General features: G+C 40.1%; 3 protein-coding genes and 1 long non-coding RNA gene across 8 annotated transcripts in view; 2 read left to right on the forward strand and 2 right to left on the reverse strand.

Moving 5' to 3' along the window:
• The first annotated feature begins 17,808 nt into the window (after positions 1 to 17,808).
• METTL21C (methyltransferase 21C, AARS1 lysine) lies at positions 17,809 to 21,027 on the forward strand. Its single transcript, XM_072353746.1, has 4 exons — positions 17,809 to 17,956; positions 18,809 to 18,951; positions 20,254 to 20,371; positions 20,633 to 21,027. Exons 1-4 carry the CDS (start codon positions 17,842 to 17,844, stop codon positions 21,025 to 21,027), a joined length of 771 nt encoding a protein of 256 aa, XP_072209847.1. The 5' UTR covers positions 17,809 to 17,841.
• On the reverse strand, positions 20,126 to 70,415 carry TPP2 (tripeptidyl peptidase 2). Of its 3 annotated transcripts, XM_072353717.1 has the most exons (30): positions 70,182 to 70,415; positions 65,059 to 65,187; positions 64,568 to 64,663; positions 64,088 to 64,192; positions 63,317 to 63,441; positions 62,447 to 62,610; positions 61,204 to 61,358; positions 60,252 to 60,328; positions 59,428 to 59,555; positions 58,369 to 58,468; positions 56,705 to 56,853; positions 56,493 to 56,608; positions 54,761 to 54,929; positions 53,131 to 53,288; positions 52,639 to 52,715; positions 51,455 to 51,561; positions 50,518 to 50,672; positions 49,148 to 49,264; positions 46,694 to 46,794; positions 45,123 to 45,219; positions 44,717 to 44,854; positions 42,997 to 43,241; positions 42,712 to 42,790; positions 40,751 to 40,789; positions 34,094 to 34,245; positions 33,881 to 33,977; positions 33,005 to 33,135; positions 31,535 to 31,742; positions 22,897 to 23,016; positions 20,126 to 22,361 (listed from the first exon to the last, which is right to left on the reverse strand). In XM_072353717.1, exons 1-30 carry the CDS (start codon positions 70,341 to 70,343, stop codon positions 22,272 to 22,274), a joined length of 3,786 nt encoding a protein of 1,261 aa, XP_072209818.1. In that variant the 5' UTR covers positions 70,344 to 70,415; the 3' UTR covers positions 20,126 to 22,271. The 3 variants fall into 3 exon arrangements, with proteins under 3 accessions (XP_072209818.1, XP_072209828.1, XP_072209834.1); XM_072353727.1 differs by lacking the exon at positions 40,751 to 40,789; XM_072353733.1 differs by lacking the exons at positions 20,126 to 22,361; positions 22,897 to 23,016 and having other exon boundaries at positions 31,576 to 31,742; positions 32,994 to 33,135.
• On the reverse strand, positions 47,897 to 48,685 carry LOC140262948 (uncharacterized). Its single transcript, XR_011905871.1, has 2 exons — positions 48,389 to 48,685; positions 47,897 to 48,358 (listed from the first exon to the last, which is right to left on the reverse strand). It is a non-coding gene; the product is annotated as an uncharacterized lncRNA (long non-coding RNA).
• A 68,683-nt stretch (positions 70,416 to 139,098) lies between the features above and the next one.
• The window catches only part of FGF14 (fibroblast growth factor 14), a 367,985-nt gene continuing 362,904 nt past the window's right edge, over positions 139,099 to 144,179 (forward strand). Inside the window, exon 1 of one of the 3 annotated variants that reach the window (XM_072346322.1) lies at positions 139,099 to 139,844. In XM_072346322.1, the coding sequence (XP_072202423.1) occupies positions 139,637 to 139,844 (208 nt within the window). In that variant the 5' untranslated portion in view covers positions 139,099 to 139,636. The remainder of the gene's footprint in view (positions 139,845 to 144,179) is intronic. The other 2 variants (XM_072346341.1, XM_072346332.1) reach the window with 2 other exon arrangements.

Below are 144,179 nucleotides of genomic sequence, written 5' to 3' on the forward strand. Positions count from 1 at the left end.
TTTAGTGGAAAACACATCACATCTCACAGTAATTTTATTTATAGCATAGTTAACAAAACCACTCCTCCTCACCCCCAGCACCCTAGGAACAAAAATCTCTCAGGATAATGGAAAGGCAGTCTTCATTTTTTCCTTGGTTGAAAACCTCATTTTTTCCTGTAATTGGATGTTAGCTTCTCTGACACTGTGAGAGATACAAGAGACGATGTCCTGGCACCATTCTGACTGATCTCCAATGCAGGCTATGGCAGTGCTTTAACTTGTGCTTCTAACTTTCTAACTTCAGGTGTCAGTTTCCCGAGGAAGGACCATGCCAGAGTATTTCCTCTTTGATCTAAGGTGTGGGAAGAAGAATCAGATGAGAGTTGGCCTGATGGTCTCTGGCCAGGTCAGGTAGCTAAATTCTGCACACTTCCTGGTGCTATGGGGTCTCTGTTGCATAGTTAAAAATCTAGATCAGTTTTGGGACTGCCTGAGCTGAGCTTGAATATTCACCTGCATTCAAAAATTGGTGTACATTTTTAAATAGATAGATATATCTCCAATGCTTTTCAAAGTATTTATATATATATATATATATATATATATGTAGTTTGTTCTTGCATATATATGTGTGGACTTGAAGTACACTCTTAAGCATAAACATATTTCAACATAAACTTAACTTCTTTTAAGCATATGTAGAGATAGGAAGGTTAACTATGATGTCAGGGATATTCCAGGAGTATGATACATCTTGAGTGCATCAGCATAGGGAAGAAGATTAACCCTAGTACTTTCAAGACCCTTCTGTACAATGAAATCAAAGGACTTTAGAAGAAGCTGTTCAAGAAGGCAAAATAATCAGATGAAAACTTCTTAAACTCTGCACTCTGATAGAAATAGCTATTCCCACATTGTTAAAAAATGAGATGTGGAGAATATGCAGCTAGTAAACAGCTGTTTTCTAGGTGATACTGAACTGCAGAAGGGATTTCTTGCAACTGGATCACATCCCCTTCAGATTTCAAGAAGTTCTCTTCTAGGGATCAAGGTCAAACATAAACTCTTAAGCTCTTGCATCACTTCAGCATACCACATGTTACCTGATGCTTACAGTTATACTTGCCCAAGTGATAACCATACCTGTGTCACCATGAACATTGCTGAATTAAAATTTGGGGTGCAGATTTAGTGAAATGAAACCATTGACTTAGTAGGCTTGGTTTTTGTAGTAATCTTTATTCTAGCGGGATTGTGTTTCCGTTCCAAGATGAATGGGTCCCATTACACTGGGCTACTTTGAACCAGAAAGATGATGCTGCCTGTATATTGAATTCTGGCATTCAGAGGATTTATCACCTCCCTATCCTTCTTCCCCGGGTCTGAAGGAGGAGAGGAAATCCCCATCCTGATGGCACGCCTGCAACTGCATGAAATGAAAAGACACCCTGCCAGCATTCCTGACACAAAGGGGGAGGATAACTGTTCACAAAGGCCCTTCTCCATCATGATGACACTTCTCCTAATGTTTTCTAAATCAAGAGGAAATCACTTTTCTATTTATTTCAGATGTCTATAGTGGCTAGAAAGCAAGATGCACTGAGATACACAGGTGTACGTAACGGTGGTATTATTGTAGCAATATGCACTATGGCCTGAGCATACTCATCAGCTGGTTTTTGTTCTTTTTTGTTTTCACTCTAGGATTAAAAAGGTCTCTTGCAGACAAATGTGCAAGAGGATGGGCTCAACAAATGGCTACAAATGTAAAAGCTTTTCAGAGAGCAATACATGCACTCAGATGATAGTGTCACACAAGAGATACCTAGTGTTGAACAAGGATTTCCATGCATAAAATCCATGACTTCTAACATCTGAATCTGCTCTCTTAGAAGCACAGATGAAGGTGCTCTTAGCCCTTGTTTTATGTTTCCAGGTCTCTTTCAAGGAAAGATTTGAGGGACTGAAAAACAAAACAAAACCTATCATAAACTAGTATACGATAGAGCATGTTGGTAAATAGCAGCAGCTCCACAAACATGCTTAGTGCAGTTTCTGTATGTTCTTTTCTGGCTCCCAATTATCAGAAGTGAAACTGGAGCTCACTACCTTGTCTAAGAGGATAAGGTGGTACTCCTAATTTTTATCTAAGCAGCTGAGCAGAGCTGGAATTAGGTAGATTCCTTGTGCTGTCTAAGCATGAGCTCCTGTGCAGGTGGAGGCCAGGAAGCCTGTAAATCTTCCTTGAGGTAGAAGCTACAGCTGTGAATACTGCTGGGATAGCCATTATGGTATAATAGCATAATAAATTCTTTTTTTTTTCCCATCCAGTCCCTTAGCACAATAGCATATTTGTTTGTTAACTGCTTTTTGTTCATAGGGGATGCATAGTGAGTTGTTTTATTGAGTTCTGTTGGAGTGGTTTCTTCACGTAAATAAAGCAATTGCTTAGTTACCAGTTCAGCAAGCTCAGAATGGCCAAGTTCTGCTTTCATCTGCTGAGGCCATGCTACATTTTATGTGCAGTGAGAAGTGCAGTTGGGCATCTCTTAGGCATGCTTAAGTTAAATTGTGACTAGTTCTTGGCTGGGGCTTTCCAGCATTGACTCCCTATTCAAAATGGGGAAAACTGATTGTGGTGGCTGCATTCTCCATTTTTTTTACACAGGTACCAAGGCTGGGTGTCATGTCTGCATCTCTGAATGGATTATGTGAGAAGTCTTGGTCCAGCAGTCCAGAAAAAAAGGCAGCCTGAGTTATTTGCTGCCCTAGAAATGCAGTAATAGCCATGATAACTACATAGGCACTTAGTCAGAGGTATAGGTGTAAGTCTCCAAAGCAGGGAGAGGACAAGATTAGGTGATACGTTTCAGTGAAGTAAGTGTTTAAAACTGCAGAATTATGCCAATGGACTTTTTTAGCCAAGAAGCAAGGAGTGTGTTCTGAAAACACAATGGGGTAAGGGGGATGATGGGGAAAAAACAGTGAAAGAGATGACTCCCTAACATATCTATTGCCTTCCATGTACAACATTAATGTGTTGGATCCATGTACTCCTGAATCTGTTTGGAGAAAGGCCTTCTGCATCACTTCTACAAAACACAAATGAGGCCTTCAAAATGCAGGGTTCATTTCCAGTGCACAAGTGTCCCATTTAATTGATTTAAATGAGTCAGCTGCAGGGCTCTTGGCAAGACTGGAGCCTATATACCAGCACAGGATGGTGAACGGAAGCAACAGACAGTTGTGGGAGACAAGATGTGTTTTTTTCTTCCTCTTTCTGCTCCTTCTTCACTCCACTTCCTTCCACCCAGTCCTGCTTTCTGCCCATACTGAAGTGTCTGCTGATCACTGTGGCACATGTGAACCCTCTCTTGTGGGGAGAAGGCTGGAAAGCTGGGTGGTATCATTGGCAACCACCTACTGGTGAGGAGCTGCCTGGAGAGTCAGGCCTAGATGTGGGGAGCCTAACCTCCTCCACAAGAAGGTTCTGGATGTGGCAGTCACTGGTGCTATGAGCCCTGGCCTGCTGGCAAACCCTCAAATGAAGATCTTCTCAAACTCCAGTGCTGAGCCACTGGTAACAAGCTCAGTCACCTGTGGACATTCTTTTCTCATGCTCCATGATGGACTGAGTAGGTCAGATCTAGAATTGGGCAACTGAATCTGAACTGCTACACTCAGGAGTGTCTCAGAGCTCCTTAAGACTAAGCCAGAGCTGATTAGTCTTGGAAAACAGAAGGTCAGGAATGCTTCATCTGGCTCTGGATGACATGGCCTGAGACCAGGCTCAGGAAAACTCACCTAATCCTACTTTCACACTTTGGCGGCTGTTCATTGGGCACAGGCTGCTAAATCTGTGTTAATTTGCTCAAAACTAATCCAGGTTTCTCCCTGCCTGATCCTGACTTATCTGCAAAGGAACCACAGAAACATATGTTGGGCATTGTTTGGCTTAATTCCATGTGCTAAACTAAATTCAGCCATGAAGATAAGGCCAGGGTATGTGGGGGTCTTAGCATCATCCTTCCTACCTACCAGCAGCGGGAGCATGAGGTGGGGCGGCTCCTGGCCCTATCTTTGTTTCTGAGTTGGCCTTGATCAATTCTACAGGGCTCAAGTTGAAATGAAGGAACCTAGCTGGAGACAGTGTCACCAACCATTTAAATGTGTCCAGTAAATAGATAAGAATTGGTCCTTTTAGTGAAAATACTTAATACCACATTTTTATTCAGAGATCAGAGCAATGGAATGAGCACAAAGCTCTATTCTTAAGCAGCCCATCAGCTCAATGTTATATTTAGTACTATATACATGACATATAAAATACCTTATAATGTATACTATATATTACAATAGAAAATTAATTATTATAAACATTGTATATCATTATAATACTTCATTACATGAACATCAGTATTTCCCTCTCATACACAAAAGATAGATGGGTTTTGATTTTTCTTCTTCTGGATGAGGCAGGCTGTTGCTATCATGCTATCTTTATGATTTCCAACTTGGCTTCTGCAATGAAATCAAAAACCAGTCGTCAGTTTGCAAACATGTGGTCATGCTTTTTAAATGAAACTGTGTGATGCTCAGAGTATCAGGGCTGTAATTCAAGTTGCTGATCACAAAGCGTCCAAGTCATTTTTCTTTCAGGATATTGCTTTGCACTCAACCTGAAGATTAACTTACGACTTGTTGGGCCATCCAGGATATCTGTTACAGTTAGGAAGAGTGATTAGCAAATACTGGCAAGGCATCCTCCTAAATAATGCTAGTACTGGTGAACTTAAATGAAAAGATATTACAAACAACAAACTTTGCTGTATGTGTGTTTTTCCTTTGCTGTTTATTAATTGTCACTTAGAAGCAAATCAGAATTTGGATGTTTTGTTAGTGGTAATTTAAAACCAACAAATCAAAGAACCTGTTTCAAGGATCTTCTGAGCACAGAAGCAAGTCTTCAGAGCAGGCAGATGTTAAATTACAAGTGCAGAAGTAAACCTTTAGAACTCTGTGACTTAAGTAGCATGTTTGCAGAAATTGCCCCCTTCAACTGAGGTTATATTTGCTTTTTTGGTCATTAAAAAATACAATAAAATTGCAAGTGGTATTCTCTGAAAGGATTCTGTGTTCATTCCGCTGCTTCCAGTTAGTTGACTCTGGTCATCTTACCTCTTGCCATACCGGTCCCAGATAACAGTGGCTGAAAAGACCTGTGCTGCCAGTGCTCCTAAACAGTTGTGCCAACGCTGATTTTGAAGATATATTCTATCACCAGGAACTGAGGCAATGACTCACTGCTCCCAATTTCTTCTGCCAGTAGAGCAGCAGGGAAACATTTTTCTGGTCGGGCAAGATACAAACCAGGGATATGGATAAGGGATCTTTGTGGCAGATGCCAGAGAGGTCCTTCAGAAAAGAGCACTTTCCAGTTTGTTATTGAAGAGGGAAGCTTGAAATGATGGAATAGCCTGAATGTGCCTGGGGAGTTGACGTGAGGGAATGGAGGCAACCTTACCCTCATTAGCAACATCTTAAACTAGAGAGAATGTCCTTTCTCATGTTTCCTGCACAGATGCTGGAGATAATCCTGAGTCTATAAAACTTTGCTGGATATAGCACTGTTTGCAGAGTCTCCTTCCAAGATTGAAGAGTGAGCACATTCTTGTCCGGTCTTCAGAGCTGCAGTTTGGAAAAAAATATAACTTGCCAACGTTTCCTGCCATGCAGTCTTCTGACAGCATAGATGTCTGCAACAGTAGGCAACATATACCCTTTTTACTTTAGAAATAGATTGTAGTTTAGAAACATAGTGGGAACTGCAAATAGAATAGTGTATCTATCTATCTATCTATCTATCTATCTATCTATCTATCTATCTATCTATCCACGACATTTGTTCTGTTTAAATGAATATTTTCTATATAAGATTGCTAAGAAGCACTGTTTAACTCAGAGGACATTCAACACTTACCATCCCCGTGAAACTTGTTGGCTTATTAGGTGCTGGAAATACTTGCCACATACTTCTGGATCTAGTAAGGCTAGGTATCAAGGCTAGTGACAAGACAAGGTGGCAAGCTGCCCCATGCTCAAACACATCTGTAGCTGTCACACATTTTCAGTTTAATTTTATTGACTTTAATGAGATTTAGAATTCCCTTAATTATTGTGTTACAGTTGAGTGATCTTCTGATGTAGAGCTTCAACCAGAGTCTGCACAACACCTTCCAAACCTGATCTGACCCTTGCACCTGTAACCCACTGTTTATTGTAGACCCCAATAAAATGAAGACTAAGTCATGTTTAAGAATGGTTTAGGAATGGTTTATGTATATTTGCTTCTGCCTTGGGCAGGAAGAATGTCTTTCAAATGCAATTGCAACCCAATTTGCTGTGTCTTCTCCCTGGGTAAGAGGGGAGAGTAGGAATGGCTCAGCCCAGTTAACTGCTATTCACAATATGTCTTCACCAACTTTCCAGTGAGATTTACTAGACAAATACACACAATTTTATGTTCATATAAGCACTCATACATACTCTGCTTATGAGCATGTCTTTCCATTGTGATAGTAGCTCACACAGCTCTGATCCCTTATTTTATCTCACCAAGCAGGTGAGAGGGTAACAAATTCACTTCAACAAAGCCCTTAATGCTGTGTTGCTGTTTCATGACAGGCAAGGGGATAAAAGGTGATCTCAGTGCTGAGGTGATGAAAACTTTCCATTGACAGATCCAGGCACAACCATTTGAGCAATATGGGATTGTAAAGACAACAACTGAGCTGGGATCAGTGTGGAGAAACCTGTCATCAGAGAACCTTGGGCCCTAACACAGCTGCTTCAAAAATGGAAGCTTTCAATTAACAGTTCTCACCATGACAGGCAACGGGTGGGGCAGGTATTTTCCTATGTGCAGATAAAAGTGAACCTATCTTCTGTATCACTTAGATAATCAATTAACTAAATGGAACACATTCTGCTACTTTTCAATTACGACATGACAAATTTAAGTCAAAGGACTTTATGACATCAGAACTCAGAAACATCATTTAAAAATAACACAAAAAAAAAGCAGTTCTAGTGCAAACTAGGAGGATACAGGCACAAAAAACATCCTTTGTATACTCAGGGTTTCTGGGACAGCAGATTTTTTTTTTCCCTTTGCATTTAGTTCATTTAAACCAAACCACAATTCAATACCACCCAGGGGGAAGAAAGAAGAAGCAACTCCTTCAGAAAGAAATCCCTTCATTTGGTGTTTCAGAAAATATTGGCAGCTGTAGCTGGATTGTTTAAAGGATGCCTCCCCCACAGGTTGCGTTGCTGACGCTTCAATACAGGCTTAGGAAATAAGAGCACCATATAGAGGCCAGACAAGGTGCCAGGGAACCTTCAGCATCTGCCTGTGGGCAGCTCACTGGTGAGCACAGGAGGATGCAGTGACAAAAGGCAGAGCCTTCTCAGTCTGCATCAGTGCTGGATGAATCCTCAGTAGTTAATGAATCACAGAAGCACTTGAGTGTCATATGAAGGATGAGTGGATTAAAAAGGTAATGCCCTTCACCATCATCTCTACCTGGGACTGCCTTCTCTGGGGCTGAGCAGGCAAAACATTTGCTGGGCCTAAAATGAAGGAAATGATTCCCTCTTCTTTGTGGTACTGCTAGTGGGAAGCAGCTTTCACCTTGTGGAAACAGTCATGTCAAAATAACGTCTCTGAATAAGCTTATAAAAGCTGCCAGGCAAATCTTTCATAGCTTTTAGTATTACTGGTACTCTCCAGATAATGTAATTCTGTTTTCTCCAGGACAGGAAAAACAGCATTACTGCAGGGGCAGTGGGACAACAACAGCTTTGCCAAACCCACTGCAGTCCTGAAACTGTGCTGCTGGAACACAATGCAACAGGGCAAGCCAAAGAAACTCACCTAGATTAAGGGTTCCTGCTGATAGAAACCATGCCCAAACCTTCCCCTCCCTTCAAACACTCAGACCTTGCTGTATGTCCCCAGAAGGCAACGTACCCAATTGGTGCTTCACATCTATGTTGTTCACCTCCTATTTATTGCCACAAAAACCAAAATGGATAAAAACAGCACAATAACACTGTTTGATAGAGCAAATTCCCAGCTACAAAATGTTCTTTTTCAATATAGTCACCACCATTGCTGCGTATTTTCATCAGTGGTGAACAAGAGCCTGCATGCTGCACTCACTAAGATCTGCACCAGCAGAGGTGGCCCACTGTTGCTGATACTACTGCTGAAATGCACCATTCATCACTGCACTGTACTCACATCCACTTGCTTTGTCTCCATAAACATTCAGAAAGCATCAGTAAATGTTAATGAGTGCAGTAAACTGAATGGAGTATTGGTGGGAAGGTTTGATTTCTTTTGCCATACCAACACCTACTTCTGACATCACGGGCCAACATAATAACGTAGAAAACATCCTGGTGTTCTGAGAGAGCTGGCTGATGTGACTGTCAAGACACTCTACACCATATTTGAGAAGTTGCAGCTGCCCAGAGTAGTCCCCCAGGGACTGGTAAAATGGAAACCTCGCTCCCTTTGATAGAGAAGGGAGAAGTGAAGACCTGGGAAACTATAGGCTGTTGAGTCTCAAGTCTGTGCCTTGGGAGATCGTGGAACAGATCCTCCTGGGAGAGATGTTAAGGCACATGAGGGATGAGTAGGGGATCTGAGACAGCCAGCACTATTCATGAGGTTGTGTCTGACCAGTATGGTGGTCTTCTATGATGGAGTGGCAGTATTGGTGGACAAAGGAAGGGCAAATGATGTCATCTACCTGGACTTCTGCAGGACCTTAGACATGATCCCACACCACATCCTTACATTCAAATCAGAGAGATATAGGTTCAAAAAATGGACTATTCAGTGTATAAGGAGGTAGCTGGACAGCCATAGCCAGATGATTGTGGTAAATGTCTCTACATTCAGGCAGAGACTGGTCATGAGCAGCGCCCTCCAGAGGTCCATCTTGTGACTGGGGCTCTTCAGTGTCTTTATCAATGACCTAGACAGTGGGACTGAGTGCATCCTAAGTAAATTTGCTGATGGCTCCAAGCTGAATGGTGCAGTTGATGTAATACAAGGAGAGGGTGCCGTCCCAAGGGACCTGAACAAGCTTAAAAAGTGAGCCTGCATGAACCTAATGAGATTCAACAAGGCCAAGTGCAAGGTGTTGCACTTGAGTTGAGGCAGTCACAGATATGTGTACAGACAGGGAGAAAAACATCTTGAGAGCAGCCCTGTGGAGAAGAACTTGGGGGTTCTAGCAGACAAAAAATTGGATATGAGCCACTATGTGCACTTGCAGCCTAGAAGGCCAACTACATCCTGGGCTAAATCAAAAGAGGGACGGCCAGCAGGAAGAGGGAGAGTTTTACTCCCCTCCATTCTGTCCTTGTAAGGCTCCACCTGGAAAACTGCATCCAGGTCTGGGGTCCTCAGCACAAGAATGACATAGAGTTGTTGGAGTGGGTCCAGAAAAGGCCACAAGGATTATAGGAAGGCTGAAGTACTTCCTGTGTGAAGACAGGCTGTGGGAGCTCAGCTTGCTCGGTCTCAAGAAGAGATAGCTCAGGCCTATCAGTGCTTAAAGGAAGCTTGTAAGCAAGAAGGAAATTCACTTTTTACATGGGCCAACAATGACAGGAGAAGGGGGAACAGTTCAAAATGAATAGAAGGGAGAGTTAGATTAGAAATCAGAAAACATTTTTGACTAAGATGTTGGTGAGGCACTGGCATAGGTTGCTCAGAGAAACTGTGGATGCCTCATCACTGGAGATGTTCAAGTCCAGTTTAGATGGGGCCCTGGGCAATATGATCTAGTGCCTGATTTAGTGGCTGACAACACTGCCTGTGGCAGAGGAGTTGGAAATAGATGATCCTTGAGGTCCCTTCTATACCAGTCTATGATTCTATGACTATGATTCTATGACTATGATTCTATGACTATGACTTTTGGAACAGCCCATGTATAAGCGAAAAACAAAACAAACAAACAAACAAAAAGAAAAAAACTAGGAAAGCAAAACAAAACAAGAAACACAAAATGCCAAATACATAAGAGCCATCTTACAGCTGTGGCTGAGGTCTTACATTCCTTGCAGTTCAAGGCAAAAGTCACACTGACTCCAATGACACAATATTTTACCTTATAGTCACAGTATGACTTTATCACTTCAGTATTAATAGCATCATTAGGTTGGAGGACTAACTCAGGCATAGAGCTGCTCTGAGAGACAGTTGATTTTTTCTTTCAGTGTGCAGTATTTATGATCTCCCATTGCCCTTTGAATTTGTAGTTGAGCTTATCCAGGGCTGGGTTTGTTATAAAAGCACTGCACTCAGGTGGCTGCCAAGTCAATAGAGCTGCTTCCATCTGATGCTTTTTAATAAGGCCAGGTTACTCCTTCTAGTATGTAGAGAACATAACTTCTAAACTTAACTCTTGTTGCAAGACTAATTGCTTAATTACAGTGGTGCTTGAGCTACTCATTAGTTGCTGTACTGAAACTACTTCAAATCCATTTTTGCCTTCCTTCCAGGGAAACACCACATTTATCACAAGGAGCAGTTAAGCAAAGAGTATCTTTGGTGGGGTTCCACTAAAGAGCAATTCCATCAAGTCTTACCACAGCAAAACTCCCTGACTTCAGTAGCTTCTCCTGAATAAGGACTTGCTTAATTCAATCCCAGACAAATACTATTACAACAGAATATAACCATGTATCCCATGACAAAAAAAGACTGTTAAAATGCCCTGCCAGCTTCATCTCCATGTGGTGTTGGCTGCAATTGACCAAAGCCTATAGTGCTGTGAATGGTGTGTTCACTCTTAACGTAACCAGCCCTGTTTGGTCCTTCATCTGTGTATATAGTAACCAGCCCCAAACAGATCAAATAAATCAGCCCTGCTGTAAAACTTCCAGTTCGGTAAATTAAGACCATTGCAATCTTTGTTCTATAAAAAGCTCTGTGGAATTAGTTCATGATCTTTTGCCGTAAGGAAAAAATAGCAGATGGCATTGAGTCTTTTTCTGAGACACCAGCTGAGAAATGGCAGAGAGGACCAAGAAAGTAAGGCAGCACCCTGCCTGCAGCAGGGCTGAGAGCTCCTTGGTGAAAGGGTAGAATTCTTCACTTAAAAACTGTGACAGTTCTGCTCCAGTGACTTCATCCCTAAGGAGTGGTGTATCTTCAGACAAAGAGATGAACAAGCAATGAGGAGAAGGTGGCCCTGGGGGAGAAAGCTGTTCTGTGAGGGACAGGGCCACCTCAATACAGAGGGAGCATGGTGGAGGACTGAGATCAATGAGGAAGTGAAAACCGAAACAGCCCCCCAAGGGCACACAGCTTCGAGTTTTGTGATGTTGCCTAGGCAAGAACTGGAGACATCGCCATAAGTCATTGCTGAGAGAAGCACGAGTATGCGGCTTTACATAGTAAATAGGACATCATCAACTGCAACAAGCCCCACAGGCATCTTTATTTTCTCTGCTGTCAGTACTGCCAATACAAAGGTGAATTATCTGGTTCACCAGAAACCTCACACAGCCAACTGCAGTCTTCACATCCAGCTGTACCAGATATTGGTCCTCCCTCCCCACATACTCATCACCACCTTCCCTCTCCAGCTATCTCCTTGATATAAGTGTGTTCTACCTAATAAAACTGCTATGGTGCATTCACAGAATCACAGAATTGTAGGGGTTAGAAGGGACCTCCAGAGATCATTGAGTCCAACCCCCCTGCCAAAGCAGGCTCCCTACAACACGTTGCACAGGTAGGCGTCCGGGCGGGTCTTGAATATCTCCAGAGAAGGAGACTCCACAACACCCCTGGGCAGCCTGTTCCAGTGCTCTGTCACCCTCACTGTAAAGAAGTTCTTGCGCACATTCGTGTGGAACATCCTATGCTCCAGTTTCTGGCTGTTTGCCCTTGTCCTGTCTCCACACACTTCTGAAAAGAGTCTGGCCTCACCACTTTGGCCCCGACACCATAGATGTTTATAGACCTGGATCAGGTCTGATCAATGAATGGAAAGGTCCATTCAATGGGCCTTTGCCACAAGAGGGGAGACTTACTGAAGCTGGTGTCAAAATACCAAGAGCCTTTGAAGAAGCCGTACCCTTATCACTAAGGAAGGCACCTCCCTCAGTTAGGTGACCAACAGAAGGCCTGTGTAAAGGATAAGGGATTTTTTCATTTTAAAAACATAATTAAAACACCAGGGTTACTTTAAGGATTCCCTCCTTGCTGCTTTGCACCCTTGGCTGTCGCTGATTGGGAAGGCCACTGGTGCAGCTGGGTGCTGAGGGCTCATCCCACTGCTTTAGGAATGGGGAGCGCAGCACACTGAAGGTGTTAACCTGGAGTCATCTTCACCTGGCAGCTGGATGCTTGTCAGCAGCTAAGGAGTCCCTGCAGTCTGGAGAATGAAGACGCTTCCTACTTCCAGAAGAACTCAGCAGGTGCCTCCAGCAACAAAGATGAGAAGCTGTTTTAGGGCTGGCATCTGCCATTCTTCTTCAGTAGTTCAGCTATTGACCAGCATAGCTTGGAGAAGAGAAGGCACTGGGGGTACCTCATTGCAGCCTTCCAGTACTTGAAGGGAGCTTATAAACTGGAAGAGGAACAGCTGTTTATGAGGGTGGATAGTGATAGGACAAGGGGGAATGGTTTTAAACTGAGACATGGGAGGTCTAGGTTAGATATTAGGAGGAAGTTTTTCACACAGAGGGTGGTGACGCACTGGAACAGGTTGCCCAAGGAGGCTGTGGATGCCCCATCCCTGGAGGCATCCAAAGCCAGGCTGGATGTGGCTCTGGGCAGCCTGGTCTGGTGGTTGGCAACCCTGCACATAGAAGGGGGGGTTGAAACTAGATGAGCATTGTGGTCCTTTTCAACCCAGGCAATTCTATGATTCTATGATTCCATGAAGGACCTCCAGCAAACCATCAAAGGGAGAATGACCCTGGATTCTTACAGTGGCATTGCAATGATGGTGTTTTATTTTGTTTTGTTTTGTTTCCAATATATATATATATATTTCTCTCTCTCTTTTTTTTCCCTCCTTATAAGAACCTCATTTTTTATTGATTACTGATATACTTTAGAAAGCAGTATAGCATTTGCAAGTGCCACTAATATCTTTCCTAAGTGACACCAAGCCTGTCTGTATGCATGATGTTGTGCCTGTCAGCACAGCGCCACATTTATCATTTCCGCACCTCTCACAATGTATCAGAGATCCCTTTGCAATTCTTCAGCTTACTTTTAATTTCACTGTCCTGAATAATTGCATTACATCATCACCATGCCATCTCCTTCACACATCTTCTCTCAGCAGCCCCACTCCCCATGATGTACTGCACACCTGCCGACTTACTGCTTCCTCATTGTTAACAGATCATCACACCAAAAGATAACTACCTTCTCATCCCATCAAAGCTCCATTTCTTTAAGGATCTTTAGCGAGTACCTTTGCAAAAGCTTGTGAAAAATCACAAGTGTGATATTAAATACAGGGTGCTAAACTACAAGTTTGGTGACTCTTTCAGAAGACATTATTAGGAAGAAATTCTTTACTGTGAGGGTGGTGAGACAGTGGAACGTGTTGCCCAGAGAGGCTGTGGATTTCCCCTCCCTGAAAACATTCAAGGCCAGGCTGGACAGAGCTTTAAGCTTTGGGTCTAGAAGGAGGTGCCCTTGCCTATAGCAGGGGGTTGGGACTGGATGATCTTAAAGGTCCCTTCCAATCCCAACCATTCTATGATTATATGGCATTTTAAAGCCTTTTTCCTTTAAAATTAAAGCCTTATCAGCTCCCACCAGCACTGCTGCTCCTCAGTGCCAAGCCCTGCTCCAGGTGGCAGCTGGTAACATCTCTGCAATGTCCTGGCACTTTGTGACCAGTCTCCTTGATAAACAGAAGGAAACCCTGCCTGCATTGCTGGCAGCCTGAGAGCACAGCAAAGAGAAGAGACCCGCACAACCAGCAGGGCTTCACATAAACGGAATGAAAACAAGCAAACAAACCTCAAGCCACACTTCTCCCCCCTCTACTCTGTCCATTTAAGATCCACCTGGAGTACTGCACTGAGGTATGGGTCTCCCAGCACAGGAGGGATGCAGAGCTCTTGGACTGAGTCCAGAGAAGGGCCATGAAGATGACCAGAAGACTGCAGCTCCTGTCCTATGGAGACAGGATGAGGGCTAGGCTTGTTCAGCCTGAAGAAGGCTCCAGGGAGACCCCATTGTGGCATTCCAGTACTTAAAGAGAGCTCATATGCAGCAGGAGGACCAAATTTTTCCGTGGCTTGATAGCAACAGGACAAGGATGAATGGTATTAAATTCAAAGAGGGGATATTTAAGCTAGGTGTTAGGAAGAAACATCTTGCTGTGAGGACAGTGAGGAGCTGGCACAGCTGCCCAGAGAAGCTGTGGTGCCCCATCCCTGAAGGCACTCAAGGCCAGGTTGGATGGGCCCTGGGCAGCCTGATGGAGGGGGGGCAGCCCTGCCCATGGCATGGGGTTGGGGCTGGGTGGCCTAAGGCCCCTTCCAACCCAAACCATTCTGTGATTCTGTATCACAGAAAGCAGTCCCCTCACAAGGCCCGAAGTGGTGATGGGTTGCCCTCTGCCCACTCAAGCCTGCAGAAATTTTAGTGCCATGGTGCTGCACACCCAGATGAGTCTCATTTGCAGCGTTAAACAAAAAGTGCTTGGAGAAAGAGTGCACCACAAGAAGCATGTGTGGAAACTACGTATGAAGTATGTTTGAACAGCACTTGCATTTCAAGCATCTAATGTTGCTACCTGCTTAACTTACAAGCAAGAAATGAAGCCACACCTAAATTATTTCCAACTATGCTGTACCACTGATCCTGAAGCTGCTTTTCAGCCGCCTTCACGAGGCAGAACAAGGAGTGAGCCCTTTCCTTTGGTTTGATTTTAAAAGCACGGTGCCTGTGCTCAGCACTAATCCCAATGCTAAAGCTGAAGGCAGAGCACTGGCAGCAGTACGGACCTGAGCTACATCCATCTGTGGAGAGCCAGGAATGTGCCTGTTTGAAAGATCGTGTCTTAAAAACAACAGCAACAACAACAAGAGAAAAATAAAACAGCATAAAATGGACCGCAGTCGCTCCAACAGTGACATACCTGCCTTCCTTCTGCTGTCAGCTCCTGGCCTTGCTCAGGGCTCCCCATTTCCACAACGGAGGGGGGCTGTGTAGTGCTCAAGGACCAGGCGCGGTATTTAAGACATAGTGTAGTTAAGTTAATCCTTCCTACCCATAAATAAATAACTAAATAAATAGATAGATTCTTTTAAATACTAGATTTCAGAGGAGACCAGGGTGCCTTGGAGCAAGCATCCAGGCGTCTCTTGCACTAGGTGCGACTGCTGGAGCCATCCCGTGGCCGAGGTGGGAAATGCACAGCCCCAAAGGGCTCATCTCGGGTTCCTACTTAGGAGAACCAGACCCGAATTCACGGGCTGTTCCCCCCAAAGGTGCACTTCCTTACACGCTGAGCCGAGTCTGCATTGCTGCCCTCCTCTCTTGCTCCAGCCTGCCGCTGCCTTCCGGCTCTTCGGCTTTCACAGCTCCTTTTATACATTTTTACTCCCATTTCTTTTTTTCTCCTTAAAAATCCTTTCTGAGGAGAACGGAGGGCAGGAAGGCAGCCACGGAAAACTCACACGACTGCTCGATTCTTAACGTGTGTAAGGAACGCACATCTGGCGTATCTCTGACATCTCTAAGTCCCGTTAGTGCTGTAGAGCAACAAGACCTCCCTGCGGGAGCGCAGTTCCCATGGCTGCTAGCAGGCACTGCCCGTGCAGATCGCTGCTGCTCCCGATTCTCGGCTACAGGACCGGCTGCAAGGAGCCTGCCAAGCCTCGGAGCCGCCTCCGACCCCTCGCTTTCCTCCGTACTTGGGTTGTGTCTCCCGCACTCAGCCGCTCCCTTGGGTCAGGACCGGAGATCCTAACGGGGCACAGCCAGCCCGGAAAATGAGAGGCTGGAAGAACCCGAAAGTTGTGCAGCACTCGGGACTGTGAGGTTCAGGAGCGTTTTCGTTTCATGCCGCAAGTGGAAAAGATCTGAGCATGGCATGGGGCAACGAGACCTTCGCACGCTGCCTGGTCATGTTGCTGTAAATAACCCAGCAACCCCGGCGGGCAGCGCGGCTGCTTCCAGGTGAGCGGCAGTATAAAAACCTCTGGAGAGGGCGTCGGTCTGCGGGAGCTTCTCAGCGCCCTGCACCACAACAGGTAACGGCACCGCTCCTCTGCCCTAACCCTGACCCTGCTGCTTCCTGCTGACTAACAAAGGAACTCAGCTCTGCGCTCCTCGCCTGCTCTCCCCACGCAAACCTAACCCCGGTTTGACCATTGGTTTTCTGCATTTGGATGCATGTACCTCGTGGGCTCAAATAGCTGAAGGGTGTACAGCAACGCTCTTAGCATTTACATATATATATACACGCACATTATGCAGCTTATGAGAACTTTGCATGAGTGCTCGCCCAGTCCTCATTCACACCGAGCAGATGGAAAAGCTTTTTGCCTGCTAATTCCAACTACAACAGGCAACGCGGTGTGACCTTGTGCCAGGAAAAGGGAGCAGCCTTTCAGCAGAGCTGTGCTCACAGCTGGGGACCGAGTGACACAGTACTGCTGCTCAGTAACCTACTTCTTTTATTTCAGGCCACGCGGTCAGATCCAAAAGCCCTTCCCAAGCAATGAAACTCAGAGGTTGAGGCAGGAAGTTTATTAGAGGGGATAAAGCATTACCGTAAGGTTTATCGCCATCTTGCAATGGGCTCTTAAGCATTTTATTACCTTGTTCACTTCACGCGGCAGTCAAATAGATGCAGTTGTGTGACTTATTCCATCTCCTTCAAGTTATGAAGAACTCAAATGTGGTGTTGCAACTTACTTTGTTGGTAACAAAGTCAAAGACCATCAGTGTAGCCCACAGGAGTTTAAACTCTTTGGAAACCACAGAATTTAGGTGACGATTTCATTCAGAACCACTTTCCCAATAACTCTGCTGTTCACCACCACAAAGAGCCAGCAGTTTCTATGGGAACGGATTTTGCTTGCCGTATTATCTTCCCCAGATTAAACGTTTATAAGAGATGTATCATTTTCGGTGAAATATGGATCAGAAAACCACCAAAACTGTAAGAAATGCCCATTCTAGTTGGACAGCAGCAGCTGGATCATCCTGCACACGATGATGCAGATACCGCCGCCCAAGTGCAACAAGAGTACTCAGTAGCAAGCTGCGCCCGCAGCCCTAAGGCAGAGTTGGTCATTCACAATAATAAATGAAAGCTGTTTGTACATTAATGTACTCAAATCCAGATGTATCATGACGTATCTATCACTATGATAGGCACCTGCTGTGACTGTGAACAAATGTAACGCTACAGGAGGTGGCGCACAAATCTTGTGCCTAAAGAGAGCGGTAAGGAATAGATCAGGTATCAGTAGAGCTGCAATGGTGTCAGTACTGTGGGTGCAAATAAACCATCTCCACCTGTCAGCAGTCATTCTGCCCTTAAAAACTGCCTGCTCTGCCAAGCTTCTCCTCTGAGGACTGGATGAGATACCAAGCGGAACCTCTGGCAATGTGAGGCCACCCAACCCAATCACATGAACCTGGGCAGAGCCAGAGCAGGATGGGGAGATCCCACAGCCAGCTTTCCAATCATCTTACGCTAAGAAATTGCCCTCAACTTTCTATACGTGTATTTCTATTTCAGCTCCACAATCTCCGCACGGCAGCTGCTATTTCCCAACAGGATGCAAAGGGCAACAGACTGCCAAACAGTGGAAGGAGAAGCTTGTGAAGAGCCCTGTGACTCTGAGAACTGCACTTGCAGCTCCAACTGCTCATCAACAGCAGAATCCAACTCCGGTATAATCCTCTGTAATACTGTAATTGCTGTGGCGTGCTGGCATTGTGTCACTTCATTTTTCTGTCTTCAGATAGTAAATGTCAATCTGTCACTCTTCTTCAGCTCTACTTTTCCCAGGCTTTTTTCCTCTGTTGTCATTTATTTTTGCACCAAACCTAGGAAGAGTATCCTAATTCCACAATTGACACGCATATAAATGGGCTGAAACTTCAGCATAGGAAGTTCCGCACGAATGTGCGCAAGAACTTCTTTACGGTGAGGGTGACGGAGCACTGGAACAGGCTGCCCAGGGAGGTGGTGGAGTCTCCTTCTCTGGAGATATTCAAGACCCGCCTGGACGCCTACCTGTGCGACGTGGTGTAGGGAGCCTGCTTTGGCAGGGGGGTTGGACTCGATGATCTCTAGAGGTCCCTTCCAACCCCTATAATTCTGTGATTCTGGGATATTGTAAAAAGCCTCTGGATTTTATTTAGGCATCAGAGAATTATTTCTTAAGCACCATCAGAAAGCAGTTTATAACACGTACTGGTTGGGCTGGCGCTGCTAAAGCTGTGGGCATTACAAATTTTAACACAAGCTAAACCGCTTTGCTTGAACACCTACCAAGAACTGCAGGAAGGCATCAATCAAAATCTATGCAAAGCTCATCCACAGTTCCAGCCTCCTGCCATGGGCTGCCCCCACCAGCTCAAGGCTGCCCATGGCTGGAGAGCAGATGGTCTGGAGCCCAACCACCCAACAGCTTTTCTAATGCATGCGCTCACGTACAATACTCACAAAGTACTTTAACAAGCTGTACGTTAACACATGTATATAAGATACCCATTTTGCCTTCTCTCTCTCTCACACAGATTCACCAGTAATTCTTAAAATATTGCAGAACTGGGCTCCTACAGTTTCCCACTACTTCGACAAAGAGCATTACACTTACGCAGGCCAGCACATTGTCATCCAGGAATCCATAGAACACTATGGAGCGGTGGTATGGCCTGGGGTAAGTACTCAATGTACGGCATCCAGGGAACTGATATCATCATAATATCATAGTATTGTGCGAGTTGGAAGGGACCTTAGAGATCATCGAGTCCAACTCCCGGGATTCGAGACCTTCTGTGTAGCAGAGCAGCATTTCTGCCACTTGCGCCACAGGGGGGATTCGAACCCCGGGCCTCTGGTGTTGCAAGCAGCAATTCTACCACTGCGCCACCGGAGGCACACAATGTGACAGATAAATCAGTCATGACAGTGGTAGACAAACCTTGAGCTGACGTTGTTTTTAGTTAACATCTGTTTCTTGTGAGGAACCAAGCTGTGAAGCACCAGAGCAGAAAGCCCTGCCTTACACTGACTTGGTAGTTTGCACCAAAAGAAATGGGGGATGTAAATGAATAGACGGTAAATTATTTCTATGTACAGAACTAAGGAAATAAAAAAAAACAACAACATGCACACACCTACCTCTTCCTATTTGTCATCTGGATGAAGATATCAGGGAAAAAGAATGTTAAAATTGCTTGGAAATACTGAAAATGTTTGTTTCAAAGAACATCCTGGAACTATCCCAGCGCAAACATACATACTTGCAAACAGGTCTTCTCCAATCTTCATTCCTTCTGCTGCAAAAAAGAACTTTAACGGAGACTCAGAAATGTGGCTCTGCAGGAAGAGAGGGTTTACTTATTGGAAAAGCTCACCAACAACGTCCGACCAAAAAGAAGAGAAAAATGAAGCGTATGGATGAATGAAACGGTACCTTAACCTGGAATGTCAGAACATCAGTTCTCAAATTAACCAGGTGTCAGATCGTGGATGGGTAAAACTTTCCCAGCAAAGCGACAGCTTGTGCAAATTGTGCTGGTGATTCATGAGCTGTCAGCCTTCCCAGAGCAGGTGGGCAGTGTTGCGTTATAAGAAAGCACAGGAGTCAAAACCCCAACACCACTGTGAAGAAGACGAGTAAAAGAACAGTTAATTTATTTGGCATCTGTGTATGTTTACTTATCAATAGCACAGTTCCCATCTGGGTGCTACCTATCTTGAGCTGTGAGAGGAATCACAAAAGCTATATGTGTCTGCTGCAAATCCATTATCTCACAAAACCTAAAATGAACAATAAGTTACTTTAATTGGAATCGCTTGACATAAAGAACAGGACACAATGTTTCTTTCCATATTATGTTTATGTTACAGCCATCAGTGTTTTCCACTGTATAAAAAAATACAGTATAAAAACATCAAATTAATTTTTGTGCAACTTAATTGATACCATTTTATGAATACGTGGTAACTATTTCAGGCACTGGCTTTGTCTCAGTATCTGGAATCAAATCAAGAACGATTCAACCTCAAAGACAAGAAAGTGTTGGAAATTGGTGCTGGAACAGGCTTGGTTTCCATCGTGGCTTCCATCTTAGGTCAGTAAACTATTTCCTTTCAGATTTCCTATGAAAAACGATCTAGATGTGTGACTGCTACTTGAAAGCAATGAAGCAACAGCTGAAATTAATGCATTCACCACTGCTCTTTAAAAAACATGAAAGCAAAGTTGAATACTGTTTTGTTAATGAAGATTCTAGATATTGCGGAGGGGGAAGCAGGGGAAGTAATATCACAAGTCTATATCTTTAGGTTCAACTATATACGTTTGGATTAAAACAAATCTATGTATTCTTTAGGAGCTTATGTTACAGCTACCGATTTGCCTGAAGTTCTTGAAAATCTCTCATTCAATATTTCAAGAAATACACACAACATGAATACGCACAAACCTGAGGTGAGAAAACTGGTGTGGGGGGAAAGACTCAACGAAGACTTCCCTTTATCAACTCACCATTATGATTTTATACTGGCAAGTGATGTTGTATACCATCATAGTGCTCTGGATGCCCTGCTAGCAACAATGGTGTACTTCTGCCAGCCAGGGACTGTTTTACTGTGGGCGAATAAATTCAGATTCAGTACAGACTATGAATTTTTAGAACAACTTTGCAATGTATTTGATACAACCATCCTGGCAGAATTTCCAGAATCAAACGTCAAGTTGCTTAAAGCCACGGTAAGAGAGAACTGAAGGAAAAAAAACCAAACAACTACTAATTTTGATTTAATGCCTGCATCTCGCAGTTTGGAATGCAATGTGGAATTACGGTACACCTCCTTTGCGTTTATGTCAGTGAAGCTGTAGCTGTATCTGAATCCCGCGTTTTGTGTTACAAGAAATCTGGCAAGACGGTACCTGCAGTTCATTTGTCTTGGGTTCACGCTTGCAACCTATTCAAACAGACCAATTTCACTCTGCTGGAGGAGCACTGGCAGTAAGTCAGATAGCAAGGAGGCATTAACAGAAAGCACTGATCTTCGAGGCTGCACTCAACTTCTGCTGTTTGGAAGGTGTTCTCTTTCAGCAAGTTTCATTTACGTATTCCCAGATAAACCAATATTTTTAGCTTTATTTGTTTTTATTACCTTAATCTCTTAAAGTATCAGAGTGCACGTGGTGTTTTCCAATCGTCAGTTTTGCACGTTTATTCTGCCGTGTTTTACATTTTTAACATTATTAAACATATATGTATAGCTTTACAATACCTGGTCAAGATTTAACTGTCTGGCACTTTATACACGTGTATCAGCCTGTCCTGATACTCAGGTTCACGTGGATTTTTGAGTTTGCTTGAAATCACTCCAAAATGAAGATATACAAGAGCACCTATGCATCAGCAATTCTGAGCTGCATCTATTAACAGTTTCAGAGGTTGAATTTTTCTTATTAAAAAAAAAAACAAACAAATAAACAAACAACAAAACCACAAATGTAAACTCCTGCAAACAATACGGATAATTATGTCCCATTACTTTTGTCTAATAAATAAGGTTTTAGCTACTCCTAAAGTAGCTTTAAGGCCTTCATACAATTGGAAATGAAATTAAGATCAAACGTGTTAAAAGTCATTTTACTGTAAAAAATACAGAGTTTTACAGGTTTGCAGTTAAAATTAACAGTTAAGAACCTAACGTGCATGCAGTAAGCTATATCAGCCTAATTCCAAATCCTCTGTGTTGGCAGTTCTGGCACATCCATTGCCAGCAATGGGATGCACAATAAGGTAACTCCCTGATGACTGGAGTCAGGTTAACAGGTATTAAGCTGTACCCAGGTGCCTTTACTGATAAATACACACAATGTAGTGATCGACATTCAGTAATGAAAACATGCGTTCCTATAAAAAAAAAGAAATTAAAAAAAAAAAAAAGTCAAACTTATCTTTTCATATCCTGCCCTTACAGAATTACTTTAGGTTTACAATGTTCAGACTTTTAGAATACACAATAATCAGGGGGATACATAACAGGAAGCCAGTTTTCAGAGAAAGTTGCACAGTGAGTCCATCCGAGTAACTTCATTAGCTGAAAGAAGAAAGCAAACATTAAAAAAAGGTAGTGAGACACTCATGGGTCTTATTCTTCAGTTTCAGTCCTTCCACCAAATACTGCACTGACATAAACAACTCACTAAGGATATCTGTAATCAGAAAGATAAGTCTAGAGAACTTTAATTTACTTAGCTTTGAAAATCTAAGTGATCTACAGCCTTTCAATTACACACACAAATATTAGATGTGATCATATTTTGTAGGAGGTACAGTAGTTCCCATTGATTCTCTACCTATATTATACTGGCACTATTTGCGATTACTACCAGTAATGATAACAGTGGTTAAACACCCACATAATGATTGAAATATGCAGAAGAAACATGGCAAATACTCTAGAAAAAAAATGAAAAAGAAACTGCTATTAAAACTGGGACCAAACATCAAAAGCTTAGATAAGGTTAGCACTTTGAGTTCTACAACGTAAAATATAACAAAGATTATACCTGCTACATTTAAACATTTACTCAGAACTAATACAAACCATCATTTTACTAAATACACTTTACCTGAATGCAGTTTTTCAAGTTGTCTTTTGTTGGCTTTTCTTCCGCAAGTTTTGTTGCGAACTTGAGACCTCTCCCATACATTTTGTTCACCAATGCGTGCTTATAGGCAAAAGTCAAAACCTACAAGGTGAAAATAAAACAGTTTAGATATTAAAATACTTGGCTCTCATAAGGCTTAACAAATAACTGAGAAGATTCTCTTCAGGTAGTAGAAGTGATTTGAAGTAAAACATTTACATGAAAGAGATTGCATTTTTATAAACAAGAATGTCCTAGAAACTACTTATGACTTCACGAACATATCTGACTTCAGAACATTTTATGCAATACAGGCATCATTATTCAAATTCTTTAGTCATCTCATTTCTAGATTCTTTGGATTTTCATTTGCTAGAGGCAACCGCATGGTAAAAAGTAGTTTAAACAAAAGAAAATCATCAAGAACCAGGCAGACATATCCGTAATCCACAGAAACAAAGACCCCATTAAGAGTGTTGGTTTGCAGGAAATAAACTTACTGTAGAAACAAATATGAACATATATATTGAATGATATATGTGTGTATATATATGTATACATACAGAGGTATGCACATAGTTATAAACAGGCAATGAAGACAGGTAAGCATGAAGACAAACCTCAGATTTTTGGTCAACTCCTCAACATTGGCACTATATTAAGAATAGATGATAAGAAAACTTCCTCTTGACACTCCAACTCGATAGTGGTCACAAGACCCGACAATGCTGCAACTAGCATTCGTGAATGAATGTGTTTACTTCAGAGATAATGTGAAATAAATCAGGTTCTGAACACTGTAATTGCGTTCAGAGTGTTGCAAGGTGGTTCATACTACTTCACCCATCATTAAGAATTAGTGATGAATCAGGGCACTTTCATCTATTCCCTTTGGAATACTCGCAGTAAGTAGCCTATTTTTTTTATTTATTTATTTTAAAAAAGAGTAACAGCACCACAGTTGGAGAACATGGCATTACTATTATTTTTAGTACAGTTCTAATGCAATCTGGTATTAGAGTTTGCAATTCATTCACTCAGTACAATGATTTTCCTTTTCTCTGATTCCTCAAATGGAAGTCAGTTTTCCAACAATGCATACTTAAAATACACCACTGAGAAGCCAACAAAAAAATACCTCAAGGATGTACAGAATTATTTTGCTTTATAAAGATTTTAAGTATTTTCTAGTAATAAAATACTAAGGAATCCAATATTCCTATTCTGCAAGGAATGAAGAACCTGCCTAATTTTAGCTAACTGAACACACTTACTGAATGTTAATTGACATGCAGTATTCTGCAGTATCTATACCTAAAAGACTGAGCTAGAAAAGGAAATGGCACAATTAACTATCATGGAAGTGAAGGTACAGTTTTCAAGCTCTGAAGAACCAAATACTTCATATGCGAAGCACTTAAGCATTGCCCATTCTTCTTCTGTCTTCCAGTATTATTTGGTTATGTGGAGGTATTCACTTAAGCTGTAATAGCTTTTGAATACAAACTGTACTAGTTAAAGCACACACACATATGCAACAATGAGCATAGAGCACCATTCACATACAAATCTTTCCAAATATCGCTATTGGAAAAGTACTTTGCATGCTGCATTCTCAATCCAAACACTTCTGAACAATTGCTCAGTGGATCCATCAGCAGACTTAATTGATTAAACTAAACTTAAAGAAGTAAAATGAAGAAAAAAAAAAAATCCTTTCTGAAAGTATGATAGAACCACAAAACAAACCAAAAGAAAACAAACCAAAATTAAGTGAGAGATGCATTGGAGCTTTCAGCAAATATAACATATTAAAGGCTAACCAGAAATAATGTCACTGCTCCATTAAGAAAGCTCTTACCTGACCCCTGTAAGTTTTGAATGGTTATTGAACATCAGTGATAAAGGCAGGATGAAAGCCACTTGACAGCATTTCTTTCGTAACAGGGCTTCCTAGAGTTTTTGTGGCAAGAAAACAAAGTATTTTACGAAACACCCTTACTCTGGCCAAGTAAAAGTTTGGGTATTTCTAAATGAGAAAATCTCTGAAGGACCAAAAGGTTGAAACAATGCTCCAAGACCCTTCAATAAAAGCTCATTTCTGTCTAAGTGCTTGAAAAATAAACAAACAAAAACCCACAGTCAGCTGTAAACAAGTAAGAATACTAAAAGCTTGTTAGAACTTCAGAAGTTAAGAACAATGTATGAAATGCTTTAAAATCAGTATAGATTTACAAGTAAGGATTTAAGAAATAATACTTCATTAATTTGATCAATAAACGCACAAGTAAGCCTTACAATTACAATAGTGCAAGCTTTATAGCATCACAGAACTATATAAATAGATATAACAAAGAGTTGCTATCAGAATGTACAACAACAGCAAATAAATCCATAGTATACCAAAGCAGCTGCTAAGTGTAAGAATAGGAATGAATTCTAAATGCTTGGTATTATTTCACGATTTCAATAAATACAGGGCCAGCTTTTATAGAACAAATGATATAGATGAGAAACTGGCCAAAGAACTGTATCAAGGGAAACAAAAAACAACATGCATTTTCAGGATGCTTTGGGGTTGGGAAATAAACCTTAGCTCCTACAATCCCAAGCTAATGGCCTGTAATATAAGTACACGTAAAGCCAGACCCACAGCAATAGTTGGTAATTGCCTGCCTAACTTGCTGACAGCTACAAAAAGATGCATACACTTTGGAAGATAAAGTTCTGAAGTTCTCTCAACACATTTGCATGGCTATAGCACTTTCAAATCTGAAAATGCTTCTTTAAAAAGCCAGCCCACTGAAGATCCACAAATACTAAACAACTACCTAATGAAAATCTTTCTGGGATCTTCATATTTAGCAAAAAGAGAAGAGATTTGTAGAATTAGTTACTTCATTATTTGAACTGTTGATTAAAATGTATCTGCATTTACAAGTAACTAAAATGCTACATTACACAACACCTACAGACAACACACCTCTCTGTAAGAATACTGAAGCTGTCGTGTTTATAATTATCAGGGAGCGAGCTTCTTCAGGCTCAAGTGTTGCTGTGGGAATAAACTAAGGTTTCTCAGCTACTTACGTTGACTCTCTGCTCAATCAAATATTACAAATAAAAGCAATATTCATACAAAAATTGACTTATCTTATTTTCAGAGAGGAACGGGAGTTCATGGAACCAAGTGCAGAGCAACAAGCTTTTGGCAGTGACTGAGTATGATCTGCTGGAACAGACAGCTGCATATGTCTATGGAAAACACTCCAGGCCAAAGATGCTTAAAAGGCAGGATGGAAAGGTCTGGGTATTTTATCTGTTTGCTTATTTTTAAACATGACTTTTTGCTTAAACCTTTGGATTAGCTGCTGAGGAGTTAAATTCTATAGACAAGTCAGGGTCAGTAAGAAATAGGTAAATCCTACTACTCTCCCATAGAAGTTTTGCTTAAATCTGGTCATTTTGGCCTGCAAAGTTTACAGTTACGTTCACGTAAATTTAAAATAAATAAATAAATAAAAAATTATATTTCCATACTAAAAAAAATACTAAAGCACTATCACAAATTTGCCTGCATAATCAAACAAATACTTGCCGAACAGAGCTACCTCAACTGTGGTATATTCAAATTGCTTTTCTATACAGAACACGTATTTTCTTTCACGTATCATTTAAAATAAAACTTCAGAGACAAGAGGTCTAACTAGAACAGCTGGAAGCCGGCACAGTGTACTTACTATCAACAGCAAGCACCAGTCTCCCCTGCACACTTGCTATAACATGATGACAAGCATGATACATCATTGGAAATCAGGCAGGTAAGGGAATTTAAGAACACCCCGTGGTAATGCACATACCTCAATAGCAGAAGAGAGGTATTACACAAATAGTGCTTTATTTACTAGGGGGTAAGCAAAAGCACACAGAAGTGATGTTATTCTCAATGCACCTTTAGAAATAACATAAAAGAAAACACGGTTTTCAGAAATTCACTTTGCTTTAAACACTGTCACGTGGAAGAACTTTGACTCAAGTGAAGCTTTGAGGTAAAAACAAAAAAACAATGCAATGTTTCTATCTAAAACAATTAACATACTCGAACCACTAGAATACCGTACTGAACATTTACATCCATTTGTTCTCACCCTATTGCTCCACCTTTTGAACATCAGTGACACGAAGTCATGCTCAAGTACAGGAAGAGCTCCATATTTTCAGTTCTAACTTCACGTGTTAGAATAACTTCGCTGCCTCATTTAAGCCTTTCTAGAACTCAGTCACAGAATTGCATTCTAGACTTTTTGTTTGTTTTATTTACTACCAATGTGAATTTTGTCAAGCACAAGTCCATTGTACTGAAGGCTATCACAAACAACAAAGACACTTCTGCCCTTTGTTGCAATAATACTCGTCCGTTTCTTAGAGTTTGTTTTGAAGCTTTAAATACTACTATGTTCTCAATGCTATTCTCAAACTTCCCTCTGGAAATCTTGGTGCAAGATGATCTAGTCCACCTGTCCATCTTGGAGGTCTTTTCCAACCTCGGCAATTCTCCTAAAAGGAGATGAACATTAAGGCTTCTACATGAACATTAAGGCTTCTCCTAGATGCTCAAAACTTCAGATTGTCCTTTACCAGTCTTCAAAACAAAATTACGTTCACCAAACACACTGTTTCTAAAGTAGTAAAATAATCCAGTAGTAAGACAGTAAAACTGTATGTGGCACTGAGCCAGAGACTCATAGGAACAATTATTCTACATGGATAAAAAGTTATAAAGAAAGAAAAGGGGAGGTAATTGTCCCCCTGTACTTGGCCCTGGTGAGGCCACACCTTGAGTACTGTGTTCAGTTTTGGGCCCCTCACTGCAAGAAAGACATTGAAGCCCTGGAACACGTTCAGAGGAGGGCTATGAAGCTGGTGAGGGGTCTGGAGCACAGGCCTTATGAGGAGCGGCTGAGGGAGCTGGGATTGTTCAGGGGAGACCTTATAGCTCTCTATAACTTCCTGAAGGGATGTTGCAGTGAGCTAGGGGTCGGCCTTTTCTCTCGTGTAGACAGTGATAGAACTAGAGGCAATGGTTTCAAATTGTGCCAGGGGAGATTAGGAAATATTACTCAACATTAGGAAATATTACTTCTTGGAAAGGGTAGTCAGGCACTGGAATGCACTGCCCAGGGAGGTGGTGGAGTCACCGACCATGGGGGTGTTCAAGAAACGTTTGGATGTTGTGTTGAGGGATATGATTTAGCTGGGAAGTATTGGTGATGGTTGGACTGGATGATCTTCTAGGCCTTTTCCAACCTTGATAATTCTGTGATTCTGTAAAACTGAGTGCTAATAGTGATATTTAAAACAAGAAGACACTTGTTCAAGCAGAAGGTTCAGAAAATTTTAAGCATAATCCCACCTACAAAACTTGCCACAATAAAAATAGGTGAATATTGACCAGTCAGCTCGAGCATCAGAGGCAGTTTGGTAGAAGTGAGTGGAAAGAATGAGCTGCACATTGTCAAATTCATTTTTTGTTTTTGTAGAAAAACAATAGCCCATGATACACATGTATTGCTACTCTCACAGTCTACAGCAACAGATAGTAGAACACAATCAAATTTTTCCTATCTATTTTCATGTTAAACTATACCATAATACAGATCTATACTCTAGGAAATTAACAGAGCTAAGTAAAGCATAACTGGATCATCATTATCTACTTATGTTTCTGAATGACCACATGCAGTGGAATTGCCAGGTCATGGCCTCAACCAATGGTTGAGTACCAAGTGAGAAGGCATGGCTAACCCAGGGAGTTCAGGTGCAAGCAATGCACCGGAGTGACCAGAAGTAGTGAAGCCTGGGTTCACCCCTTCTCATCCCCGTTTAAGGGACAGCAGCCAAGGGAGCAGTGTCTCTCCTCTTGAACTGTCACGGTTTATCAGAAGGGATGAGCCAATATTCCTTCTTTCTTGTCTGCTATTGCTCTGTAGTACCTGCAATCCATTGCCTCCTTTTGTCATACACCACACAAAGAATACACCTTTGCTGTCTGGAAAGCATACTGCTAACAGCTCAAACAGCAGATCTGAGCTGTCAAATTGCTTACTAGTTAGTTCTCCTGGAAACTACCAGGTGGACATGACACCTGATAGCAATGGAAATAAGAGAATACAAACCACAGCAAACATAAAACTTCTATAAAACAACGAAGAAGAAACAGTATTGTTTTCTCTTTTGAGAATAACTCCCCTAGGTCTGGCCTTGGTTCTTTTCTCCCACTCTGTTAGCAAGAAAAAGAGTGTATTGCTTTGGAAGGAGACAGCAGACTAAGACCTGAAGTCACAGTATTTTCACTCCTCACCCTTTTCAGAGTTTCCAGAAAGAGAAAATAGAAGTAAAAATGTGAAAAAACTAAGTCTCAGCTCTAATAATCATACATACATGATAATGCTGCTTGGTATTCTTATTTCTTTCCCTTCAAGTTTTTTTGTTTAATTTGTAGGGGTTAGAACTGCTCAACAGTACCACTGGAAAGATTAGTAGCTATATCCATAACGTGGTCTTCTGAAAGATTAAATTGGTAACAAAATTATCACTACATACTTGTTGACCCGCCAATATAATTGCAGAATGCAGAAAGCGTGAAAGGAAAGCACCACAGAAACTAGCAGGCTATCTAAGCTACTTGCCAAGCTATGACAAACACCTCAAAGGGCTGAGACTTCAACACCTATCTGGGTAACTCATTCTAGTGCTGGATAGCTTTTACAGCAGAAAGCTTTTGCTTAAGTAGTAATTCCTGTGGTTTGTGCCTGCTGCCTCCTGCCCTGCTGCTGGGACCACTGTGAAGAGCCTTGCTTCATTCTTCTTTTCACCCCCTGCCTCCATCACACATTATTCACTGTAAGAATATCTACCTGAGCCTTCTCCTTACAGATTAAACAGTCTCAGTCTTTCCTTGTAGGAAAGATACAACGATCACTTGCATGTCCCTTGTAATACTAATCATATTAGTCATCACTACTAAACTAATACAGTGCAATTGGTTCAGCAGCAAGAGACCAGAGATGACAAACTGCAAATGGGCCAGGTGGGGCCAAGTAAGTGAGGCTAGATATGGTTACAGGACAGAAAAAGCACAGGACAATGACCTATCTCAAGGATCGTTAGGATGACTCATTTTCAGAATTTTCACAAGCCACTGGTCTAAAACACTCAGAGCGTTCCATAACAGTTCTGCACTAGAGTTAGTATCCATAATCAGTTCAGATTTGCTTGACGAGTAACTCCAAGAAGGAAAGCAAAGAAACACGATGCATAATCACAATGGAACTCACTTCCACATGACATGCTACAACAATATTGGCCTTTTAGTTACTTATTTAACAGTGCAGAAGCATCTGTTTTCAGAGCATAACCTGCACTTGCACAGATGGGTCCCATGCTTGGATCCAATCCTTCACATGTCCAGATCAAACCAGAGTTGCTCATTCCAGACCCGGCACTTTTCTTGATAGGTTTCCAGCAGGACAGCCATACAGTTTTTCCATTGAAAATATTCACGTCATGTTTATAATCAAAAGATTAAGGGGTTCACTATTCCCAGTATTGTACTTACAGATACACAGGAAGAAAATTCTTTCCTATGCAGTATGGTTAAAGGACAATCTGCTACCATGGGATACTATAATCAGATGAAGATCAGAAAGAATATGCTTAAAAGATGCATGTGTACAAGAATACATGCGCTAAAAGAAGTGAGTAGTCACCATCAACTTTCTTGTTCAAACCTCCAGCTAAAGCACAATTTCTTACTAAGAAGACTACTTATTATCAAGAAAATAAATAATTTTTATGATTTTCCTTTGTAATTATCTGAAGTGCTTTGGCAGCTTATCTGAAATAGAAATAAGTGCATTAGCTACTTCATCTTCCAAAGCCATACGTAGAGTTACACACAGCAACTAATTAAATAGCACACAGTAACTCAATCATTAAAAGGTCAAGCTCAGTGAATTAGAAGCTACACAAGTAGAATGCCTCAAATGACTTTTCTTCTGGAATTGCTGTTTCAGATAGAAACAGAAAAACTTAGTCCCAGCATCAGTAAACATAAAGTAACAAGAAATTTTTTGCCAATAAATTTTTCGGTGTAAACATTTCCAAGAATTTCTTCTTTTACTTCTATAGACATTCCTGACAGCAAAACACAAAACTTCTGCTGTCTATTTTATAGAAGGGGCAAAAGAATGGAGGACTACACAGAGTAGCTGTTTATACTTCTGCGTACAGCTACAGCAGCTCACAAGTTCCAAAACCATGCCTGAAAGGTACAGAGAGGGGGAAATTCAACAAAGCAAGCACCTTTTTCAAGGAAGTCTGGTACTCTATTCCTTTCCTTTTAACCCTATGTAAACATTCAGAGAGAGAGGTTTACCACAGATTTGATAGGTTTTGCAATATCTCTATGAAAAAAGGTCATTAAGGAAGCACAACTTAGGGGGACAGCATGAAAATGCAGAAGGGAGAAACGTACATGTGCACACAGAGGTGGTGCATAATTCCAAGAGGAGCACAAAAAAATACAATATGCAAAAGGAAGTTTGCTCTGCACTCTTACCTTGCTGTCAAACAGATCAGTCCATTTTGTTGTTTCCCAGAATGTCTCTGTCAAGGCTTCTGAGCAACTCTCATGATCCTCATCCTTGCCTTCAGCATCACTGGAAGCAGCCCCGTCTTGGGTCTGCAGATGAAGAAGCTGGTCAGCCAGTGCGCTTCCTTTTCGACAAAGTGCATCCACTAAAGTAGTCTTCTGTTTTTCCATTTCACTAGAAAAAAAAAGCAGCATGAAAAATATTAAGGACTTTTTATAGACACATCATTAAGAACAGAATCAGTACTGACGACCAGCAGTTAGTACACACACATTGAAAATAAGCACAAACATCATCTTAAAAACAGGGCTATTTACAATAAATAAAAATAACTGAGGAAAAAAAATTATCTGAGACATACTATAAATGACAAAAAAATCGATTGTTCTCCACAGTTTGAAACATCTTTGGTGTCTTACGGCTAGGGCAGCTCAGGATTTTAAAACTGAGTAAGCCAGCATCTAGAAATAAAGCTTTACGGCTCTTGGCATTATGAACAGCGTCAAATCCAGCACTAACTTGAGCAGATACAATTCTGCTGACTTCAAAGGAATTGCACCCATTTAAAGCACCACTACATCTGGTGTTCAGTTTCAGATGTTAGATTCAACCACATGACCTAATGGTTCAACTTACCAAGAAATGCTCAGAATGAAATTTATTATAGCGTAACTTTGTTTTTATGTCAGTAACTGTAGAATTAAACACACACACATTAAGGAAAGCTAGACTACGTTTACAACGGAAATCTGGTATATTATCTAACATAACAAGTAAATGTTCAGCCTCCCCTTCTAGGGCCCTAAGCTTCAAATCTGTAACTCTAGTATTTGTGACTAAAACCATGCCACAATAATTCTCCAGACTAGGGTATCAATTTGAACATACTGTCTTCCTAGGGATGAATAGTGGTAATTCAGAGAAACATATCTAACAGTAAAAAGGAAAACAATAGAAAAAAAGATTATAAAAAATACTCAGAAGTATGCTCACCGTATCTTTCACAAATGAAATCTTTGGCAAGTAGTTACTTCTAACACTGCTGCCAATTTTAGCTGCTAACCCAGTTACTAAAGGTTGCAAAGTATTATGGAAAGGAAGCTAGCATTTCAAATACAAGCCTCTTCTAATGGTTCCTCCTGATGTGACATTAGGCTTGATACAACCTTAGTATCCCATTTTTTTTCAGAGTTATTTACATCCTGAAAGCACCCTTACTTTATTTACCATTTCTAGGCAACAAATTGCAGACTTCCCTGTTCCTGTACTCTTGAAACATAATAAACAAAATCCTGCAAACAAGCTTGAAACTGTCTGTGCTTTGAATAACAACACAAGCCATTCAAGACAGTTATAGTCATTCCAATTCTTATATGCAGAGAAAGTACAGAGACTACAAAAATAGGATGCAAGAAAATTATTTACTGGTTAGGTACTTTTTTATAGTAGTTGCATCAGGTCTGGGATCGGTCTTCATAGCAAAATAAACTGCTAATGCTGTTTGATCAATATGAGAGATTACAGTATTTGCGGCTTCAACAATTTCATCAAGTCTCTTCATACGCTCCTAAAAGAAGAGGAAGAAACATATTTAGAGATATGAAATCATATACGTAGTACATTTCATTCAAAAGAGTCTATAGAAAGAAAGTAAACACACAGACGCCCATTTCACAGGAAGAAAACACGATCCATAACAAACCGATGATTGCTTAAGAAATAATGGTAGCATTTATGCACTTCTGACTGAAATGCAAAATCAGAATGAAACTGAAAAAAAATTGAAACTATTGACATATACATGAAAGTGTATTTCTTCATGATGAAGAAAAAAAACCCCATGCACGCAGACACTTCTGTGTAATAGTTTGCAATTGTCATCTTTCGATGACAATGACAAATGGTAAATTTAGCTGTATTATTTCAAGGGGTTACTGCCCTCACTTGTCTGGGCAATTCCGCTGTAACATGTTATCAGTTCATAAGTGGAGCAAAATGAGAAATGCGCTCTGCTCAGATATTATCAGAGTAATATTTTGTAGCCTAAAGCGATAAGTAAGCTTACAATATGTTTAGCTGAACAAGGAACAGATGACAAGCCAACATACAGAAGGCACACCTTCTTTCATTCTATTGCAGGATTAAGTAATTCACGTTCAGTCAGCTTACATCACTGTCAATCTAATCAGGATATTCTGCTTTATTGTACTGAGTACAGCTATGGCAATCAATTCAAGGCCAAACATGTATGAAGATTCAGTTGTTTAAGCTAAACAGATGAAGCGAGACGAAGTTTTAAAACATTAAATAACCTTTTCAGAATCCAGTTGATGAAGTCTTGCAACATACAGCGGAAGGTGATTAGGAAAGGCTTCTTTCAACTCGTTGTACACATCAGGGGTATCCAGCCTAGAAGAGAGGAGGACAGAACATGGAAATACAGATTCTAAAGTTCAAAGCAATGTTTTTCCCAGTTTCTTTTGTATAGCTGCTTCAAGGTTCTGTAGTAACAACAGCAGACATACTTGGTCATCCATTGTATTTTCAGATCTCGTAAAGCTTCAGCAAATTCTTCTTTTACATCTTTTTCTTTTTCCTGTTCTCTTTCTTTTTCTTTGCTGCCATTTTTACTCTTGGATGGTGATGGTATCAGATGATAGTGAACTGTAAGGACATCCTGGAAGTAGGAGAAGAGGCACATACTGAGGGGGATACAAAAGCTAAATAAATCACAGCAAGCAACTACTCTGAGCTACACATACACCAAATAGGAATTCCAAGAGCACAGGTATTAGTCTCTAAGAACTATTTTTTTTTTTTTTTAAAGCAAACAACAAAATAGCACGCTTAGCATAAGATGATGCTTAAAATTGAACAAGTTGACTTCTGTGTATTCAGATAATTTTATATAATATTAGTTAGGAAAACAGCAGGGTTTTTTTTGTTGTTGTTTTTAAAGAGAGCAAACAGCTTGGTTAAAAGGTAAAGAAGACAGAGATCTTATCCTACAAATCTGGCAATAAACAAGCAAATGAAGATGACTGAACTCTAGAAATAATACAGTAATATACACACACAAATTACATCATATAATAAACAAGTTTATTTCTCCTGAATGTTCCTTCCCCTGAATTAGCTACTGCGCTCACAGTCAACTGTGCCCTAGCTTGCTGCTACAGATGTCCCAGTTTCACCTGTATTTGTGTTCAAATCAGGTGTATCATGGTTTTATGATTCTTGGTTACTGGTATTCCATACCATAACATCTTGACAAGGTGGAAGATAATACAGCCTATTTACTACTTTGCTAACTCTGAATGCTAGCATTGAAATACAACTACAGTTTCAGTTCATGCTAGTCAACAATTAGCATGAGAAAATCAGTTGCAAGATTTTATAGCTAACTAACCTAACACCATACTCTGAAAGCCAATCCTGAGATAATGTATAGATAAGTTTTTAAATAAGCCAATATTAGACTTCAGTCTTTTTCTTTAAGACATTACAGCTACTGAGGGAAGTTATTTTGTTGTTTTTATTGATGCCTTTAAAAAGAAAAAAATACCACAAAAAACAACACAAGTAACTGAACACTGAGGGCACATATCCAGCTATTCTCTATTTAAAGTACTTCACAAAGAAGATTACTTCAATTTAAATAGTTCAGACACAGTTATCCTGCTGAAATATCATGGAAACTGTTGCGCTGCCCAATCAACTGTTCTGGCAATTTAGTTGTTCAGACCAATTACCCTGAAACAGACTTGTGTGAATGCAGAAATGAAATCAGTGCTGCATAATGAAATGCAATCATGTGCACGATATACTTCAGTCAAGTATAAAGGTGACTATAAGAAATGACTATGCATAACTTTAGAATAACAGACTTCAACATCACACTTCTGAATCTATTCAAGAATGCTGAGGCAGAACAATTTTATTTCTAATGACAACTAATCAGACCAGCAGCTTGCCAAGTAACCAGCATAGTTTTCACTATGCCTAAGACAAAATGACATCAATATTCCCTTCTGGCAATTCTTCCTGCTACTTGTTACGCATTTACAGGTTGAACTACAGAAGCAACGTTTACAGATAAATTTTTTAGATGTTGTTTAGAGCACTAGTATACATTGTAGTTTTCATAGGAACTACCCTACACAAGTATTTAGTGCATGACCTATGTACACACACCTAAACAAGACTTTGGCAATACCTAGACCAAAGCATGACAAAACAATTCACAAACTCACAAATTCTGTATCCTCATGTAGTGGAGGATACAGAGGTTGGGAACAGGGTGCTGGGGCTAGCTACAGTAATTAGAAAGGTATAAACTAATAACGTAGTTCATTAAAGCAAACCATTTTAAGATGCCTAAGAAATTAGTCCAGTGAGAAGATCTGAATCATGAGTTTGCAGTGTTTTATGAGACGCACTCTACTAACACTTTCCTGAGAAAGAAATCTGCCTTCCTGGAAGTATTCTAATACTTCAGGATTTTCTTACTTAAGGTCCTCCTCTACCTTGCTAAGCAACAAGAGTTTGAGCTTATGTACCCAAACACTCTGGGCATTCTCAAGCCTTGTCTAAATCACAAGGCTTTGCTAGTCCAGTTTAAGGTTTCAAACCAAGTATAATCACATTAGCAAAATCCTAGCTATAAACAATGCACATTTTCCTTTTAAGAGACTAATTTGATGTAGGTCACTATGAAAGTAATGCCTCCTATTTATTTCCATGGAAACGACATCAGACACAAAGAATATGATAATGCTACTTGATAGAACAAATTCTCAGCTACAAAACCTTCTTTTTCAATGTATTCATCATCATGAGTTCAGCATTTTCGCCAGCAATGAGTAGGAGCCATAACAATCTGCATCAGCAGAAGTAAATCACTGCTGCCACTGCTGAAATGCACCAGCCACCACCTTACTGTGCTCACATCCACTGTTTGGTCTCCACAGGCATCCAAGCAAGCACTAATGAATGTCAGTGGGCACTATTTTTTCCGCCCAGAAGGAATACAGCGACACCCCTTTCCTTCACATGCACTTTGATGTCAGACATCATTTTGTCAGAATGCCCTTCTGCTAGCACTGGCTGCATGGCAACAAAATGGAATGGAATAACGGCAGAAGGTTCAGCCTCTATTAACATATCACCAACCATTTTCCCCTGACTTCATGAACCAACGTAATAAAATAGGAGGCATTACTTCCACAGCAGCCCTTGTACATAGCTAAGCCATCAAAAAGGCAGTAAAATCACTGCTCTCTCAGCTAGCTGGCTTTGGTCTCATGAGATTCTACAAACACTACAAGCTATGACCTCTGAAAGAAAAACAATAAGTCTCATCTCTTGGCACCTTTTTCAAGAGCTTACAGAAAAATATGCATGCTTCTCAGCAGAAATCAAACACATTTCAAAGGGTAAATAAGGTGCTCTAAGAAAACACGATAGGCAATAAGACAGACTGAAGGCATCTGCATTCTCTTTTCTCTACTCCATGAGTGAACACTAGCATTACTTAAAGCTCTGCATCCCCCTCAAGTTACCAGAACATCCCAGAATAACACTGTCATTGCCTTCAGGAAGCTTCATGAATCACAGAATTGCAGGCATTGGAAGGGACCTCGAGAGATCATCAAAAGTTCAACCCCTGCTAAAGCAGCTTCCCTATAAAAAGTCACACAAGAGCCACAAACTGAAGAGCAGCGAGCAAGAATATTATACCTTAAAAGGATTACTTTAAGGCAACTTACAAATTAATGAGAAAGCTGCCCTTTGTTTATCCTCTAAAAAACTTAAACACTATTAAAAACTTTGGAAGTATACATAACATGCACTTTGGTCAGTACAGAATCACAGAATCACCGAGGTTGGAAAAGATCTACAAGATCATCCAGTCCAACCATTCACCTATTACCAATAGCTCCCACTAAACCATGTCCCTCAACACAACATCCAATTGTTCCTTGAACATCCCCAGAGTCGGTGACTCCACCACCTCCTTGGGCAGTCCGTTCCAGTGCTTGACCACCCTTTCTAAGAAGTAATATTTCCTAATGTCCAGCCTGAATCTCCCCTGCCCTATTACCAATGACATGAGAGAAGAGGCCGACCCCCAGCTCACCACAACCTCCCTTCAAGAAGTCATAGAGAGCAATAAAGTCTCCCCTGAGCCTCCTCTTCTCCTGGCTGAGCATTCCCAGCTCCTTCAGCTGCTCCTCATATGGCCTGTACTCCAGACCCCTCACCAGCTTTGTTGCCCTCCTCTGAACACGTTCCAGGGCCTCAATGTCTTTCATGAAGTGAGGGGCCCAAAACTAGATACAGTACTTGAGGTGCGGCCTCACCAGTGCTGAGTACAGGGGAACAATCACCTCTCTGCTCCTGCTGGCAACATTCTGGTATACTCTGTGTACAATTTGCTAAGCCTCAGAGAGTTTACTTTTGACTTGAACATAACTTGTATATATCCGCAACATATAAAATGCCTCACGAGACCTATATTAATAGTTAACTATTTCATTTAAGTATTTTAATTTATACTTATGTTCGATGTTTCAACATCTGGAAATTTACATGGAAATCCCATTAAAAAAAATACTACTTTCAATTCAAGGCATTCCAAAGCATAACTAACTAAAACCTCCTTGAAGAAAATCATCTTTGGTCTTATTTTCCAATTAATAAATGCCTTGCACATGCATGCCTACGTACACACAGGGGAATGTGTCAAAGGAATTTGTAGCTACTTTAAGATGCAGATAATTTGCGTAACATTGTTTTTATGACAATGTTTATGTTTTTATGGTTAAACTGAAAATGAAGTACCTAAACTCACAAGCCAGACTTAAATGAATTGGGTAGGCACACTTCATTTTTGAAACATGGCTGTTTAACATGTGCTTACACACTGAAAACAAGGGTAAGTCGGCTTCCCATGCCAATATAACGTGGTTCTCTCTACTTCAATGGGGATCAAGAGATCCAAGAAAAACATCACTGAATTCTGAACTTTATACTTACCAAGTAATCAGTAGTCAGAGAGAAGGGAATTTTTTTTTTTTGTTTTTTATTTTTTTTTTCTCTTCAGGTCTACACATGAAATGTTTTCCTGTCTTCAGTATAAAAAACCATGCCCCAAGGGTTTTTATTTTTGTGCTCAGATAAAATTAAGTCCCTTGGCATTGCTTTTGATCCAGAAAATTAGGGATTAGCTGAATGCTTCTGGGCTATGTGTCCAATAAGACAAAGACTCTTGCTTATACTGTGGAAAGAACCTACTATCTTTTTGTCCAGTTACAACAGTGTTAACCATCATCTTTGGAAAACTAGGGTGCTATTTCCTGACACAACCCCAAGCTGCTTTCATACAAAATAGAGGCATTTTCAGACAGCAAGACACAGCCATCCTGGATTTCTGGTAGTGTCAAGCATACAGAGGCAAGCTAACATTGCCCTTCTCCATACCTTCTCTCTCTACCCTACCACTCTCCCCCCCCCGCCTCCTTGTACCCCCTCAAAAAGAAAAGAACAAAAATTAACACGCATTGCAAGCAAAGAAAATGAAATAGATCTGCAGACTAGTCACTGATATCAAAACAAACCTATCCATTAAACTAAAACAAACACCACTAATCCTATAAATTGGTCCTGGACCTACTTCTGCAAAAAATAAAATAAAAAGCTACATAGGCCCTTTTGCCTGACCAGGTTACAAAAGAAATACAGTAACGAGTTTTTGAGCATGGAAAAAAAATGTATTTATGCAGTACATGGAGACTCAGCATGACAGGGCAGGGTAAACATACAAAAGAGGATGCCCGCAGACCTGAACTCTTGGAAAAAGCTGTTCATTAATGAAGCCATTATGTATCTGTGCACTGAAATATAGTGAATTTCATGTATTCACTGTTAGTGTGCAGATGTATCTTGAAAATAATAAAAAGTATCCAGAAAAGGAATAGCTTTTATTCTGGCTTGGGCATATATACAGCTCAGGTATGAACACGAATCTGTTCTAAAAGCAAAAGAAAACAAAAAATAGCATAACATGCAACCTTGATTTTGTTTTGTTAAATTGAATTACGATTGGAGATTAACTCCCCTATTACAGATCTACGTAATAAGGACTTGATATCCTATCCACTGGAAACCATTCATTCAGAAGGATTTTTAAAGCGCCTTTCCACAAAGCGATCTGCATAATCTTCTGTCAAATTATGAAAATAAAATTGCAGCAAGGTTATTAAATTGAAATCTTTCTGAAGTCTAAACACACTACACCACAGTTATTCCACCAATATCAAATTAAATTAGCAGGCATAGTTAACAGCTCACTTAAAGAAACCAACCAACAAAACAAAACACTTTTACTGCCATTAGTTGTGGTAGTCACAGCTCTCACACCCTATTTCTAATAAGAATCCTAATTTGGATTCCACTCCAGAAAACAGTACCTTGAAAACAAGAGAATGTAAATAGCCTTATAGATTCAGAAGAACAAAACAAGAAATAAACACAAACCACTCCCCACAAACAGCAGCCCTATAGAGGGCACCTTATATACTCTGTAAGTTCTTTTCGCCGCCCAGTTCCACTAATTCCTACACCACTGTATATACTATAGCCTATATCAAGTTTTATTTGAATAAATCTCAATCTTGAATCGAGACACTTCTCAACCAAGTTCATCCTCACTAACAAAAGATGCTTTTTAGGATATATTTTCCTACAACTTTAATAAAGCCCTCATAAGCAGACAGTTGTTTTGGTATGCAGTTTGGTATGCAACACTATGTAAAGCATTAGGTTTGTATTTAATTTCTAATCTGCAGACAGAACACAATGGGTAGAAACACTCGCCACAGAAATCTTTGCTACAAACACTGCAGATGCCTGTATATCTCATAAAAAAAGAAGTTGCAGACCACTAATCACATGCATTCTTATGGCACTTATTGCAGTAATATTCAGATGCTCATGAGACTCTTTGTTACAGTGAGACTCATTTACGGTGCTGAAGGAAGTAACCCAGGACTAAGGAGGTAGATGAGGGAGACAAAAATCAATACTGGCAGACAAATTCTTTAAGTCATATGCAACAAGACTTAAATATATATTTATGTATATATATATATATATCTTTGTCAAAAACTAACATTCAGTACCTTTTTAAATTTTCCTTGTCGCTTTGCTGCAGACTGCCCCTGGGAGTTAGAATAACATACTGTAAGAAAACATGCACACACCACATAGGATGGAGACACCTTCTCTGTACAATTATGGTTATATTTTCAACCTACATATTTTTCAGCTGTTAGAGAGTCACATCTATGACCAAGCATGCTCTTAAAGCATGCTCTTTCATTTTAAAATTAATAAAACAGTACATTTTTTGTGTGTAGTTCTTTATTCCTGTAAGACAAGCAAGTGTTGTTAACCACTTAGCTTACATTAAAGGCATTACAGAAATTCATTTTCCAAAGCACAGATTTGAGGTTTTGTCTGTCTAGTGGCATTGTTCCATTTCCTAGGATTGCACAGAAATAAGACATTTCCCTGAAATTGCACCCCACTTGCTGAACTACTCATTCCTGCCTTGAGTACTCATTCTCTTTTGTTTGCTGTTACATACTGAGATCCGCTAAAGGCAATGGAAAGTTGATATTATTTGATAAAATCATTTTTTTTCCAGTGAAATATGAACATAACATTTAAGCCTTAGAATATGATACACAACGGGCCTTAGCTAGATTTTCTCTGAGTGTAAGCTCTTACATATTTCGTCACAATCAAGAAATGAAACTCAACAGGCAATACCTATTACCTCCCACTTCCCAGCCCAGAAATCCTTATGTATAATCACTTAATCTAGCTATAAAATAAGAATTAGAACCAACAGTTCAAGAAAGTGCAGAATTTAGGTTGAGTCAAGTATACTAAACTGTTACAATGCATTTATCACGGATTTCAGGAAAGTATGTTTGCAACTTTGCAGGAACGACAAACATATCTAAACCTTTATATTTTAAAGTGCTTAACTACTTTTTCTTTTTCCACACCACATTCATCCATTTATACTCTTGACAAGCAGGTGTAACTGCAAGTTAGATAATACGATTAATAAGTGCAATTTTCTGCAGAAGTTCTACCAGCAGCACACCAGACTGAATGAACTATACCTGTCTACTCAACAAGATCTAAAGGTATATGTGTCAACCTACCTGTCTGTCAACCACAGAGACCTACTTTCTTTAAAAAATACTGCAGTTCTATCCAAGTTATCAGTCACATTTAGTGATATAAGAACATGGATTACTTCTAAATACTACCCATCAATCACCAGCACTGCCCAGAGTTCATTCTTCTCTTTGCCAACTATTTTAAAACACTTGAATAACTAAAGGAATCACAAGATACACAGACACTTGATCTGGTCACTTGTAAGCACTGCTGCACTACAGATTCATTCAAGTTAGCAAGTAGCTTTTATGGGATACTACATTATGAGCAAAAATACCACATAGCTTTTTTCCACCACAACACAGAGATCTTATGTCATTCTGTTGGAGCATACAGCCATATTAGTGGTTTCCAACATCAGTCTGCAGAAGGTAAAAATATCTGCTTAAGTATTTGAGTCAACAAATTTCCTTCTCTGTAAAGATAACACGTAGGTATTAAAGAAGGACTTAATTTTCTTCTGCAAACTGTATGCATGCAAGGAAGAGTATTGTTGTTTACTAGAGAACCAGCATGCACAAAACACATATGTACATATTTTTCATTCAAATGACACCAAATAGGGCATTTTAAAGTCACTTTTATAGACTGCCACGCCAACAACAACAAAAAAGCAGTTGCTTCTAGAAATAAGGATTCAGAGACAAGGAATTAGAATTCAAACTTTAGAAGATGCGATTACATTTGAAATTTGAAAATGAAAACTAAATTAAAAAGTTACTCTGACTTTATAGTGAAACGACTGCTTCAAAAATGCATTACGACGCTAAAAGTGGTGCTCTTCACAGTACTAGAAGCGTAACATACAGTGTGCTCCCTTGGCATGCCATTTGCCCACTTCAGAAATTTGCAAAAAAAGAAGCTATCATCCATTTAAGATACTCACAGCTTTCTTTCCAAGTTCTGTTTTAGACAGTGTAAGAGCTCCTGCAAGATAACATCCTGGTCCTGCTCCTTTTGGTATTCTATTCAGAGAAAGAAGACTCCATGTTAGAACTAGGTTCAGCAACGTCCTATTTGGACTACAATAAAGAATCTGAACAGTGTGAGAAAAATACACAAAGAATACTAAGTGCAAACAGATAGACAGTATCAGACAAAGCATGAATTTATTTAGGTGTAGAGGCTGTTGGTTAGGCATAGTTGAAAACAGAGGAGTTCAGTAACTTACTTGTCATCAGGCAGAGATGTAACAAAGAATGGCTGACTGTGTTTTGGTGGTAATGTCAAACTGTTGGATTTCTTCTTTCCTAAGAGAGCAAGACTGTGGTTTTCATAAATATCTAAGCTCAAGGTACTAGACAATCTGTGTGAAACAATAAATGGAAGGTCTTTGATGCGATCCAGCTCACTGTTCTGTTCATGGCGGATTTGTAACCGAATAGTGTAGTCTCCTTTTTCCAGTTTCACAGAATACTGAAAGAAAGAAGCACCTGTAAATGTCAAGGTTAAATACCTCACCAAGAACACATATCCTGAAGTAAGACTGTCCTGTTTTTCTTGATTCATATTGCTCTGGTCATTAAAAATATTCTGGATAGCTTAGTTTTGAAGTCTCTTGAAAACAGCTAAAACACATTTTTGATCAACTGGAAATTATTAATAGTTTTCAGACCACAAAATAGGCTGACATAATTCATTCCTGTTCTAACACAGTATTAACTGCTCAAACAGAAATCAGACTTCTTGTTAAACGTTCAGTGCAAAACTTCTGGCAGGTTTGCCTTAATACACATTATGTTTACGACACAACTTTGGGCGTTAAGTGGTTAAGATCACAATACATTTTTTTACTGTTTTATCAGTTTCACACTGCAGGATTTAAGGCTGCACTTTAAAGAACTGGCAGGCTCTGTGACCCAATTGTACAAAGCTTTCTATGCCTGCCATTAGGAATAGATAGATGACATTTATTTAAAAAGCAAAGAAAAAAAATACATGGATTTTTAGTTATGAAAATGTTCTTTAATTTATGCCAACTTCAAAAGGCACCACAAGGATATTCTGAGTAGCAGTATGCTAAGTTCCCTGAGCTCCCTTTAGGATGTTTCTGGTGCTGCTGTTGTAATCCAAAAAAGTAGTCCTAAGAGGAGTCAATTAAGGACTACCCTTCTCTCAAAATCTCTTTCTTCTGGATTAAAATTGTGCTTCCTCTTGATACAACTTCCTGGATTGGAAAATTTTGAATTGCTTTGGAATTGTTCTATGAGGCAGAACATCAGAAATGCAGTGTGGTGGTGCACCAGGTGGAAGCATAGACTACTTTCATGCTTTTCAAGACACGTTTCAGAAGCTATCTTTCATATGCTTCCACAACGATCAGTCCTTCCTTTGAAACTCACTTTGAAAGGCAACAACAAAAAGTAACTGAGCTTTAGCACTCAGAAAACTGCTTAAAGACAAACAGCATAGATGACAGCCTTCATGAATGAAACAGCGTCTGAGCTATCAGACCACAGAAAAAAAACAGTACATGCTTTTCACATAAACAGAAAAGTTTACGATATCATTTTTGTAAAACAAACAAGAAGTCACAAAAGGCAACTGAACTTCATTTCTTGAGAAGCCCCATAAAAAATACAAGAGATCATGAGTGAACTGCTTTTTGTAGAAATAAAACATACCAGAGCTCTGACCCTTTTCTTGGAAAAGTGAATCAAACACAAAGTTTGATTTCACATAAACAAATCTGTCAATTATTATTTTTTTTCCATACAAATGTATCACCACTGAAAGGTACGACTGTACTTTTTCCTCATCTCTTCACAAGATTATATTATGCTTATTCATCAGAATCTGTTAAGGAGGTAACAGCAGGCATGGAAGGGGAAAAAGTCCAAGTTTCATAGTGTGCAGAAAGCAAAAGATATAATAAATATAGCACTCTGTACCTGGTGTGGATAGGCATCTCCTGACCCCATCTGTCTTTTGTTTTGGTCAAAAATAATCCACAGTTGGCTGTCAAATTCAGATTCATACAGCAACTCACACAGAAGCGGACAGCTTGGTGTTACTTCTCCACTCTTAGGCTATTAAAAGAAAGTTCAAAACATTTCAGCCGCTGTTGAATAAAACAAGTAAAATTCTTACACACATTCAAGAAAAAAAATTGACCTGAAGCTATTTGAAGTCATAGTAGCTCCTAAAAAGAATCAATTAGAATTCTAACAGTAGAGAATCTAAAACTTTGATCTAATAATTTGTTTCTGACAGAAAGGTAAAGTTAAAAGCTGTTTTTAAGAAACAGGCTATATTTATCAATGACTTACAAAAAAAATCAACAAGCATAAACTCTACCTGATGGAAGTTGTAGGTCAAAATCATCTCATACAGTTGACGGTTATTTGGTAAAATATCTCTGGATCCCAAAGGTTTTATTTTTGCACTCACTGGTCTGCAGTTAAAATAAAAACAAAGAAGGCACTGCTAAGAAACATATATCTGCCGTCAAAACTTGTATTCTTTAAGCAGAAGCGTATTTTGAAGCACATCTGAATACAACACTAAAATCTTGAGTTAAAAAGAATGCTTAACAACATTATGGATACTGCCAAAAAAAGAAGCCAATAGAACTCAGTAAGCTCAAAACTAAAAGACATTTAAAAAGAAAAAAAAGGAAAAACAATTTATTATTAGGAAAGAAAATACATATATATATATACATATATACTTATATATATACATATATATATATATATATGTAAGTTGCCTTCATCAGGTAAGATAACAATTCAGCTGTACAAATCTGACAGTCTTTAATTATAAAAAAAAAAATCTTTCTATAGGATCCCATCAGCTATTCCAGTGCAACCCTGCCTCCAAGTATTTAAATGAGAAGCTTTTCAGTACTTTTCCTCCCCACTATTTTATGATTCACTACTCCATTCAAGACACTATCAAACTTCAACTGAAATATATAAATACTTCTCACTAGTATTCGTAACTGAAGTTAGTTTACTACCAAATGCCTTAGATTTTATAAGGAAATAAGAATCTCTATTTTACTAGCCAAGAATGAGAATAACGTATGTGAAGGGATGGTTTCATTTCCTCACTTAAGCCATAAGAAATTAAATATTTCTGAATCTAGTATTAAGCAGCATGTACAGTCATCGCCAAATATTCCCTGACATCAATTCTAGTTATTAGTCTCTATGAACTGTCAGAGTCCAAGACGGCTACTGCAGGGACCAGAAAATGAAAAATGTTAGATTACTGACCTTTGTGAAATTGTCTGGCCAAAACCTTAAAAGTACTGCTTAAACTGTATGGCATTTCTTCCTCCCTGTGGAACTACCAATGTTAGGGACTGCGGTATTGATTAGTCATTTTTCCACCATATCAGCTTGTGTCAAACTGACACAACCAACAACAGCAGAAATACAACTTTCCACATGAAACACAGTACCGGATTCTACAGTAAAACATTTCCAAGCAAGCAAAAGAGCAAAAAATAATGTTTCCAGGTAAAAATTAGGCAGGAGGCAGATGCTTCAAAGAAAAAGAAAGAAATATGTAGCACCAAATAACTCAGTAGAATTTGTTTCTTTAGATATTAAAATGCCTTTTCACCTCTGCCTCCTTTGGAAGCACCAAGAAGGTTTACTATACTATTTTTCCTTCTAAATTTAGATAGAAAAAATAATTTATATGGAATAAGTGACAATAAATGTCCAATTCTGTCAAAGCTAAACGGAACTAAAAATAACATGCTAAGAAACAGGATTTCTAAATTCATGCCTCCAAACCAACTTAAAGTTTTACAAGAATACCCTTGTTACCTCAGATTTCACTGTTCATTTGGGACTGTTTTAGACAGATAGTAATAGTTCTCTAACTTTCACCATGCAGTTCCTCAGAAACAGTACCTGAGAGTTTGAATCCAGCTTTTCAGGTTGATGCATGGAGCAATATCCTCATACTTCAACATGGACTGAACATCAAACCGTACAATTCCTTCTGAAGCATGCTAAGGAGAGAATACATAACAATTACGCTTCTGTGCATCTGTAATATCAGACACGGACCATCTGATTTATCCTTCATAAATATAACAGCTGTACCTATCCATACTAGAAGTAATACTGTGAGTTTCTTAGTGTCATAAGCTTATCTCTATTTTAAGAAGGCAGACATACTGGGACTTGAAACAGCATCAAAAAAACTACAACAAAAGCAAGAAAAGGTACTGATATGGCCGGAAGCCTCACTTAGATTTATTTTTTCAAGACTATCCGCTATTAATAATTTAAGTAATTTGTACAGAACTGTATAAATCACATGTAGGACATATGAGATAGTTTCTCTGAATATGTAATTCAATAAGTGCAAGCATTTTTCATCTAGAATAGTGTTTCTGCATAGGATTGTTATTATCTCATTTTTAACATTTCACTTTTCAGTTCATCTGACACTGCTGGTGTGGCTTGAACCCACTGCAGTAGAAGCTGCCATGCACAACACTGCAATGCTTCCTCCCCCCACCTTAATGATTCAAGACCTGGATCCTTAGCACAATGCACCCTTTCCTTTTCCCCCCTGGTTACTCAGCTCTTAGAGCCTGAATGCATTCAACTGCAATTCGTTCTAGCCCTTGGCTGAAAAAAAAGTGAGGAGCAAATTGAAATCAGTATGGTACTGCTTCCTGCAAAACCATCTCAGCCCTTGAAGAGGAGGTGACAAAAATCAAGCCATGGAAGGTTGCCCAGGACAGCAAAGAACACTGGGGCAAAGCAAAGTACTGTAAATAATAAGATAGTAATGTTTTTAGTAACTTCCCAGTCCTTTGGTATCACAAAGCCTCAGTAGTCGTGATGCTGCCCATCCACTGTGCCTTCAACTGACCTAATCAACAAATCTCAAACCAAAATTGGCACATCTCAACAACAGGCTGAACAGAATAAAATAAATTTTAATGATATTTTATTCTGAAAATGCTACTTGCAGTACTATGTGTAAGAGGCCATGCTTTTTACATTACTGTCTCAAAGTCTGCTGAAATGGACAAGTTCAGGGAAGCCTGGCCAAGGTTCCAGAGACACACAGAAGGACAAGTCCAGGCAAGTCAGAGCCACGGTTCCAGACCCCCTTTGTTTAAGGGTGACGTGACAGATGACAGACAGATGACAGATGGACAAGTCCGGGAGCTACGAAAGGGAGATAAGATACAGATGAATGGCCCTTAAGTGGTCTTTTGTGTGGGCCTATCTCAAGGAAAAGGGCCATCTCCGAGGTATTCACAGGACTCTTACCCAAGCCTTCCAGAAATGTCCCGAAGGCTGGGAAGAAGTAGGATAAAAAGAGCATGGACAAACCATGGATTTTGGGTTGAGGTTTTCTGACATCAGATGCCTCTCTTCATGAACAAGGAGGTTGTCTGACATCAGATGCCTCACTACGTGAACGCCTGCATGCTGAAGAAGATGCATGCATGAAGAACTCTTAGGCATCTGGCTTCAGATTCCTCCAACGTCTTCCTACGGCGGACACCGGATTCACCTGGGCTTGCTGCTCGAGACTCTGCTCCGTGAGACCTCGCTGCCCGAGACCCTGCTCCGTAAGACCTCGCTGCCTCCCGATACCTCGCTGCCCTTTCTACCTCCCGCTCTGCGCTGCACCGATCTGCTGCTTGCGGCCTGACCCTCTGCTGCGGCTCTCCCCTGCGCTTGTTCCTCCTGGACCAACGAAACGACGTGCAACGGGACACTGCTGCGTTCAGGAGGTGACTTTCCCCGCTTTCCGTAATTCTTGCCTTTTCTACCTTTCCTGTCGCCCACTTTCCCTTCCCCATCACCCTAATTTTGGTATCCGCCGCTCTCCCTTCCCCATCCCCTCAGCCGTCTATTATTCCCAATAAACTGGTCGGATCAACATTTGAATGTTTCTCTTCTTAATCTCACGCCGAGCATAATTTATCAAAAGAACCTTGCCTCACTCCTTAATTGGAGCGAGACACTATGTTTCAGCAACTGTGGTCCAGAAAAGTTTCTTCACACAAACACTTGTAATAGTTACAACTGTGAACCTTTCAGTATCCCCTTTTTTCTATGGTGTCATGGGTATTATTTTTTTCTGCTCGTTTTTTCCCCACTGGTTCATAATGAAAGGCATAGAAAATTCATAACTAATGATATTTGTGCTCGACTAAGTTTCTATTTACCTATTTTTAAAGGAAAACGCAAACACCTCAGGTATAACCATGCTTTTAGTCTGTCTAAATACAGAAAAGAACAAAGAAAACTTAAAATAAAAATAATAATAAAAAAATCTGATATGTCAGAGAGCTTCAGAATAATTGTAGATAAGTAGCCTGGAAGACTTACCATGTTTAGTTGAGGAGTAGCACAAAGCACACCATGAAAAGAAACTGTGTAATTAATGCTAACGTCACTAAGGCTGGCCCACCACCGAGCAACACAAAATTCAATTGTTTTTCCAGCCTGAATAATAAAAATGCAAAGTTAGACAGATGCAAACTCTCATCTTCTCTTTCTATTCACCTGTGCCTTTCATGCCCCAAAGCCAACAAAAAGGGGGAATATAGCCGAAAGTATACCCTATCATGTCCAGTTTACTCCAATTATGTTAACTTGTGCAGTAGTAAATAAGACACTACACGCGATTCCCATCAAAAGCAAGTGTGCCAGGGAGAGACACTAGAATGTAAGCTACAGCTTTTAAACATTAAATATTCCTTTCCCACTCTTTCAAATTAAATAGACAGGGTAGTTTATAGAAGACGTTAATGTGTATCAGAAAATAAGATAGCGCTCTCTACCTCTAGAAGACATGAAGATTGGCAGGCTTTTTGTTGGTACTTTTTTTTTGCTTGCATTTTTTAAAGTAACATGATAAAATTTACAATCAGACCATGTATCTTAATGCCCCCACTTGACATTTTCCACACAGAACACAACACAGGACAGGACAAAGGAAAATGGCCTCAAGTTGCGCCAAGGTAAGTTTAGGTTGAATGTTAGGAAACACTTCTTTACAGAAAGGGTAGTTAAGTACTGGAATAGGCTCCCCAGGGAGGTGGTTGAATTGCCATCCCTGGATGCGTTTAAGAGCCATATGGATGTGGTGCTCAGAGGTATGATTTAGCAGAGGGTTGTTAGAGATAGGGTACTATGGTTAGGCTGCAGTTGGACTTGATCTTCGAGGTCTTTTCCAACCTGGGTAATTCTATGATTCTATGACTGAGCAGCAAAGAAATCACCACCTCCCTTAAGCAGGGCAATCTTGTTAGTGGACTCAGTGGACTCATTCACACACCTGAATGTCCTGGCTCTGTTTTATACTCTTGAACTAAAATTAACCAAAATAAGTGCAATTGTAAGCCAGTCAATATCACTTGGCTACAACATTGAAGAGATTTCTCACAGATTATCACATTAAGCATTAAAAGCAAAATGTGCTTAACCAAATGTATTCAACAAGCCTAAGTTCCTGTTTAAAAGGGAAACAAATGGGTCTGTGTAAACAAGTACTAATAAATTGATCAAGCTATTTGAAACCTTTCCAAAGCAATAAAAAGGTTTCATTCACTACTATAATAAACAGGTGATTTATCTGTTTTCTGTTTCGTTTTGTTTTTTTAAATTTTCTTTTTCCCCTTAAAAAGGCAAAAACTCAAGATCAACAACAAGAAAAACCCAATGTCTTCTTTCTTCTACCCCCCAGCATAACTTACTAAGACAGGAAATGCTTCAGTCACTGATCCTTTTTCTGGCAAGGATAGAAATTTGTAGAATTCATGACTCCTATATGCTTTTTGCTTCACTAGCTGAACAGCATGGAGCACAAACTTGGCAGTCACATCAGAGGAACATGAACATATTGTCACTTCTAGACAAAAGAAGAAAAAGTTTAGTTACGACAGTAGAGAATTTTAGACAGGAAATAGAGATTCAACAGAAGATGACCATTTTCACAAGACAGTCACATTTTCAGAAGATACAAGGCCCATATATGAATAATACTGACTTATCAGTTATTTATTAAGAGCCTGTCAGATTAAGGAAAACTAAGCAGGGTCAGAGATCAAATAAGATAATGTTACTCAACTGTATGGTAAAAACTCATAGGACAGTACACATTATACATCTGTATAGCATCGATTACTGCTGAATTTCAAATTAAGAGTCTTATCCATAAACTTCATTACATACAAAATATTTTTACTTATTAATATCATATACGTAGAAGAGGAATACTTTTTTCTCCCTATAGGATTACAAGCTTCTTGCCCATCACATTTAAGGCATCATTCAAAGCTATGCCGATGAAGGTTAAAAATCATGCACAACTCAGAAAATAATATTTTCCCATAAACAGGAGATATGCCTCCAGTAATGGCCATCATTTCAGACTGTATTTACTAGTTCCTAGAAGACATAATCAGTATTTCACTGTAACAGAAACAATAAGATAACCCCTCTAGAAAAAGAAAAATCTAATAAAAACACTCTTATAAGAGCCTAGAATCAAATGAGTGTTTCACATACTCACGGATCAAATACTTAAATTCTTACTAAGGGAAAAAAAAAAAAAAGGAATGATTTCAGAACAACCTTTTCAAGTTTGATAGATGTGATTTATTATTTAATTAATATGCTCATTTTCCTTACCAGCCCATGTAGCTCCCTGGGGAACATCAATGAAGTGCCTTCGGATTTGGCCAGGTTTGAAGTGAACATCCGTATATGCAAGGTCGTAGCTTGATGATTCATCTACTCTGTACACCAAAATGCAAATACAAGTAGTAATGGAACAAGCTGTGAATTTTTTTTTTTTTAAAGACATTTTAAATACAGAAATAATCTCCAAAAAGAGCATAATGAAGATACTCAGCCCTCAGCATCAAAAGTATTTTGAACTACGGATTTGCTTCTACTTAATCATACTACTTGATAAAACAGAAATACCTACAAAAATAAGGTGACTTTAACCAAAATGGATTTATGAAGGTCAAAAACAGAACCTGTGTTCAATGTTAGATGAGGCTCTCAGATCGTTACTGACACTTTCAGAATATCCAGAATTGGAATGGACACACAGCGGCCATTGAGTCTAACTGTGGTGCCCCACAGGATCACCCAAAATCCAAACCCTATGTATGAAAGTGTTATCCAAACACTCCTTGAACTCTGCCAGCTTGAGACCTTGACCACTACTCCAGTGAGCCTGTTTCAGTGCCTGAGCACCCTGTGGTGAGGGAACTTTATCAAACACTCAGACTGATCTTCCCCTGACACAGCTTCATGAAGTTCCTTTGAGTCCTGTCACTGTCACCGGACAAAAGAGGTCAGTGGCTGCCTCTCTGCTCCCTGTGTAAGGAAGCTAACAACACTAACTCTGTATATTTTCTGTACTTAAGTTGAAAAGGAACTCAATCCCAAATTTCATCTGCCAAATAACACCCACTGCCCTTAAGGACGCTAATACATCAGCTAGAAGGTGGGGAAAAAAACAGCCAAACTCCAGCTGACTTGCACTTAAAAATACATTGATATTTTGTTTAAAAATCTGAAATCATTTGTATTTTGATGGTACAGAAAAGCTCTGCCATTGTGGTCAAGAATATTCTGCCTTTTGGCTTCCAGCACCATCATGAAAAACAAAAGCTACTGCAGTATAAGTCTGTTGTAAGAATCTTTTCAAAGCTCTCATCTCCCATCAGTGCTAGTTCAAGAACTCACAGGCAAAGGAGGTGAAATAAGTATGACAACACAAGTAAACTGAATATATGAAACTGAATGTTAAAAAAGGAAAAAAAAAAAAAAAAAAGCTAATACAGTTTGAGCTCACCGACCTTGTTGGTATAACAACAGTTATTGGAACTCTGAAGAGCGGGCCTGCATTAGGCATTGCTATATCATATCCACAAACCTGACAAAATAAAATATAGCTCCTTAAGATCTTTGGTCAAAATGAAATTAGAGAAGACAATGTTGAACTAGTTGCAGAGAGCTTTCAACTGTTGTAAATGAATATACACAAAGAAGTACACAGAGAAGAAAAAACTTTCATTATAGTTATTTATTTCACGTACATTTTTATATGCTTTCATTTTTCCAATAAAGATACTCAAAAATCCCTTGGAATCTACTGTATAAAATCATATAGCATATTCGCTGCTAAGCCCTGGACTCAGCCTGTGTAGTACCGAGGGTGGCTCTACTTTCTCATTTATATACCACACAGCTTTCATCTCCTTAAAAATTAATTCTAGAAAAAAGTTGACAGAAGCAGTATGAAAAAGGAAGGGCATGCAGACCTGCACAGAATACCAATCCCTTCATACCTCTGTATAATGCACTCCTTCTCTCAGACCACGTGGATCCACACGAACATTAATGTGTCGACACTGGTTCATAAGCTCTAAATGACTGGGGCACTGGACCCATGGTGCATTTGAAGTTAAAGCTAAATGAAGCTGAAGAGATATCCTTTCAGTGTTTTCTGTCAAGAAACAACAGTAATAAAAATCAATACCAGATTTTGAACTCGCATTCCACTGCAACACAGAATTTGCCATTAAAATGTACCCATCTCAACAAAACGTAGGAACCAATTCCATGGAGTCCCCTGAAGTCAGATTCTCCACAAAAGGATGTTGTTCTATATTACCTTTTATCTTGAGAAAACAGCAAAACAGAAACATATAATACAATAAAAGCCTATATCTAAGTTCAGGTTTTTTTTCTAGCATATGAAAGAGGCAAACATGAAAGAGGCAAAGGTAAGGTAGCAAGCAATCCTTCAGTTGCCCATAACGTAAGACTGGGAGCAGGCAAAAATATTCTCATACAGATGCAAAGTCTTGTCTAATGTACATATATAAAGTAAAAGCTAACCTCACAGACTCTGAAGGTTTTGCAAATCACCAGATCACATTACAGAGTAACTTAAGTGAAAGCTTATGATTACTGAAAAAATTACTAGCAGAATCTAAACATCTGCCTCTGACTTTGTTGGCCAACATAATAAAATAGGAGGCATTATTTTCAGAGCAGCCCTTTAATGTTTTCAAGTTGTATGATTTCTACAGAATAAAGCCTAGGATATGATTGCTTTATTTCTCAGTGTCATATGGTTAGTTAACAAAATTACTGATTGCAATGCAATCCATCAAACAACAAAGCTATTTCTAGCTAGTAACCTCTCCTTATTCACATTATCTCTTCCCCTCAGTACATTTACCATTTTCTGACATGACAACCTTCTGGATCACTGGAAAGGAATCATTTCAATAACAAGCTCTCACATAGTTCTTTCTTTTGAATACAATGAAATCCATTTTTCAGCGAGGTGAGACCCATTTGTTACTTAATACAATACAGCATGGTAAACCAGTCTATGAAGAGACATTGTGAAACATACTTTCATTGGCACTAGTTACTCACAGTAGTTCACAAGCATCTACAACCTGTATCAATTGCTGTATTACCTTTAGGTATATTTATGCTTAGCTACTCAATAGAACTTTTTTGTTGAAATCTTACATTTTTTCCCAGATTAGATAAAATCCAAACCTAGAATTTGTGGTCTTCAAATACCCAGAGATTAGTTTTTCACTAAGGATTTTCCCTTTTTAGGACAGCCTACATTCTTTGTCAAGTTATCCCTGGATACTGAAGATGTTTGGTTATTTTTTTCCTATATTATTTTCCTGGGAGCCACAACTTCACTTTAAAGCTGTTTAGAACAAAAGGAAGCTTGAAGCAACAGAAAAATCAGAAAAGAAATTCTACAATTATAAATCTGAGATTAGGATGGAAAAGCTGTTTAGACTCTTGCCTTCATTTACCAACTATTTTGGAGTTGCATTTATTCTTTCTGTAGTAGAAGACTTGTACAGCTCCTCGTTACCGTAGCTTTACTATTTAAAGATTACAATTCATTTTTAACTCATGCAAAAGAAATTTTCCTACCTGTATTCTCAGGAAAGACAGGCTCTATACCAACTCCATGATCAGAAGGTGCAGATATCTGCACAGGGTCTCTGAGGTAGATGCCACGATTGCTTCCAACTGTAATAGTAAAGCCTATGTTGCTTGTGAATGATGAATTCTGAATGAGGTAGTCATAGGCTTTATCAACCTGTTAGAACACATTCTAAATTAACACAATTCAACTTCAATAGTCATTCATGCACATTATAGCTTCCATGAGGCATTCAGCAAATACAGCAACAAGCAGTGAAGTTACCAACATCCTAACTATCAGAGTCATACTGAGTTTGAGGCAACACTTTGTGCAACAGCCATATAGAGCAATGAAATAGTAAAGAACGTTTCAAAAAAAAAATAAAATAAAATAAAAAAATAATAATATGACAAATTCCCTTTGCAATAAATTTATAAGAAGACAAAACAAAGGCAGACTTGGAAGTGAAAGGCCCATGTCGACAATATTACTTTAGATTCCTTTCCCATATACGGAGCTAAATTAGTCATGGATTTAAACCAGAAGCAGAAGTTAAGCACTCCAAAACATATAAGCAAGATGGAATGCCAATGCAAATTTAATATATAAAAAGAAGGGTTTGCTTATTTGTTCCCTTAAACTCTGATGAGAAGTCCAACCTTATGCTTCAAAAAGGCATCCTACTATCTTGCTTTCTATTTTACCAACCCTCAAAATCTTACGCTCCCTTACATTTCACCAAGCTACCTTCCACCTATGAAACTTAGGACACCCCTCTCTGAAACAAGCAGATGCACTACTGTCTCAGTCTCCCAGGTCAGAATTTTAACCACACTTTTTTTTAATACACTCTAACTACACAACACTAAATCCTATGATACAACTGGTACATTTAATTTCAGATTGGGAAATGCTTTTATTTGATATGGCCACTACACACTTGCCTTCTGTATCAAATTCATCATTACAGATGTGTTCAGAAGACATCTGCTACTGGGTTCCAGAATATCAAGAACAAGAATTTAGGGCTAAGCATTCAACATTAAACATCTTTAAGCATGAGAGCAAAATCTTGGCACCTCTTTTTCGCTAGGATGGGAGTGGCCACAGGATAAAACACCGGTTTAGTCTTTAATAGCTTAACTTTATGCAAAGGGCTGCTGTCATTCATGCTGCCTGTATCATAAAAAAATTCACACTAGAGATTTATAAGTTCTTAGAAGACAATGCAATGAATGCTCGATGAATTTTTAGTGCAGGCCCACCCACAGCAAAATCACCCCACTACTACAGATGCACTTTTTGTGAAGCTAAGGTGTCCTTTTCTTTAGCGTGGGTATCTCTGCATTTTCATTGCTCAGAATGTACTGTTCCAGCTTTTGTCTGCAAAGAACAATTTCAGCTCTCTGACAACATATAAAAAATTTTCCAACATTGAGACAGAATTTACGCATACAAATCCATATGTGGGTGACAAAATTCCACATCCTACTTTTATGTCCACACAAAGGAATTTGTCCAGTTAACACATATTCGAGAGAAACCAACTACATGCTGAAACAAAGAGAAATATTTCATTCCTTCTCTCCTCCCACTACATCCCCTTCTTTATCCTGAATCAGATTTAAGAGGCTTGGGAGCAAGCTGAATGAGCTCACCCACAAAACTTTTTTAGTTAATTTACTCCTGGCAGTTTTTTTAAGGGTTTTTTTGTTTGCTTGTTTCGCTGGCAATTACCTGAATAACACCATGTCCTTGTGCAAATACTTCTATATTTTCAGCTTTCACTGCTGTATTTTCTAAGGCTCTTCTGACAGAATGAACAGTGTAATGAATATTGTTAGCTTTGAGCCCTGAAATTAAAAGTAAGAATGTCATTAGAAAACAAGTTACAAAGTTGGAAAGCTACAGAAAAAGACCTTATCTTTTATACTATGCACTGATATTACCTGATAGTACTAATGCAATGCCTCCACATGCATTGGGAGAAGACATGGATGTGCCATTCATGAGTTGTGTTCCTCGCAGAGTCCAGTTTGGAACAGAAGCAATAGCACCTCCTGGGGCACTGATACTTACTCCAAGGGCTCCATCAGTGCTAGTGTAAAAAACAGAATTGTTGAAAAAACAAGCTTATATTTTCTGCACAGTTTACCTTGAAGTTACCCATGCACTTAAAAAGATAATTTTAACTTTGGCATAGTCCCAAATAGTATTTCACTAAATCATTAAGCCATTAAATACAACATAAAGCATTATATTAATTAGCAACTTAATGTCAAATTAATCAGCTGGGCCTGTTTTCCACAGTAGAAGTTAATCAAACTTTCATTCCTTAAATACTATATGAAGGGCTACAGTTCAGTCAGCTGACTTATCTAGCCAAAATTGAATTAGAAAACATACACAAATACACTAAGTACTTCATTACGTAAATAAGTATTTCACTGAGCCTATTTAACCATTATTGTTTTTAATGAAAGCATAGTATATTTTAAAGCGAAGTTAGTAAAAATAGAGACTATAAAAAAAACACAGAATCTAAAGATCTGGATTTTGCACAGCCATTGCACAAGCAGGTCAAATTTTGAATTAACATACAGAAGTTGATATATTTTATCTTCTTCCCTTGCCTTTCTTGTCTCAAGAAGTGGTTCAGCATCAGGTGTGCTGAAGTCACCTTCTACCTTGCCCAAGCATTTTTAAAACCCCAATGAGAACCTATGAAGCATCTAGTTTTTAACTGTATGAGGCAAATACACTATATATTCCTCACTCTGTATAGATGATTGTATCATTTCAATAAGGACCACGCTGAGATTTAATTATTAAATTTTGTGGAGAAGCAAGCTGGATTTGTATCTTATGCTAATAGCTTCATCTAAAATAAGGCTCAAAATTAGAGTACATTACTGAGTCACAACAAATGTAATACACTTTATGACAGTCCTATATAGTTTTTTTATCATACATCCCAGACAAGCAGATCATGGCATATCTGTCTGAAAGCCTCTAGCGCTTAACTAAGACTTCTTTTGGCTACCGCATTACTACCAAATTCTTATGAGACATAAAATAATAATAAAAAATCTCAAAGAACCTACATTTTCATAGATCTTTGAAATAATTTTCTATAATGAGCTGGAAAAGCATTTTTCTGTCCTCTCACACTTCCACTAGATTCAAGCAAAACCAGTAATCGTGCCATTATAACGTCACTGAAGGCAGAAGTAACAATACCACAACGGTATTTCTTCTAGTCTTCAGCACCAACAAAATAGTTAGCTATATACTGAATGAAACAAATGCTACTGAAAAGAGCCTTAGAAAAAGAACTGAGAAATAGTACACAACTTCAAACTACTTTACTCAGGCTTTCATTTTCTAAATAGACTTTCCTGAAACCTACATATTGTGACATTAACAGTTCAGTCATCCTCCCTTCCACTAAGAATTCTAGAGGCCTATAGATGAAGCCCTTCCAAGAATGGCAGACTACCTAAGCAGTTCCTGGAGAATACTTCCATTTTGGCTACAGTGACCAATTTTTAGACCTGTAACTACATAACCAGAACTGCAAAGTAAGGAATTCCCTCCTTTTACCATAACTTACCTTGGCCCCCTGGATGACCAAGTATATTGATTTGCTGGCAGTTTTTCTCTCAAAGAATATTCAGCAACCATCATATCAGGTGATACATAGGCACCAACACCTATTAGAAAGCAAGCATCTTAGATGCACAATGAATTTGTAATAAAACAAAAAATGAACTGTTTTAAGTACACTACAGGATGATTATTTTAAAAAGGTTTTAAATAGAAGTTTTTTCCACCTCAGTAGATTTTATTGTTACAGACCAAGTGTAAAGGACATGCTACACAGTTACAATGCTCATAGTGATACTATGTAATATGCAAATCTTGCATAAAAAGGATAACTTTGAAGTGCTATTTGCATTCAACTGAACAATCTGTATCCACTATCTGCACCTCCCCCTTTCTGGGGAAAATAATTTAGTCAGTGTTTACACTGACACAAACTACACTACGGCTGCCGCAAAGGAATCTATGTGAATTGGTTCATGTTCCCATGACTCAGAGCTACAGTACCTTAAAACGATAGGCAAAACCACACTCCTCAACCACCACAGGGTGGAAAGTCAGCATTTTCCTGCTGATCAGTCCAGTGGGCCCAGAGCACATAAAACCTGCTGAAGTTGCATTTTTACAATGTGGTGTCAAGGAAGCATCCTTAGAGTGTACCTGCCAGCTGTGCTGGGCTGTAGGTGGTCCGCAGGCAATAGCTAAGGGTCTGAGAGGCATGCTTAGACTGTTAGATTTAAAAAGAACCACCTCCTACTCTTTAAATAGTTTTCTTCAGTAAGTTTCATACAAACCCACATCAGATCTACATCGATCACCTCCAACACCAGTTTTCTGCATAGTTCTTAAATTGTAAGAAGATAACCTATCTTTTCACAAGTGTACAGTAACTGACTCCCTTAAAATTAATCTCATAGGCCAGTAACCTTTGGAAATATTTTGACTTTTGTATAGCAAACAACTTGTGATCCCAAGTATAAAACCAAACTACAAAGCCTGAAAAGACAGAAGATAAACATTGTCTTTTTTTTGTTTAAGGGGAAGAAAAAAACCCAACAAATGTTCATACCTATTACACTAGATGTAGTACCACCAGGACATCCTACTGTAGAAAGGCAAGGGCCATTATTTCCTGCACTTGAAACATAGATTACATTGTGTTTCCACACCGCTTCGTTAATTACTTCACAAATTCTCCTGAAGTAGGAAAAAAAAAAAAAAAAAGAGTTATTTAATCAACAACATGTTTGTTTGTTTTTCCTCTCTGGGTGGGAAAAATCCCATTCATAGCAGGACCAGTCACAGAGAAATATTATGCAGCCAGCTTTTCACATCAGGCAGAGCTGGTTCCAGAACTGATCTTACTTATGTTTCCACACCGCTTCGTTAATTACTTCACAAATTCTCCTGAAGTAGGAAAAAAAAAAAAAAAAGAGTTATTTAATCAACAACATGTTTGTTTGTTTTTCCTCTCTGGGTGGGAAAAATCCCATTCATAGCAGGACCAGTCACAGAGAAATATTATGCAGCCAGCTTTTCACATCAGGCAGAGCTGGTTCCAGAACTGATCTTACTTATTCTGGAAGGGAGTAACAGCTACACACCAACATTAAAATAAAAACCTAGAAAACAAAAAACCACCTAGATTACATAGTGTTTCAACTACTGGAACACTTTTTTGCTCTAAAATATTCCTAGCATCAAAATTCATAGCACTTTCAATACGCTTATGTAATTTTTGTAGGTATTTAAAAAATAAACTGAAATTTTTTAATGCCATCATTTTGGCCTGGACAGTTCATCCTTACTGACAGTACATTTACAGAAAATCAACACCTGAAATTACACTTGTGTGATGTTAAATAACTTTATGCTAAATACAGCAGCACTTACCCAGAATTTGGCCAATGTGTTGCCTCTCCATAGCTATAGTTGACAAGATCACATTTGTATTTTATTGCTTCTATCATCTGATAAAGCAAAAATAAAAGCCAACATAGGTAATTACGGAATAGGAAAAAGCATCTGCTTAAAACAGCTTGCTACACATTTAAGGAAAAAAGCAGCATTTCTCTCAACCCTACAGAGGAAACTGAAGTAAGCTACATTAAAGTGGTATTTTCCTAGGAGCCCAGTTAAAAAACAAGCCATTAACATGCCATGGACCATGCTATAAATTAAGACATTAACATAATATAAAGCCACGAAGCTCTTTAGTATTAAATATGTGTCCTCAATAAGACAAATTTCTCCTTTCTTCTGTGGTTTAGTTAAATTCCAAAAAGCCACAGTAGTAGTATTAACACAAATCTTCATGTTACTATAGCAATACACTATATGATCTATACAAATAATCATTTTCTATTTTCATTCCATTCTCCTCAACCACTTACTGTATATCAGAGGCATTAGGACTTTGATCATGAGAAAGTAGCATTTTTTCCTCGCTCTTAAGAAACAGTCACAAAGTTATACACCAGTTGCTACTCTAAGCATTAAACTAAATTAAGCTAACCATAAAAAAAAAAAAGTACAGAAATACATTCGTAACACAGAATAAATAACTTTAAGTAGGCTTACAAGCCACTTATCCTATGGGCTAAGTTAGACAAACACTGCAACACTATCATCTGAAAAAGAATGCAAGTCTTACTGAATATTTCTTATGAAACAGAAGTTTTTCAATAAGCTTGGAGTTATCGTTTCCTTTTATTCATTTTAAGGCTGGCCGTATTATAGGACTATAAAACCATAGCATATGAGTTACTGAAGTAGAAAGTATTTCAAATTATTCCATAATAAATTCAAACTGCTGAGGTTAACGTTTATCCAGTGAAATACCTACAGCTCTTATTAAACCAGTGCCAGTTTCCATTGTACTGAGTCTTGTATCACCAATCTTGATTGCAAGAATCTGAGCTCCAGGAGCCACACCGTTTCGCTCTGGCTCTTCAGGAAAATATCCTGCTGCAATACTAGCCACGTGCGTTCCATGTGCTCCTAGGCAAATGAAAATTCAAACCACTGTATGGTTAGTAAACTTCTTTTATACTGATTTAATACACTATAGCTCTATTAGATTTCACTTAATGAGCTACATTAGCAATCCCAGAATTTAAACTACTTAGTATAATATGATATTTATTTAAATAAGAGACAAAAAGCCACTAATTAGGAGCAATTTGCCAAACAAAACAGCTTTTGAGGGCAGGAAGGAGGAGGCAGAAGAAGAGAAAGAAAGTATTAACTAATAAACTTCACTAAGAGACATTAACAAAAAGGCTCAACACTTCCTACTCAAAGTAACAAAAATTATACCAAAAATAACCAGACTGTGGAAATTAGGGGGGGGGGGGGGGGGGGGAAACACAAAAAAATAAAACTCCACACAGCCATAAAAGGAATCTCACAAAGTTATTGCTGATTTAGAAGCCAGAACCGTTCCTGTAGTTCTTCTGATATATGACAGCTTCATGAGAAATCAAGAGCATTTTAAAAAAGGAAAAAAAAAACAAAAAACAAACAAAACATTCATACCACCTTAACCCCTCAGGATGTTCCCAAAATGAAACATGGTTATAAAGAGAACACATAAAAATGGGATCAGAGAAGTCAGGGCTACAGCTATGGTGACACCTATCATCATTAAAAAGTTTGGATAAAGCAAAAGACTGATACTCTTTTGTTGACAGATGTTTTAAATAAGATTCTTATATTGTGAAAGCACAAAAAACAACGACAAAATGCAATAACCAACCTACCTTCAAAAGCAAAACAAAAAAGCTGTTTTCAATGAAGGTGCACTGGCTAAAGCCAGTAAGATGCAGGGAGATCTTAAAGAGTATCTGTAAGTATAAGTATACTATATACATACACATGCATATGGACAAAAAGTTGGCTGAATTTCAGACACAAAATATAAGTAAGTTTAGAAACAAGATGTCGTTATGGGTTTACTACAGGATATACAAATAATGATTTTTTAATGCCTTTAATCCCAGGTACCAAAAACGGGAACCAATACAAATTGTTGCTTCTCATGATACCAACTCAGTAGCAAGTCTTTTCTTAACGTTACTTTTATTTACCTCCACTTGTCACAATCGAAAGAAGGTTTCCATCATCATATATATTAACGGAATAATTCAACATTTCAGATGTTCCAAAAGATCCGTATTCCTGAGCCTCTTTGTAGGTTCTCAACACTGTACAGCCAGTTAAGTCACCACTCTCACTTGTATCTATGCAGGCTCTGTTGATAACAACAGTAAGAAAAAGGTGATTTTTCAACTGCTATGCTTTTCCAGTTATTGTTCCTCCCCCTCCAACAGAGCAGTACCACAAAGACCTCAGCGGGTCTGGTGCTAGGTTGACACTATCTTAGTTCACCATGTCAATACTTTAAAACTTGGCCTTTTATAATTAGATTCAGAAACTACAAAGACCTTGAAATTAATTCATTTTCAAATGCTATTCAAGTAATGCATGCTTTACAAAAAGAGATTATGTAAATGCAGGTGATTCCTTCGGGGAAGGAATTGTACTTAAACTAGCTGCTCAGTACTCATATACAAACATCTGAAGTCTCAGCTACTAGATGTACGATGCACGTTAACAGTCAAGAAAAGTAAGTAACACACTACATTCTGAAGCATACAATTTCTTCTTCCTCCCCTATTCACCTTCCTATTAGCAATGTGTACTCAAAGCAGTTTTATTCTTTGCCTTAGAGGAAAAAATCTGCAAGCTTAATAATATCAGAGTGGTACAAAGTGTAAGACTTAATTCTATGCCATCTTCATTTAGGATCAGAACTCTGTCATGATACAGGATCGTTTCAAATCAATTAGTATTTCAGAACTCTACAGAAAAGTAGATGTAAAAATTAACATAGTACATAATGCAAACTATTGCTTTATACGTTTATAATGTTTTGTTTCACAAGTTTGGATACTTACCTCCAGGTCTCACCATCATGCCATACTAAACAATCATATACTGGGCCAGGATCACTGTATTTTTTCTCAAAAGAATTCAACAGTTCCACTTGATTTTGAAGTTCCTCCTTTATTAGCTTATTTACCTGACACAGCAATAAAAATACAGTTAGTATTTCTAAAATTACTACTAAGTAGTCATGAATACAATCTTAAGGCCTGTTCTTCCTGATGTCAAATATTTGCTCCATTACTTCATTGGAAACAAAGACTACCACAGAAGTCACAGACATCAACAGTGTTCTATCTATTCTTAGCCTACTATGTATAACTCTGACTTCCATAACTACTCTATTTCATATCTTTATCTTTTCTACAGATGGTTAAATGACATTGAAGCATCCCAAGAAATTTCTGGTATTTCAATGAAATAGTATCTAGTTCACAAAAGAAAGAAAACGCTTAAAAGATTCCAACTTTGAGCACAATAAAAATGATCGCCTCAAAAGTTAAAAATAAAACTTACTAAAAATATGGTATGAAGTATTTGAACTAATTCCCTTTTCGTAATCAGCAACAAGCTTAGACGGTTAACAACATTTGGCAAATCAAGGAATCACCCATATACTGTGGTTTGTGGGTTTTTTTGGTTTTTTTGTTTTTAAAAATGAATCAGAAGATGCAGTGATAAATTATGACTGCAAGCATCTTTCATTCACTCATGTAATAAAAATATTTCAGCCCTCTCCATCAGTATCAAATTGTTACAAGTTCACAAAGAAGTATACTAACTTGGGAAGGAGAGCTATGAGCAGCATCAAATTCTTCTTGTTTCCTACAGGCCTCTGCTAGAGCTAGTCTGTGAAGAGGATCCCACAGCTTCTCCTTGCGTTCCTTCTATAAAATAAAACTCAGTTATTCAGTACATACTTCATTTGCAAGTTATGATTACAGACATAATGGCTAAAACATTCAATACAATACTACAAATAAACAACAGCTACACTGGAAAATTAAATAGATACCAGCTATACTAGACTTTTTCCACTCAAGGAACTTGTGTAAGGAGGACCATTTGAAGATCTGCTGTGACTATGAAAATTCACAGAAGAAATGGATTGTGTCAGAATTAAGCAAAAATCAACCCTACGGTTAACAGCCTATGTATGTTAGTAAAGCACATACAATAGTTCTCTAGAAAAAAAAACAAAATCTCTACACTAAAATAATGAAATATCAATATATACCGGAAGCAAAAATGTGATTTCTCACCTGAATCCTCTCCTTGAGAGCTTTAGGATATATGTCATAGCCATTTTTTATCCCAATATGATATTTGCCAGAAGGATTTACCCAGTTTGCTGGAATCTACAAAAAAGTAAATTCGGGAATAGGTTAATTAACAGCAACAAACAAACAAACTTCAACACTGAGCAAAGAAGTTAAGCAGAACAGTCTTGAAGATATTAGAAATCAGTATGTGACAACGCAGATAAACACTTCAGTATCTGTATTTTTACAAACACAGCCCCAGTAAGCAACTTTTCTGGTAGAGGTCTATGGAAATAACAGTACTTATCAATGAGGACAAATGTCCTGTTATGAAGAGTTAATAGGATAAGGACAAGTACCTGAATACTTAGGTTCTTATCTTACTGTAACTTACATCCTCAGTAGAATAAATTCATGACTCTTAATAACAACAAGAAAAGAAAGCTGGTAGCTGCCCAGGGGTCCCACTGTTCCACCACACAAATTCTCACCTTTAAAGTTCTTCCAGAGAGACCCATGATTTCTCCATCTTTAGCTTCTACAACAGTACATGTAGTTACATCACCACTGCCAGTTGTATCAATTATATCAATTATCTTGGGCTTTCCATCAGTTGTAATCTGAAAACATAACCATAGAAGGAAATTAAAATGCAGCTGAATAGTCCATAGCCATTTTTCACTTTTGTAAATTAATAAATAATAAGTAATAATAGAAATCAAGTATCTTTGTTGAGCTTTAACTGGAAGATAGTTAAACTGATATCAAGGTATTTTTCTATCTGTGAACCAAGAACAACACATCTATCTTCCTGGCTTCTAAGTCTTCCCTAATTTCACAGAACTACTATTTGCAAAATGAAACGTTTATATTTCAATGACTGGCAACACTGCTTTCATCCTACTGTTCCAGGCACATCCTGCAGTAACTACAGCACAGATCTAGAAAGCTGAAAGGTGTTGAACTACATGCAGTTACAAGCTTGAGTCTTAACTGAGCACAAATCTAGCAGGAACACAAATTACCATCACCAATTATTTTTCTGCTACAGGGATTCTGCATCATGTTTTAATAAACCTGAAGTGGTAGGAGCCATCTTCCAATCCCCCTGGTAAAAACAGGTTTAAATAGTTAAGTAAAAAAAGTATTAAGTATAAGCAGAACACTGATTCCTATATTCCAGACTGTAATAAATACTGTTTTTGGAGAGGCTAAGCAAGAGCTCCCGTTCCATAAACCAACACCGTTAATCTGTTCATAGAAAAGTGTTAAGAAAACTGTTATAACAGTCCTCCAGGAGCCAGTACTGGGACCGATACTCTTTAATATCTTCATCAATGACATCGACAGTGGGGCAAGTGCACCCTTGGCAAGTTTGCAGATGATACCAAGATGTGGGGTGCAGCTGACAGACTTGAGAGATGGGATGTCATCCAGTAGGACCTAGACAGGCTTCCACAGTGGGCCGGAGAGAACCTTATGAAGTTCAAGAAACCCAAGTGTAAGACCTTGCACCTGCATTACAGCAACCCTCACTTCCAATACAAGCTGGGGGATGAAAGAATAGAGCACAGTCCTGCTGAAAAGGACTTGGGGGTACTGGGAAACAATAAGCTGGACATGAGCCAGCCATGTGTTCTCACAGCCCAGAAAACCAGCTGTATCGTGGTATGGTCAGTAGGTTGAGGGAGGTGATCCTGCCCCTCTACTCTGCACTACTGAGACCTCACCTGGAGTACAATGCCCAGACATGGAGTCCTCAGCACAGGAGAGTCATGGGCCTGTTAAGAGGGCTGAGAGAGTTGGGGGCTGTTCAGTCTGGATAAATGGTGGCTCGTGGGAGACCTGAGAGCTGCCTTTCAATATCTAAAAGAGGGCTATACAAGAAAGAAGAAGACAGACCTGTTGTGACAGGACAAGGAGAAACTACATCAAACAAAATATGACAGATTTTGATTGGATATAAAGAAGAAGTTCTTTACAATAAGGGTCGTGAGACACTAAAATAGGTTGTCCAGAGAGGTGGTGAATATCCTGCCCCCATAGACATTCAGTATCAGACTGGATGTCCCTGATGATCGAAAGGGAACTAAATGAGATGACCTTTAAAGATCTCTTTGGACTCAAATGACTCTATGATTTTAACCTGGTAACACACCTGCCGAAACACTTAAGCAGAAGTAGAAACTTATGTGAGAAACAGAGCTCCAAAGCATTCACACAATACAATTTCCTTATGCTCATAATTAATTCTTTCAGATGCCAGACTCCACTGGCAAAGAAATCAATAGTTACACCAATCATAAAGCAAGTGGAAGCCAAACCTGAGACCATCCAAATCAGACGCTTCAGTTGGAAGCACGTAGTAATTTAAGTTATTCACTGATCAAAGCACGAGAAAACAAGAAGGAAAACATAATCCAATGTGACATGTTGGAAGTAGACAAGTTACACAGCAACAGGTGGCCCAAACACCAATTTATGCTATGGTGAGCTTGCGTAGTTTTGAAAGTCACTCCCCAGGCAGTCCAGAAAGGCCATGTGCAACTCCTGTACTACACAGCTCTTTGCCTTTTAGCTGAATAGTAGCTCTACACTCACACGTGAATTTGTACGCACAATAAGAACCAACAATTCAAAGTACTACAGTCAGACAAAAGAAACTCAGCATTTCAGCTGAAAAGGTCCAAGGTTCAATTCCTAGTGGCAGAGATCCAGTCAGAATCCGCCATTCAGTGCAAGTAACTGATATGGCTTCTGCTGCTGACACAAACTGTTTGGACTACTGCCCAACAGTAGTAATGCTACAGTGAAACTCAGATTTCAGCTTGTTTTTATCTTCTCAAGTCCTGCAATTCTGAGAAAAACAAAATGAAGTGACCTTGTTTAATCTCCTTGTTTGATCAGAAGGTCTGCAACTACTTAATTTACTACAGACAGGAGGCATCTGCATTAAAATTCAAAAGCAGAGAATATATAGTAAAAAGTATTTTACAGAATCATTAAGGTTGGAAAAGACTTCTAAGATCATTTAGCCCTACCATTACCGCCCGCCATGCCCATGTCCCTTAGTGCCACATCTACACATTTTGTGAACACCTCCAGGGACGGTGACTCCACCATCTCCATGGGCAGCCTGTGCCACTGTCTCAACACTCTTTTGGAGGAGTATTTCCTTACTACAGAATCGCTAAGGTTGCAAAAGACCTCCAAGATCACCTAGTCCAACCACACCTACCATCAATATTTCCCCACTAAACCATGTCCCTCAGTACAACATCTACATGTTGTGACATTATGTTTTATTTACAAGAAAAAAAAACAAAACAAAACATAATTCTACTTATTTTTTTCTTACAGTTCTTTGAAAAATTAGCTTATAGTAGAATTATATTATTGTTTATACATATTTATTGAAGTTTCAAAAACGTGCTTTCATGTTAACTCTGACTCTACAAAACTCAAAGTAGGTTATTTTTGAAGTGCTCAATATATCTGCATCATAGTGGCAGTTGATGCATACAGTAATAGCAGAGAAGTGCTCAATTAAAGGGTAAAGACAGGCATATTTGAGTGTGTCTTTGCCAGATCATACAACTTTACTTCATAGCAATGGGGAAATTACAGCGTAGTGATGATCAAAGACAATGTATATATACAACCACAACACCCCATTAAATTCATGGGCCCTCTCAAAAGTTCATCAGGATTTGGCAAATAACAACAGTAAATAGACTGGACCAAGAAGGCTGAGAAGGGAAGAAACCAGCACAAAAAGCAGACAAACTGAACTGTGAGTTGGAAGCACCAGGTGAAGTGTAAAGCAGTGGAATGCTAGGTGAAAAGAGTTCCCTAGAGAGCATTGGCTGCAAGAGGTCTGGAAAAGAAAGGAAAATCTGTACAAGGCTAATTGCTTTATCCAGAAAAGTAAGCAAACAGGCAGAAAAAAAGCTACTGGCTTAAGTTTGTTTAAGCCCAGTAACTACTGTCTTTATAGCAACAAGTGTTCAGGTAAGAATATAAACATGAAAGTACTTCCTTGTTATACTGTCCCCCAGCAAACGACTGCATGTCAAATGTTTATGGCATCAGTGTTTAAAAACCAAAGCATAAAATAACAAACAAAATAAATCCACCCAAATAAATTAGACACTGGGGAGCAACAAAACAAACTTCTTTGATGTGACTAAGATCCCCCACTATATTCAAAACAGGACAGCCCACTTTGGCCTGATACTAACTGATACAGCACTGATACTAACCTCAACTAAAAGCTGTAATGTTTATTAACCTTTCAGCACATATTGCCCTCTTTGCACTTTAAACAAGAGATTCAATATGCACCAGGCTGAGAACTGACAGTAAGTCTGACAGCAAGAAAAAGCAGGAGTAAAGAAAGCAGCAGGGAGGCTAGCAACTCAAGACTGGGAATTGCATGTCACAGTACAGCTACTCTTCCAGTCCAGTATGCTGTTTATTTGCAAGACAGTCTTACTCTGGAGAGGCAAGACATAAACTGCCCACTTCACTGAAGAGAGAGGACATCCTCTTTCCGAGGCAATGTTTACAGAGCCATGCTACATTCTGTATGTGGCCCATGCCTCCTTTATAATTTCCCACACTTGAAATTTCACCTTCAGTACAATGAAAACAAGTAATCTCAGGCTGATATGGATTTTAAATCCTCACTGTCTTAGTCCTGACCACATCAATTGGCTTTGACCAACCTGGCCTTGAGTGTCTGCAGGGATGGGGCACCACAGCTTCTCTGGGCAGCTGTGCCAGCACCTCACCACCCTCTGAAAAACGTATTTCCAACATCTAACTCGAATCTCCTATCTTTTAATTTAAAACCATTCCCCCTTGTCCAATCACTGTCAGAACATGTAAAAAGTCAGTCTCCATCTTATTTATTAAGTCTCCTTTAAGTACTAGGATGTTATTATCTTGCTTACTTTTTGGCTAGGTTCACTCCAGATTAACTCAGCTGAAGTGACAGCTGCCCAGTGCCACCTTCCAGCCTATCTGTACTCTTCAATTATCCCCTTACTTGCTTGAATACTGTAAGGAGTCAGTGGGGAACCCCAGGCTAAAGGCCTGTCAAGGTGTGCTCCCTGAACCAGGTTACTTGAATGTAAAACCTGCATCAAGCAAAGGGTAGAAACCAGCAGTGCTTATTTAACATGCAGGATGCAGTATCCAAACAAGGCTGTGTCCCTCTAAAACCTCTTCTCAAGGCTGCCACATCGGATGGGAAATACGCCGACAGGAAATTGTAAGTGATATAAGAAGCAAGGCACAAGCCACGCGATAAAGAACAGCTAACAGACAGATTGAAAGGCAACGAGCAAACGCTGAGATACGACATTTAAATCACCCGCACAGATTAACAAAACGTAGTGCTCTCAGGAGCAGCCATTGTGTAACAGGAGGTGCAGACAAAGCCAGGCGGGCTGTAGTCCTGCAGGGAGCGGCGGGACCGGGCCGGCCTACAGCCCCGGAGGTCCCCTCAGTACCCGCGGTCGCTACGGCCGCTGCCCGGCCCGGTGCCCGCCCTCCGGCCGCGCGGCTCCCCGGCGCCCAGGTGCGGTGACTCAGGGCCTCTGCCCGTTACCTGCATGCCCGGAGCTCCCGGGTCCACGCCGGTGTCCAACACAGCCAGCAGCACCCCTCGTCCGTCGAAATCGGGGAAGCGGGAGAGGAAGGCAGCAGCGCCGGTCTCCTTCTTGGGCAGAAGGCCGTGGAAAGGGAAGGGCTCCTCAGCGGCAGCCGCCATGGCGAAAGGGCAGACGGGGCCGCGAGTCAACGGGCGCTAAGGATGGGGACACGACGCATGCGCTTGCGCACTGGCCCAAGAGGGGAAGCATCCCCTGGAGGCACACCAAGGGGCGGGACCAGGCTGAATCAGCCAATCGAAGCGCGAGAATTGGAGCGCGCAGGGAGGCATAGCCAATCGGAAAGTCAGCCTTCTCCACGTGTCGGGGCCGCGGTCTTAAAGTGACAGGCCGCAGTCCGTCGGAGCCGCAAGGCTGTGGGAGAGAACGGGTGCGGGGTGTGGTGGGCGCGCTGCGTAAACACGGCCTAACGCCGCCGGATCGGGGCTTCGATGGAGGACTGGGGACCCGCCGCCCCCAAACGCCTCCTAAGGGATGTGGCTGTAACACATGGTGGGGCTGTGCCCGGTCCTGGCGGTGGTAAACAAAGTGGATGTTTAGCAGCGTGTCAGAAACCAAACGTGTATAACCCATAGAGAAAAACCGCCCTGCTTGAAGGGTCCGAGCAGAAATGGCTTTCTTGTTGTTTGTGCCGCTCGTTTTGTACCACTGGTTACATCCGTGGCCTTTAGAAACCTACAGAGTGCTGCAGGATTCTTGTGAGTGTAAAATGCCAAAATAAACCCAAAGGGCGCTGCTTTCAAAATGTGCATTAAAAACAACAACAAAAAGGCAAAGCTGTACCATATGTAGTGCTCACTGTGTGACTCAGTCTGCTCCCTTTCACATGTTGATGCCTGGTATCCTGTGCTTGATTTCCTTTGAACACTGCTGGCATCTGATATAATTTGGTGTCTACTAGGATTACGTATAAAATGGCCTGATCTTACTTCAGGACAGAGAATTACTCTGATAATGTCATAATTCACTGAAGTGTTCTTTAAGCAATATCCAGTTTGCTGCCCGTGTGAGGTTAGTTTTCTTCTGTGTATTGTTGCCAGCACACCTCAATAAAAGATGCTTGTATTTCTGACAGCACGTCGAGATCGACATAAGCCTAACGCATCCTATTCCTAGTACACTGTGAGACACTGAATGACATCAGGTTCTCTGAATGCTTTATATCCCATTCAATACACAAGCTGCATGTTGCAGGTTGGAGATATACTTACTTCTAGCTGAAAATTTCTGTTCTGTTGCCTGGGTTCCAGAGGCAAACTAACCATCTAATGAGCAGTTCCTATTAGCTGTACCCTATAGCTCAGTGATGCGCACTGCCAAACAGCAGAACAGGTTCTGCAGGAAAATCAGGCTCTGGGGAAGGTGTGCCAAACATCTTTTAACAGACTGAAACAATAACAAAAGAAAAGAAGGAAAATGTAATTTAATTTACAGTCTTTAAAACTCATAACCCTATTTTAATATAATTACTGTGTGTGTGATGGCACAGAGTTAAGGTTAAGGCTGTTTATCTTACTGAACCTTTGTCATGGTTTTGCATGACAAACCTTTGCAGATCTGCACATACAGATTTTTCTTTTTAATTTTATGTTTAATCCTAAGCTTCTCAGGTTTCTTCTGTTTACTTTGGTTGTACAGCTTGTTCCATTAATTCTGCAATATATTTGTGTGTTTTTTTCTTTATGGTAGTATCCACTCTCAGCACTGATTCACATTACTGTGTCTAAGTTTCTGAATTTTACGTAATAAACAGAACTGTGTTTTGTTATGAGTAATAATGATGCTATTCCACAAAAGTAAAGCTGCCATTTTGAAGACTCAAAAGAAGAGTTTTTCACATAACTTCTTGACACAGCATGGTTTGGTCATTTAAATAATGATTTAACTCCCCTTGGGATCTAAGTTTATGCAGCAGATCATCTGGATTTGCTGTGTTAAGTAGGCTCACATCTCCATATTAGGAGCCATTTCAGCTGTTTGCATGGGAATCTGGGGACTGAGCCAGAAGGAAGGAGTATGCAACAGCTGTCACATCCCAGGACCCTGATTTTCAAAGTTGCACGTGATTTGCAACTTTGCCTTTGAAATCAATGAAAACAGCTTCATTTTCCCTAAATATTTCTCTTTTATTGTGAAATAAGTTTTAGCTCTTGCAACATCTAAGCATCTACAGGTAACTAGGTTTTTGTAGGCAGGGGATGCTCCTTCCAGCTTTGGCTCTGAGGATGGCAAATTTCATGCACGTTTTCCAGCTGCAGAATGGCTTCCAGGACACTAGATGACAATACATGGGATAGATATCTCTCAGAACATTACTGAGTACCGTGCATCATGTGTGTCAGTCAACATGTGCCACCAGTGTCAAAGCCACTATTTATAGATTTGCTACTGTGGTGCGACAGTGTGATTCTGAGATTAGCATTAAAGCTACCCCGAACAGTGCTGATGGTATTCTAGGTCTGATTCTGAGAATCAGCAAATCTGCTTCAATCTCAACAGTACATAGCCATTCTCTACCTTGCTTGTGTAGGCCTGTCATTACAAACAACAAATCCCCTTTGACGTTCTTCGGGCAAGAGTGTTGAGGATACTCACCACCTCTTTCACCCAGAAGTTGGAGTCTTGGATTCAAGTTTCATTTCTGTCTAAGCTTGAATCTTTCTGCTAACTAGAAAACTCTAGCTGCAACAGGAGCCTTTTCTATTTTGTGTGGAAGAGTCCCAAAGTGAACAAGAGACAACTTGACCTAGTATCTTACCAGTGCAGGCATTGACATGGATGGAGTACAGGGATTTTCATTCTTTCTCTAATTAAGAGGAATTATTCTATGCAAAATATCAATTGGAGTTAGTACAAGACCTCTTGCAAGCAATTACCTTGGTCTCCAATCACAGATTTCACCCACTCATGTCTACTTTCAACCTTGCCTCAGTTACAACATGTTTAAAGGCGGAATCAGTATACTAGTTAAACTGGGGGCAAAGGCTTTTGATAACATCGTATTAGGCAATGGAAGGACTTCAGTATTCTGAGTGAATCTATTAATTACCAAGGTCTTCAGTAAATGTCCCTACTCATTCCAACTTAATGAGGTGGTTTTAGCTTTGGTATTTAACTCTTTAAGTTATAGTGTGGATAGATGGTAAGAGGTGGACAGCAAGATGTACCTGAGTCTGGTCATTTCCTTTCTGTTGTCTTCTGATGGCACTGGCTCTTGTGAGTCCCATCTGAGTGCAAATCAACAAAGGTACAGAAGGAGCAGTTTCCCACCTGCACATTCAAAGAACTGATTAGTTATGAAAAACTAAAAAGATGAAGTTCATTTGGCCAGACAATGACCTGATCAAAAAGCTGCCATTGGCATTCGGTACCTGTTCAACCTCAAACATCTAGTGGTAATCTGAAGTGCCTTCTGGTACAAAATTAAAGGTATAGTTGATTTTTTAACCATTTGTTTCCTTGAAAATAGAGACAAAAATTAAATAGTCTGCTGACCTTTTGTCATAGAGTCATGGAATCATTTGAGTTGGGAGGGACCTTTAAAGGTCCTCTAGTCCAACTCCTCTGTAATTAACAGGGATCAGGTTGCTCAGAACCTGATCCAGCCTGACCTTGAATGTTTCCAGTGATGTGGCGTCTGCCACATTTTAGCATTCTCAGGTTGTTATCAACATTCTCAGCCTGTTGTCAGAAGGGAGGTGTTCCATCCTTTGTATCATTTTTGTGGCCCTACTCTGGATGCACTTCATCAGGTTCATTACTCTTCTGTACTGAGGACCCCATGTCTGGACGCAGTACTCCAAGTGAGGTTTCACCAGTGCAAAGTAGGAAGAAGTCGCAGAGATGTGCATGGGAGATCAGCTCAAGGACAAATATAAGAAATGACCACCTGTTATCATAAAGAAAACTTAACAAGCTTAACTTGTCTCAGCTCAAAAAGTGTTGAGAAAGACCTTTATTTTAGGTATCCAAGTGTACTAGTGAGTTTTGGGATTGTGTAAACAGCCTTCCTTGAGATAATTAGTGGAGGGAAGCAGCGTGGGTGGAGAAGGGTGTTGTCGACTCAGAAAAACCCAAGGTATAAAAAGCTGGACAGCCAATAAATAAAAATTGAAGAGAGCCACAGCCTTGATCTGGTTTCAACTCATGTGTACCTCCCCCGTGGTAGGGACACCCAGTGTTGTAGTGTTGACCATATTGAGACCAGTAATGGAAATTATGTTTGTGTTGTGATTCAACATTATATTGCAACTGCTATATTGCACTTGTGATTTCAGTACAGGGCTGTGGCACTCTGATAAATCCAAATCCTCTGTAACATCAAATATCTGCAAATAAGGAAATGTGCAATTAAACATGAAGACCTCCTCATGTGGAACATCTCGAAGAATTGTTCAGAGAGTATTGGGCTTTGGCACACCTCCAGCCATAAAAGCCATGAGGGTCACTGCCAAGCATAGCTGGCAGTTGACACTATTGGTAGCATTCCTTCCCAGGAATTATTCAAGTCGTTGCAGATTGTGTTCCAATCACAAAGCGATTTATTGAAATATATCTTCCCTGAGAAGACTAGAAATGCATTTAGTGAGGAACAATGCAAGCACTGCAAGCAATCAGAGAGAATTATAAGTTTAACTTACAGCTGAGGTTTGCAATGGTGTTAAACAGAATAATGAGTATCTGGCAAATGTGGCCTCCATGATCAGTCTTCTGTTCAAAGCGAAGGTTACACATTCTGTTTAAGAACATAAATGAAAGTGAGACAAGCGGGCCTTCATCAGCGTAAGTCAAATGTGACTGAGAGCTGTAGAGTTTTCTTTAAATTTGCTGTGCAATTAAACAAAGAAATTGTTGGATAAAAAATATGTACTTGTTATTTATGAAGGTGCTCAGATTCACTTCTTATGTTTCTCTGAACCTTGAAACATATCTTTTTATCAGACTTCCTCTTGCATAGGATACAGAGATTTATAGCAGAAATATAAAAAACAGTAGAACATATTTAAATAGAAATTTATGTATGTAAAAACAACAACAACAAAAAACAGCAACAACAACAACAAGAAAACCCAACTGAAACAGCAATGCCAACCAAAAGATAAAGGACATTATATATAGATTGCAAAGTCCATGACTAACAGCAGGCAATGGTGTAAATAGCAAGGAATGTGTCTGGGACCAGACAACCAAAGCTATGGTGTGACCACAGCATGATGAAAACTCAAACTTGCAAGATTAGGATGACAGCAAGGTTACAGCAAGGTTGTAGTCACAAAGGTATTCACATGAGGAAACCAACCATGGTTAGCAACCTTCCCTAAAGCTTATGGAAAAAGAAGTAAGCAAAATTCTTAGGCAAAAGTTGATACCACTGTAACTAACTCATGAAGTGTATAAATGACATCCAGAACTCACTGTCAGCAAGAGGAATCTAGGAGGTTTGGCTAGGAGTTGACAGCTGATGTCCCTTGTTCCCTGTGTCATTTATACATAAACTTGGCAAGACCACAAGGACATACGTGTTGCTGCAAGTGGATGTATAGGTGTAACCTCTGAGGTAATTAATGTAATGATCAAAATTAGTTTTGCTTAATGTAAGTACCGCTTTCATCCATGTGATTTCACACTAATGTTTGTTATATTAAATTTATGCAATCACAGGAATATTGTATTAACAGGGTGACTGCCAAAGCAGTTCAGCACTGCAGCAGACATTATTTTTACGAAAGCCATTTGGGTGTTCTTATGCATTTAATTGGTTGGATTTTGTAAGACATCACAGCTTTGTTTCATTTCAAATTTATGGAGGTAAATACTCTTGTGCAAGTTGCAATATTATAGTCTTAAGTACAGCTTAATTCAATTCAATAATTCAAGCTTATTTGTGCTGGAATGTAAAGCATACATCCTTATAAGCTGCTTAAACACTAAAGCTTTTGAAGCTGAAAAATGTATCACATATCTATATGCATATAAGAGATATATTCCTTATGGTAGAACTCAGGAGCCTATGTTTTAGAAATGCTTCATTTGTTTAGAAGTAAATATATGAAGTATTTGAGACTGTATTTTCTTAGTCAGAAACTGTGCAGTAAGCCAACAAAGAATGTATGCAAACTTTTCTGTAGACAATGCTTCTTCTTATAGATGAGCTTGAACTCAAGAAACTACAAACCTCACACAAACTAGTGGCGGCATGTATTAACACTTTACATCTTGCATTCATAAGAAATATAGGGAAATTAACAGAGTGTATTAGTAAACCTGAGTGGGGATTTCACTGACTGTCTTCAAGGGCATAGAGACAGTCATGGCACATTATGGAGAAAAGGAGGCATAGGAGAAAACTACAGGACCCTGTACAATGTAATGGACATTTTTATGCTTTCCAATGAGCGACAAAAAGCAACGTAGCCTATGACTTCTATGGTATTGTTTGCTTAATCTCCAGTAATTTACGCACAAATGCACACATCTGGTACATTTTCAGCGGAGGTAAAGTTGGAATGTGTTTTGAAAAGTGGCATCAAGGAAGCATCCTTGCAGCATACCGATTGTAAATTATACAATCTATTCTCATTACAACTCAAGGACTAATGGGATGGTAAGAAACCACCATACCATGCTAGCTAAATTTGCCAACATCCACCTTGTCTGAATCATAGAATGGTTTGGGATGGAAGGACCTTTAAAGACCACTCAGTTCCAACCCTCTGCTATGGACAGCGTTGTAACTCACAAGATCAGGCTGCCCAGGATCCCATCCAGCCCAACCTTAGAACATTTCCAGGGGTGGCTCATCCACAGCTTCTCTGGGCAGCCTGTTCCAGCTCCTCATTACTTCCCGAGTAATAAGAAATTCTCTTAACATCTAATGTAAACCTATTCTTATTTTGTTTAAAACTGGACTGGTTCTTTTGTCACAATCCCAGACAAAGAGATCCCTCCCCATCCTTCCTGTAAGTGTCCTTTGAATGACCACAGTAAGGTATGTTGGACCCTTCTCCTCTCCCGGTTGCAGTGGCCCTGCAACTGAAGGAATTATTCTCCAAGAAAGATTTGTCTAGGTCATGTTACATGATCATTTGGTATCCAAGTTAAAAATCCATACTTCACTACAACTAGGAAGAAAACATACCAGGATACCTGCTGGAGTAACTAAAATTGCATTTCTGACAATTTGGGATATATTACAAGACCTTGCTGGAGTCTTGCCTATAGTTTTACAACTTACACTTAAAGACAGCCATGATTGTCCAACCTTTTGGTTTGCCTGGGCCACATGAACTGAACAGGAAATATCTTGGCCCACATACACAAACGTCACTCAGAAAGTAATGCTTCCTACTTATCTCCTTGAAAAATACAACAGATACAAAGAGTACAATCACACTGGTTCATAGAGCAAAATCTCGGCTACAAAGCACTCTTTCAATATTGTCACCACCATTAGCTATATGTTTTCACCAATAATAAACAAGAGCCTGCATGGCATCTTCATCAAAATCTTCACCTGTGGAGGTGGCCCACTGTTGCCACTGCTGAAACACACCACCTACCACCTCACTGTGCTCACATCCACTGTTTGGTGTCCATAAATGTTCAGCAGGTGTCAGTGGGTGCCGGTTTTTCCACACAGACAAATTCAATGACACACTTTTTCTTCATATGTATTTCCATGTCACACCCCATTCTGTCAGACTGCCTCTCTGCTGCCATCTGTGGCATGACAGCATAAACAGGATATTGGTGAAAAGCTTAAATCTCTACTGCCGTACCAAGTTGGCCACCTCATCACGGGCCAACATAATAAAACAGGAGGCATTACTTTTGGAGCGGCTCTCATAAAATATATAATACTGTTAGTGAATATAAACAACAAAACTTATTTTATTTCTTTTAATTTTATTCTAAACATTAAAAAAAATGTCCTGTTTTCAGCTCAGACAGTGTTAATAGCACACTGATGGTTTGGCTGTTGTGAGCAACCAGTGGATAGCCTGGGCTGGGCCAGGCCACTTGATGGAGCAGAGCTGCCACGATGATGTGAGGCAGGGGGCAGCCTCAGGATGGGCTGGCCCAGATACATGTGGGCCCTCGGTTTGACATGCCTGAAATAGATCTACAGATTAGCTCAAGTCTTTAAACTAACTTTTGTTTGTTGGTGGTTTTGTTGTTGTTTCCCCCCCCCCCCCCCCAAGTTGCTCTCTTCATTTTTTTATTACTCTTCTACTTTCACAGAAAAGCAAAGATGCCTTTGAAATATGAATTCAAAATAAATCTAGAAATCTGGTAGAATACTGTTAGAAGAACAAGCTGTCAAGAATCTCCAGGAGGGTGTTTTGACTGCTTCTAGGAAATATCTTTCAATATCTTTTTGGAAGAGCTTCACGACTACTTCCAGGTGATAGTGAGAATGATTGGTTTCTCAGAGGTGATTTCTGGGTAACTTAATGCCTGAAAAATTTATTTTAGCACAGAAGGCCAGTGAGTCCATCTGATTCTGTATCCTGTCTCCCAGGGAAGGCACGTGACACCTGGGGAAGAATAAGACCTGGGCAAATCAAAGCATTGTTTGTGAATAGTCTCCTACCCTTTCATTATTTTCAGACCAAGCTATTTCCTGAAACTAATGAGGCTTGTATATGAGCTTCAAAGCTCGGTGTTTCAGATTCCAAAACAAAAAAAATACGTATCTCTTGGAAGACACATTCTGCCAGAGATGCAGTGGGTGGAATGTGGTTTTGTTTTGCAGAATATAAAAAACACACCCCTAAGTCATCATTACTTCTATTGAAGTAGTGTCACAAATTAAATGTATGTTATAGTTCTCCTCTTGAGGGCAGCAAACATTCAGAACTAAATGTTCATGTTAATGTTGTAATGAAGAATATCTGGAAATGATGACAGTTCAGTGTTAGCTTGCCCAATGTTCCCAGTGATCAAGAGGACAGCTGTTATGGTTTAACCCCAGTGGACGGCTTTACCGCACAGAGCTGCTTGCTCACTCCCTCCAGGTGATGGGCAAGAAAATTGGAAAGATAAAGGTGAGAGAACCTGTGGGCTGAGATTAAGGCAGGTTAATAGGTAAGACAAAACTGCGTGCTCAAGCAAAACAAGGCAAACAACTCACTTGGTACTTCCAATCAGCAGGCAGATATTCAGTCACTTCCAGGAAAGCAGAGCTTGTCATGTGTAATGGTTTCTTGGGAAGACAAATACCATCACTTGGAACATCTTTCCAGTTTTCTTACTCAGCGTGATGCTCATTCGTTATGGCATATCACTTTGGTCATTTGGGTCACCTGTTCTGGCTGCATCCCCTCATGGATTCTTGTGCATCTTCAGCTCCTCACTGGCAGGGCAGCACGAGAAATAGGGAAGTCTTTGGTCCTGTACAAGCACTGCTCTGACACAACTGAAAACATCAGTGTTCTGTCACCACTGTTTACATCAAGAATTCAAAACATAGCACAATACAGGTCCTCTACAAAGAAAATTAAATCTATCCTAGCCAAAACCATTAAAACAGCTCTACACACTGCTCTACAGCTCTTGCATTAAAGGATAAAGCCTGAAAGTTTAACTGAAAAATAGAGCGTATGAAACCAAGACTTAATGACATAAACCAACAGAGTAACTGAACAGTAGACAAGTAGCCATTTGTACTTGTGATTGTAAGGCAAAGTGAAAAAATGTGGACATCTACTATGAATTATGCTGTTTTCATTTTCTGTGCATTGCTGCAACTAATGTCAATTGAGTGTGGTGAAGTTTAACACAAGCTTTCAAAATGTGGCTTGAATTCTAAGAATATACATTGACATATCTCATTTTACTGTTACATTGATCTTATTAATAGGAAATGCAACTCAGAACTTTAATCCTTGCTTTTAACCCAGAAAGTAAGCCTAACCCAGGAATGACCTGCTTCTCTTGAAAGAAGATTTATTTCATATGCTAGAAAACATAATACCCTGAAACTTGGAGAGCAAGCCAGAGCTCATAGGAACAGCAGAGAGAGTTTGATTGTCCTCTATTCATTTTGTGTTATTTCCAGCTGCCAGAGAAGCTTATTTCCAGTGTGGTATAGCTGTTTTGTGCCCAACTATACACTACAGCTCTAGTAACAAAATGTAGTTCGGAGCAATTATCTAAATCCTCTTCTCAAATACTCAAGTAATGTACATCTACTTCACTGTTGGTGATAAAGATCAGTTCTTCGTAAGGGAAAAGGAATTTGGGTAAGTGATCCCCAAGGAATATGACATGCTCCAAAAGAATGAAATTCATGCTGCTGTGAAAGGCAGTGAATGTTAAGGAGACTAGACTATGCAGGGTTGTTCTGCATAGTGTACCAAATGAGCTGCATTCAGGTTGGTGAAAGAGCATGTGATGTGACACTCCATCCATCTACATGGTTGGACTTACTTTCAGGGATGGCTGATTCCTATTAGCAGCCATTTCAGCTTGTTCCTTGCCTGTCTGTAAGCCTCTGTTTTTGGATCATGTGGAGCCCTCTTCTGCTTAAGTCATCTCTTGCAAAAGTCCTTTGGAGTGGTAACCTAGCAGCCTGTCTAGTGTAGGGAGAAGTTTCCTCTTTTCCCAGGCAGATCCCTATTCAACTTGAAGAGTGACTTATCCTGGCCAGACAAGAAGAAATGTTTTGCTCCATCTGCTCTAATGTGCCCAGAAGCATTAGTCTGATAAACACTGTACATCTTGCTGTCACAGCAAGCCTCGGTATGGTGCTTCTGCATTCAAGGGTATAAAACTCATAAACCTTTGTATTTTTGCAGATGTTATCAACTTACATGTCACATTTGGCAGGGTTCATAAATGTCATCACCCATTGTTTCTAAGAAAACACCAGAAGTTTTCTTTGCCCATATGAACTTCTTTAAATCCCTTCTGCACTGCTTATTCACTCTCCTACTATTAGCTGTTTTTAATATAACTTGAAAATTTGAAGTATGTATTTTTGCACAGAAATACATACATATTTCTTACACGTGTATTTCAAATCTCATCAAGGGTCATAGCACTCAAATAGGAAACAATAGCTAATACTCAATATGCAAAATGTTTCAGATTAGCCATGCAGAATATATATAAATGATTAACTTTCTGGCCACTAGATGTGACTGTTGCTCTATGTAAATGCAGCTGAATTTATTGCTATGAATTCTAGTTATTTGGAAACATTATGTGTAGTAACTATAGCTTTCTAACATTGTCTTTAATTTTATAAATTAAATGTTCACTATTTACTTTAAAAATTACACCTTAGAAGTTTCAGAGCAATGGAAATACATTATTTAATCATTCCAAAGTCAGTCTAACAATTAGAACACTGTGTTAGAATGACAAAATATTTTGCTATGGAAAAATAAATCAGTAGTAGAAATAAATTAGTAGATCTTTGGGCTGAAGTTCTACTAGATGCTCTTCAACACACAAAATATTTCATAGTGGGATATTAGCCTTTTCTTCCACTAACTTCATAGAATCATAGAATGGTTTGGGTTGGAAGGGACCTCCAAGGTCAACTGTCTCCAATCCCCCTGCTATAGGCAGGGTCACCTTACTCTAGACAAGGTTGCTCACAGCCCCATCCAGCCTGGCCTTGAATGCCTCCAGCATAGGAGCATCCCTCTCGGGGCAACATGTTCCAGTGTCTCACCACCCTCACAGTAAAGAATTTCTCCCTAATATCTAGTCTAAATCTACCCTCATCCTGCCACTATGCACTCATAAAAAATCCCTTCCCAGCCTTTCTGTAGGCCTCTTCAGGTACTGGATGGCCACCATAAGGTCCCCCTTGGCGCCTTATCTTTTCCAGGCTGAAAAGTTCCAACTTTCTCAGCCTGTTCCTGTAGGCAAGGTGCTCCAGCCCTCAACATTACTAAAAATTCCAAAATTACCATTATGCTTAATTTATAATAAATTCAATAAATATGTTGATTTTTATTTATTTATTTTTTTTTCAATATAATAAGAATGGAATACTTAACACTTGTATGTTCCCTTCAGTTAAGTAGTTCTAAATGTCCCATGTGCCTACTGTCCTATCCTCCTACCATATACCACTTTGGACAGCCAGATTCCTATCTCCTTGACGACATCCCCACTGACGGCAAAGTGGCTGTAAGGTGCCCCCTAATCTGTCTCACTCTACAGTGGTCAAACCACACTGCTCTGACCTCTTCTCTAGGGCAACTGCTCCAGCCATGAACCTGCTTCAGTTTATCAGTGTCTTTCCTGTATCGGAGCAGGGCAACACTGACCACAGTACCTGCATGTTCTCTAGTGAGCACTGAGAAATGGATAACCACTGCTTCGATGTCCTGGCTAGGCTCCTGCTGATGCAGCCCTGGATGTTGTTGGCCACTTCTGCTGCCAGGGGATGCTGGTGTCTTGTGCTCATGTAATGGTTTGAAATAGGAAGCACATCACAGAAACAAGTTTTCAGCTTTTTCTAAATGGAAGAAGTTGTAAGTGAGCTCTACATGGATCTGTGTTAGGATAATTGCATGTGCCTAGAGAAGGGGACAAATTGGTGAGTGTGAAGATAAGGGTTTTTTGGATGTTACTATGCTATTCATGAAAATGAGAGTGAGGGAATATTGTGAAGACGAATGTACACATGCAGAAAAAACCCTTGCTTCATATGTGCATATGTAGATTTTTCTTAATATATGATGCATATTAACACACGTAAATATAGATGTATGTATAATAAAAAAATGCCATTTTTTATTATTGTGTATAACTTTATGAAATTATTGAATCAATTCCAGATTGGGGTCAAAAAATAAATTAAATATATATATAAAAAAATAAAAAATAGCAGAAGGAGGAGAGAACAAGACAGAACATTATTATGCTATGGCCCCATGTTTCATCTAGTTCTTCTTTCTTCATCTCAAAAAGGGAACAATGCAAATGATATTCAGACAGGAGAAAAAAAGATGCAGAACAGGAAGGAGGAGGAGGCAGCAGTTACTCCTTTCCACATCAGATACACTCCAGTGTCCTCTGCTGTTCAGAAATGTGGGAAAAAAGAAAAGCCATTGTAATCTTTGCATTGGCAATATCAATAATTTCTTTCTCCATTTTATAAACTTGCTTAATACTGCTTTTTCAAGAGTCACACTGAGGATCTTCCAGCCTTGTGTGCAGCAAAGTCTGCTCTATTACTAGGTCAAGGCCTTCTCCTTTTCTCCTAGCAAGAGAAATATCTGTAATCTTGGCACTTCCCATAGTATTTCTTCATCATTCAGACCAGTCCCATTGAAGCCCTACCAGAAATGAAGTGATTCACCACCCAGGGCAACTTTCCATCTGTGAACAATGTTTAAAGGCCTGAATGAATTTTTTAAGCACTGCTGGGTGTTTAAAATATCTGGGACTCATCACCTGGAACACTGAAACCTGGTCTGTTAGTTTTAGTGTAAGGCACCAGGCAGCTGCATTACAGAGGTTGGGTACCATCTCCTTCTGCTAGAAGTACACTCAGATCTCATCCCACTGCCTCATGGCTCGAGGATGATGCACAGGCACATGGCAACTGTTCAACTTGCACCATGCAGGCAGGGCACTGCTTCATCAAGCGCAGTCTGCCAGCAACCTGTAGGCTGCTGAGAAAAAGACTGCTTGTCTTTTCTCTGAGAAAAGACATAAAATGAATTAGGAGTTACAAGTGCACATTTCTTAACCCTGAGGCATCATGTACGATTCCTTTCCATTCCACCTGGCCTATGTAAAATTCAATTTCTTGGCTTTAAATATTAAAATTATTATTTTCTTCAATATTAACATTTACATTTCTAAAATGTTGGCAGTACTCATTACTTGCAAGAGCCTAGGTGTGTTCACATACATATCAGTGGCAGTTGTCCTGATGTTAAGAGTACTCAGAGTCCTGCCCATCACCTTCACATTATCCCATAGTTCATTTAAAATAAAATCATATCTAATGACTTTAATTGTGTCTAGTGAATTCAAAGGAAGTTCCTTTTCTTGTTTCATCAGCCCTATTATCCCTTTTTCCTTGATTTTACTCAAAGTTACAGAGAGTGACAGAAGACAAAAAAGAACTGGAAAATAACGAGATGTGCACTAAGATAGATTTGTAGGTACTCATCTTGGGTACATAAAGTTAGTTGTTTTATGTTCATTAACATAAACTGCCTGGTTTTTAGTACATTTAGCCAGTCAGAATTCCTGTGGATCATGCAACTGTTGTGCTCACAGTAAGGTCCAGTTATGACTACTCATGTAGGAGTAGTTATCAACCACAGTTTCCATAGTAGACTCCAAGTGAGCAAAGAATCCATCCCATGAGAATTGCCATGGCTCTCTTAAGAATAAGGGTAACTTACAGGGCTTACCTGTGTCTCTATGACTCCAAGAAATGACAGAAATCAGCTGTTTTTCAGAACCTTCAGGTCACCAGGCCTCTAATCAAAATCAGCTAGGCTTGAAGGATTTCAAAGGAAGCAAGTTCATTGGAAAGACTGAAGTTTCCACACATTTGTGGCTAAGCAGACTGCTGTAAGAAAGTACTTCTCTGGCCTCAAGTTCTGCTTCTTCAAATTTAGCAGAATAACTGTATAGCACTAATACTGGGAATTTACACACTTATAATTCTTCTGGATTCTTTCCTCCTGTGAGCTGCAGCCCATTGCTGAATTTTATTTGCATAAGTCTGTAGAGTGATGGAAAGTTAAAAAAAAAATCCACCAAAAGTTTCATGGACTCACCACTCCCAGTCTTGCATGCTTAGATAGATGAGATACGAGGTCCAACTGAAAAGCTCAGCATATCTAAGAAGGTGCAGAGAGGTTCCCTCTGGGTTGGGGATTTGTGAGATATTGTGTGCCTAGCATCAGAGTCAACAAGAAAACGATGGTACATGAAGAAGCCCAGCTTTTTCGACCATTATAGGAAAAGTGACTGGAATAATGCCAGCTAGGAGCTGGTAGCTACAAATGTGCTGTAGAGATTTACATTAAAGAATGTGTAACAGAAAATTATACACCTGAGCCATCCCAGTGGCTGCTAATTGAGCCCATCTAGAGTGGCCAACTTCTCGTGTTGCTGCATGTGTCTAGGTGAATTTGCAATTAATCTTTGAAGTCCTTTTCTCCACGCAAAACTCCTCTCTCATCTAAGCCAGCCTAGCACCACTGCCTGCTCTGTGAAGCTGGATCCAATAGCTCTTCCCTAATTCATCTGAATCACAGTTAATAATACCTTGGTGCTTACAGAGCACTCGTATATTCAATACACTTTACAAATATTCTCTAATTAACTTTGAAGTGTTTCCTGGCAGCATCATAGAAAGTAGAGATGAGAAACGCTTAGAGATGGAGAAGTGCTCTACTCATTACAGCTTCCAAAATACTCAAAGATAGGGGCATCAGCTGCTTTCTCCAGAGTCTTTTGGGAAAGAAGATCACCAGTATCTGTTAGTACCCTCCCTTCTTTCACTCTGCATCCCCGCCTTCCAAATTTCTCCCCGGGTCTTCCCAAAATGTCAGCTAGTTAGACATTGGTATATGTCTAGACCAGTCTCTGTAATCTCTCTTCCTCTTTCTGGCTGATGGAGTGTCATCTGTGCTATAATCTGACTGATAGTATTTTGGGGGAAAGAGGACAGTGAGCAAAGCAGACGAGATATCTTTAGAAAAACTGCTTAAAGAAGCTGTGGGAACGACTCATTAAGCAAAGTTATACATTGCTGACGATAACCAGAACAAATAAAGCTTTTCTAAAAATGAATGTTCTTCTTACCTGAGCTTAGCTGAACAGCTCATCGCCACTCACACTGGTTAAGGGTTGATAGAGTATATAGCACAACAGCCTAGGTAGCTAGCACCGTGATTTAGTGGCTCAAAAGACATTCCCAAATCTGTTTTATCTTAAGAATGTCTTAATTAAGAATTAAGAGTAATGCTAACAAATGCTTTAGGTTTTATTGTCATTTCTCTCAAGACTTGAGAAAGCTTGCCCTCTTCTAAATAAGACAAGTATGAGCTCTGAACTTATTTCCAATCCCTTCTATTCAGCAGGCACTGACTGTTAATCCTAAACTACAGGGAACATAGCATATACCATCTCTGAACCACATTTAAGAGAATTCATACATCATGCAGTGTTCTTCTGCTGAAGCCAGTATCAAAATAAATGACTGAAGGAATAAATTCTCTTTACATCAGTGGAGACCAAATTATCTCACAAATTAACAACAAATACCTTGCTAAATTAAATCTTGTTTTCTTCAAATAGCCACAAGGAGTTAGAGCACAGAGCAGCAAGCTAATTGCATAGAAACAAAGACATCTTAGGCAAATGCCAGTTATAACAAGCAGGGTATTGTTTAACATCCTGATACTCAGATAGGAATTTATGAACACTATTCAGACTTTATATAAGCATTTTTTTTCTCTGTAAAGGAAATTAAAGGCAAGATTCAGGCCAAAACAATGCTTCAAGTCAAAATAATTGTATTATTAAAATAGGATTTTGTAATGAAAGAAGATAATATCTTCCTCTGTAAGTACCAGCTTCCTTTTAGTAAGATACAACCTACTTCTCCCAATGCTGCAGTGCCTGTAGCTTTTTTCTCTCTTTCCTTATGTATACATGCATATGTGTATAAATGAATTCCTGATCACAGAGAGAAACAGTCTCACACACCACTTCCACGCGTTCTCTTGGGCTTTTTCAACTAATGGAGCACTCTAGCATCTGTAGGCTGAGATGAAATATTCAACACCTTACAGAGGTTATGCAAGCCTTTTTTATATGTAATTAAACAACTGTGGTTTAGCTGGATTAAAAAATTCATAAACACTTCAGTCCTTTTGGTTAAGTCTTCTGCTGGTACAATGGAGGCACTCCAAGTAAATCTGTACAAAGTTTTTTGTGATTCTGGGGAGAGCGTTCTTCCTTTCCTCCAGAATAAATAATGTGAGGAGACTGACATGAAAACTGTAAGTCTTTTGTATTGCTTTTCTTTTTTATGGAAGCAACAGGTTTTGAAACATGTTGTCTGTAAGCAGTAATACAACTGACTTGCTGTATCCTTTTCCCTCTCCTTTGTTTTTCCCTAGTATTCTATTTGTTTATTTGCAAAAAGCAGCAATACTTTAGTTGCTACATATGTGCTGACTGGCTCCCAGGCTGTTGTAGAGCTGAGCACATCACAGCTGAATTCTACTAGCCCTTTCCTTGGTGAAAACATTAAGTCCCATTCTTGAATCACCAATTTTCTTATGATTTATCACATAATTGTCTTTCATAGACTTATTTTTTTCATAGTTTTCATAGTCCTATTTTTTCATGTTTTGAGGAAAATGCCCAGTGGATTCAGTGGTTGTTGGTGGGCAGGACAGATACCTAGACATGTGAGCAGATAGGCAGTACAATCATGTAAATTCCTTTTACCTTCAGAAAGCCAACAGTGAAAAGGAAGGGAAAGGAAGAGGACACAGCTTAATCTGCTCTGATCAACTGTCCAGCAGTTACTTACTGTTTGATGGGATGGCTGCTCCTGTGGATTGATAGAAGGCTGAGAAATCACGCCTTTTACACAAGAATTCAGCTGGGACCCCAGCTGCTGCATTCCCAGGAGCTTATAATATTTAATATAATATTTAAGACATCAACTAATCTGTCAAATTTGATTAAAATTGGCTGGTATGTCCAAAAATTATGAGACAGTGAACAAATGGAGACATGAGAACACATGTGGATAGGCAAAACAAAAATATCTCTCCTCTTGAATCTATATCTAATCAAAGTTTAATTAAAGTTTCCCATGATAGTCACCTGGATAAGTTTCCTAATTTATACTCCCATGATTTAATCATATCATCATCTGACTGAGAAATCTAAGCATTATTCAAAGACTACATGAGCCCCACCAATTTTTTTAACCTAGAAATCAGAAGTCCTCAAGTGCTGGATTTCCAAGCTCTGAATTGTCCTCCCTAGTGTTGATTTGTCTACTATTACAAAGCTATCTGAATGAAAACACTCTATTTTTATAAACAGTGTTATTCAGTGACCTACAAATAGAAATTCCACAATTCAGAATGATCTGAGTTCAGTTACTGGAAGCTGCTTCAATATCATTCCCCCTTTCCCCCCTCCCCCCCTTTTTTTTCCCAGTCTTCAGATACCTTTTAAAATAAGGGAGATAAGCTTTAACTTACTGGTCATTTGAACTCTTGTGTAGTGTGCTTACAAGAAAAGAACTCTGCTCCCCAAGGGTGTTGATATGAGAACTTCTTGCAGTGTTTTGAGAGAAAGACATGGCCAGGGAGGCAGCACGGTCACCGACAGGGATGAGAGCTGTCTACGTGCTCCTCTGTTATAGAGAGCTGCCTGAGCTTCTTCTGCAGCTAAGGGTGTGGGAAGAACTGCACAGGGCTCAAGATTATATTAATACTATACAGACTTCTTTAGATCTAAGTACCAGTCCCACTATAGCAGATGTGGCCTGATCCAGGTCACTGACTCCCCAGTATGTCTTCGGCAAGGTTCCCAATACAGACGTATGTTTTCTTTATATCTTCCATTTACAAATAAGCTGGTATGTATAAACCTGCATGAATCATTTTAAAATGTTGCCAGAGAGTTACACTGAAAGGTAATGTAGCATACTGTAGCAACTAGGAGTAAATCCCATTGCACTGAAAACCACTGTGATGTAGAACTGCAATTACAAGCAAACAAAAGGAAACAAGAAGATTCTTGAATCTTCTGGCTGTATCTCAGAGCCTAATTAGTATAGCTATGTCAAAGAAGTACATTAATGAACCTCTGAATCATCTGTACTCCTCTGTGACTGATACCATGACTCAGTATTATATCAGCTACCAGGGTCAGGTGGTTTGGTGAAAAAACAATAAATTGCCAGCTACCTCCATGTTGCATGGGCACACTCTCATTTCTACACCTCAGTTCTTCATTGGCACCACAACTGTTTCTCACAGAATGGATCATTCATTGCAACAAGCCTTGATCCTAGAGGAGTCTTCCTTGAAGTCCTGAAGAGCTCAAGAAAGGAAAGACAGTGATGACAAAGAGGAGTCATCAGACGCAGAATGACCTAACTTTCCAGAAGTTTCCTAGAGAAGAAATGTTGGAATTGGCCAAGCTGGGAGGATTGTAGTTTTAGAGAAATAGAGACTGAGGGTTCACGGGGGAAAAGTAGACAGACAGAAAAAGGAAGAAACGATGAGCAGAGCTAAGTTTAAAGGAGCAAAGAACAGACTCAGGTCATTCATGGAAGGAAAATGGAGTTACTAGCATATTACATGGAGAGAAACTAATGAAAAAAGTGGATGCAGAAATCCTGGTAGGGAGACATGATGAAGGAATGGAGGAAATATCTACCTCAGATAGTTATGTAAAACAGAAATCCTCTCATATGTTATTGTGTAAAACCGATATCCAAGGAAGCCATCATACTCTGATTGGTCCCGATGACAAAGACACATTTTTGCTACCTTTTTCTTGCAGAGGCTCATCAATAATGCATATCTTAATTACATTCAACTACAGAACCTACGTATTAGAATGGTGCTGCTGCTTTAGTGATGAATAGAGGTCTGCCAATTTGTCATCTTGTGCAAAAAGCTTAGCTTGCCTGTATAAAGCTACAAGGGCCAGTCTATAAGAGAAGAGTGGAAAATATGTACTATAAAAAACAAACAAACAACATTGTATAGAACAGTAGTAGGTCCCTGACATGAACACTGTGCTGTATTCTACCCTTTGCGATGTAGTTTAGCTATACTGTTAGTTGTAACTGAAATATAAGCAGTCCAGAAAGGAACAACAAAGATGAGACTTATACCACACAGAACACTGCAAAGTCAAAGGTTGATTGACCTGAAAATTAGAAAAACTATGAAAATATAACATTTCCAGAAAAACAAGTATTTTTAGATAAAATCAGATAGGTACTTTGAACAAGTTTACCTGATGTTCTTTTAAAACCATAATACTAAGAAAAACTGAAACTGTCTTTATAGCATCTGTTTTTAGGTAGCATCAAAAATTGTGAACAAGTTTTATTGCACATTGGCACATATACCACTTACTGTACCCTGCTGCTAACATAGTTTTCATGATACAGGGATGGCAAGATTGTCTCCCTGAGAAACTGTCAGTCAAAACCCTGTGCACTCTGCTGTGTCATAAAATCCAAATATAAAAAACTTTTCTGTCGGTTTCAGGCTTTGACTACAGCTGAATCTCCTATCAGTTGAGATCACATAAAATTTCCTTGTTTTGAAACGAAATTTGGATAGAAATGTTGGGTTTTCACTTCTTTTAATTGTAAAGTACAAGGTTGAATCTCCTTCAGCCACAAGTACTGTAAGTGGAGAGGTGTAACTGATTGCGTCTTAACTTCAGATACAACCTTGCACAGCAGGAATCAACATTTCTTAGTGTCTTTTTCTTGCTTGACTCTAGATAAAGGCACATCCCTTGGAGAGAATATGGAGCATCAGAGAAACTGATCTGTAAGTAAGGAAAAAGCATTCAGACTGTATGGGACTACGTAGGTGATGTCTTGCAAGAGAGCACACTCAGAAAGTGATCGTGTGCAGCCTGTGTTGGCCTTGATGATATTTCATGGCGAGCAAGGAATACTGAAGGGTGCCTTCTTTTGTACATCTGTGTATCTGGTCTCTTGGACTCCCTCAGGTGCTCTGAACAACTTCACATCATGGTACTTACAAAGTCCACAGGCTGTCCCCACACTCCAGTACATGGACAGTCACCATTTGATATTATAAGACTCCCTCCTCCTATCTTCTAACACTTTGACAATCCCCATTGTATCCAGTTCTCTGCCAGAGGGCAGAGACCTCTCTAATACCACAGCCCAGCTTCCACATATGCCTCAACACCTGCATACTCAAAGCCCTAGGAGATAGTCAGACTGAGAATCTCTTCAGTTAGAGAATGTGCTGTGGAATTTTGGTGCTTCATGTGGCATCAGAGGAATCCCATGGCAGAGTGATGCTACAAAGCAGGGCACTTATTGACTGCCAAAAGTTTTCCCTCTACCCTTCTAGGATGTTTTCAAAGCCCTCCTTGCTCACAGTGAAGTGAAACATTTACAGGAGTTGTAGAGTCATGTTGGAGCTGTCTCTAAGTGCTCAGAACCTATGCCAAATTCCATTTCCTTTTAGGGACACAAAGTAGTTGCCCCTAGGAGATTTTCTGTGTGCAAAGAGATGCTTGGAGAGGGGTCTACCTATGCCTGTTGAGTCTCAGACATCTCTTCTTGGGGCACAGTTGCCTCGTTCTTAACACATACTATACTTTCACCTTTATTTCCATTGTCTTGGAAAGATAGCATCACCCAAAGTCAGTATGGAAATGCTGCTGAAAACAGAGCCAGATTTACTAGTTGTGCCATTTCTACCACTAAGATGTCCCACATGAGAAGGAGAAGCAGAAGAAAGAATATGAGACATTATAAACTGTGGGCTCACTTTCATGGATATTAGGCCAAAACCTTTGACACCAGGTTTGGCTGTGGGTGCAATACACTTAGTGGAAGTTTCTATCTGAAGCTATCCTTGTAAAGGAAACTTCCAGTTTCCTGAGGAGCTCTTAAGATAACTGTTTTATGTCAGTCCTGTTAGTCTCTTTGCCAGAGATCTGACTGTCAAGTTTACCCTACATCAGTCCTCAGGCAGTCATGATAGTCGTGACAGATTTCCGTTCATTCCCAGGCTGCAACAGCCACTGATAAGACCCTACCAGAATGCTGTAATTCTTATTTCATACTTTCCTTCTAATCTTTCTGTGCTCATCCATGTCTGCTTTTGTTTTTGTTGAAATGTCTTAGTCTCTGCTTTCTACAGGTCTGAGCTCAGAGCCTTTCAAGCATTTATCTTCATGTGAGATTCCACTAGATTGATGTGAGGTGTTATCTCTGAATAATTTTTCACTTTAAGTAATCCATCATACAAAGCCAGACAATGAAAACTTTACAGATCTTTTTTTTTTTTGTGGGATGAAGAAAGAAAGTTCTGTGGTGGGCATGGAACAAGCCACAAAGATCAGAAAAGAATGACTTGTTCTTTTTCAACACCTGCAACCCTGAAGAAAAGCACTGGATTGACCTCTTGCTCCTTATTGAGTTAATAGTACCTGTCTGTGAAGAAAGAGTGACGATTGTTTTGAAGACACAGATAAAATATTTATTTATTTCTATCAATATTATACTAGATTCCATGAGGTAAGAATTTTTAGTGGATGAGACGTGGGAGTAGATGCATGCAAGTGCGAAGGATTTCTGGGGGGAAATTTCTGATATCTTATGCTATTTCACATAGATTGGAAGTCCACTGGAACTGAAACATTCTAGAATTAATAGGTCTCCTCTGTTCTGCATGACTCTCCCCTGGGAACTTGAAGTACAATTAGGATAATAAGAGCATTTAAAGAGCAGATACGTTACTAATTCACTTTTCAAGCGTGCAAGACAAAAAGTTTGTTTTGTAAAAATTATTTCATCTTCTGCAGCTCTTGTGGTGCAGAAGCTCTTAGAAACATTTTACCTGTCATTCAAGTTTAAGACAAATATTTTAACTAAAATATTACCTCAATATAAACATAAAACCAGGGAAGGTTAATGACCATCTCCTCACATTAATGGCTTGATTTTAAAAGTAAATCTTTCTTGTAAGTTCCTTCAAATTTAAAAAGGATTAATTCTTCTGCTCTCCATAGCAATCCAACAGGAAGACACTTGCTTCTATCTACTGGGCAATGACTCAGGGCATCATTGTTGTCTCAGAAGGCTGAAGGCAGAGCAATAGGTTAGGATAGGAGATAAATGTTCCTTAATAGCCTACATGAAAATCACAGAGCAGGGAGGAGAGTTTGGAAAAACACAGTAGATGATTTGCTCAATGGTGACTTGCTCTTTGTATCCTTCCGTAGTCAATCTAGAGAGAAAGAGGGTCCTGCCATGCCAGTTGAGAGAAGAAACTTGTCATCATGTATTCTGCATTTGCCTCACCTCTGGCACTTCGTAAGCTAAGATACATGAAATCTTCAAAATATGGATAAAAAGGGAAGAGAGAAAAAAAGTAGAAAAATAGACAGAGAATAACAGAAACAGTGTGGGGGCAGATGGGCACTCATATGAGAAGTACCACAGTTATACAACAACTTAGCATGGGCTCTCTCAACAGAAGAGACCAGACTTAATCCTTTATATAAAGAATTTTGCTTATGGTACAAAACTGTGAGGAATGGCTGACATACCAGAAGGCTGTTCTGTCATTCAGTGAGACTTGGACAGACTGGTGAGTTGGGCACAGAGGAAGCTAATTAGGTTCAACAAAAGCAAGTGTAGAGTCATACACCTAGGGAGGAATAACCACATGCATCAGTACAGTTTAGGGATTGACCTGCTGGAGAGGAGCTCTGCAGATAAGACCTGGGTGTCCTGGTTGATAACAGGTTGAGCATGAGACAGCAGTGCGCCCTTGTGGCCAAGAAGGCCAATGGTGTCCTGGGGAGTATTAAAAAGAGGGTGGCCAGCAGGTCAAAGGAGGTTCTCCTTCCCTTCTACTCTGTTCTGGTGAGGCTACATCTGGAATACTGTGTCCATTTATGGGCTCCCCAGTTTGAAAAAGGCAGGGAGCTACTGGAGGAACTCCAGTGAAGAGACACGCAGATGATGTAGGGTCTGAAGCATCTCCCATATGAGGAAAGGCTGAGAGATCTGGGGCTGTTCAGCTTGGAGAAGGCTGGGAGGGTATCTTGTCAATGCTCATAAATATCTGGTGGGCAGGAATTAAGTGGATAAGGCTAAGCTCTTTTCAGCTGTTCTCAGTGACAGAACATGGAGCAATAGGCACAGCCTGGAACATAGGAAGTTCCACATGGCTGTGAAGAAAAACTTATTTACTTTCAAGGTGACAGAGCAGTGGAGAAGGCTGCCCAGAGGGCTGGTGAGGCTTCCTTCTCTGGAGATATTCAGAATCAAACTGGATGCTACCATTTGCATCCTACTCTAGGGAATTTATTTCAGCAATGGGTTGGACTAGATGATCTCTAGAGGTCTAGATATGATTTGCTGCTGTAGATGTAAAGCTGGGTTTAGAAAGATGTATTAGAAAAGTAAAGCCTCCTGAAGTTTAAGAAGGGTCAGAGAACTATACAGCTGGAAATTTGAATTACTGAAAGTACATCTGAAATGTCAATGACAATAACATAAAAGAAGGATAGGAAGAAAGAAAATTCAATTTTAGTATTCTAAAGCTGAGTAAGTACAGGCCTTAACAGTGATTCTATCTCTGCTTCCAGAGTGCCACAGGACACACAGTGTGCCTAATTTAGCCTTTTAACTTGCACTTAAAATTTAGGTTGATAATACCTCTTTCTGAAGATGCTCAAAAGCACAATCTTCACTCCATTAGCTAACAGCATAGTCATTCAGTTTACAAAGACTGATGAACTAGGAACAGAAAATTGAGGTACAAGTCTGTTTTCTAAGTTAGTTAGCCTGGATCCCAGCCAGGAAAAAAATAAAGGATTTTTAGGCAGTGGTTTAAGAAGCTAAAAAGGTATTTACAAAAGTTAACAGAGTATTTACAGAGAATATGAAGCAAAAGAGGTTACTCAGGAAGTTGAATTCCAGAAAAATAGGAAAAATAAAAATAAATGCCAGCAATATGTTGACTGAGGAATGGAAAGACTGAAGAGCAGGTAGAGACAGGACACTGAAAGAAGCAGTGGGCCAGGGAGAACCTGATGGGAAGAGACAGAGACAAGAGCAGAGGAGATGATATTGAACCCCAGTGACTGAGAAGGATGATGATTCCTTCAGAATCAAGTGAAAAATTGGCTACAGCAGAGTTTAGGAGAGAATCTCAAATTTTTGTAATGCTCCAGCTACAACGGTAAATCAAGAAACAGCTTTAACTTGGTATTTCAATTGTGTTAAAGGCAGTTTCAGGTAATATAAGCTCAAATCTGATTCTAAATTTCACTTACCTACTTTCTGGTCATTTGCATTTGGCCAGTATCCTTACTACTTCCAATGAAACTCAGTTATATACTGGTATCTGGAAATATTTCAGTTTCAGTAGTGTTTGGCCTCAAATTTAATGTTCATTAAGGATGGCAATACATAGGATTTATTTGAATTGTTACTTTTTTTTTTCTTTCATCTTAAGCTCTGGCATAGTGAAATTGATATATCATATACATACATATATATATATATATATGTCAATACTATGAATATAAATGAAAGCTGATAATAGACATCTGAAAGTGAAATTTGACTGTAAATCAATAGATAAAGTTATCCTTCTGAAAGCGTTAAAGGGAACAGTGCTAGGAAAGATCATAGGGCAGATCGTCCTGGAAGCTATGCTAATGCAAATGGAAGACAGGGAGGTGATATGCAAGAACAAGTACGGTTTCACCAAAGGCAAATCCTGCTTGATCTAATAGCCTTCTGTGATGGTATAACTGCATCAATGGACAAGGGAAAGAACAAGGGAAGAGCCACTGGTGTCATCTATCTGCACTTCAGTAAGGCCTTTGACACAGTACCCCACAACATCCTTCTCTCTGAACTGGAAAGATATGGATTTGATGGGCAAACTGCTTGATGGACAAAGAACTGGCAGCAAGATTGAGTCCACAGTGTTGGTCAGTGGCTCCATGTCTGGTTGGAGATCACTTGATGAGTGGATTCCTTCAGTGATCAGTGCTGCCACCTCTTTAATGCCTTAATCATTGACAGTGACAGTGCACCCAGTTTTGCAGATGACACTGAGGTATGGAGACAGGCACTTTAGCAGAGTCTGCTGAGATAGCACAAAGGGAAATGGTTTCAAACTTAAAGAGGGTAGACTGAGGTTGGGTATAGGGAAGAAGTCTTTTACAGTGAGGGTGGTGAGGCACTAGAACAGGTTGCTCCAAGATGTGGTGGAAGTCCTGTCTCTGGAGACATTCAAGGCCAAGATGGACCAGGCTATGAGCAACCTTATCTATCCATGGATGTCCCTGTTCATTGCAGAGGAGTTGGACTAGATGACCTTTAAAGGTCCGTTCCAACTCTAAGTTTTCTATGATTCTATGATTTTTTGTAAAAATTGCTGCCCAGACAAACCAAAATTTTGTACATCATAAAACACAGTGACACAACAAAAACCACCCTGCTAGATTCATAATGCACCAGAGGTGATTACAGTGAATGTACAGTTCGGTTAAAATATGTTTAGAAACTCAGTAGAACATGTTTTCAAGGCACAGTCATTCACTATGCACCACTGTTATGATGAGCTGCAAATTAGCAGTGCATAATTACCTCCTGGTCTGATGCAAAAATGGGATTTTTTATTTTAAATAGCAGTTCTCACATTGCCTTCTCACCAGTAGAGTATTTCAGGCAGTACTGCATACATACCATGGTGTTCTACAATGTGATCCATATTAAAATGCAAAGTGAAAGAAAGGAGATATTTTTCACATATCTCAGCTAAAAAGGATGTGTCTTGTTGATGATCTGAGTCTAAAATCTTGATCTCCACTGGGATGCCGGCATAGTACATATACTGTCTTTGAAATGTGTTTTACTGGTGGAAACCTTTAGTTTCCAACTTGAAGAAAATATATGAGATGAATACGTTGTTTGAAAATTCTCCTGCCTATTCAACTTGTGTTTGCTTTAACATCACTTGGAAGTAACTATGTGATACATCAATTTTTAATCAAAAATATTTTAGCAAAATATATTTGTTTGGGAAGCTACAACAAAATGAATTATACTGTTCTTTCATTGTACATCGTAAAAGAGAATGCTTAATAACACTACGCAGCACAAATTGTGCTTACATAGTGATTTTCACAGAGTGTCTTAAGGAAAATTACACGTAAAGAATGCAAAACCACAAATTTACTTCGTTTTATGAAAGCTGAAGAGAACAAATAAAAATTATGTCTAGATTTATATAAGAAATTGAATTAATGATGAAAACCTCTGTGGGCAGTATGCTCCAGATGTGGGAAATACTGACATACTACTCCAACACAGCCTCTAACTTCCAACAAATGTTAGCATACCATTAAGACAGCTGAGAAAAAGGATAGCAGAGTTATTACCATAGTGATAGTTTGTCACATACGTGAACAAAAGGCAGTGGGTTGCTCTAGGTTAAAATAGAATAAAAGATTAAAAGCAATAGAATGCTTTTCATAACAGGCCTACAGCCTAAGAAATGGAAGAATAAGGGACAAGATACTAAACCATGGAAATCTGTATTGATAACATTTGTTTTAGGGGTACTCCTAATGGACTATAAATTGACTAATAACAGTAATCCAGAAAAGAGTAAAGCATAAATTGGTGCTTACATATCACATAATTATGCAAAGTGGAATTTTAATCTCAGCAAGCCTTTGAGACAATGATTCATCACAGAGATCCGTATGATACCCAATGGTTTTCTCACTAATTTATATAGACCCATTATATACATGCAACGTTATCACTAACTGGTAACTGATCAGTCCACCACAAGTAGTGAACCCATAACATTCCTAACACTCAATGGTCAGTAATTTAATCACAGAATGGCCTGGATTGAAAAGGACCTCAAAAATCTAATCAAAATATTCCGTTGCTCTCCAAATCCCAAAAGTTGATATTAGAAAAACAAAACAAAGAGAATAAATGAAACCAAACCAAACAACAACAAAACCCATTTCAGTCTACAAAAATGTAGAACCAGAATAAAAGGAAAGAGAACAAAACTTCTTTTCCTTTAATCCCGAGTTGAGACTAGAAGGCTAAAGCGATAGCTGTTATGTAGTGCTATATCATTCATTTGTTGGACAGTGCTTACTTCCTTATTGCCTAACAGGCAACATTAAGTTTTTAAGTTAAGGTAGGACAGGATCATATGGAAACTGGACAATTCTTTTTGCCAGTCTTTAGCTTGGAAATAATTGACAATCCTTTGGAAGAGGTGGCTTGCAACAAAATAATGGAATAATGGTGCTTAAAGGAGAAACAATTGAAGTTCTGCTACTTCTCTCCTTCCTGCATGAAATTAGAAAGAAAACCTGCACATTCCACTACTGACTTATTCTATTACATTGTCAATTTAACTACAGCTATATATACAAACATAGTATTAACTGAATTGCTGGCTACTAAGAGCCAGTTAAGTGCACAGTTAACCAATATATTAAATTATTAGAAAACTGGTTACAAATAGCAGAACAGACAGATTATTTTAAGTGTAGCACTGATAATTAGAACTTTGGGAGAAACTGGAGTCTAAGATGACTGCTTCTTGTACAGCATCTCTCCTGATTTACTTTTGGATACGTAAAGCACAGAGATGACTCTTCAGAAATGTCTTTCATTCTCTCATTGCAGAGCAAGGGTTTAATTTCCAGAGGTAAACACTGGGAGACAAAAGTCTAGATATTTGGGGAAATTTCCTCAGGTGTGAAAACAAATGATGGAAAAAAAGATATATATATATCTTTTATATATATATATATACATATATATATATATGTATATATATATACATTTTAAATCCTTTTGTCTGATACTTGATTGGTTCACCAATGATTGGGGTTAAAAAAAAAAAAGCAAAAGACCAAATAGTTTTCTATTGCGTGAAATCTCTTCCTGCCTTTTTCTTTTTCATCACACACTTAACAAATGTTGTGCTAGTAAGATTTATAAGTTCATTAGCATTCAGTTTAATTGTGACTTCATTAGAAATAGGAAGAAAATCTTTTGGAAAAGTGTGGCCAACAGTATCTTAATATAAGTTTAGAGTCACAGTATCAAAATATAGAAGTCTTATGAGCTTAAAGAATTAGATGTAATCAATTGTCCTGAATAGTCCTGAAGCTGAAACCTGACTCAGTATCATCTATATTCTTTTCCAGATTAGGCCTTTTGTCCTTGGTTCCAAAAAAATAAATAAATACAAATCTACTCTAACACAACTGATGGTAAATCTTAATTAACTCACAGTAGTGTCACAGTCCTCATTATTTTATAGAAAGCTTTGAAAATCTAGAAGTTTAACATTAGATTAATAATAACAGCCCTTATTACAATAATTATTAACAGTTTACAGTTGTAATCAAGTTGCTGAAGGCCCCGCTCATTGCAATGAGGCCGGAAAAAGTTCAATTTGTTGCATAATTAGCTATCTGCTCTTCAGAACACAAGATAAATATAGTAGAAGATGTCAGTCGCTAAATATGGAAGACTTGATGAAACAGCTCATCTCTAACATCAATTCTTCCAAACAAGTAAGTGCTACCAAATTCTGTAGAATTTTGGCTTTATCTACATATCAATATAGAAAAAAACAGACTCGAGCTTGTGTGGTTCAGATGAAAACCCTCTGAATGCTAAGAAAGAATGATCAGTAAAATGCTGTCTTCCTTGGTGGTATGAGCACACAGTTGCCAGTGTTTTTGCTGCTGTTTCCAGTTTTCCCAAGCATTGGCTGAATTAAGTCCTTGGCATTTTTACCTGTCCTTTATGTCTATTTTGGAATACAATGAATTAGTAACTCTGAGTTTCCTGTGAATGTGGTATTGCTGGGATCTCTGGGGACACTCAAGCAACTGAAATAAGTTGGGTCAGTCACCCACCAAAAGCTTGTAAAAGCTCTGAAGAAGAGTTTTGGTGACAGCCAGGAACTATTTACAGCAGCATGAGGTACAAAATAGGATGAGAAGAGAAAGACATGCAGTGACTTCCGGCAGCACAATAAATAGCTCAGTGTATAAGGTGGGAGAAAATCAAAGGTGGGAGAAGCAGAAAGAGAACGCTCCATCTGGCTTGAAGAAATTGGAAGAGATGACAGGAAAGAAGGACTTTTTTTTTTTTTTCATTTATCAGACTGCTACTTCTTGAAGAATGCAAGTGAAGTGTTTCTCCAGCAGGAGCAGAAGTCAGTGCCTTCAGAAGAATCTGTGTATAGCACGTTGAGATGGTGAGATGTGATACTCCTCCATGAAAGTTTTAATTTTGATCAGTCTTCCAGAAAGAAATAAAAATGAGAGATTCTTGGGCTGAATTAAAGGAAAGTCACAAATTCAAATTTTAATTCTTAATGACCATTTTAAATTAAAAGTTGACCACATTGTGATTAAAGATGGCTCACAGATCCTTCTTCCTCTTGATGGTTTTTGCATGGGATGACAGTATAGCATTCAGACTCAGTACACAGAGTTGAGAGATGTGACCAAACTATTAAACTTTCGTTTCTTTGATTGCTTAAGTTTGAATTTGCCTGTTTTGAATTTGGCCTCATGATAGCACCCTCACTATTCTTGGAATGACAATAAAACTTGAAATACCAACTGCATAAGAAAGTGAAGAAAATATGTGGTAATTGCTCATGTTTCTCTATCATTCATCTAATAGTGAGGTAATAATGAACAGCTCAAATTATGTTGGATTTATTTCATGCAACTTCAGACACTTAAAACCTAAATCCGTGCAGAAGTTTTCACTCAAGAAGTAGTATAGGGTATCAAGTTACAATTGTTCCTGGATTTAACTTAGAAAATGAGTGTCCAACCTTTTGACTTGTCATACTCACTAAAACTTGCACCAGCAAAGGTGACCCACTGAGCTCTTGGAGCAGGTCCAGAGGAGGGCCACTAAGATGATCAGAGGGCTGGAGCACCCCTCCTATTAAGAAAGACTGAGGGAGCTGGAGAATAGAAGGCTCTGGAAAGACCTCTTTGTGGCCTGCCAGTACTTGAAGGCAGCTTAAACAAGAGGGATATCAGCTTTTAACACAAGTAGATAGTGATAGGACAAGGGGGAATGGTTTAAAACTAAAGGAGGGATGTTCCATACCTGGAAGTGTTCAAGGTTAGACTGATGGGATCCTGAGCACTCTGATTTAGTGTGTGGCCATCCTGCTCATATCAAAGGGTTTAGAACTAAATGATCTTTGAGATCCCTTCCAACTCAAACCATACTGTGATTAAGTGGTTCTATGATTCTATGATTCTATGCTCCTAGACCATCAGGCACCAACACTAAGAAGAACTGCTAATTGATGTAGAACTTAACTGCAAAGACAGCAAACCTGTGAAGAAGGGATAAAATTCACTGCAGTAATGGTGATGTAATGGACAATTATCAGGCTCAAATAAGGAAAACTATTAGGAAGGATGCTGTGCTCATACTAATTATGTTTTAAGATTTTTATATAGTGATATCTCCAATAGGAGATGAGTATAACAAATTGTAGGCATACTGACAGTCCCTCCTACAGCTCAATTTGCCTGACACATTCCATTAGAAGACTCTGTTTTCAGCTATTTAAAATGCTGCCATAGATTAGCCAAAGTTCTGGGCTAAATTTTTCCCAGGCTGAGAATTTGTAATTTCTTTCAAGATTTCAGGTTAAAATGAAAACCAGGGAGGAGCTCTTTGCCTTTCTGATGTGTTTTTTTGTGAAGAGCACTGAATGCTCCTGTGCTTGAAAGTAGAAGCTGGATGTTTACTGGTAGGGTCCAGATCCCATGAGGAGCTGCACAAATTTGAACAATGTTTTTATGTTAAAAATAAAAAAAAAAATAATATTTATTTATTTATTTATTTTTCAATCTCGAAGCCTGTTTTCAAATTCCTTTATCACAATAGAAAGCACAGCTGCATATTTTTTTTTGCTGTTCACAGGACTTTGTAAAGCCCGTGTATCAAAATGTATAACATACTTTGCCATAACTTGAGCTAGCATTGCACTGTGCCCTGTGTCTTGGATACAACTCAGATAGGGTGCATAGCACACTGATGTTTGGTTGGTGCACCATGTAGATCATGGTCCTTCTCCACTCTCACCAACAGCTCCTGGCTGCCCTAGCTGTTCCCTCAGTAAAATGATCAAGAAACTGATATTTTTTCAGAAACACAAAAAAGAAGTTGAGGAAGCCATCTATTATGTGTTCTATGGGCTTTGTCTTTTCACTGTGAGACATTTTGCAGGAGCTCCAGCATTCAGTTGTTAAGAATTCTGCGCAGGGTGGACCATTCTCATATTAAAATCAGGCTTTGCCACTCTATAAGAAATTCTTCTGGCACTTGAGTCCTCCTGAACAACGAACTGTACCCAAGAGTGACTGAACTCTGGCTGTCTGATAACCTCTGCTTAATGTAAAAAAAAAAAAAAAAAAAAAAAAAAAAAAAAAAAAAAAAAAAAGGCAAGTAGAAATTTTATGAAACTACTTATAAGCTTATCTCCTGCAGAAGGCACCACTGATCCTATTCTTACAGAAAAGTATGCATTAGCGCATGTGAAAGCAAGGAGAAAGTCATGTCAAAGTTCAGCAGGTGCTAGCAAAAAAAAAGAAATCCAAACAACAAAAGGAGCTGATGGCAGTTGTATTATTACTTGAAATTTTTCCATTTATTGTTCTAAATTTCACTGATCTACGACTAGAAAACCAAGGCAATCTATCATACTCTTTCTTCCATTTGTTTTGACTTTGCTTTCATTATCTGTAGAATAGCCAGTGATTGCAGCAGTCTGGGAGACGGTGCTTCAGTTTTGAATCAGATTCCTGTAGGTTCACTGGAAGGCAAAGGGCAATCCTCAACATTCCCCAAAATCTGACAGTCTGAAAAAATGTTGGCCCACATTTCTCTGAGCAAAGTATTTAGAAATCATAATAAGTTGATGTCCTCCTGTGTTCCTTTGTATCTTCCCTTCCATTGGGCAAAATTTGCTCCTTCTGCTCTCCAATGGCATCTTTGCATTCTCACACTGAGCAGTGCTACTCCAGAGTTAGGACCAGAGTAGTGCTGGATCTTTGATCCCCCTCCTTCATTCTCACTGGTTATAGAATCATAGAATCACAAGGTTGGAAAGAACCTACAAGATCATCTAGTCCAGCCATCCTCCCTTTACCATACCTACAGAAAACCACTAAACCATATCTCCTAGCTCCCTATCCAGATGCCAACACTGCCAGGGATGGTGACTCCACCACCTCCCTGGGCAGGCCATTCCAGTGCCTGACCACTCTCTGAGAGAAAAGTCTGTTCTAATAAGTTTTTCACAAAATCTTCTATCTCTATTTTCCTTAGACATCAACCTTCTTGTCCACAGTTCTCTTTTTTTTCCCCCAGTCCTTTGTCTTCTTTCCATTCATCCACTACTGTGGATCTGTCTCAGCTTTATTTACCTCTCAGCCCTACTGAACTCTATTTCTCAACCAACCTACTGATACTTCATCACTTTTTACCCACATGATGGTATGCTTTCATTAATTGTGGTTTCTTCTCTATTATTTCCTCTACCCCTTCTTTTGCTCTCAACCATTCCAAATCTGGGGTGAAAATAATAGCTCTACTGCTCTTTTTTGTTTGTTTGTTTTTGTTTGGTTGGATTTTTTATTTTTTTATTTTTTTTCACCTCGTTTAATCTGAGATAGCAATTTACATTTTGACTACATCGGTCCCTACAGCAATTGCTTGGAGGACAGACAACCAGTTTGATCCATTTGCGTTTCTGTTTCTTCAGCATCCAAATGACAGATGCGGTAACTTCTTATATTATGGGATACAGGGTCTGGTTTTAAGGCAGTACTAATTCCTGCTGCTGTATTTGAAACCTTAAAAAGATTGAGAAAAGTTCACTAGAGGTTTAGAATGAGTGAGTGTATCTGAAAGACCCACTGACTGTTTCACAGAACTCAAGTGTAATGAAGAATCACAGAATCATAGAATGGTTTGGATTGGAAGGGATCTTTAAGATCATCCAGTTCCAACCCCCTGCTATACACAGGGTCATCTTCCTCTAGACCCAAAGTTCAAAACCCCACCCAACCTGGCCTTGAATGCTTCCAGGGAGGGGGCATCCACAACCTCTCTGGGCAACCTGTTCCAGTGTCTCACCAACCTCACAGTAATTAATTTCTTCCTAATTCCTAGTCTGAACCTATTCTTTTCCAGTTTAAAAAGGAAGAAGATATTAAAGAGATATAAATCATACGCTCTTACAAGCAATAAATAAATATAAGTACATCAAAATTAGTTATATACTTACAGATACAAAAATGAAAATATTTTAATAGTAACAATGCAGTAATATTACTTAAGTCTGTCATTTCAAGAGAGAAGTTATTATTTCTTTTTCTCACATTCATTTTATGCTGAAGTAACTCAACCATATTTATGCTCTGCACAATGCCTCACACAACAGAATTCTGCTCTGCATGGACAGCAAAATTAGCCACTAAAATGATTTTTGCATCCATAAGAGCACAGCGAACCAAAATAAAGAACAGTAATTTATTCTACTGCATTTATAATTTCCTCCTGTTTTACATCACTACTGGAAATGGAAAAGGGGGGAGTGAAATAGGAGTTCTGATCCTGAAAAAGCAGCACTGCTTCTCTTCATTCAAAACCTTAATGAGAAAGAGAAAGGGAGCAGCCTCAATTGAGCAAGACAGTTTTCATCACATGCCGCTTCACCAAACAGGGTTTTGACATAGTCATATTTTGTGTTCCCCAAAATAGCACTTCAGTATGCTTCAGTTTCTGAACTTGTTTTTTTTTAACTCCTTTGAATTTAATTAGGCTATTCATCAGCTTGGTAAATGCAAAGAACCTTTTAAAAGGGAACAGTGTTTGATTTTTTAAGTGCTATAATCACTCCATCTAACTGTAAAAAGATATTTCCCAGTGAGATGTTTCAAAGGATATTAATATTCACTTTACAAAATACCAAAAAAAAAAAAAAAAAAAAAGAAAGAAAAAAAAAAAAAGAAAAAAAAAATCCTCTGTCCTTATTTTAATATTTAACCAGGAAGCCACCATAGTATCGCTGGGAATGATCCCCTTTAGGCAGAAAACCCCTACATACGCTGTCCATTGTGGACCTTTTCAAAGCCTCATTTTTGATTAGTCCTTGAAATAAATCAGAAACATGCAGTTCCTGTTTAAAGTAGCAGTGTAAAGCATGGCTGCTGTTAGTTGCACTTTCCCTTTTCACTCCTCTTATCCTTTTTGTTTTCCTGATGAGCTGACAGTTTTGCATGTCCAAAAGCCAAACCTTATGCCTTGTTCCTCACATCCCATTGTAACTGTGAGTTTTGCCCTTTGCACAAGCTCTCTTGCTCTTTCCCCACTTGCTTCTCTCTTAACAGAGATATAAAGCAACAGCTCAATTATCAGAAGCACTGCCTGCAGTAGAAGGCTGAATGGCCTCAAAGAGCATGATGACCACTACAGATATGGCTGCTGAGACCTCTGACAAAGGCAATGAACACTTCTCTGCTGTGTGAAGCACTGAAGATCTGACCATTTCTGGAGTGGGGGCTGCTGTTTCCCTCACGTGAGATGCTCCTCTGCATCCAGCAAGTGCTTCCATGGACTCAAAGAGAAGAAAGCGGGACAGTTTTGGCTTCTCATTTCTCTACAGCATATGTTTCAAAACACTTCCTCATCTCTTCTCCACACCAAACCAAGTGGTTTCCTTGGCTATTTATCACTCAACTTGTCTATCCTCCTCACATATCCATCAGCTCAGCGTATTGGGTCACTGTCAGGGTTCTGGCAGTGGGGCTGCAGGAGTGGCCTCTGTGAGCAGAGCCCAGCACTGCTCTGTGTCAGAGCAAAGCCAGCTTCAGCTGCTCCAAAGGCACACGATGCTGCCAGAGCTAAGCCCTAAATGATGCTGAGTATGCTTGGAGAGTAGACTCTCCAAGCATACTCAGCATCATTTAGGGACTTAGCTCTGGCAGCATCTGTGTGCTATGCGAGACAGCCTGCAAGCTGGCTTTGCCTCTGACACAGAGCAGTGCTGGGCTCTGCTCACAGAGCGCACTCCCTGCAGCCCAGGAGAGGCCCATGGAGGAGCAAGCCGTCTGTCCGTCTGCAGCCCACGGGTGCCACACAGAGCAGATCTCCCCATGCAGTCATGGAGGGGCCCACGGGGCAGCAGTGGATGGGGCCTGAAGGAGGTACAGGAGAAGCCCCACAGGGCTTCTGTGTGTACCCCACAGGAGAAGCCCAGGCCACAGCTTCAGCCCGTGGAGAGTAGCCCAAGGTGGGGCAGGATGGCCAAGAGTTGGTGGCGTTGCCACCTGTGGGGACCCGTTCCTGGAGAGTGGCCCCATTGTACAGAGCCATGTTGGAGCGGTGCTTGGAGATCTGCAGCCTGTGGGAAGCCCATACGAGAGTAAATCATGGGAGAGCAGCAGAGACAAAGTATTGGGGACTGACCACAGCAGCCCATTCTCGATTCCCCTGCATAGGTTGAGGGGCTGGGAAGGTAGAATGGGGTGGATGGAGGAGAGATGTTTGTAGCTTGCTTTTAGTTTCTCGCTGCTCTAGTCCATTATCAATAGACTCATCTCCTTTATATCGTCTGTTTTGTTCATGATGGCAGTTCTAGAGTGACTTCCCTGCTCTTATTTCAATTCATGATCCTGATTTCTGATTGTGTTTTCTCCTTTTGTGTGGAGGAGAGGGAGCCGGAGAGTGATATGGTGGAACTTAGCTGCCCATCAGCATGAAACCACTACATCCTCTTCCATCTTGTCTCCAGCAACGCACACACATGTACTTGACCTTATTCCATCTAGAGCTGACAGCTCCTGAACTCACTATGCCCTGGGGAGAGTGCAGCACAGTGGTGCACACCCATGTACTGCCATGCCATTAGAAAACAAGCGTGCATTCTTTCCTGCCTGTGGAGATTAAAAATCACAAAAAGCATGTGGAAGAGTAATTGCTATTCCTGTCATCTTACCGTTGGGTATGAAGCATGTTAAATTGACCACAGGAAAAGTATTTTAATTATCCCATTAATGGCACTGAGAAATCCAGTCATGAGTCACACCAGTAAATTTTAGGGAAGACAAACAGATTCATACTGTGTGCCCACAATGCTCTTCTATTGATACAATTCTCTGTAATCCCCAAGGCCTTGACGCAACACTGCATGCATAGGGAAGGCTCAGAGCAGCAAGGAACCCACAGCAGTGTCTGGGAGAAGCAGAGCACAGAGCAAATCCCCCGCTCCCATGGCAGGAAAGGGGAAGGAGTCACTGCAGCCAGCACAGTGTTTTGCAAGAGCATCCCTGTGCTTGCTGCCAATGGCTTCACAGATACTGGCTTTACAAGAAGCAGCAGGCTTCAAGCAGAGAAAATATTGGTTGTGGGAGAAAACAGTGTGCAAATAGGCACGTAATTGTGGCATTTCCTGAGCTTTGTTCTCATCTGTCTGTCATGAGTCTGAGGGAAGTCTGCACTTGTGTTTTAGGACAGCTCCCTTCAATGGAGAGCACCAAAGAGCAAGTGAACCCTCTGCACTCTCCTCCATTTTATCCAGCAGATTTAAATAATTCATGTAATAGCTATGAAAAATACCAGAAAGCAAAAGCATTTTAAAATTTGCTTCCATTTGTGTACTTCAGGCTTCAGTGAAACAGCTTTAAAAATATAGGTCCATTCAAGCTGAAACTGCTTGATTTTCTCAGGACTTGCACACAAAATACTTTCACAGTCACTCTGCTCTGAGTGATCCTTTTTCTTCCTGAGTTCTGTTGTCACAAATAGCCTCCAAGCTTCATCACCTTGAGCGAACGAGTGCTACATACAGGATTCAGAACACCATACATGTCATCAAAATATTACAATGCATCTCAAGTTTGGAGGCAACACCATAGAAATACACACAAGAATGCCAGAGGTGATGAAAGGCTGATGAATAGAACATGAGATGGAGGTGGCCTGATTTACTTATTTATTTATTTCCTGGGAAAGTCGATCACTTTCCTTATTTATTTATTTTTTCCAATGAATAAGCTGTTTTCATTTATTACAGTTCAGACCCCAGCCACGCATCCCCTGCCCCTTGTGGCTACAGGATGTCTGAGTGCTTAAAATGGGTTCTGGTTACAAAATTAATTCCTGTTTTTATTCAGATTACAGGAAGTTCTAGCTACAGCTTTTGTAAATGACTGACGCAGGTATCTTGATTAGTTTCTGAAATCATTAGATTCTATTCTCATATAGTAAAAATCGCTTCTAGGGTTTAAATTTATTTTTCTCATCCGCTATTTCCACACTCAAAATAAACAAACCATTAATAAGCCCAGTATGTCTCCAACTCAAGAGATAAAAGGGAGAACCAGATGCAGGTCTGCCCAGTTCAACATTTGAACTGTGTGTTTGTTTCAGAGGCCCAGCAAAGCCAGCCTTCTGAATTAAGGGTTGAACTTTCTGATATCAACAATTAAGATGTGTTGGTGATGGCTTACAGAGGGAGAGAGAGAGAGATCTTGACTCTCACAGATGAATGCCCTGGATCCCTAGTGATGAGAAACAGGAAGAGACTCTTATCATCTAAGATCCATTATAATGAAACATTTCTGCTTGCAGTTTTAACTAGGCAATTATCTGTATTTAAAAGATTTTTAAAAGGACCAAGTTGGCAAGGTCTGGATTTCCTAATGCTTTTGCATGTACATTCAGTTTGTTGCCTTTAGACACTGGAGAATTAAAAGAAGGTACTCCTTCAGCTTACTACATTTTGCAGAAAAGCACTTCATGTCAAAGACTCATCTGTAACATCCCACATTGTGCTTCTTGACATCCACTTACACCAGCCTTGTTGTATTCCATCTCATGATTGGGGATAATGAGGAGTGTGGCTGGTATGCCAGGGACTGACGTGTTGCAACATGGCATTATCTGCCCTGGGAAATGTGACATGAAGGCATTGTCTGAAAAAAAACAACAATGTAATTAAGAAAAAGGTTTCTTGGTCCTTAAAAGCAGAGCATAAACACTATCAACACCGCTGCTCTTTTCTGGAAGTAAATGGAATAACTATTGTCAAACTGAAGTGTTTTTATTCTTATTTCTTTGGTTGGGAGAAGCATTCTGCAGAATATATCCTTTCAAGAAAAATGGAATGAACTGAAGCAACTGAATCAGGGCTATATAACGCTCTTGAAAACATAGCTTTGTGCTTGCATAATGTATTATTAAATTTCCACATCACCCTTACCCCATTAAAAGGAACTATTCCTTGAAAATAAATATTCAAATCATTCACAACCTCACAAAGAAGCCAAGTCATGGGAAAAATAATTCAAAGGGTTTGTTGGATGATCGGGACTCTGGAGTGAATTTCTTCTTGTATTACCTGCACATGAAATCAGCCTACATTGTCGCTGGTCATGATTGTTTTTTATAGAAAAAATGGTTAAGCAACTCACTGCTAGTTATACAAACTAAAATACATCACTAATTGTATGTTCTTATAACTGTTTTTAGTACTGTTATTATCTGTGGTGCAGCAACACTTATAAATAGCCCTAGAATGGATCTGGGACCCATTGCATTGGGAACCGTGTAGCAAGATGTTACACACGACATCTGTTATACATAAGCACAAAAGACAGTGGTTTGTGCTTAAAAGTGCTTGTGTTGTAATGACATAAGAAATCAATGAAATGCACTGGGACCAAATTGGAGAATAAAGTACAGAGAAAAGTGCTTTCACTTATGTAACAGAACAAGAGTGCTCATTGCTTTCATTTCCAAAGGACCAAACTACCTATACGTGAGACTTCAAGGTTTATAGTGTGAGAGGATGTGAGAGCTATGTTTGCATCTAGGATCTGTGAGAGCTATGTTTGCATCTATTTTGCCACAAATGCCATGCTTGCTGTAAGGGATCAGTGCAGTAAAACTCTAAAAAGCTGGTGGGGAGGGTGAGGAGTACAGGGCAACAAATTAAATAAAATATCCAAAGCAAGAAAATATTTGTAGGATCAGGGTCCTAAATTTTTCATATTCTGCAGAGTCGTTTCAACTGAGTTAAATGAAATTTAAAATCAATCCTTTCCCATTTACTTATGGGATGAAACTGTGGAGATGATGAGGTTAGTCAAGCAAGCAAGGTGAATACTTTTGGCCTCATTGACCCAACAGGGCAAAGATCTGGAAATTCCATTTTTGTGATATTTGACAGAGTATAAATTATATTAAGTGCTCCTGTACCTTTGTCATGCTCTGAAGCCCAAGTATTGGCATCTAGGTCAGTGTACGATGGCCTTGTCGTAAATGAGAATTGGACTGTGAGTGTCTGCAGGCTTCTCCAGTATTTTCCTCAAAGAAGTACACACATGGCTCTGCCAGGGTATCCTTAGGCCCCACACTTCAAGACGTCTGTTTGACCCACTTCTGTTCAGTGACAGAAACAGCTGCTTGAAATAGCAGAAATAAGAAAGTTTTACCCTGCTTTAATACATGGATCATCAGTACATTGGTAAAATGCAGGTTCCTCATCTTGTCTCTGCAATCCATCACACCGTTAAGTTTTAAATGCATATTTTTTTCTTTAAGAAGGCAGCAAAATACAACAGGCAAGTGCTGAATAGCGATGACAGCACCACTGAAAGAACGCTGTGCCTAAGAAGAACTGCAGTTCTAATTTTGGCCTATCTTTGTCCTGCATGTGTTGGACATCCTGCAATTGTCAAAGCAGTCCAATGACAAATTCCAGTAACGTGGAGTTGCTTTTTCAGCAGTTACAAAATGATGGTCACCAGGCTTTGGGTAAAATTACTGAATATGACAACATAAATATAGTGCAATCACATGCTACAAAAAAGTCCCCGATCTACAGAAAACGATTACTGAAGTTGCCACACTTTGCTATCTGCCATCATATACAAAAGGCGCCCATTGTCCAGTACCATAATTGCTGAATAAATTGGCATTACTGCAGGAGGCGGTTACCTGTGTTAACAGCAGCCACAAAACACCTCCCAGACTCATGAAATATTTGCATCTGTTATATTTGTGGTTTTTAGGGACATATAAGGAAATTTAACCAATAATACTGAATTCATACTGAATCTCTTCCTCTCAGAGGGGGTCTTTTACAGGAAGTTTTGAATGTTTTTATGCTACAGAGTCATATAACTGTGTAATTACAGTGTCAGCAGCAATCAAACAGTGGGATTCAAATTCACATCTGGGCAGGGGACTGGAGTCTGTATTTAGGTGCTAAGCAAAGACTCAGCTCAGGCTTGGCTTTGCTAATGCAGAAATCCTCAGAGCTGACCCTACAAGAATGTGCTTGTGCTTGGATCAGAGCATGCTGATGCACTTCCTAGCTCAAGGGGTTCATGCCTACTCCCTGGTCTAGTATTAAATGTGGATGTTGGTGGTCCTGCCTATGATAGGGGGGCTGGAGATACATGACTCTTGAGGTACCTTCCAACCCAGGCCATTCTGTGAATGTGTGTGATACTGTGCCCATACGAGCTCCATGTGTCCATCCTAGTGACAGCCTGTCTCCTTGCTCTGCACAAATCCTGTAACACAATGTCTCAAGCTTACTGTCATTTAGATAAATGTTCAGGTGGAGTGGACATTTAATTACTTCACTAGAAATTTCATTCATTAATTGTTGGAGTCAGTTTATTGTTAGAAATGCCACATTGGTTCTGGTGGTTCCAGATATATATGTCTTTTTACATAAGCCTGTAGAGGTGAACGGCAAGTCCTGAAGGCATTTTCATTACAATGTACTACATTTATCCTGTGGGGCCAGGGATAACAAAGAGCCATATCTATCTTCCAGCTTGGCACATGCACATATATTTCATGCTACACCCTGAAGCTGCATGAAAAGTTCCCGAGGACAAGCTGGAATGTATTGAAGGAGACTGATTGAAACTTCTCTCTGCAGAAAGTCACAGAACACGGTTAAGATATTTTTTAAAGAATTTTTACCATTTCCACTCTTCTCCTAGTGGTTCACTTTTTAACTGACAAAGTGATTTATTAGCTGTCTTTAAAACGTTCCATCTCACTGAACAAAATGATAAATATCAAAACCTGAAGCCTGACCCAACATCAATATCAAGCAGCTCAAACGTTTATGAACTTAGTTTATCTTTCAAAGAATAAACAAAAGGCAAGTGAATGAATGCTCTATATAAGAATGCTATAGAAAAAAGTTATTAGTCATAGTGACTAGAAGACCCAACTCACTATGTTAACTCCACTAATGTAATCACACTTGAAAACTGTAAATCAGTTACTTTTTTCCCTTCCTTCCCTGGAGAAATCAGCTCCGCGAAGCAGAAAATGTAGTGTTATTAAGTGAAATAAACCAAAAATCTAAATCATGTCTTACTGGTTTGCTTTGTCCTCACCATCATCTGCCTTCTGAAAGTCATATGACAATTAATGCAGTCAATTCTGTCAAGTTCATGGAGGAGCATGATTTGAGCCTCCTGTGAGTAATGACAGAGAAGATGATCTCAGTTCCAAATGTGCACACACACAGCGTAAAGGTAAAAACTGTGAAGCAGTCAGAAGTAATTCTTTCATTAGAAAATGGGACTTCCTACTGTTCATGAATGCTAGTAGTTTCATGTCAGTGTGGTTTCATTTAAGCCATTTATAACTTGTTCACTGTGTTTTTTCTGTTTAAGCTCGTCTTATTCAGTCTTTTTTTTTTTTTTTTTTTTTTTTTTTTTTCCAATTCAAACAGTTTAAATACAGAATATATAATAAATATTATGAAAATATTCACAATTTTGGTGCAACTTGTTTTACATCCTGCTGATGCTTGTTGAACTGGCTGTCAGAGATGTTAATAACAGAAGGGCTCTAGCACAGCCCTGATACTGAAGTACCTGACAGTTCTCTACTCCTACCAGTGTCTGTCAGCTCAAACCCAGCATAATCAAATGAGAACTTTACAACAGAACCATTATTCCATTTAATCAACATAAGTTGTCACTCGCTACTTGGAAAGGGATGAAAGGCTCGACAGACTAAAACCTCCCTGAATGGACTCCAGTTTTCTGAAGCTTGTTGATTCTTAAAACACACTTCTGGACTGGCAGCAAAGGAACAAACGGCTCATGAATTTTACCTTTAGAGATTGTAAACACAGATTTCTTCAGGGAAATGCTAAACATTGCCTAAAAGATGATCAATCATCATGGGCCAAACCAGAACACCTTAGGATTATAGAATCATGGCTACTCTGCGTATTTCTTGATATCCATTTGGCATGTGTCATAGGTTACCCTAAAATCTACCATCAAATAAAGTGTGTTATTCTGACAGTGTAAGTCAGAAGATCTGATTTCAGAAAGGATCTAGAAAACTGCTTCAAATAAAATATTTTTTGAAGAGAGACATAAAGTGATGGGTTGAGAGATTGCTCTGAAAGTAAGAGCAAGGAGCTAGAGGAGTCAGGTAAGATTCCTCCATTGGCATGAACATTTCTTTGCAAGAAAGAAGACCTGGGGAAGACCAGAAGGAAGACGGGTTTAAACTGAAGGAATTACTAACTTTCTGCATATGCAGATTGAGTTCAATGTTTTTTAAAGGAGAAATACTTCTTTGAGGCAATTAAACATCGAAGTTGATCCTACATGTTCTTGCATTTTCCAGAAAATTGACAAAGAAAATATTTGCAGCTCAGGAAAGATTGAAAATGCTTATTTTCAGTCATTTTTATAAAGGTTCCTGTTGTGTTAAAACCCACAGAGTGACAGAGAAGCCCCTGCATAAAAGTGGGGAAAGGACAAAAAGGAAGAGAATGGCATTCTCCCGTGAGACTAGAATAGAATGTAGATAAAAATATGGAATTTCTGACCTATCTTTTCCCGTGCAGAATACCAGATCAGTGAAGTGCAAGTGCTGTTTGTCTCCTTGTCACTAGCTGAAGACCAAAGATAGCACACTGACCTTCTCCAGGGTCTGCTGGGAGAGAGGTAACCTTCAGGGTTGGGCTTGTCAGATTTGCTGGTATCACAGGCAGATTGTCTCCATGACTGAAATGAAGTCTGTTGCGATATCTCTTTTCCTTACTCGTCCAAATGACCATAAAGAAAAACAGATTATCTGAAACAGAAAGGCAGAAAACTTGTGTGTATGGAAAAATGTGGGGCTGAATAGCACTGTGAGCACTCATAAGAATAAATTTATTTAATGATATGGCCTTAATGACCAATCATTAGCTTTTTAGAAAATAATGAGAAACTAAATTTATGTGAGTGGCTTTAGCATCAGGAAGTTCACAGAAAATTCTGTAGCAAGTGTTTCCATGAAGGGCAAATCAAAAAGAATGAGGAATGATTTTCTGACCAGACTGGAAAATGTCAAAGGGAAAACTTTTGTTTTAAGGCTCCAGCTCAACAAGCTCATAACATCAAAGACAAAGAACTATATTCCTGTGCAATCTTACGTGTCCTGTAAGTCCAGCTTAGATACAGCCAGCTGTGAATGCTGTTTAGTCCCTCAGCATCCATAGCTGGATGCCTTCTCCACATTGTTCATCATTTGGGTTACTCTATTCCCTGGATTTCTGCCTCTACCTCTTCAAAGAAAGCCAGAGTACACTTAAAATATCTTATCTCCAAAAGTAGGCAGTAGCAATAGCCTGTTTTAATTTTGTTTTAGAGATCAAATTCAATCAAAATGCTTTATACCTATTCTGAGAGCTTCATGATAGGGAGGTAGGGATCCATCCGTCTGGACTGAAAACATCAGCAGAAATAAAAAAACCGGAGGAACTACATCTACCAGATACTGGGTAAAAAGGACTCGGATTTTCCTAAATGGAAAACAAAATAAAACCAGAAGTAATTGTGTTTTTGTTTGTTTGTCTGTTTGTTTTTTAGATCAGGCAATTGCAGGGAAGACACTCAAATATGGAAAGATCTGTTAGGGACCTAACTTCCACAGGGAGATGATAGAAACTGTGTATTTATAAGCATTTCTATCTTATGAAAACTTCCTTTTCAGTGAATATTCAGTTATTCAATTTGGAAGCATACATACATGATTTTCATGATCTACTTAGGCCAACATACTGTACAGCACTATGAAATGGCAGTAAACTTCTTATATGGCTGTTTTACTGACAGTGTAATACAATTTCTAAACCTCAAAATAATTATTTCTCTTAGCTGCTGCTGCTGATTGAAAGAGAGACATGTTCTTCACACCTGATAGAGATGTCCATTAGGTCATGAAAGATTGGTTAAGTATGATCTGAAATAAATATCATAAATGGTTCTCTTTGACAGTGTATGTTTTTTTCTTTTCTCAGTTAATGTCCAATTATTTTATGTGTTTTCACTGGAGATAAATCAATTTTAGATAACTCAGAATAGGTTTGCTTTGATGACTGCGTACATTTCAAAATCTTTTGCTCTCTTTTCTGATATAATGTGATATTATAGGACAACACTTTCAAAAATTCTTCTAAGAAATATTTCTTGGAACCTAAATATTTTTCTCTTAATGGCTTTCAAACCACTTTGAAACAATATATTTTGGGCATACCAGAAGTTTTTTGACACTAGCATCTAAATTTCAATTAAATTTCCTTGACCAGTGAATCACATTCTTGTGGGACTGTTCAGCCTAGAGAAGGCTGGGAGTGGGGATCTTTTCAATGCTTATAAATATCTAATTCACAGGAGTCATATGGATGGGGTCAAGCTTTGCCCAACAACAGGACAAGGGGAAACGGAAATAAAGTGGAACACAGAAAGTTCCATGAAGCCAGTGCGGATGGGACTTAAAGCAACCTGGTCTAGTGGGAGATGTCCCTGCCTAAAGCAGGGGAGTTAGAAGTGGATGATTTTAAAGGTCCCTTCCAACCCAAACCATTGAATGATTCTGTGATTCTATGATTTTGTTTGTTACTGTGATGGTAACAGAGCAATGAAACAGGTTGTCCAGAGAGTTTGTGAAACCTCCTTCTCTGGAGATATTAAAAACCAACCTGAATGCTTTCCCAAGTAACCTTCTATATGGAATCTGCTATGGCAGGGTGGTTGGACCCAATGATCTCCAGAGGTCCCTTCTAACCTCTATGCTTCTCTGATTCTCTGATTCTCTGATTTTGTATGTGGGTGCATCTGTACAGCTTTAAAATGAGTTTTTAGAGCTACCCTTGAACAAGTGTTTGCTATGAAATGTGGCACATATTGAACTTCTTCATCCCTTTTGGATTTGATCCTCACTCTAAAGGTGAGGTCAGAATACTTCTTTTCTGTTTGATTTTCTCCATGCCCTTTCTACTTTCATAAAAAATAAAATGTGCACTCCTTTTTCTTCCTCTTCTTTTTCTTTCTTATTTTTCTCCCAGAAATGTTTTTCCAGAATTCAGAAGATACTTCTTTTTTTTTTTTTTTCTTACTTAACAACCATCTTTAGCATCTTGCTTGAGCTTTCAATATTTTACTGTCCTCAGAGGTGTCAGCATCACCCTTGATCAAGGCATAAAAAGGGAATGTCAAAATGGAAGAAGGAAGAATACGACATTGCTTTTTCACTTGGGAGCAACACAACAGTGTAAGAACTCTACTTTTGCAACAGCTGTGCTACAGTTTTACAGTAATGTGCTGTACTACTCTGATATGCTGGGCTACCATAGCTGTTCTGTTATCATCAATTCAAGAGGAAGTGACATAAAATCAAATACCTAAAAATAGCACTTCAAAATGAGAATCTGTCCCTATTCAGCTTATGAAGAGGAGGCTGAGATAAGATCTTGCATAGCTACTCATACATATGGAGGAAAAAAGATCTTAAATGTGTAGTTCTGGCTTTTATGGAAGAAAGCAACAATGCAAATGTTTTCTAATTCGGTCTTATATAACATAAGATAACCAGATCCAATGAGGAGAAGTCAGACAAAATCACCTTGACATAAGATGCAGTTTTTGATCAGGGAGGATGATAAATTAGTACTGATTTTGGAGGGAGGTGCAGTCACTATAATTGGAAGGTGACGTTAGTTGCCTTCCTAAAGATAGGATTTGATCTACCTTCTGAGAACTCGAAGGTTGCATATGCAGGTGCATAAGTAAGCCTAGCTGGTTGTGCTCCTTCTTGTTTCAGATCTTGTGACTCCAAACACAGCTCTTCTCTTTACTTTCAACCAAACATCCCCAGGGAAAGGAAGAATCAATAATCTTTCCTGCAGTTCTACAGAGCCAGCAACTCTGCAGTAAATGACTGTAATCTATTCCCAAGTCTCCCATCTTCTTCAAGGTTGCCACTAACAGCTCATTTAAATAATAAGAGTAAACTGGCTTTTTTTCTACCTTAGTCAAAAGCTTAGACTTTAAATGGACCTGGGTGCTGGACAACAGATAGACGGTGAGGTGCACCAGATGAGTAATGATGGCTGTAGACTAACAGTTATTCAAAATTCAATTGAACACCAAATTTGAGATGATTAGCAAAACAGACCTGGGATGAAAAAAAAATTCAATTCTGGAAGGACCCATGGTGCTTTTTTTTTTTGCTTTTTTTTTTTTTTTTTTTTTTTTTTTCACGGTTTATTAAAAGAGGAACGGATCATTTCTGTTGTAGTAGATTTCCTTCACTGTTGACTGACGCCTCAGCCTTCTATGTTCTCTCTGTGTTACAAAAGGGTTTAGCTGCCTTAGAGGATTTCAGTCTAATTAAAGTCATCGTGTTCAGTACAGGAATGTGTGGGTGACACTTACATATCTTTAATACATAAGAAGTCAGTCTTAAGTAATTTAACAGTCAGCTTTGGCCTCTGGCGATGACACACTCCACAGAAAGATGAAATCACCACTTCTCTTAATGATCTTTCTCATGAATATAGTATCAAATCCATCTGTCAGATGTCATTTGTTACCCCAAAGCTGTTGGCTTACTGAGAGCCTTTTGGACCTTTCTTGGCTTCAGCCTGACCCAGTCTCTGCTGGGATGCGTGTGCTCTTCCTGTGAGGATGGGCATCTCACCTCTGCCTGCCCTGGTTCCTCTCTCTGTTCTCTTAGGGCAGTCTATGGATCTGTCAGCCAGTAGCAGAGAGATGGTGCACCAATCCAGATGCAACCTTTGCAACAACTGGAAGGCAACACATGGGACATGACCTAGATCATCCTCTGGAGCTGGAATCTAGTGCCTCTACCCATAGGACGAAGGGTAAGGCTCCAACAGAAGGGTGCCACATCTTATTGGACAAAGGCAAGAGGAGCCCAGTGGCCAATGGAGTCCAAGCTTGTAGCTCCAAGATAAGTTGCTTCCAGAAGCCAGAAATACATTCATGAAGCAAAGATATAAATAGAAGGTGAAAGCAGACAGTGGGACATTCTCACTCAAGGAAGAGAAATCACAGCCTTTAACACATCTATACAAGAGAATAATCTGTAGTGGGGTCTGCTTTACCACTCCTCTCCAGACCTTAGATTCACTGCTCTCAGTACCTGCTGTACCTGAATGATCCACACCTTCTCCTTGGGGCATTCCTTCTTATCCGTTTTGCCACCACTTGGTTTTGGTGACACCTTCAAAATCTGGTTCCAAGCTCTCATTAAAATCATCTTGGAATCGACTTTGTCAGCAGTGAGAAAAAAGATATTTTGAGATAAAAATTGTCCATATACAGTTACATGAGAATCTCAAAACTCTACTCTTTCTCAGACTCCTATAAGCTAGGCAGGGTATAAAAACAGAATGAAATATTGCCATGTCACAGAGACTTACATTTCTTTGAGAAAGAGCTTTCAAAAAGCCCCGAAGTCTGGTAGAGGATGTTTTACATTCACTTTACGCTTTGCAGACAGACCGAAGGAAATGGGAGGAATGGTTAATCAGATTGGTCCCCTGATTCTTTGAAAGTCCGCTGATCATTTCCTTGTATCCTGAAGAACCAAACATGTACTGTCAGACATGTAATATCACATGTGAAGTGGCATTAAATTGTTGTACACTGGGAGTTTTAAGTTACAAGGTTAATTTTATAATACATCCAGTGAAGGGGGGGTCTGTGCAAGCAGAATCCAGAGTATATAACTAAGGTGCCAAAATCAGCTGAAATTTTAGATATTTGGACCTGGCAGGGGAAAAAAACAACACACCTACATTTCCTTTAAAGTTAATGGAGAGAGGTAAGTATCCGTGAAGATACTGAAAGAGGGATGCAGCCTCACTAAACTTATCTTTCTTCATTAACTGCATAGAGACTTTATGAAATACTAGATGATCTCACTTATTCAGAACCCATTCCATGTAGTCTGCTTTGAAGATATAGACCTAATAAAGCATGACCAGCTCTTTTTAAAAAACAAAATGATAACCGTGGTGTCCCAATTTCCCGCCATGTAGATATTAACACAGTGATGAGAATGCTTGCTGCAGATTGGAACTGCCTTGATTGTGGGCCCTCATGAACACAGGGAAACTTGTCTCCATCCTTTCCAGGAAAATCTCCCAGAAAACTGGTTCTGGTGTACTAAGGGAGAAGATTCCCACCTTTTATTTCTGAGGTGAAGAGGCTTGGCCATCAGATGAAAAAAGGATAGGTATGGGGATTCTTACATTAGAACTTTTCCTCTTCTTTATTTTATTTTATTATTTTTTTCCCCTGGAAATAATTCAAATTGAATTGAGACTTCTTCCTTTCTAAGTTGCAAGAGATAGCTGAAAAGCTACAATTCTCCAGTCAGCCATGTCAAAAAGCTGTCAATATATGTGAATTGGTTATGACACCAGGGTGGAGGAGAGTGTAATATGTGTCATATAGTGAAAGCTTTAACGTAACTCCTGAGATTTAACTACTGGCAGAGATAGCTAACTCACCCTCAGGGGACAACTGAACTGCACTTTGCAGTGATTTGCCATCCTCAGGTTTATCAGCTGGCTTTCTCCAGGTCTTGCCAACTATTTGGAATGTAAGCACTTATCTACCACACTGGTCTAAGGCTTTCATGAGCAGCATTTACCACAGTAACTCCAGAAAGAAAATGAGGAAGCAAAGACTCAGAACAAAAAACTATTTCTAAAAGGAAGAAGCATACAACTATTATTTTGAGACTTTAGAAAGCCATTTCCTGCCTTCCTTCTCCTCTTGTCATTAATAAATAAATAACCAAATAAATAAGTAGGTCATAAAAGCTGTTCTGTGTGAGTTTGTTGGGTTTGTGCAAACAGGCTCAATAGGAACTTATGGACATGCACATAGATGGAGGACTTACTGTAAACAGCCAGTGGCTGTGTGTGAGTGTGCAACCATGGTATTTGACGGATAATTACCTGCAACTAATTATAACAGCCTCTCCCCATTAACCACAACAACTTCGGTAATAAAATGCATTCTACCAAGTATTGACTGCAGTCTGTGTCTCCCCCAATCTGACAGTCAATGTGAGAAGGTAAAGGAAGTCTTCATGATTTTCAACATATTTTTTTCTGTGTAAACCATCTTCCTTTTTCAAGACCATAAAATTTTGTTCTCAACATTTTATTTCTTAGGATTAGGATGGTAGTTTGTGATGGTAGTTCTAAATTATTAGTATCTCTTTTATTATTCTTATCTCTTTTATTATTTTTTTTACCTCACTGGTAATACTATGCGTAGACGTGGGGAAGAGAATGCAACTTATCAAAGCACTGAATGCTCTTATCTTGATTATCAGGGGAAAACAATAAAATATGAATTAAAATTCATGAAAGAATGTGTCTGAAGAAGAACCAGCACTTTCCAGTTCGCTTGGTTAAGAAATAAATGCGGTACCAGCTTGAGCACACCACAGTAAGAACAAATCAATAAAACTGTGTAACTACTGCATGTTCGGCATAGAGTTGGGTAGCAAATGGACTGTAAAAGCAACAGTCTTCATTTCTCCAGGTTTACAGACACTTTTGGCCTAAAAATAAGCTCAGGTTAGTCTATTAGGAAGCAAGCAAATAGTGAGATCACCTTAGAGGCTTTTCATAAAATTGAGGCTTACATCAGCAATCTGAAGTATAAATCCACACTGCTTAGTGCTGATCTTGTCTTCCTCTGTCTACAGTTGGAGTTTGTCTGTATATGGGAATTTAACTACAAGATAAAATAGTCCTTTATATAAATATCTTATGAGTCAGTCCCAACTGTAACTCCAAAGTGGTGAAGTCGTTAAGTAAATGCTGTTAAAAGAAATGTAAAATGAGCTATGACTTCTTCACAAGAAAATGCTTTCATAGCACTTAATATAAGAAAAAAAAAAGTTCCATAAAAAGGCAGCATTGGATCCTGTGTCATGCTCTACAAATGACTATTTGAAAACTAATATGGTTAAATAAGATAGAGATATGAATCAACATGTCTGATATAGTTACCGTGATGGGTTTACACCAGCCACACTGGAGCAGGTTACGATACTTCTATAGATCAAATCTTACAGTCTTTCCATAAGAGAAATGGATCTTTTATGAATATGAAAAATGATGTACCCTGTGCATATTTTTTCTGTCCGTAGGTAAATCTTTGTACTATTAGTTCACCAAACCCAGACCGTTACTCTCTTATTAAAAATGGATAATTTTTTAAACATAATTTAAATCAGTTGGATTGATGTTTACAATCCTGATAACTTTGATTTCTAGTTCTCACAATTAAATATATATATATATATATATATATATAATTAGAAATCACACCATAATTCAAAGTTTCATTTTTAATCTGTGGTATTTCCTGGAAATATAATCTATGTATTATTTAATTTTGTCACAGAATAGTTAATTTCTGTGCAGCTTCCTCCAAATTAGATTGCCTGGGGAGCAAGCCAATTTTATCAGCAATTAAAAAGGTCATTCTTTTATCTTTTAAAATATACTGAGTAACGTTTTTATGGGCCATATGTTAAAATACAGCCATGTTCAGATAAGTGATCATCATGTACAACTGGTTTCATGGGATTCTAATTTTTATTGTTCCTCAATGGTTTTATTTCACATCTGTCATTTTATAACCATGTTGTGATTGCCAGCAGAGCAAATGTAAGTGCTGGAGGATAGGCTAAGCACCATCAGCAACAATTTTTCTTTCATTCTCATTGACTTCTGTAGATGTTTCTGTTTCTGGATGTTTAATTATCTTGTAAACTACCAGTAGCCCAAAATGCAGAGCACACCTTATTCCTGTGTGGTTGTATCTACCCCCTCTGCTAACAACAGCACAAAGCGTATAAGTAGACATATGTAATCAACAGGCTCTCTGAACTAACACTGTGGCTGATGAAGGTCCTGGTGTTGTCAATCTGGAAGCAGTCGAAGCTCATGGAAACTGCAGTGCAGTCAAGCAGTCAGCTGTCTTTGATGCAAGTTACATCTGGAGGCAAGCACTTCTATCACACACATGACACTGGCCAGCTTTCTGCACAGTACCGCCTGTATTCTCTGAAACTCCACATTTGGAAAATATGACAGTTCCCAGAACTGTTCAGCCTGAGGGAAATGATTTCCAATGAATTTCTTTGCATGTGAAATGAGTATCCCTTTGGTTGGTGTCATGCCCTAGTCTAAGAGATGAGAAATGAGAATTCAATACTCATGTTTCTTCTGGGATGAAAGCCTAGACCTTGCAAACACGGCTGCTTAAATTTAAAGCATGTGGACTGTGGAGGAAGTTGCAGAGCTCAGCTAGATGACAGTAGGAGAGAGGTATTTACTAAGAGTAGTTAATCTGTAAATACTCTGAGTGTTCAGAAAATGTGTAAGTCCACACAGCAGCTGGTGAGCTGGACTGTCTTTCTGACTTGAATCTGTGCAGATGCTTGAGGAAGGACTATTCATCTAGAAGGCTGCATCTTGTCTCAGAAGCATGTGGTAAGCCCTTGTTACAGTCTGAGAAAAAAGCAGGAGCAGAAGGTATGGTGTCAATGCGGAGAAGTCACTTCTCTAATGGATGTAAGGAGTTATCTTTTTCTACCTATCCAAAATACTTACAGGGAACAGACAATAACTGCTGAGATACCATGGAAAATGAGCAAAATAAACCACATACTTCATTTGAGAAGAGGCTTTTTACTGTTCACTTAGAGCAGCTCAGATAAAAACAAACAAACAAACAAACCCCAATACAATAAAAACAGTGAATTCTTCAGGTAGGTGTGAGTGCCCTGGGCACTCAGAGACTTAACAGCATCAATGGGAATAGAGGAGGAGGATCCTAAGTACACATCCAGAAATGACCTTAGATGTAAAGATGAAGGTAAATGAGGTATATCTCTGAACAGGATCCAAATCACAGAATCACAGAATCACAGAATTATAGGGGTTGGAAGGGACCTCTAGAGATCATCAAGTCCAACCCCCCTGCCAAAGCAGGCTCCCTACACCACATTGCACAGGTAGGTGTCCAGGCAGGTCTTGAATATCTCCAGAGGAGACTCCACCACCCCCCTGGGCAGCCTGTTCCAGTGCTCCGTCACCCTCACTGTAAAGAAGTTTTTTGCGCACATTTGTGCAGAACTTCATATACTGAAGTTTCAGCCAATTTCCCCTAGTCCTGTCCCCACGCACTACTGAAAACAGACCAGCCTCGCCACTATGGCTCCCACTCTTGTTGAGCAGAAAGTTGCCTAAAGTCAAACAACTGAGTGCAGGGTTGTAAGAAGGGTGTCAGATGGCAATGCCATATACATAAATACACTGAAACACAGAAACATAGAATGGTATGGTTGGAAGACACCTTAAAGACTTAAATGGGCAGAGACAGATTCCACTAGATCACATTGCCCATGGCCCCATCTAATCTGGCTTTGAGCACTTCCAGGGATGATGCATACACCGGTATTCTGGGAAACCTATGCCAGTGCTTCATTACCTCCATAATAAAGAATTTATTCACAGTATTTAATCTAAGCCTAGCCTCTTTCAATTTTAAGTCATTACCCCTTGTTCTGTCACTGTACTCCCTTATAAAGAGTCCCTTCCCATCTTTTCTTTAGGCCTGGTTAAGTACTGAAAGACTGCAATGAGATCTCCTCTCAAGTCTGAGCAGAACTTCCATACAAAATACTACAGTCTTCTCTTTGCCTAGGGGGGTTTCAAACCCTCTTCACAAGGTATCTAGCCACTCTAATTTCATGCAGCAACTAAGATAGGGCAGTTAAGAATTGCAGCATTATATCTAATAGCTTTTCCCAATTTGCCTCGTTCTGCTTGATGCTAAGGATGAGGAGAAGCAAAGAACAGACATAGTCAGACGCTTATGGGTACCTAAAGCTGTGCATTAATTGTCCCTGAGATCTCATTCATACTTCCAGGCATCCGAAGGGGAACTTTCAGATGTGTATAGGATGAAGAAATGGTCTCACATAGCAGCAGAGAATGGAGAAGTAATAAAAAAATTAAATTAGATGAAATTAGTTTAAATAATAAGAATATAGAGGAGATGATCTCAGAGGCAGGTGCCCTTTTGGGAAAGTAGCTTTATTAGATTTTGATTTAATTTATTAAGGCTAGTTTGACAGTGTCCTTTTTTAAATAATGTGTGGAACATTATCTTCTATTCCTGTTGATGGACAATGACAAAAAGCAGTGCATCCAGGTCTGAGTGTGGTGTGAGGGTGGAACTTCAAGTTTTGTTCTGGTTTTCATCTTCTTTCCGTATTTCAGCCTTAGCTGACAGCTGATGCCTGCTAAATGTTCTTACTGCAGAAAAGCTCTAAAGCCTTCCAAATTTACAGTACCTTGTAGCAGCTAACTGTGAAATAACCTCAATAACACAACAAATACTTAGTTTTGGTGCCTAAATGGTCACAAAAGTTACTAATAAATCAGTTTTTGCTACCTGTTTTAGTTGGAAGTTTACGGGTGCTTCCTGTTGGCTAATATGTCTTTTAGCTTTCTGTCTCTCCCAGTTGAAATTGTGACATCAAAGAGTATTTTTCTGTGCTCAGACCAGAGATGAACAAAGCATTCAAGTTATCAAACCGTGTTTCTTGTTCTTGCTTCATGTTGTTTGCAAAGTATGTTATAACAAGGAAGAGATGGTAGCCCCATATTCCAAAACCTGCACATTCAGAAGCAGGTACATTCAGAGACAGCAACATGTCTGTGCCACCTCCAGGCACTCCTTGCTGGCATAGCATGCTGCAGCAGGGGCTCGTGTGCTTTTTCTTCTCAGTTCTATCAGTTCTAATGTTATTTTCCTGTATAAGCAGAGCTCTCTGCATTGCTCTTGTGATCCCATGAGAATCTGTGAATGATTTGAAAAGAGGAAAGCATAGACCAGAATCGAAAACTATTGAATCAGCCTGTGCTGTCTATTTACCTTTCTCTAGGTGAGTCCAAATCATTAGACAGACAAGCCTCAGACATCTAGATACCTACGCAAGACTCTTACTTTTTATGGGCATATTCTAAGCAGATACTTCCCTACTATTACTGCAGAAGGCTGAACATGAAAATGTTTCTTTCCCTCCCTTCCTTCAGTCACCCCTAGGACAGGATTCAGAATTACACTCAAAATATACTGGACTCTATGTTGTTTCTTGAGGAGTGTAACAGCTTTCTTCTTTGCCCCATTTTCCATAGTAGTTTCTTCCTTGCCAGCTGCCACTCAAGTTAGGCTCCCATTAGAACTCTACTGAAGCCTAATACATATTGGAAGCATAATTAATTAATATAGTCACTAATCTGTTCACTCTTTAATTACTTTTGCAAACCTTCCCATCATTCTGTGTAAAAATGAGCCTTAGCTGAAGAACTGTTGGCAGATTTTCTGCATTTCTTGTAACATCTGAACATAAAATAATTTTGATGAGACTGATTTATTGAATTCTTGATCTTGCTTCTCTAGGTGTGACTTAGGATGGGTAAATGGAGTTAAAATAAATAGCTTCAACTTTCTGGGTTTTTTTTTTTGTTTGTTTGTTTGTTTGTTTTTATATATATATATAATGCTTTGTTAGTTCCTCTCTTTAATGAAAGCAAACTAAGCACTGCCCTTGAGAATTTTTATATACTTATTTATTTAAAAAATAGCATGAGAATGGCTCAAATGTCTCTGAACAGGATGATCAGGCTGTTATTCTAAGATATACATTGCTCTTATTTGTATTTCTAATGATGGTTAACAACTCCAGTAATCTGACAATTACTCCAGATCATTAAAGGTGCAAATGGGAAGCAAACTTGGGCTTTGTTTTCCACGAGCTTTCTTATTTCCCCTCTGTACTTTATTCTATGCTTCCATAATACCAGCCACAGAGTAGTCATTTGCTGTAATATAAGTGCAAGATCAAAGATGTGCAGTGAATACGTTGTCAGTCCCTCTTGTAATGTATTATTTACAACATGCTCTCATTCATCTGTAGCATAAAAGTAGTTCACTATGCATTTTAATTTATTAAATACAAAATTGTTACTTGTAAGGCCCGTACTCTAAGTACAAAGTAAAGCTTTTAACCAAAATATGTTCGTTGATCTTTGCACAGACTCTGGGCAGTACAAGTGGCTACTCCTAATTCAACATGCTCATCTAGTAGAGTTGGAGTTTTACCCAGATCAGACCTGAAATTACCCTTTGGGTGGGGAACAAATATGAAAAATATTGTGAACAGCTCATAGTGAATATATATATATATATATATATATATATATATATATATATGTATCATTTTGAGAATGAATAAGAGGGAATAAAAAGAGAGAAAAGAAAAAAAAAATAGAGAGGTATTCTAAAGTTAGTTCAGTACAGTCATCTCTTAGACACTGACATGAAGCTAAAGACCCAAAGAAAGAAGTTATATGTAGAATTTAGCAACTTCAATCCCAAGGCAAGAGTTCATTTATTTTATCTTTGCTGCCTTCACTGGAGTTACTAATACTTTATTGGTATAACAACAACAAACATCTATTTCAGATCTTTGTTTTTCTGAAAGTATTTCCAAAAAAGGACTTGAGGCATAATTCTTATTAGTAGATGTCTTGCTACTTCATTCTTGTTATGTACAAGATATTAGAGTGAATGCAACTGTAAATTTCATCCAGATTAAAACCTTTCACACTGACAAGTAATAAAGCTTTAGTGTAAGGGGATGTAGCAAACACCTTTGGAAAAGTCACACTTTCCATTGCTCTGTAGCCATACACTCTACATGTGAGCAAAGATACTTACCGATAAATCTGAGGTCTTGACTTATCAAATCATTTTCAATTCTTTTTATAAATGACAGCATAAGGGAAAGGCAAAGGAGAACATGACTTATACATGGTACAAACATCTAGCTTCAGTAATGACAGTGCTGAGAAAAGATCTGGCAGTACCAGAAGCATCAAGAGGGGCCATCACTGATATCAGTCAGCAGAACAGCCCATCAGAACCTAGAAGAGAAAACTAAAAACAAACCAAACCAAACAAACAAACAAAACTGGAGGGACATGGGTTAATAATTGTGGAGCTTTTCACTAGCTTTGATTCTATGAGTCTATGATTCTAACTAAGGTATTGTTTTCTTTCCTCATTGAAAAAACTCTGGACAAAATTTTCAAGCTGGGTCTTTAAATGAATTTTGTTGCACAACAAGCTGAATAAATGTCCCAGTTTTCGTATCTGATGTACTGTTTCAGCTTTTCTTGTCTCCAGAATGTATGAATTGTCAGCACTGCAGAAGATTAAGCTGTTTATGTAGTTATTCTTTATAGCAGAAAGTTAAACCAATGTAGCTTGGGTGTGCAGAAAGCAGCGTGTCTACACATTGGGTATTTTTCATCAATATGTGTCTGACCTGCCCCATACTTTATTCACTTTAATGACAGCATGGTAATTCTGGAAAGTAAGTGAGCTAGTTCTCACATTCTGCTTACTGGCATATCACACATACGTAGTAAAGTATTTGATTCAGCTTGCAGATTAAAGCTCTTAGATGTAATCTCTATCATTGGGAGCAATGCAGTAATGTTACTGGAACCAAGAGCATTTTTCATCTCACTTGATGAAAAGTTGTCTGTTTTAAGGTGAGCAAAAAGACTAGAGTCTACTCTTCTTTAGAGTCTTCTGACCACGCTGAGGAAACCTCTACTGACTAGTGGGAACTGAAAAACCTATCTCACATGTAGACTATGTACAGATACATGCAGACATCTTACACATAGTCTTTTAAATTGGAGGCCGAAATCCCCTCACTAGGTCTATCATCAAGCATCAAAATTTGCATTCAGTCTTTAAACAGTCACTTTATACATGCCTTGCAAATTAACTACGTTCATATATGTAAGATATTAAAGTCTTGTTACAGCTGTCTTCTGCAACACTCACCTACTAATAAGATCTCATAACCAGAGCATATAGGAAAGTTATACATTATAACTGAAGTAGAAAGAACTGCTTTAGAGCTAAAGAGTGGACAGTTTTCCTGGTGAGCTATCTACCATGAAAAGATTTTTCTTTATTTAGAAAAGAACAAAAAGCAAAAGTGGATCATTTGGGAGGACTGATTTCCAAACCTCACTTATGTCTCAGTGGCACAACGTTATTGCACACCAAGGTTTCCAGGCTAGATTGGAATGGGTTCTTTTTTGGGTGAGCCAACACCTATGGTCAGGAAAAGAAAAAAAAAAAAGAAGAGAGATACATTTGCTCTTCTTGATCACTGCTACTGTGAAAATGATTAATGGTAATGAAATCTGGCAAGCAGAGAGCTCTCAATGGAAAAAAAAAAACACATACGCATACAAAACCAAACAGCTCTTGGCACTGTCTTTTCTTACTAAGCTCTTTAATTTCTTTAGCTACATTTTGTCTTATTTACCTGGGCTACTCACTGACTGTTCTCTTACAGCATGTGACATGCACATAGCATATAGTATTCAACAGAGAAAAGCTTCAGTCATTGATCTTATCATAATGATCTTGGGTCAAGTCCTCAGAGCATTACTTTCAGTGGAAATGCTTAAATATTCTTAATGCTTGAGACATGAACGTCTGACACGAAAAGAGTGGCAATGAACAGTGTCAGTAACTTCTTCCAGCAAGCAATCCAGGGGATAGTACTTTTGCCTTTTGTTCTAAAACTCATAAGGAGACATTCATAGAAATTTCTTATTATTCATTATGCTGTTGCCAGGAAGGGCAATGTTAGAGACTGTACTGAAAGAAGGACAAAAAGAACTCCTTTTTTCTTTATAGTGATAATTTTTACACAGTATTCACAGTTTGTACTCTCCCTTTCCTGAAAGAGGGATCTTCACCAGCTCTTCCAATCTACATTTGTAGATGTGCCCTGCTGAAGAAGGGATCAGTCTTGTTTATGACCTGAGAAACAAGAGAGAAGACTCCTTAGCTCCTTTTCCATTTATGCTTAGCACCTTGTTCTCCTTTGCACGTATACTTTCTTGCTTTTTGGCTGTGCATCTCTCCTTTCACACCTGGAGAGACAGGTGTCCCAGGAGGTCAACTATATCCTGGGCTGCATTAGAAGAGGAGTGGCCAGCAGGGAGATGGAGGTGATTGCCCCCTCTACTTGGCTTTTGTGAGGCCCCATCTGGAGTACTGTGTCCAGGCCCCCAGTACAAGAAAGATACAGAGCTCTTGGGGGGCCACTAAGATGATCAGAAGGCTGGAGCACCTCTCCTATGAAGAAAGGTTGAGAGAACTGGGCTTGTTTAGCTTGGAGAAGATAAAGGTCTGGGGAGACCTCATCGTGGCTCTCCAATACTTGAAAAGAGCATATAAACAGGAGGGAGAAATGGCTGTTTACAAGGGTGGATAGTGATAGGGCAAGGGAGAATGGTTTCAAACTAAGACAGGGGAGGTTAAGTTTAGATATTAGGAAGAAACTTTTCACACAGAGGGTGGTGACGCACTGGAACAGGTTGCCCAAGGAGGCTATGGATGCCCCATCCCTGGAAGCATTCAAGGCCAGGCTGGATGTGACTCTGGGCAGCCTGGTCTGGTAGTTGGCGACCCTGCACATAGCAAGGAGCTTGAAACTAGGTGATCTGTGAGGTCCTTTTCAACTCAGCCATTCTATGGCTGACTATAATTGTGATGGTGCTGTGGCGACCATGACCCTTTTTGATTCACAGTGAGAAATATAGCCACACTAACATGGTTCTCCATCAGGCTACTTAAACAAAAGAGAAATGAGAAAGTCTGAATTTAGTGAAGGGCTCAATGACCTTCAAATATGTGGACATGGGTTCTGTCCATGTGTGTTTTATTATACTAGACTTAAATATAATGACAACATCCAATGATCAAATGATAGGATCTAACCACTCTCTTTGGGCTTAAGAGTCTCTTTCCTCTGCAGTGACATCTTCAGGCACTGGCTAATTTTGTAGCTAGACTGGATTCAATCCTCTGCATAGTCAATGGAAAGATAAAGAGGATACTCAGGTAGGGCAAACTGGATTTCCCCTGTCACTGACTGTGGCAGAGTGATTCAGTGAGACCTGTTTCTACGTCAAGTAACCAAATACATGAGGTGATTTTTATGTCTAACTATTTCCTAAGTACCTATTTGAAGAGTATGCTGCTTGCCTTATGATGGCTTGCTGAGTTGTATGAACTTACTATGAAGATAAGCTTGAAAAATAATTTATTCTAAGGGAAAACGTATGTAATTGATTAATGTTTTGAATGATTTGGATTCTCTTTCTTAGAAGACTCTGATTCCCTCCTGTGGTTGAAGATTTTTGTTTCAGAGAATGTATATTAATATGAAAATTCTGCAGATAAGAACACTTTAGTCCACTGTGTCCAGTAGATACGTGTCTGCAAATTCCCCAGCTTTGTTTTGATGGCAAGCAGATTTCTGCTGCTCTTTGGTGATCTGTCCTAATGCTCTCAGTGCTGCACATTTCACTGCTGTTTAAGTAGCTTGGCAGCCTACTGCACCACCTTTCATGCCCACCGCTTTAATTGGTGCAGCTGCTGCCTTTGGGTACTCTGCTAAATGGCACCAAGACAAATATAAACAGTCTGCAAACATGTGTTCTGCCTTGTCACCACCGTACTTCTCTTTATCTTGTCAGGAATGGAGTCTCTGCTTTCTGTATCAATTACACTCTCATTTAGATCAACATACATTTTATGCCTCCTTGTTGGATAGTAGCACGAAGTATAAGGTATCATGTTTTATTTATGCTTTCATCAGTGTTTGCTGGTTTTCTATTCCAAGGATCTTCCAGATACTTTGTTATTCCTATTGCTCAGACCAGTGACAAAACACCACAGTATCTTCTTTAGCTAATGGTTTGATTTCTCTACATCTTTCAAATACAATAAACAGAGACAAAAACAAAAATGCTTTTCAGAATCTTCACTGAGTCTGAATTCTTTTGTTCCATTGAAACCACTTGGAACATTTTTCTGTCCTTCACTGACACCATTTCTAATATAGTCACAGAGCTGTAACACAAATGTTTTGCCCTTTCAGAACTATGAATGTTTCACTAGTTTCATAGCAGTTACACATATCTGAAATTAAATCAAGCAACTACAGACACCAAACCACTGAATCACCTAAACAACTTAAATAAGCTTTTATTTTTTTAATGTTTCCTCTGTCCTAAAACCTGCCATATTTGCTGAGATTCAGAGTTAATTGCTCCATCAGTGCTGTTGGCCTCAAGTCCTGAAGATACTTCTTGCAGTGCTTTTGTTTTACCTTGACTGTAACGGCCTTGCTTCTTCAATGTTTTTATGTCTGAAATTACTACCCTCTGTCCTATGGTACGTGTTCTCACAGTTTATGGAACTTCTGTTACTGAGGGGAAATGAGAGAGGCACAGTCTGTATATGAAAGCAGTGTTGGGACCGTGTCTGTTTAAAGGTGAATACAAGAGTCTTCTGCTCAAGTATCCATGGTTGCATTCTGTTTGTACATCAGTGATCTCAGATTTGCTATAGATTATGGTCTCTGCAGTGACTGGCTCTTGTACATCCACAGAGCAAAGCGCTATAGTTTTATCCTTGCAGTTCAGTAAGGGACGTTGCCCAGTGACTAGTCATAGCTGGAGTGCTTTATAGCTGCTCGTTCATTGCAGAGCAACTCTCCAAAGTTCAGGTGAGCAGAGCAGAGCTTTGTGCTGAAGGTGGCTGAAGCCAGCACTGGTGGTGGCTGCAGGCACAAAAGCTCCATCTGTAAATCTCTCACCTGTCACTATGCTCTAACCCCTGCCAATTGCCTGCAAGGCAGTGGCTGACATCTGATTGCCGCAGGTTAGACAGAGGAAAGTAAGGCCAGAATAGACTGCTCTGGCATTCCTGCCATGAGCCTGATGGAGGGAGATTTAATAGGCTTTCTGAAGACAAATCCTGCATACAAACCTACACAAGATCCTCCTGCATTGTATGTCTTTCCATTTACTGGACTCTGTGCATTGCCAGACCATCTGTATTTAGCTTCTGTCTTGGAGAAGGGTGTCAGTGGTTTACTGGCTGGTTCAGCCCAATTCTACGACTGGTGGGGAGGAGGGATTTCACAAAATCCACACTTCTGGAAAAGGGAAACAGGGCACCCCAAAGTAATTAAAAACAGTGGCAACAATCTGAGGAGAGAAAAAAAACAACAAAACTAATTTACTAAATATGGTATTGGAATGTAAGATAACACACTATAATACAATATAATTAAAAATGAAGCTAATAAATCAAATATAATGAGAGAGCATCTGAAAGCTGTAGGCCTTACAGTAATACTAAAGTGATGCGTGCAGTCAGGATGGGCAGCAGTGAAGAGAGGCAAAGGAGAAGAGCAACAAAGAGAAGATCCCAATCAGGTGACCTTGCCAGGAGTTCTATCTCCTCTTTGACTGCAAAGCCCCCTGGGGAATGTAGTTCTCTTCCAGACAGGTACCTGGAACTGGAGCATTAGCACTTTAACTCCCAGTGCACTAAATGATGTTACGATGTGTGGAAAAAAAAAAAAAAAAATCACAAAAAGTCATAAAACCATGATAAAGGGTGAGGTGATTCACATCCTGATGGACCAGTGCATGTTCATGTTCACTGGACCTCACTTTTGACAGGGAAACTGTTCACAGTTAAGGCATGCAGGAGCTTTTCTGTGCTTTTATGAACATTTCTCATGTCTTTTGAAGGTGGAAAAATGAATATGTGTCTAATATGTGACAACACCTGAACCACACCAATCTGGCAGTTTCTTCCAAGCTAGGCTTTTTATTGCTTCTTGAATATCCAGAGTTAGTCCAGGCATGGTCTTTGATTGAGTTTTACAGGACCTAGCATGCCAAAGTCTTGATCTGTGACTAAAACTCTCTGGCATTACTAGAGTAATAATAACAAATTGGTCAGTAAAGCAATCGTGGCACTTCCCTGTAAAGCATTTAATTGTAATTCCAGTCCAAAACGGGATAACAGATTAGGGTTTCTGATCTGGTGCTCTGAGCATCAGGCCATTTTATGCAGCACACAGCCTGGATGATGCTCACAACCGAGTTACTCTCTCATGAAATCTTACTATGCTGCATGAAGTCAGCAGGATTTCTCCCACTATTACTCCTTCTTAATATTAGGACTTATTTAGGCCCCTCCTGAGCAGTAGGTACAAAGGCTCTTTTTCTCCTGTTCAGTCAGTTCCTTCCTTCCCACGCATTAAATGGCATTGTGAGATACCAAGCTGGTAGGATAGAAACAGATGATGAAGGACACCACTCATGTACATGAAAATATCCTCTTAACTAAGCAACCTAAAACACTCCCAGGAACTCAACATATGTTCACCCTTACTCATGCAACAAAACCAGGCACCACCACTACAAGACACCAGCACAGCACCAGTTGAGGACACTATTCACATGAGTTGACTCAGGAATACTCTGCCATTCTTTCAGCTCCTTGGAACTGAGAAAGGTAAATAGTGATATTTGGTAACCTCATTTCGTACATAAGTAGCAATGGATTTGACTAAAATCTACTTACGACAAAATGATCTCCATTGCCTCCCTTCTTTTTTTGCTCTTGTAGTCCCATAGAATTTGTCACTGGGCTAGAAATGGTGGATGAACATGTTCTAATTTGTAAGATCATCAGATGTTCAAGCTTACTTCACTCATTCCCTCAGTGTATGTGCCCACATGCTGAACTGTCAGAGAATGACAATCCCTGCTTCTTCCCTTTACAACTAGGAGCAAAGTGACAAATTCAAAACAAGCTGCTATTGCTCTTAATACTTCAACACTTCTTGCTAGTATTTTCCTGTTGAATAGGATGAAAACCTATCAGTAAGTATGATGAAGAGTTCAGCCTCATCTGCTCTAGACGCTACTGCCAGCATAGGAAAGGAAGAGATAAAGAGGATTTTAAGAATCAGCTGGCCTCAAGAATGGTAACAACACAGAGTTTGAAACATTTATTTTGGGAGGCAGTTTGTGGGTAAGACACCTAAAATGAAGTATTTGTATATGTATGAACCTGTGAGCTGAGTATCTAAGCTCCGTTGTGATCAACAGAGATTTAGGAATTCTCTGTAAATGGCTAAGCATGGATAACCATCACCATGCATTTGAGGTGCTTTAGGTTGTACTGTGTGGCCTCAGCCTGCAGCTCCCAAAGGACACGGGTCTCCCATAGATCCAGCATCATAACTGTCATACCCAATGTTGCTAAATATTCTAAGAAGATTCAGATGTCTCTAGATGTCTAAGTTTCAGCAGCCAAATCACGTTCTGGATGTCAATGGACTCTAATGACCTACAAATATCTAGCTCATAGGGTAAATACCTAGATACCTTATTCTACAGGCTCAAGTTCCTTAAATGATCACTTCTGTCACAGTATTATCTAGACTATGTGAAAATGATGCAGGATCTGCTGTTCTGAAGATAAAGGCATTTGCAGCTAATGTGCAAAGAGCTAATTTTGACTAACATTGCTGGAGTTAAAATACACGCTAACTTTGGATTGAGGTGGTTAGTCCATCTTCAAGTCTTACTAATATATAAGCTGCATATACTGTAGGTGTGCTTTGGCACCTTGGAAAAATTCTCTTCTCAAAAGGGCTTCAGAATGAAGACTTCACTTGATTTCCCTTGCATGAAGCTGAGCTCTCTGAAGCTACCATGCTGTGAAGATAGGTTACCTGGCATTTGGTTCCTCCATCGCTGTTACTGTTGAATCCCTAGGTAAGAACTTTTATCCAGAAGATGGAGATTCTTGGTTGTATACGTAAAAGAAAGATGTCTTTCATTTTGTCATGTTTTTTTTTTTTTTTGTATCTCCTTAACCTGCAACAGTCTATATCAGTCAGAGGTCACCTTGTTACAGCCTGAATGATCAGAATATTTCATTCCTTCTTTCTCCCTTTCCCCCAGGAGCAAATGCGAAGCCCTTGGAAAAAGAGCTGAGCAAATATCCCATTTTAATTTTATCTTCTTTTGATGTGAAAGGACTACATAGATTATATTTTCTTCCTCAGGTCTGACCATCTTTTATGCATAGATCTCTTTTCATGTAAAGTCTGTTATTTCGTGGTCCTTAAGGCAGATAAGAATCCTAGAGGGAATATTTCGATGTTTCCTTCTCTCTTCCTGTTCCTTTATTCTTTTTTCCTTCTCTTTTTTCTTCTCTCTTTTCTTTTCTTTTTCTTTTTGGATCTGTGCACATTGTGCACAGTAAAGCATTAAATTTATTTTTGCTCATGAATCTCCCATCTCCCCGCTGAGATGAAATGCTTACACCCAGTTCAGTGTCAGTTAATGATAGGCCATTTATAAATTAATTAAAGAGTTGAAAAAGATAATTTATGCCGAGGTTAAATAGGTCTGAGCATGTTTTAGACTTTTTAAGAATATTTCTCATATTTCACCTGAGAACAAAAACTCCCCTTTTTTTTTTGTCATATTAGGTCAACTGTTCTTTCAAGAGGCTGATCTTTCTGTGACTTTCACTTTGCATAAAGAGGAAATCAGAACAAATCTTCCCTCCTGCTCAGGCATTTCACTGCAGGCTTGTTGTGTTTCAGGGACATCCCTGCAGGCACTAAGTTACCAGGCACACAAGATGAAGGATGTTTTCCTCAGGAGAGATGCAGAGTTTCTGTTTCTGTTCTAACTCCAGTAAGCCTTAAATAACATATCATCTCCAGAACCAGACCCCTTCGGCTCTGCAGCCACAGCTTCTGACATCTGAATGATAGTGAGACGCTGAGGAGAAGTTCTACTTTCATTTAGAAGTAGAAAGTTACATACTGGCCTGAGGGAGGTTTATAAAGCAATTACTGGGGTGGAAGGCTTGTCAATGACTTATTGTTTTCTACAGATCACAGGCTGTTCCCAGATACATAACGCTGGCTTTTGCGGTCATTGAAAAATAGACGGGGATCTCTGATATTTTGGGAAGGCTCTAGATCAATTTTATGCTTGTAGGGGGGCAGTGACATATGAGCTCCCATGAAAAGCACCAGGGCTGCTGCACACTCCCAGCCAGCTGGCTGCAAGGTGGCCAAGCCAGCTTGACTTCCCAGCAGCCTGTGTAACATTGGCACACAGGGAGGGACACTTGGTTTACGATGTTTTGCAAACTCCATGGTCCACTTCTTGCAATATAGACTTCCATTTCTGTTTGCCATTCTTCATTTCCATAAAACAGCATAATGATGTTTAAATATTACATAGATAGGGATCTGGCAACCAAGCAGTTCATCTGTATACATAAATCCAGAATCTCACTTAAACTATAACTACTGGAAAATTTCAGCTCCCAACAGTTTTGTTGGTGTCGACAGTCAGAATTTTCAAATACTGGCGATCAGATACCCTGATGGGGGAGGAAAAGCACATACAAAAGCCCCTGTGTCTTTACATACTTGAGTCTTACACTTCCAGGAGTAATGACATCTTCACAGAATCACAGGGATTGGAAGGGACCTCAAGAGATCACTGAGCCCAATGCCTGCCCTACAGCAGGTTGCACAGGTAGGCATCTGGAGGGATTCTGAATATCCCCAAAGAAGGAAACTCCACAACTACTCCAGGTAACCTGTTCTAGTTCTCTGTCACCCTCACTGTAAAGAAGTTCTTCAACATCTTTGAGTGGAACTTCCTGTGTTCCAGGTTTTGGCCATTGCTCCTAGTCCTGTAACTACACACTGCTGAAAAGAATCCGGCCTCATCCAATTGCCTCCTGCACTTTAGATATTTATAAACACTGATCACATCCCTCAGTCTTCTCAAGGCTGAACAGCCCCAAATCTCTCTGCCTTTCCTCATAAGAGAGATGCTCCAGGCCTGCAATCATCTTTGTTGTCCTCTGCTGGACTCTTTATAGGATATTTCTGTCTTTCTTTTTTTTTTTTTTTTTTTTTTTCTTCCCTCTTTTTCTTCTTTCAGCAGCACCTTTGTATTTCTTCTTCACCTTTTCCCTCATTTCTTCATGCTCTATGCCCTACCACCTCCAGTACCTTCCAGTACACAGTCCAGCAGAGCACACAGAGAGGGAGAACATGAGCATCAGCTTCCATCTCTTTCAGTGCCACAACTGCCATGCATGGGTGCCACCACCTTGCTGCAGGGCTGAGTCTGTGCTGTGTGCCCAGAAGGTGCTGCCCTGGTGCAAGGATGGAGATCCCTGTATAGGACTGCAGCGAGTGGACCTGCTCAGGAAAGGGAGCTTTGTGGGGTTATTTTTGCATTGCAGTGCTTAGGAATCCCAGTCATGACCCAGGACTCCACCATGCAAATACCACAGAATCATAGGGTCATAGTGTTGTAGAATATCCTGAGTTGGAAGGAACCCACAAGGATCACTGAGTCCTACTCCTGGCTCCACACACTGCCACTTGAAATCCAAACCCAATGTCTACGAGCAGTGTACGAACGTGGGGCTGTGACCACAGCCCTGGAAAGCCTTCCATGTCCACTGCCCTGTGGTGCAGACCCTGTCCCTGAACCCCAGCTGCTCTCCCCTGACAGCTCCATGCCGTTCCCTCGGGCCCTGTCGCTGTCGCACAGAGCAGAGCTCAGCGCTGCCCCACCGCTCCCTGTGAGGAGCTACAGCCGCCATCAGGCCTCCACTCAGCTCCTCTGCTCTGGGCTGAACAAACCACGGGACTTCTGCTGCTCTTCACAAACACTGTGGTTTCCAGACCCTCCAGCATCACAACCCTCCTTTGGGTGCTCTCGAATAGTTTAAAGTCCCTCTCATACCGTAGTTCCAAACCTGCACCCAATGCTGGAGGTGAGGTCGCACAACACAGGGCAGGGCAACCTCTTCCCTCACTTGGTAGCAGTGCTGAACCTGATGTACCCCAAGTCAGTGTTGGCCCTTTTGGCTTCCAGAGCACACTTGCTGGCTTGGATTCAGCCTGCCATCAGCTGCAGTGCCCAGATCCCTTTATGCAAGACTGCTCTTCAGCATTTGCCCCCACGGGAGCAAACTCAAGCCTGACCAGAACTCTGTACAAGCATGACACCAGCAGGGACAGCGTTCAGAAACACCGTTTGGGGGTTGATTGATTAATGTGGCCCACGGCTGCGTTGGTTGTTCCTGTCACTGAGACCACTGTACGGTGAGAAGCCTGTTTTGGGGGTGGGAGAGACTCCAGGGGTCAGGACCCTCAGGGTGTGGGGTGGATGGAGCGGGGGGGGGGGGGAGGCTGCAGGAGAAGGGGGTGGCGAGGCGATCCGCAGCCTCCCCCTCTGCCTGCGGAGCCGGCCGAGCCGAGCGGTGCCGATCCGCTCCGAGCATTGCCGCACGTGGGTACGTGACGGCGAGCCGGGCCGGCGGGGCAGCGCGGCTCCTCCTCCCCCGGCGCCCGCCGGCGACTGGGCGCCGAGGCTGCGGCGGGCGGGCAAGCGGGCGGGCGACGCGGGGCGGGGGGTGGTTGCCTCCTGCGCGGCGGAGCGGGGCGCAGCGGCAGCCGGGGCCGGAGGCGAGCGGCCCGCGCGGGCGAGGGCGGGAGGCGTCGCGGCGGGGACTGCAGGGCAGCGGCGGGGGCTGCGGGCGGGGTCCGCCCCGCGGCCGGCAGCCGGTCTCTCCGCCTCGAGCCGGGGCTTCGCCGGGTGCTGGTGGTGCGCTCTCCCGCCGCGGGGCTGCACAATGGCAGTCGTTCAGTAGGATGGATCCTGCCGTGGCTTTTGTTCTGCAGATCCACCCATCCTCCTAGCAGTCAAGTGCCAGGCTATGGTTGTCTCTTTGGGGATCCTTCTGCCGCGTTCTGCCGGTGTCTCCGATGAGGTTTTGGCCTCGGCCGGGATTTCGCTACCATACTTTTCGTTTGGCTTCGCTCTGAAAAAGGGATTTTTGGTTTTGGGTTTTTTTTTTTTTTTTTGCTTTTTTTTTTTTTTTTTTTGGTGGTTTTTTTTTTTTTTTTGTGTGTGTCTCTTCACGCTTTTGGTTATAATCCAATGTTGATCTTAGGGGAATAACCATTGAGCCCGGCTGAGAAAAAAAAAAAAAAAAAGCATCCATTGAAAAGTCTCAAAGAAATATACCACGTGAGGAACAAAAAAAAAAAACCAACAACCCCACAAAACCCAACAAAATAAAAACCAACAAAAAACTGGGAGAAGATCGGAATATAACCGCCTTTTCTATGATAAAACTGGTGCCCCTCTTCAGGAGAACTGGTCTCAATTTATTATTATGCAACCGCAAGGATCTCTTCTTTCTCAGGGTGTATAAGCTGCTGGATTGCTTTTCGCCCAAATCAATGTGGTTTCTTTGGAACATTTTCAGCAAAGGATCGCATATGCTGCAGTGTCTTTGTGGCAAGAGTCTTAAGAAAAACAAGAACCAAACTGGTAAGCAATGCATTGCACCGCGTTGTTTTCCTTTATGCTGCCCTGTCTGTTGCTCACCGAGGTAGATCTGCAATCCTGCCGAGAAGGGGGGATAGAGCGAGGCCGGCACGAACATGCATGTATGTGTATGAATAAGCAAGGAGCGGTACGGTTTAGCTTCAGCCACTGTCACCACGGAGAAAATGTAGATATCTATGACTAAAGGCGACCCCAGGCCGGGCTGCATCTCCTAGTTTCGTGGGCTATTTCTGAGGATGAAACTTTTATATCGGAGGGGCAGCCGGTGCATTCGCCCCACTGTCCCTAGAGCCCACCCCCGGGGCTGCCGGCTGGGAGGGGGCCCGGCCTCGTGCGTGCTGTTACCAGCCGGCCTTGTACCGCACTTTGTGCTGGGTTTACAGCGCGTTCCCCCCTCCGCACCCACCCACCTCCCTCGGCTCTCTGAAGTCAGCCCCCCCCACCTTAGCACTCCCCCCCGGGACCTCGGGCCAGAGGGGGGCGGTGAGAAAAGGGTCGCTTTCCTTGGGCCGCTGCCCGGACGGACGCTAAGGCTCTGTGCTCCCCCCCTGACTCCGTCTCCCGCTGCCGGGCTGACCCCTCCGCTCTGCCCCCGGCCCCACGGCTGCCTGCAGCCGGCATCATGAGCTTCCCTCCGGTCCTGCTCCGAGTGGGGAAACTTGCGGTGCATTACATAAGAAATGCAAATGCGGCTGCCCCGGGTCGCCTGGCCCGGTGGGTCATGCTGCTGCTGTTGCATTCTTCCCTCCCGCTCGGGGCGGCCGGGAGAGACGGCGGCTTTTCAGGGAAAACGGCCCTCCCACCCGCCTCCCCCGGGCCCGGGTCCCCCCGGCTCCTGCCCGCTCTCCCCGGCCGGCGGGATGTCCGCAAGCACCTGCGGACGGGGGGAGGCGAGGGATGCTGCGTGTGTGCGTGGTGCGGGTGTGTGCCGGCTGCCCTGCGGCGGCAGCTCCCGAGCAGGAGGCTCCTGACGCCGGCACTGCAGTGTAGTAGATCATAGGCTCTCGTTGCCTCTCTGACACCCCAACACCAACAAGCGGCAGCCCTGGCAGCCCGCACCCCTCTCCGCCCCCGGCTCTCTTTTTGCCCAGCTCGGTGCCGCTGCGGAGCTGTGGTGGGCGTCTCGGCGGATTTATTGGCCCCCCCCACCTCCCCAGGCTCTCCTGTTCCCTCCCGGCTCTGCAGCAGCGAACGGCCACCTCTCAGAATACCAAAGAGGCCGAAATGCCCCGCTGGGGGCTCGAGAGCGGCTGCAGCGCTCAGTTCACGCGTGCTCTGCTCCCCTTTGGCGCTGCAGAGAGCCCTTGGGGGTAGGAGGGGGGCAGCTTCCCCCTGGGGCGGGCCGGGGCAGGGCAGCCGGGGGGGGGGCGGCTCCTGCAGGGCCGTGAGCGCGGCGCGGTGCGGAGCTGAGGGGCGATGCTCCAGGAAAGGGTTCAGGGCCGTGGTGGTCTGCAGCCCTTCCAGCCCGCATCCCTGGGTACAGACCGCAGGCCGGGGTCAGGAGTCCCCCTCCGGCCGCTCCGCTCTGAGCGGGGGGATGTGAAATCTCGGCCCCGCTCTGAGCGGACGCTGCTGGGGAAGGCTCGGCCGGGCCGCCGGTATTTGGGCAACAGGCGCTGCTGCTCCACGGCACTTCCCCTGCGCCAGCCCCGCGGTGCCCGCAGGACAGCGGCGACTCTCTTGTCGAAGGCTCCTCCCGGACCCCCGTGCCCCCACCCCGTCCTTCACCCACCAAACTTTTCGAGAGCTTTTGGGTCTCCTGAGGCACAGCTGCTGCTGAGCCAACCGGGCAGAAAATCGGGCAGGTTGGGCAGCTGCTACCGCAGGTTGCTCAGCTATTTTCGGCCTGATGCACTTTTTTTTTCCTTCTTTTTTTTTTTTTTTTTTTTTTCAAACCCCTTGAGGTAGCCACTTTCTTTACAGCAGTGGGTGGCTCTTGTCCAGGTGCTCTGCACTGTGCCCTCTCCCTGTGCCCACCTCCTCCAGGGCTCAGTGGTTGCCCCGAGGGCTCTGCTGCAGCAAAAAGCTGTGTGGGACGAGAGCACGGGGAGCACAGTGGATGGTGCCTGGGGCTCTGATGGGGCTGCAGGGGCTGTAGGCTATCTGTTGGAATGTTTTGTTTCAAATTAGAGATCCTGGAAAGTGCCTTTTGTTTCCTATAATTATTCACCTCCATTAAGAGAAAACTTTCAGGATGAAGTGATGAAGTGTGGCTTTGCTTGCACTGATTCTTTTTGTTGGGCTTAAGATGATATGGGGAAGGAGAGTACCTCTGGGTGATTTTTAAAGCAAACAGAGGAAGAGCTGAGCATTTTTCACCCAAAGCCAGCTACCCATGGGAGACAGGTTGGCTGGCTGGAGCGGGACATTCCCCCATGGATCACATTTCCCTCTTGGTGGCATCCAGCAGACAGAGGATGTATCACGTTTCCTCTCCATTTACCTCCAAGGAGAGGCATCTCTCCAAGTCAGTCAGGGGTGCTGACAGGAGAGTGGATGGAAATTGGCATTGCTATTAATATATTGCTGATAAAGGAGTTTAGTTTCTGGTATTATCAATCTCAGATCAATCTCAAGCACAAAACCTATTTAAAAAGAACTTCTGATGTGAGGGTTGTGCCTAAACCGGGATCTTTGTGTCATCCCCATAAAACAGTCAGGCTGTTCTTTCATGGCTGCTTATCGTTTAAAAAAGTTTCTAAGCATAGTCGTGCAAGATAAAAACAGAAGCTTGGGTCCTGTTCACGAGATCTATGGTGACCATCATTATCCCTGTCTGAAGTAAACTGTGGCCACTGCTGCATTTCTAACTCATGGAAAACAAACCTCTCAATGAAAGACTAAGGGCCTCAGTAGGAGCTGCAGGATTGGGCCCTTGGAGTACATTTCAAGCAGATTTGAAAGCATCTCTGACTGCCTAACCCCACCATTCCTATGCTGTTATGAGATCCATGGTGTGTTTCTTTCCTTAGGATGTAAAACTGCCTATTTATGTGTATCTCACCTACTGAAGTTCTGTCCTCTGTGGAATACATTTTCTAAATTTATACAAATTTGATTATTGTTGATCAAATTAGATTGCATATTCTCCTTGTTAAGGGGTGAAATTTATGCCTGCTCATGAATTCCCCTCCTGTGGTGAAATGCTTACACCCAGCTCAGTATCTGCTAATGATGGGCCATTTATAGCTGAGTTCAAATATACAAAGGATGACTTATGCTTAGAGAAAATATGATAAATGTATTTACAGATATCATTTGTTTAAATATTTATGTGTATGCAGCTTTCTTTTGAGAGTGATATTTATTCTTCTTACCTGCTTAGATTATGCTAAGTATATTAATTTTGAGCTGAATTTCCCATTGATTCCAAATTTAGGGAAGGAATGATGTAGACATTCAGAACTGGTCCCCGTGCAAAGGTTTTCTGCCCTGTCTATAGAACCATCATCTGAAGAGGAGAGTGAGCTTGAATCGGTTTTTCAAGAGGACTTTGTGGCATTAAAAAAGCAGCAGCAAAGCAGCAGAGCATTACAGCAACTGCATAGTGGTAGTTTGTGGGGTCACTACTGAGATTTCTGTGTAATTGCAGAATAAGATGCTGCATGTCTAGAAAGTGATTGGCCAGATGAAGTGGCTGTGTGCAGACCGAGCTGAGCTGAGTACTCACAGACGTCAGGCTGCAGTGTGCCTGTAGCACTGCGTACTGCTGGCGCGGGCTGCTTGTGGCCAGGGGTGATCCTGTTACTTTGGGAGCAGTGGCTTATTTCTATACCTCATTCTGCTGAAGATCTCCATTGTGGTTTTGGGCGTGCTGTTCCTGCCCTGTGCTTGGCTTTTCTGCTTGTTAAAAACTGCAGACAGTTTCTAACACTGCACGAGTGTGCTGCTGATGGCTTTGTTTTGCTCACTGCATTTCAGTGAATAATAGTTTTTTTAGAGACAAATTACTAGACAAGTCTACTGAACAACTCACTGAGTAACAAAACATTGCTTTTAAATGCTAAAATCTCTGTTGTGAAAAAAAACCTGTTGTGGTATAGCAGAGGCTTGAACAATTAGTGTACCAGGGAGCTACTTGCCTCTGTATGGAAAGTACCTGAAGACAGACTTTGCAGGACTGAGACCATATGTTAGTTCAGACAGAGCACACTTCATGCAGTGTGTTTCAGCTGTCAGAACACACTGGGAACTGGGAGGAAAGTCTTCTTTTTGCAGGTCATGTGATGAAATGCTCAGAGGAGTACATTTGTCTTCAGGCTGGATATTAAAAGAATTATTTATCATTTTCTTGAAGTGGATCCTGACATGTTATGA

The sequence above is a fragment of the Excalfactoria chinensis genome, chromosome 1 (assembly GCF_039878825.1).
Source record: "Excalfactoria chinensis isolate bCotChi1 chromosome 1, bCotChi1.hap2, whole genome shotgun sequence".
NCBI classification, from domain to species: domain Eukaryota; kingdom Metazoa; phylum Chordata; class Aves; order Galliformes; family Phasianidae; genus Excalfactoria; species Excalfactoria chinensis.

Bases quoted from the DNA above. Each gene is read 5' to 3' on its own strand.
- METTL21C (XM_072353746.1), top strand. From the start codon at position 17,842: ATGCAAAGGGCAACAGACTGCCAAACAGTGGAAGGAGAAGCTTGTGAA. The intron at 17,957-18,808 runs GTATAATCCTCT...TCTCTCACACAG, and splicing joins AACAGCAGAATCCAACTCCG to ATTCACCAGTAATTCTTAAA. The intron at 20,372-20,632 runs GTCAGTAAACTA...TGTATTCTTTAG, and splicing joins CATCGTGGCTTCCATCTTAG to GAGCTTATGTTACAGCTACC.
- TPP2 (XM_072353717.1), bottom strand. From the start codon at position 70,343: ATGGCGGCTGCCGCTGAGGAGCCCTTCCCTTTCCACGGCCTTCTGCCC. The intron at 63,442-64,087 runs GTTAGTATACTT...TTGCTGTGTCAG, and splicing joins CTCATAGCTCTCCTTCCCAA to GTAAATAAGCTAATAAAGGA. The intron at 50,673-51,454 runs GTAAGGAAAATG...TCTTTTGTCTAG, and splicing joins CCAGGGAGCTACATGGGCTG to AAGTGACAATATGTTCATGT.